General features: G+C 38.2%; 8 protein-coding genes across 14 annotated transcripts in view; 3 read left to right on the forward strand and 5 right to left on the reverse strand.

The window, feature by feature from the left end:
* Nucleotides 1-8,682: 8,682 nt before the first annotated feature.
* LOC116538516 (olfactory receptor 6K6) lies at nt 8,683-10,630 on the reverse strand. The gene has a single exon (XM_032260958.1). The coding sequence runs from the start codon at nt 10,090-10,092 to the stop codon at nt 9,133-9,135; it is 960 nt and encodes a 319-aa protein (XP_032116849.1). The 5' UTR covers nt 10,093-10,630; the 3' UTR covers nt 8,683-9,132.
* A 4,926-nt stretch (nt 10,631-15,556) lies between these two features.
* LOC116538423 (olfactory receptor 6N1) lies at nt 15,557-16,572 on the reverse strand. The gene has a single exon (XM_032260812.1). The coding sequence runs from the start codon at nt 16,556-16,558 to the stop codon at nt 15,620-15,622; it is 939 nt and encodes a 312-aa protein (XP_032116703.1). The 5' UTR covers nt 16,559-16,572; the 3' UTR covers nt 15,557-15,619.
* Nucleotides 16,573-22,309: 5,737 nt separating this feature from the next.
* LOC116538386 (olfactory receptor 6N2) lies at nt 22,310-26,578 on the reverse strand. The gene has a single exon (XM_032260756.1). It carries the CDS (start codon nt 25,868-25,870, stop codon nt 24,845-24,847), a length of 1,026 nt encoding a protein of 341 aa, XP_032116647.1. The 5' UTR covers nt 25,871-26,578; the 3' UTR covers nt 22,310-24,844.
* A 13,087-nt stretch (nt 26,579-39,665) lies between these two features.
* Nucleotides 39,666-42,770, reverse strand: LOC116538387 (olfactory receptor 6N2-like). Its single transcript, XM_032260757.1, has one exon. The coding sequence runs from the start codon at nt 42,047-42,049 to the stop codon at nt 41,117-41,119; it is 933 nt and encodes a 310-aa protein (XP_032116648.1). The 5' UTR covers nt 42,050-42,770; the 3' UTR covers nt 39,666-41,116.
* A 9,717-nt stretch (nt 42,771-52,487) lies between these two features.
* Nucleotides 52,488-69,240, forward strand: MNDA (myeloid cell nuclear differentiation antigen). 4 transcript variants are annotated; one of them, XM_032260759.1, is made up of 7 exons: nt 52,488-52,738; nt 62,309-62,593; nt 63,462-63,598; nt 64,129-64,296; nt 65,414-65,830; nt 67,555-67,743; nt 69,002-69,240. In XM_032260759.1, the coding sequence occupies exons 2-7, from the start codon at nt 62,317-62,319 to the stop codon at nt 69,035-69,037; spliced, it is 1,224 nt and encodes a 407-aa protein (XP_032116650.1). In that variant the 5' UTR covers nt 52,488-52,738; nt 62,309-62,316; the 3' UTR covers nt 69,038-69,240. The 4 variants fall into 4 exon arrangements, 3 of the variants coding, with proteins under 3 accessions (XP_032116650.1, XP_032116649.1, XP_032116651.1); XR_004263629.1 differs by lacking the exon at nt 52,488-52,738 and having other exon boundaries at nt 62,249-62,593; nt 65,414-65,805; nt 69,002-69,237; XM_032260758.1 differs by lacking the exon at nt 52,488-52,738 and having other exon boundaries at nt 62,249-62,593.
* A 14,201-nt stretch (nt 69,241-83,441) lies between these two features.
* Nucleotides 83,442-112,899, forward strand: PYHIN1 (pyrin and HIN domain family member 1). Of its 3 annotated transcripts, XM_032260761.1 has the most exons (10): nt 83,443-84,641; nt 89,020-89,304; nt 90,370-90,488; nt 91,023-91,190; nt 93,581-94,009; nt 95,586-95,774; nt 96,676-96,849; nt 99,349-99,510; nt 109,678-109,791; nt 112,709-112,899. In XM_032260761.1, the coding sequence occupies exons 2-10, from the start codon at nt 89,040-89,042 to the stop codon at nt 112,736-112,738; spliced, it is 1,650 nt and encodes a 549-aa protein (XP_032116652.1). In that variant the 5' UTR covers nt 83,443-84,641; nt 89,020-89,039; the 3' UTR covers nt 112,739-112,899. The 3 variants fall into 3 exon arrangements, with proteins under 3 accessions (XP_032116653.1, XP_032116654.1, XP_032116652.1); XM_032260762.1 differs by lacking the exon at nt 109,678-109,791 and having other exon boundaries at nt 83,442-84,641; nt 95,586-95,795; nt 112,712-112,899; XM_032260763.1 differs by lacking the exons at nt 99,349-99,510; nt 109,678-109,791; nt 112,709-112,899 and adding an exon at nt 98,603-98,696 and having other exon boundaries at nt 83,442-84,641; nt 95,586-95,795.
* A 7,058-nt stretch (nt 112,900-119,957) lies between these two features.
* Nucleotides 119,958-122,357, reverse strand: PYDC5 (pyrin domain containing 5). Its single transcript, XM_032260817.1, is given in 3 exon segments — nt 119,958-121,788; nt 121,790-122,025; nt 122,304-122,357. Coding segments are annotated over 3 exon segments (372 nt in total). The 3' UTR covers nt 119,958-121,706.
* Nucleotides 122,358-136,539: 14,182 nt separating this feature from the next.
* The window catches only part of LOC116538390 (gamma-interferon-inducible protein 16-like), a 33,167-nt gene continuing 25,527 nt past the window's right edge, over nt 136,540-144,179 (forward strand). The window contains exons 1-4 of one of the 2 annotated variants that reach the window (XM_032260764.1): nt 136,540-136,806; nt 141,371-141,655; nt 142,570-142,685; nt 143,225-143,383. In XM_032260764.1, the coding sequence (XP_032116655.1) occupies nt 141,391-141,655; nt 142,570-142,685; nt 143,225-143,383 (540 nt within the window). In that variant the 5' untranslated portion in view covers nt 136,540-136,806; nt 141,371-141,390. The remainder of the gene's footprint in view (nt 136,807-141,370; nt 141,656-142,569; nt 142,686-143,224; nt 143,384-144,179) is intronic. The other variant, XM_032260765.1, reaches the window with a different exon arrangement.

The raw sequence follows: 144,179 nt of genomic DNA on the forward strand, positions 1-144,179 counted from the left end.
AAATTCTGAGAGAAACATATAGGTTCTGTTTTAAGTCATTAACTTTGGGGTGGTTTGTTATACAGCAAAAGATAACTGATAAAATATATTAAATCATCCTTCCCACCTCCACACTTTTGTTCCAAGTACAATCTACTATTCATACCATACCAGGAATGTTATTTTAAGAGTGTCTTACTTAATATCTTCGTTTGTAGGTTGCATTAAACTCCAATTTCTCAAAGCATGACCTATAAGATTTTGCATATTTTGCCTCTAGCTTTCATTTCATGACTCTTACTGTGTCCCGTCTACACACGCCTACATTTTGTTTCTTTAATGCATCCGGCTGTTTCTAACCTGAGGGAATCTGCACAAATGACTTATCTTACATATTTTTCTAGGGGAGTCCTTCTCAATCTTTAAGTTTCGGTTTAAATTCTACTTCATGGATGAAGTCTTCTCTGTCTCTTACTTCTAAGTGGATATTCATGTTTATTCATTCTTTTGACTCATATTGCTAATTTACTTTAAAAGGATTATACTATTTTGATATCTTAGCAGGGTTAAAGAGTACATATTTTCTTCATCACCTTAAAATTATCATATGCTTTTAAAAATAAAACTTGGCTTTTAATATAATGCAATTATTTATCATAAAAATTAGAAAACACAGATAATTAAAAATAGAAATCATGTGTTAAATTTGTATTCAAAGGTAATTTAAATTAGGTTAAATTTAATTTAAATTTGGTTAAATACCTAATCTCATTTTGTTTATAAATTGAAGGTCACAACATATTAGTGAGTGAAATCAGTTCCAAAGATGTTTTTAACAACACAGAATAAGAAAAAAACAGAATAGAAAAGATCAAAAATATTGCATAGAGTATTATTTTATAAAAATGCTTTTCTATTAGAACTATGAATATGAATATATAAATGTATGTATGTATGTCCTAAGTTATGATTTAAAGTATATTATTTATTGCGAATCACAGTCAACAAACTTTTTAGTGATCCCACTTGCTCCTTCTTACCCTAATTCTCTTTCTCATTGGTGGTAAAATTCTATTAAAAAGTTGCACATGTATTTTCATTCTAGCCTTCACTCCTGAGATCTAAGTCACGGAACAGTCTAAAATATACAAAACTAAACTTCCAGTATCACTTCTCCCAACATCTTCCTGCAGTATTCTCTATGTCAGTATTCTTATGTTTTTAATGGCAACTCCGTCACTTTCCAGTTGGTCATCCTCAAATGCCCTCTCACAGTCAATTTGCAGTCTACCAGAAAATTCTCTTGTCTCGTTGTCAAACTGAATCTAGACTTGGACCACATTGCTCCATCTTCATTGCCACTATCCTGATCTGAACCACCATCATCTCTCACTATAGTTATTACAGTAGCTCCCCAAGGACTGAAGCTTCCATGCTTGCCTCCCTTCAATGTCTCCTCAACATAGACATGTGCCTAACTGTTAAACTCAACATCAGATGATGTGTCTTCCCTCTGTTCCATACTTTCCAATGACTTCCCAATTCTCAGAGTAAATTAGAAAAATCTAAATCTTGGAATGACCATCAAGTGTCTATATTGGGGTGTCCAATTTTTTGGCTTCCCTGGGCCACACTAGAAGAATTGTCTCAGGCCACACATAATATACACAAACACTAACAAGAGCTGATGAGATGAAAAATGTCACCAAAAAAAATCTCATTTTAAAATAAAGTTTATGAATTGTGTTGGGTCACATTCAAAGCTATCTTGGGCTGCATGCAGCCTGCGGTCTGTGGGTTGGACAAGCTTGCTCTGTATAATCCTGTAGGGTCCATCCCTACAGGGATCTGTGAGCCCCTCCTTGCTGGTGCAGAGACCAGAAATTGTAGAAATAGAAGACACAAGACACGGAGATAGAGAAAAGAGAGTTTGGGCCCGGGGGTCCACTGCCAACCAAATCGCAGAGTCCTGCATAGCCCCTAATGCCTGGACGCTCTCACTTTTACTGAGTTGCAAATCTGGGGGCCAGGTAAGTAGGGCATAGGTAGGGCATGGCCTTGGTGGTCAGAGACTGGGGCAGGGTAGATAGAGCATGGCAGTGATAGGGTCAAGTTCATCACGTGTCATTCAGGTAGGGGCTCAGGAGTTTCTGGCATCCAAAGTGAGGTAAGGAGCATAATGCATCAGCAGTTTTTCCATACTTACCAAGAAAGACTAAAACATTAAGATTTTACTATTATTGATTTTCTAAGAAAAAGAAATCAGGTGCATAAGCAGAACACGAGAGAGTAGACATAGAATGTGATCACTGGAGCACAGCATCACTTAGAGACAATTAAGCCCCCAGATGTCTGTGGGCCTGCCTGACAGCCATCAGGCCTTATCACAAGAGGTTGGAGAAGTGGAGTTTTCTCCTAACTCCTCCGGGGAAGAAGACATCTCAGTCATCTTGGATGTCACCTTCCCTAGCTGGCTAAACAGCAGGTGCTTTCCCAGCGCTGATGCTGTGCACAGCCAACGCGCCCTCCAGCAGTGCTTATGTGGGTGTAACAGAGGGCTTAAAGCATCTTGCCTTAGTGTCATTCACTTCACAATGTCACCCCAGGTTCACACGTCTGACCTGAGAGGCATTAGTAAAAGAATTAAGATCATCTATGAATAACTAAGATCACATATGAAAAATAACTACTATGGTTATATTTCTAGTTACTTTCTTCATTATTTATATGAAAATAGGCTGAGGCTTTTGGCTCCTGCCTCAGCACTTATGGGGTGTTCTCCCTACATAATCTATGTCTTTTCTTTTCCTCTGAACTCATCCTATAGTTTTTCAGATGTGTCCCCAACTCCATTTCCACCACATTAGTCTCGTGATTCCTTAAACAGGCCAGATGCTCACCCACTTCAGGGCTATTTCACTAGCTTTTACTGCTGCCTGGATTATTCTCCCTGACAGAGCAGGACCATCACCATCTTGGACAAGCCCCTCATTCTAAAGTTTGCCTTATTAAAAAAAAAACCACCTAAATCCAAAGGGCATCAGCCTAATAGCTAAGGTCAGCATGACCGTAAACCACAAATAACACCTCCAGCCAGAAACATTCCAATCTCCTCCCTGACCAGAGACATGCTAGCCCCAAGATAACCCTGCTTTGGCTGGGAAGATGCCAGCCTCTACATAACCCCCCTCCAGCCAGAAAGATGTCTGCCCCAAGATAACCACCCCTTCTCCCAGAGACATTTCAACCCTGCCATAAAACTTCTCCCTCACACAGAAATATTCCAAGCTTGCAATAAGCCCTTCACCCTAAAACCAGTATATACTCTTAGTCTGTAAAAGAAAGTGCTGCTAACCAAAATCAGCCAGAAGCCCCTCCCAGGTTGCATCTAAAGAAAACCTGTCTTTGACTGTTAAGCCACGTTTCATGTTTCTTTCCTTTTCTTTAACTCTTATACTCCCTCTGCATGGCTAACTCCATTTTCTTCAAATCTTTATTCAAATTTGACTCTCTAAATAAGGTTCAACTTTACCAATCTATTTTAAAGTTATTATCCTGCCACCCATACCAGATCATCTTATCCTATTTTCTTTTATATTTCCTACAAAATACATAGTTTCATGTAATTGTTATACTTTTTTGCTTATTTTTAGTAGGTATTTTTTAAATACCTCTCCTCATTATAGCATAAGCTACATATGGCAGGGAATTTTTTTGTCAGTTGTACCCCAATGACCTAAAACATTGCTAGGCCAAGTAGCCTCAGTAAATATTTGTTGCATGAAAGAAAAAAAAATGGGTTATATAATTATTTCTTTAGTGGGTTAGCATCTTTAAAACTCATCAGTCTTTAGAGCCAATAATAAAATTATTTAAGAGGATCAAAACCTATTATTCATGTTTTTGTTAGCAAATTTACATATATTTAATATTTTTGTTTGTATTATTTAAGATAATTTATTAGAATACCAGGACTACTTTGAAATTATAATTTTAAATTTGTAATTGAGAAATTAACTTAGGCTTTGAAAACTTAACTTCATTCAGGTTAAATTTAATAGTCTATAAAAATTACACAAATACTAAGCTATTTTAAGTTGAAATCTTACTTCATTGATCACAGTATTGAAACATTTAAAAGGATTTAAGATTTGCTTATTTATAATTTTCTTTTTAGATTGAAAAGTTTATTTTAAAAACCTGATGAGACTTTAAGTCAGCAAATTGAGATACTCAAAAATGAAATACATATATCATATTTATTATTATACTAGCCAGAAAGCATAAGAAAAGAAAGTTAAGACTTCTATGAGCTTCTGAGAAAAGGCTTAATAGTAGTATTGTGTGTGTGTGTGTGTGTGTGTGTGTGTGTGTGTGTGTACCTGTTTGCTAATAAATGTTTGCATGGCAGAATTTATTCTGCCATGGGACCTCTACATGGAGAAAGCTATTGATATCTACCAAAAAAGTCAGACAACCGTGAACTGCCAGTGGATGCAATAAACAGATAACATTATTTTGAAACCACAGTATCAGAGGCTATACACAAATAAGAACTCAGCTTGGCATACGGCAAACACATTTTTTTTCTCTTGATTTTTATACAGACAACAAAATAGTAGGTCTATGTTGAAACAGGAGAATATGAGGGGAACATCTCCTTGTTTTTCTTTTAAAAAACTTTACATAAAAACTAGAGGTTCATAAAAACTAATTTGTACTCTAGCAATTTTTATCTTAATTATTCTTATTGTTTCAAGACTTGTCTTACTTCAACTCACTCTTCACATAGCCACTGAAATAATCTTTCCTCAATACAAAGCTGTCAATCCTCTGTCTGAAAACCTCATACTGACTCTCTACAGGGTTCCAAATCAAATCTGAACCTTTAAGGAGAACAGATAATATGGCTGTATATGAGATTTTAAAGGTATTTTGTCACCCCAATATCTTATGATTGTATTATCCTCAACAGTCTTTCCTATACCTTACAGGACTCTCACATTTTCTGTAGGAGTGGATACCCCAGAATCTCAACCATAAGCTCCACTAGTTGTTCTGACATTTCTTTATTCTTAAGAGTCTGTCTTGATGCCACTAAATACAATACAAACAACCTAGATTCTAATTTAACTCAGAAATTAGCAGAATTGTAGAAGAGTCATAGAGCTAGTGGGCACAATTTGGTAGAATTAGTCCAGGTGTTATGACTATCTCTAATTGTAGGGTACACACTCACCAAAGCCCTCCATCCCTAAGTTATGGTTCTTTCCTCTACCTCATGTGTTGTCACAATCTCAACAAAATTTCCACAGGTCTTTCCTTTAAGTCCAATGGAAAATAATACGGTTCTGTGAGAACTGTCCCCCAATGTCTAGTAAACAAGGTCATTCACTCATATCCCAAAGTAAAGTCCAACCCCTCAGTCCATAGCTACTTCTTCCAGAAACCAACAGAGCCACCTTCTCTTTTCCAAATGTCTCCATCCTCCTTGCTCTGCAGCCCGATAAGTGGGAAGGTTGTAACCACAGTCAAGTCTAGGCTTCACAGGGAATAGCTAAGTGGGAGAAAGGCTTTCTTCTAAAGAGTTCTCTCCCGGGGAATTAGGGGAAAGCAACTCTATGCCCCTTGTGTGTAATTAGGAAAACACTTGCTGCCACATTCCCCTTTCATGAGGTCAACACATCTATGGGAAGCTAGGTTTTTAAGTCAGGATAGAAGTGAGATGAAAAGAGTACTTCTGTCCAAGGGGTAAAAGAATTGTTTTAGTTACAAAATATCTGCTGAGAAGGGTGAAAGATAAGGAGCAAAAGGAATGAAACTAACAATTTGTGGTTCAAAGGCAGGAGAATTTACTCTTTGGAGCAGTTTAGTAATCGCACAGCACAACCCTGACGTGTATTGCAAAAAATTCAGCCAGGAGCTGACCAGCACAGCTTAGCAGAATTTCTTCAGAAGGATCCAGGGATCACAGGGCCATTTGCAGTGGTGGCAGGAGTGAGGGGCTCTCACGGGATTTCACTGGATTCAGGGGCTCCAGCAGCAAATATCCATCCCCAAGGGTAGGGAGTCAGGAAAGGACTGGAGGGCAACCTTTGCTGCTACATGAAAGCTGTATTTGTGAGCACACATGAGCTAGCCCTTGGACAGACCTGAGAATTAAAAAAGAAAAAAAAAGTCCTCATTGACATCAAAGGCTGCCCCTTCTCATTCTGTCTCCTTTGTTCCCACAGGGCTTGAACCACTGATTCTCTCAGCCAGCCCAGCCAGTCAATCAGTTGGTCCAATAGTCAAGAACAAAGTTTGGATAGTTGACAGATAATCTGCAGAATTATATTCTGTGTTCTGGCAATCAGAAGAATGAGAAAACATTTCTGCAGTCTGTGGACTCCTGCTTAGTCTAATGAGAGATGTGGGACAAACAAAATGAGATTAATAGCAAGAAAAACAAAAAGAAAAAAAATCATGGAAATAAGGGCCAATATCGGTCCTAAAATCAGTGCCAGAGATATTAGTGTGAGGAATCTTTCTTGAAGGCTGCAGTAATTTGGAACAAGGTTGAGAAGCTTGGGGCAACAGTATTAAAAATAATTATTTCTGAGGTTCAGCCATAGAGGTTAAGAATATCTTTGTGAAAAGAATCAATGTGCAGGATTGAGAGAGAGAAGAGAATAGAAAAGGGTACACATCCGAAGAGGTTTCAAATGCACACGAAAAACTTCAGAGGTTTAGAGAGAATAAAATGGCTTAGGTCTGGGAACAATGAGTCCGTAGGGATTATCCCATCTCCTGACAAGAAAAACAGTAAATTTGATGGGTAACAACATTCTCATTAATAGCTGCTATTAGATTCTAAGGTCTCCAAAGCCAAGACCATTCATATGATAGCCACAGAGTGAATCCTCCATACCTAACAGGGTACCTGACATAGCGTTACTGCTCGAACTTTTAATAAATAAATAAATCTTGATGACTGTAGGAATAAACCCTTTCACCACTCAATGTGTGATAATTTGTGATTACATTTACTTATTGAATGCCATATTTCCTTTAGAACTTTTCTTAAGTTTAGTGATTAGGATGAAAGCCTGTGAACCAGGTGTGAGATCATGGTCAATAAAGACATGGCTCTGGGACCAGACATAATGAATTTCTGCCCTGGACTCATAATAATTATCTCTGTGTACTTGGACTAGTTGTTGCAACTCCATATATCATGTTTCTCATGTAAAAAGAAGTTAACATTTATTAAATAGTATTGATAATAAATGAAATAATACATGTTAGGGAAAACACCACATGTTTTCACTCATAGGTGGGTGTTGAACAATGAGAACACAAGGACACAAGGAAGGGAACACACTGGGGTCTGTTGGGGAGTGGAGGGCAAAGGGAGGTATAGTGCACAGTGGGGAGATTGGGGAAGGATAACATTGGGAGAAATACCTAATGTAGGGGATAGGGGGATGGAGGCAGCAAACCACCATGGCCTATGTATACCTATGTAACAATCCTGCAAGATCTGCACATGTACCGCAGAACTTAAAGTATAAAAAAAAAGTTAGCTTTTATGAATGTTAAATAGCCCCAGGACTAGAATTATCTTAGTCATCATCCAATCCAGCTGTTCCCAAATCTTACCCATCATCTGAATTTTCTGGAGATTTTCAGAAATGCAAATGTCCAGGCTTCACTTTCAGATTTTGTGAACTACAAATGTTCATAATCAGTTTTAGCAATCACTGATCTAATCCAACTACATAATTATAGATGAGGCTGAAGGCCAGCAAATTAAGTACATCATCCAAAATGGCACAACTTAGTGTCAGAAAAAGATATAAAATATAGTCCTTAAATCTCCTTGTCCAATAGTCTTTCCATGATGCCATAATCACATGAAGACTAGGGAATTCACTGAGGAAAGAATCATTGTCTCCTGGGACTCATTGAAAACTGGTAAGGTTTCATTAAACTTTGGGGAAAAAGTTTGCATAATTTAGTTTTTTGAACATCAAGTAAATTACACAAAATCATATATTTATTGGGGACAGAGACTGCAATAGTGTACCTAAGGTTAAATCCCAGCTCTGTCACTACCTATGTGACCTTAGGCAAGTCATTAAACTTCTTTGAGTTTTAGTTTCAACATTTAAATAATGGTGATCCCTGACCTATTTACTTCAAGGTATTTCAAATTTCAAGAGGTTTTCATCATTCTCAGCAAACTGACACAAGTGCAGAAGATCAAACACCGCATGTTGTCACTCATAGGCGGGTGTTGAACAACGAGAACACATGGACACAGGGAGGGGAGCATTACACACTGGGGTCTGTTGGGGGGAAATAGGGGAGGGATGGTGGGGGGTGGGGAGTTGGGGAGAGATAGCATGGGGAGAGATGCCAGATGTAGGTGATGGGGAGGAAGGCAGCAAATCACACTGCCACATGTGTACCTATGCAACAATCTTGCATGTTCTTCACATGTACCCCAAAACCTAAAATGCAATAAAAAAGAGGTTTTATATCTGTAAAAATATTTTAAATAGTAATGTGCGTGAAACATATAGTAGGCTGTTATTGTTATTAATTTTGGTGGAACCCCTTTGGATCTAAGATTCTATAACACGTCATGTATACAAGCAGTTCATGTTTGCTGAAATGAGTTTGGGAATTAAGTGAGCTAAAAGCGGAGAAGACCTCTATCTAGTATCAAGAAATGATTTACTTGAATGGAATACTGAATGACAGGGGATGCATTTCCAGAAAGGGAATTGGAGAAGTTAGCAGCAGCAACTTTCAGAACTTTCATGTCTGTCTTGCCTCTTCTATTCTGCTTCCTGGTCCCACTAGCATGTCAGATCACTGAAGAGACAAGCAGGAACCTAGTTGCTAGTGCAAGGAGGAAGCCAACCTGTGCTAAAAGCAAGAGGGTCCATCTCTACTGCTTCAGCTATCACCAGCATGGTAGAGGCATTCATGTGAACTGGCCACCCACTTCTCATCCACAGCCTGCAGACAGCATTTTATCATTCTTTTTAAAAATAATAGAACAAGTAGCTGCAGCAATAGGAAAAGAGGATACACATGGAAAAGATAAGTAACACTGACATTTTGCTCTTCCAAGAGGCTTTTTAGGATCTCCAGGATCTATATCTATTTCCCAGTCCAACGAGCCCTCTTCTGATAGTGGAAAAGCCTTCCAATAGCATCTTTCATGTCCTTGTTTCTCAGGCTATAGATGATGGGATTGAAAAGGGGAGCAAGGATAACAAAAGTGACAGCAATTGCTGTGTCCCAAAACACTGAGTAGGTGGCTGAGAATCTCAAATACATGACAGCCACACTGCCAAAAAATAGCAAGAACACAGCAAGGTGAGCCGCACAGGTGGAAAAGGCCTTGTGACGACCTTCAGCTGAGCGCATTCCCAGAATCACCATAATAATTCGGATGTAGGATAGAGCAATGACCATGAAGGAGGCTAGGATTTCCACTGCATGGATGGCATCCACAATGACCACTAGGGATGTATCTGTGCAGGCCAAGCTCAGCACAGGTGTGAAATCACAGAATATCTGGTGGATCTGGTTGGAGCCACAGAAAGGCAAGGTGGCAATCCACACAATCTCAGGGAGCACAAGGAGGAAGCCACAAAAGCAGGATCCAACTGTCAGCTGGATACAAAGTTTGGGAGTCATGATGGTTGGGTAACGGAGAGGATTGCAGATAGCTATGTACCTGTCAATGGCCATTGCTGTCAGGACACAGCCTTCTGTGATACCAAGTGAATGGAAAAAGTACATCTGCATGAGGCATCCGGCCACAGAGATGCTCTTCTGCTCACTGACTAGGCAGGAGAGCATCTTGGGGATGGTGGTTGTGGTATACCAGATCTCCAGGAAGGACAGGACACTAATAAAGAAATACATAGGGGTATGCAGGGCCATATCCACCTGGATGACAATGAACATCATTAAGTTTCCAGTTAGGATAAATCCGTAGATGAGAAGCAAGGGAATAAAGAATGAGAGGCCGCCTCTGTGCAAATGCGGGAACAGAGAGAAGAGGAACTCTGTCACCATTGTCTGATTCCCACTGGTCATCAACTGTGTCATCTGTGAACAGAGAAAAGGAAATAAGAGACTCCCAGAATTGGAATGTTGATCACCCACTGAGTTTTCTGTAATGATTTACTCAAACTGATTCTAGAATCTTCCCGAAGAGACCAGTTAGAAATATCTCTTAAGGTTTACCTCCATGCCAAAATCATCTGAAATATTTACTGTTGGACCCCTAAATCACCTTTTCTTTCTGGTAAATATCTTCCATTGATGTGCACAAAGCAAAGCAACACACACATTTCATTCTCTGGAAATATTTTCTGTAGGTTTGGTCATTTTTTAATTTCTAGTTCCATCCCTCTGTGTTTAGCCTTAAAACTTGTACCTTCGTTTTAAACTATTTTTTACTCTTGTTTTTCAGAAAAGTTATTAATTTAAACATATATTATTGGAGCTCTTTTTCCAGCAATGTTTATGTTGCTTCACCATCTTCCCCAGCACTGATATCTAACCTGAGCCTAGCTAAAGAATTCAACTTTGCTGGGCACGGTGGCTCACCCCTGTGATCCCAGCACTTTGGGAGGCCAAGGCAGGTGTATCACCTGAGGTCAGGAGTTTGAGACCAGCCTGGCCAACATGGTGAAACTCTGTCTCTAATAAAAAAAAAATTAGCCAGGTGTGGTGGCAGGCACCTGTAATCCCACCTACTTGGGAGGCTAAGGCAAGAGAATCGCTTTCCATTCAGTCTTTAGTACTTACCCTGCCTGACACCATGAGAATGCTCCTCAAAATCTCTGCAGCCACCTGCCTCTTCTCCTAGCTTGTCAATAAGGGTATAAATGTCTCTGAGGCCTCTTCCAGGAATATCTAGAATGGAAAGATGGTCTTTCCTGGGAATTTCTCTTTGTATGATGTAATGTCCAAAGGAAAATCATGTATCTTTCTCTCTCCTCTAAGGGACAAATTAGGATAAAAATGTTACCTAGTAGACATTCCCCAGGGTCAGGTTTCGTAAGTTGTCCTGGGACTATAAAATCTTTTCTCTCCTATAGGAGTAGAATATAAAGCTGGAGACTGGGGCGTAGCTGTGGGGGTCAGAATAAGCTTCAGCCAGGATCATGATTCTCTGGAATACTCAATCAGAAAACACTCCTTTCCTCTCCACTTTTACTCATTTTCACTATGATTTCTTTTCCCTCTGCTGATACAATCAACATCATCGTATTTTTTTAAAAATCTATTTGTATGCTAAAAAAAATAGGTAGCATGGTAAGATTTATGTGGTTTGCTTTTCATCACATTAAAAAAAAATAACTATTTGTATAAGTTAAGCAAGACTACAGTGATTCCCACTTGGCAGATGAAGAGACTCAGAGAAGCCAAAGGCTTTCTCCAGTTCACACAGGCAATACAAGGCATGGAAGAGACTGAACTTTAATCCTCTAAATTCAAATCTAGGTAAACACTAGCATTACCTTTTGATTATATCTCTAGTGATTAGGCCCAAGTATATATTCCCTGGTCTTTTGAAAAGACTTGGTCTTTTCTTACCTTCCAGTATTGACGGTAGTGGTGAACCATCTGAAGTGGCCACTACCTTCATGCCCGCTGCAGCAGGAAGGTGTGGCTGGGGTGGGAGCTGGGTACAAGGGGGAGACCTGCCCCTTCTGAGTCGGGGTGGGGGCTCCCCAGGTGTCACTGCAAGCCACTGCTGCAGACCCAGGCATCCTTGTACTCGTGGGACCCAGGAACAGGTAGGTGCTCCTGGGTGCAGCTGCATTCACCCATACCCAGGCTGTAGATCTGGGCCACCTGCTCCATGGAGCAGACAGAAGCCCCCCCCAGGAGGATGGGGCTGCAGCCACCCAAGTCATGACTGCAGATCACAGACTCCCACTCCCCCATGCAAGTGCAGCCACCCAAATCATGGATGCAGACCCAGGCATCTCTTCACTCCTGGGGGCACAGGAAGGTCCCCTTGCCCTCACAGGCTTGAAAGCACCTGCTCCTGCTGCCTGGCTTCTCCCTGCTGTCGATGTCCACTCCAATCTAGGAGCAAAGTAGGGATGAGCCCTAGTGCTATTGCAGTCCGGCCAGGTGTGCACACACTAGGGGCAGGGCTGATACACCAGACCCTGGACGCCTTGCCCCGCTCCAGACTTTGGGCACCAACAAACATAGGAGGGAAGCCGAGGGAGCACTGAGGCCCGCCCTTCACATTTATAGCCAGGGAGTCACGAGCGGCAACAGGAGGCAGACGGATTCCTGGGCAGAAGAAGGAAGGTCCCTGGTGAGATCCCACATTCAAGCCAGGGAGAGCCTGAAAACTGGGGGTGCTGAGCTGCCCCACCAGAGTGGGAACTGGTGGCGCCTTTTCCAGACTGCCCATGGCTGCCCATGGACCAGTAGGAATGCACTTCCTCCCCTCTGAGACCCATAGAAGCCCGGGGTTCAGCCAGAGCAGAAGTCCAGGGATAACAAAGTACAGACAGGAGCAACCACTCTAGGGCCTCCTCTCTGCTGAGAGCTGCAGAGATGACAGAGACAATGGGTGATGACAGTATGACTTGCCTGCAGAGAGGAGCTACCCTCTCTGCCAATAGATGAATACCTGTGGGGGTGACTTGCCTAGCAGAAAGGAATTAACCTGTCTGCTAGAAGCTGAACGCTCATCAGAAAACCCAGGCTGCAGAAAGGAGCTGCCCACTGTGTGTTTACTCTGAGCTGTTCTGTCACTCAATAAAGCTCCTCTTTGTCTTGCTCACCCTCTGCTTGTCTGCATACCTCATTCTTCCTAGGCACCGGACAGGAACTCAGGACCCACCAAATGAGGCTAAAAGAGCCGTAACGTAAACGGGGATAAGACATGTCCCTTGCTCACCATGTTGTGGTGAATAGAAGGAGAGACGAGTTACGGCCATTCAGGGAGCCCAGATCTGGGAGCTTCCTAAGCCAGGGCTGTGACTGAACTATGAGGATGCACTAGATAATTGAAAAAAAATGTAGGGGATATGAGAAGAGACTGGAGGATTACAATTGGTAGGTGAGAGAAAAATGGTATTAACAGTAAATAACTTTCATTTATTAAATATGTGACAAATATGCTAAGGCATTTTTATATTTCATCTCATTTTATCCTTTCACAGTTCCATAAATTAGTCATTATGGTTTCCACTTAAAAGATGAGAAAACTAAAGTTTAATGACTATGTTTCTTCCCTGTAGTCAGGTAGCTAAGCAGGTGGCAGAGAAAGAATTTGAACCTAGGTTTACCTTACTATCTTATTCCGAAATGCTTAGGTAACTAAGAGAAAAAGAGGGCAATGATGTATTACAGAAATCAAAGGAGAGAATTACAGGAACAAAGAAACAAATTGGGAAATCGACTCACTTTTTCTATTATTATTTGTAACACTTAGTGTCTAGAAATTTATATATATTATTATCCCCATTCAAGAATTATATACATAGAGATGTATATGTACCTATATACAGACATACACACACACACACACACACACACACACACACACACACACACACACACATATTAAAATGGGAGTTCATCATAAAGAAAACTGGAAATAAGAAAAGAAAAAGAAACACATAGCATTAGACTATAAAGAAGGACAAATGCAATTAAAGATGATATAAAATTTACAAATGAAAATAAAAACAAATTATAACATGAAGTGCAGCAAGTGCATAGATACAAACTGATATATTTAACACGGTATTATTATATATCAGTAACAGGTGACAGAAAATGTAATGAAAAGATGCCATTTGAAGTATCAACAAAAATACAAAACTATAAATGATGTGGTGCATCTAAACATAGCACTTTATAAAACCATATTGGAATATAACAAACACAGAAATTGATCCATGTGCTGTATTAATGAATAGAATGTATCTGTTACATAAACATGCCAATCATCTACAAGTCAATAATTTCAATCAAAATCTCAGGTTGATTTGGGAGGAGTGGGACATGTAAGAATGAGGGCCAAGAAAGACGTTTCAAAGGAGACTGAAATGGTGGCACTTGCCCTACTATTTACTAAAGGTTATTATGAAGCTAAATTTGAATAAAATATCAGTAGGAGTAAACAGTCAATAGAAGCAAAGAAATAAACTAATGTAATATGGAATTTTAAAATACGTGAGAGCAGTAATAGCAGATCACTGGGGAAAAGATGAACGTAGCCAGCACAACAGCCTGTGGAAATGGTGCATTGCTTAGTCAATCATATTAGAATTTCAGTTAAAATTTTTAAATTTGATATAAATACAAACCATAAATTTAAAGACTCATGAATTAAGCCATTTAATATTTCCTTTCATCAAATAATACCATTAAGAAGTAAAACCACAAGATACACACTAGGAATCTGTATTTGTAATAATGTATATATAACTGATTATTATTTAGGATATGTAAAAAGCTTCTACAAAGTAATAAGAAAAGACAAGCAAATGAGGAGTACAAAATACACACACACAATATTCAACTGCAAATGAAGCAGTAGCATATTGTTTACACAACAGCCGAGTAGAAAAAAATGTGACCACACAGAACATTTAAAAAGATGTACAACAATTTAAAAAAAAATGCATGCATTGTTGATGGTAGACAGCTTTTGGGAAACAACTTGGCAGCATCTAGTGAAGTTGAAGCTGCCAGTGTTCCGGAATACAAACCGCTGATGGCTAATGATTAAATTGTGCTACATTTATACAAGACAGCAGGGATTTTCACAAGTATTCCTTCTGGCTAGTTTATTCCTTTCCTATGGGGAAAATACCTGGAAAGTATTTCTGTTTATTTATGTTTTACTAGATACTGTTCTAAGGCTCAGAGTAATGATGAGAGGTCTTGACAGAATAAAATAAATAAAATAAGTATAACTTATATTTTACTATTACCTACATGTCAGACACTGTGTACTGTGGTTTACAAATATTCAAAACACTAATATTCAAAATGCTCTTCAATATTGTTATCAAATGATGAAATTAAGACTCAGAGATGCTGTTACTTTCTAAAGATTAATTAGCAAGTGACTGAATAAAATATGATTGAAACCCAAATATATGTGGGTTCAAAAAACATGGTTTTTTCTACTGTACCAGTCTTCCCCACATGGAGTGATTGCAAGTGGTACATAAAACATTATGAATTTTATATTCTAAATTTTCTTTGACACATATTGTTGAGGACATGACTGACTATATTAAGTCAAGTAAATTTGAAAAATGTTTCTCTCTATATATAATAGGTAAGACACAGACTTTTTAAAAATCCTAACTATGATACATAAACATACAAGTTTTGAAAATCACTGTACCACATCATGTTGAAGGAACGTGTGCCTTTCCTAGTCTCTGGTCCCAAGACAAATGTGGCTCCAGCAGACGGTATGAAGGTCAGTGTAAGACTGAAAGTCAGTCAGCACTTGCTACAACTCCACCAACCCCCGCAGAAAAGTACTGAATTTTTGGTTTCATCTCTGGCCACTGTTGATCCCTGGGGTCACTGTATCCTCAGCCCCCAGCATTGGCCTACTCCCAGCCCCCACTCATGCCAGTGTCCCAATTCTCTTTAGCTGCCTCCTCACAGCCTCCTTGATCTCCTTGTTGCGCAAGCTGTAGATGAAGGGGTTGAGGAAGGGTGTGAGCACTGAGTAGACCACTGCCAGGGCGCGGTCATAGTCCAGTGAGTAGCTCTTCTTCAGCCGCACATACATGAAGAGAATGCTCCCATAGAAGATGAGAACCACAGTGAGGTGGGAGGCACACGTGGAGAAGGCCTTCCTCTTGCCAGCAGCTGAGGGAATTCTGAGCACTGTGCAGATGATCTGCACGTAGGAGCAGAGGATCAGCAGGAAGGTGGCTAGGATCTTGCAGGAATTTATAACAAAATCTACTAGGACATTTATAGACGTATCGGTGCAAGCCAAGCTCAGCACGGGGGGGATGTCACAAAAGATATGCTGAATGTGATTGGGGCCACAGAATGGGAGGCGTGAAATCAAGGCAATTTCAACTACTGGCCCAGCCAAGCCTCCCAGCCAACAGCCAATGGCAATCTCTGCACAGAGTGTTAGGGTCATGAGGGTGGGGTAGTGGAAGGGCCGGCAGATGGCTAAGTACCTATCGTAGGCCATAGCGGTCAGGAGATAGCACTCAATTGCTCCAAGGGAGTGAAAGAAATAGACCTGCAGGAGACATCCAGAGAATGAAATGGTCTTCTTCTCACTGAGCAAATTTGCCAGCATCTTAGGGATGGTAGCAGCTGTATAGCCAAGCTCTGAGAAGGAGAGGTTGCTGACAAAGTGGTACATGGGTATGTGAAGCCGGGAGTCCAGGCAGACCACCAGGAATATCAGCAGGTTTCCCACGACAGCCGTGAGGTAAATGAGAAGCAACAAGAGAAAGAGATAAATCTGGACACCCTGGAGATGGGGGAAGCCCAAGATGATGAACTCTGTTACCTGGCTCCAGTTCCCTGTGTCCATTGCTCACCATTCATGTGCCTAGATGTGTGGTGCGGAAGCACAGGAAAGAAAAGTTGAGCTACAGAGGTTCTAACAAGAAGGCAACCCTCAAACTACTATTGCCCTCCCTTCTCTCACCTCCAGAGTAAAGCCCACTCAGTAACTGCTTTGAGAGGTCAACATTTCAATTCCATCCCTCCATGCCCTTCATGGCAACAGCCTCCTTCAGACTATTCACCTTTATATTTAGTCTTACCTGATTAAAGCAGCTCAGTTTTGGCCTTCCTAATTCATTCTGTAACCAGTTGACTTTCTCAATAGAATCTATATATATTTTAGAAATTTAAGTATTTCAAATCCGAAGTGTATATTAACATTTATACATATTGTTTGTCTAAGGGACAAATCATTTATAGTCATAATATATTGATACTGTACTGGACAAAGTATATATAATTTAAGTATTATTTTCTAATTTCTCATTTCAATTTGTTTTCTTCTTCAACTTTCTGGCTATGAAAGAATCAACTGTTTTCCCTTCTGCTCCCTCATATTCCTCTGTGAGAACTCAGGTCTACTAGCATCTTTCACGGCACATACATCAGAATTTAGACCTCTTTTGGACACTGGTGAGAATCCAAGTCAAAATAAAAAGGTCGAAGTAAATAAAAGAGCCAAAGAAAGAGAGGAGGCAGATCTATCTTTCTGAATTTCAAGTTCAGACTGTGGCCACTTTATCAATTGTTTCTGCCATTTCCCCCCCTCCTTCAACTCCAAATGTTCTTTTCTGGTTTATTGCTTCTGTAGATAGTAAATACACATGCTCTACTGTGTTGAGGTCACTGTAACAATAATTGATTATTTTCAGTACTCTAGGTATTATACTTAGAACAGGGACTAAACAGATAAATAAAATGTGGCACCTGATGTTAACAAACTAATATTTTAATACAGAACATAGAGAAACAACTAATTATTATACAGCTCTTTCATGGAATACTCTATCAACATAAAAGCATGCTATTATTCTCATTTACTAAACAGACAAAAAAGCAAGTGCCTTAAATTCTTTCTTTTTCCTCACTTATCCCACAGCCACCACCCTATTTTTTTCTATGTCCCTGAAAGAAAACTCCTCCAAGAGTCGCCTATACGCATTGCCTTTAATTCCTCTCTTTAAGTTCCTTCTTAAACCCACTTTAATTAGATTTGCACTACTACCACTCCATCAAAACCTCCTTTCTCATAGACATTAATTACCTAAGATTTGCTGCATCCGGTGGTCATTTCTCATTCCTCAGCTTACTTGTACTATCTGTTTCCTGACGGTGTGGATTTATCCTGTCTGTTCACACACCTTCTTCACTTGATTCTCAGGGTACTATACTTTCAGTTCCTTCCTATCTTATTAGTCATTCATTCTTATTCTCCATCATTAGTTTCTCCTCCATGCCCCACCCTTTTAATGTCACAGTGCCAGTGCCCATGGTCAGTGTTTAATCTTTTTTTTTCCTTCGGTATGAACTCAACTCCTCTGCTACTACCATCTAATACCACAGCTTTAAACACTATAAATGTGTTGAAGATATCTGAATCCATATCTCAGGCAGTATTTCTCTCCCCTACTCCACACGCATATATTTGACTGCCTACTCACATCTCCTCTTGGGAGTCTAAGAGCCATCTCAAACTGAACTCCTGAAGGCTCTACCCATAGTCTTCCTTATTGCAAATGATGGCAATTGCAGTCTTCCAACATACAAGCCAAAACCCTGCAGTCATCCTTGTTTCTATCTTTCTCTCATATATCCAGGAACGGACTATGTTTTACCACCTTGGTTCAAGTCACTTTCATCTTATCTCTATTACTGTAACTGACTCCTAACAGATCTTCCTAATTGCATTTGTCCACCTGCAGCCTCTTCTCAACACACCAGGATGATCCTGTTAAATTCTAAATTAGGTTCTGCGTTTCCATCGATCAAATGTGTTCAATGACATATCATTTTATAGCCTTTGCTGTAGCTCTTTCCTTGTTCTAGAATCTCTTTCACCACCTGGATGGCTCTTTGATTTATTTCATCTTTGCTCAAATTTCACCAGCTCAACCACCTGGGCCGCTCTATATAACTGCATTGTGCCTTCATTCTTACATCCATATTCTGTACTACCATTGCCTTCCTCTACTTTATTTTTAACTTTTTTCCAGAGGACTTATCATGTTCTAAACTATAAAATGTACTTATTTATTATTCCTACTGTTTATTGCTTCTCTCCTCTTTGAGAGTATAAGATCCATAATGGCAAATTTTTTTTTCCTTTTCTATTTTGTTTACTGGTGTATGTCAAGTGCCTAGAGCCATGTCTGAAATATAGTAACAACTCAATAAATATTTGTGTAATATGCAAATCTAGTAAGATAAATGCTAATTTGTATATGTAGTAGGAGTTATGAACCATGGACTGGATATGGTGATAAATCAGGAAAATTTCATAGAACACATAATTTTTTAAATTATTATTATTGTTTGGAGACAGTGTCTCATTCTATCACCCAGGCTGGAGTGCAGTGGCAGGACCTCCGCTCACTGTAGCCTTGACCTCCTGGGCTAAAGTGTTCCTCCCGCCTCTGCCCCACAAGCAGCTGGGACTACAGGCATGTGCTACCACGCCTGGCTAATTTTTGTATTTTGGGTAGAGATAGGGTTTAGCCATGTTGCCCAGGCTGGTCTTGAACACTTGGGCTCAAGTGATCCACCTGCTTTCGTCTCTCAAAGTGCTGGGATTACAGGCATAAGGCACTGTGCCCTGCCAGAAGTTATAATTTTTATTTGAAGCCAAGAAAGTGTCAGAATTTTTTAGATGGAAAAATGAAAAAAAAAAAAAGTATTTGAAGCAAAAGGGATTGTTTGTGTAAAGTCAAAGAGTTATGAAAGACCCTGAGTGTTCTTTTTCTCCCCTCCAGTCTTCTTATCACTTCTTCCCTCTCCAGAATCCTAAAATTCATCCAAACTTTGTTTACTCTAATTTTTTTTGGCATTTTCCAAACCTAGGCAACATGTCCATCCCATACACAAGAGCCTTTCTCAAAGACTTAGTATAGGAAGTTTGTCTACTAAGATTCCAGAGACCTACTTCTGGGCCAAACTTTTATATGGGTGATTTTGGTTCAGCATACTTACTTTATTATCCAATATTTGTTTGTCTTAGTTTTTCTCACTTCAGATCCATGTCTATCCACTGCCCAATCCTGCCTTCTGTTTCTTTTGAGTCTTGGAGGCATACCTGCCTTCTATAAAGGATTATCCCTAAATTTCTATTTCTTCTCAGATCCTTCTTTTCTAGATGTTCTACATTCATTCCCTTCTAAATATAAATGTAAGGTTCCATTCTAGGAGCTACCTCTTTCCTTTTCTGGCGTCCAGGTGTCAGAATCTAGACAACTCATCTGAGAGTGGGACTAAATTTTCTAACTAAATTTTCAGATCTGCATGGAGGACCAGTCACATGATTGAATAGGAGAAGCCAGTATCTTGTCCTCTCCTTTCTCAGAAAGTAGTTTCCACATAACTCCAAAGACTTACTATCATGCTATACATTGTATCATCATTTACTAATGACCTGCTGTTGTTCACTCCCTCCATACTCTGTCTAAGCAATCAAAGGATCAGATCAAGTATTATTTTCCACGGAAAACTAGCACCCCCAAATCTCTCATCTTCCAAGTTCACAATTCTCACAGGTTTGGACCATTTCCTTCTCTTCTTCAGAGTCCAAAGTTAGAAGAGAACTTCTTGCTCACTTCCTATATCGCATTTGCAATATTATGCTCAACCACTCCTGGGGCCTGGAGGGGTTGAAGTTTATCACTTTGATGGAACCTGTGGGAATAAGTTAAACCATAAAACGAATTCTTCTCACATAAAACTTGGATTCTTGATAGGGTCCTTGTAGAGGCAGAAGCCCATGAGGCTTCTGAGCAGATCTCCTGGGGTCACTAACATGCTCTCTCGGGAAGGGAACTGACATACGGCAAGTTTATTAGCTAGTAGTCCTTCATTACCTGTTAGTTACTACAACAATAACTGCCAGTCCAAGTTGAGATAGAACATCTCTCAAGGCAATTACTCCCTTTAACAAATAACAATAACCGATGTGGAAACTAGGCTCAAATGGGTTCCTGTACTGCATGACCTGGGAGTAAGCACATACATCTCAATTATGATAGGATCTTTTTAAAATTTGACTGACCTTCTCTGACCCTGAAAGGGTGAGGACAGGAAGACACTGAGAACATAAATATCATCAAGGCCGACTCCTAATCTTGTCTGTTGCTCATATTTACAGCAGTTACATGTTGTCTTACACACTACAGTCTCCTCTACTCTAGTGTTACCTGCTCTGTAAAGAGTACTGCCTCAGAATCTTGGATTTCAATCCCAGCCATTCTTCCAAGTACTTATGTGACATTAGGCACCTCAGTGAGCCTTGGATAGCAACATTGCCAAGAAAGTGGATTTTAAATACTCTCGCCACAAATTAAAAATGATAAGTACTGTACGTGAGGTGATAAATATGTTAATTAGCCTAATTTGATCATTTCACCCTGCATACACATATCAAAAAAATCACATATATAATTACTATTTGTCAGATAAAAATTTTAAAAAAATAAAGATTTTCTTTCCTCATATTAAAAATGTGATCATGTAAAAAGAAAAAAAGTACTTACAAACTATAATACAAACTGTGAGAAGAATTAACTAATTTTTGTCCCATTCCCAGTTCCCCTCACATTTTCGACATTCTTTATCCAAGTTTATATTTTTTGACCTCCTAATCTCTTTCTTGAAGAATTTTCAAATTGAGTTGGAAGTGTTTAATATTTTGTTCATGGTAAATAGATTTTTAATTAATAACTTAATATTTGAGACAAAGTGTTATTTTTTGACTAATATACATAGAGTTTAACTAATAATTTTATTTACTTAATGACTACAGGTTTATTCAGGTTTTCTAAATCCCTATAAGGCAATTAAGGGTTAAAGTACCACTACTTTTTAAACTAAATTTTCCAACTCTGTCAATTTCATTTCAATTACTTCTTTTCTGTGAACTAGAATATCCTCTGCTCCTAAAAGATGTCCACCAATTCTGCTACTGCCCCTCCAACTGATATCCTATCTCTATTTGTGCTCGGGTAAATGCTTCACAACTGACTTTCCTCTAACAAAGATTTCTACTTCGTTGAAAGCTAGCTCTCTTTTTGACTAAACCTCAACCTTGGCATACAAAATCTATAGACTAACAGCAAAAATGATTTTATTCGCCCTCCCCACCTTCCCTTCCAAACCACATGTATTAAAAGACTTAAACAAACACTCATGTAGTTTCTAAGAGCTCAAGGCCATAGATAATCCTAGCACCTCTTTAAGTGCCTGCCTGAGAAAATTCAAAGCTACCAAAATAATTCATGTGTATGTGTATGTGTGTGTGTGTTCACAATTATATTCATATATAACTAATTAAGTCTGTTCTTACCACCTTAGTGTCTGGCATTATTTAGCTTTGACATAACCTGACATTTTTGAAAAGACCCTGATTTATAATATTTGCTGATTGGCATAGTGCTAATACTCCCACTGTATCTGATTCCAAGCTATTGCTTCCACAGAATTTCTAATAAGTTATCAATCCTTTCTCAAAAACTGTGAGCAGACTTTAGCACCTAACTGCGTATCTTTTTATGGCATCACATGTCTTGAACCTGCAGCTCCATTAACTTCCTCAGTCCTCATTAGCATCTCAACCTCGTCTTTTACCACCACTGTTTACAGAAAATAACTGGCTGTATATAGAAGAAATGTACTGTGTGTTTATTTTACCAAAATACTTGATAAAATTGTGTGGAGAACAGCAGGGAAGATTTGGAGTAAAGGACACGCATATCTATGCAAAGGTTCTCTACCAAGTTCATGAATCTGGTGAGACAAAACACTCACAGAACAAATAACGAAAAGCAGATTTATTACTCATGGACAGGCAGCAATGAGAAACAGAAGCCTAGGGCTCATGACAAGTCTATTCCCACAGCTCAGGAAAGCTGCCCACGCTGAATGGACTCGCACCACACATTCCCCACATTGCACCGCAGCTGAGGGACCCAAAAAGCACTAGTCTTTGGAACACAGTTAGATAGTTAATTATAAACATATGTTTATCATGTGACCCAGCAATCCTACACTTAGGCATTTTCCCAAATGACATGAAAATGTATGTTTACACATAACCATATAATGCTAAAAATGAATATTATCTGGAGAGAGCTTACCTGCCCACCAAAGTTTGTAAGTAAAAAAAAAAAAAAAAAAAAAATACAGTCCAGAAAAGATAACCTAGTGTGATACACAGCGGCTAACTAAGGACTAGTTACCAGTACTATCAAAGGAAATTCAAAATGCAGATGTGAGACAAGTTGAGATGGGTTGTTCAGAAAACAAGTTAGTACAACTGGGGAAGACCGATGCATTCTATAGAAGAGTGGGTTTCAGTAATGATTAGATTCGATTCATGATGTCATTGTTCAGGGTTGGTGACAGATGTGGGTAAGATTCATTACATGTTTCATTTATTATACCTGCATCAAATATTCATCTCGTTTAGGCTCTGTGCTAGATTCTGTACATATAACGAATAACGAAACTGAAATAATTTCAGACAAAATCCAGTTTATAGATACTGGTAGAAAAGAATGACACACTATGTCTATCTATAACTATATCTATACATACACAAATGTCCACAAATATATAAATTGCGATACATATTTTGAGGAAAAGCAAAACATACATCATAGATAAAAATGAGTGACATAAATTAGATTGAGTGTTCAGAAGTCCTCTCAAAGGTAATGTCTGGAAATTGATATTTGAACAGAAACTCACACAATTAGGAAGAGTGAGCCAAATGAAATGTTGGGGAAAAAACAGAGTAAAGATCCTGAAGCCAGAAAAATCCATAATGTATTTGAAGACCTGAAAGACTAATCATGTAACTAGGGAAGAGGGAGCTGAGGGAGAAGCGGTATAAGTCTATATTGGAGAGGAAGGCAGGGAAGAATTTTGTTTAGCCCTATAAAGTATGGTGAGGCTTTGAATTTTATCCTAAAAGCAATTGAGAATTTCTTGTGTTTTTATAAAATGATATATACAATTTAGGTTTCAAATACATTTCTCTGTGTTTTATGTGGGAAAATATATTAGGATAGAATGAGAGTAGAAGAAAGGAGTGTGGGTAGAATATTATTATACTAATCCAGTTGAAAGATATTGGTGATTTATACCAGGATAGCAACACTAAAGAGAATAAGAAATAAATTGATTTAAGAATATATTTTGTGAAAAGATTAGCATACATTAATAATTTATCAGAATTATGGGTGCAAGAAAAGGAAGCAAGATAGAGTTTTTGAAATGTTCTAGAAGAAACACAAGGAAAACAAAAGCATCAAGGTTTTATGGTTAGAAATTTTAAGAAACCATTTTGACATGTTAAGTTTTAAATTATTGAGAATTCCAATCCAGGTAGTGTTGATAAGTAGGAAGTTGAACATATAAGTCCAAATTTTAGAGAAAAACTGTAGTTTGGAAAGAAAAATTTAAGAGCCCTTGTGATAGAGATTGTATTTAAATCCATGAGAATAACTCTGAGTATCTAAGGAGATAGCATGGCAGGACAACGAAGGCTGGGAAAGACTCACTAGAAAGATAAGAAGAAAACTGGGGGGTAAAGATGTCATGAGAGTGAAGGAAAAAAAAGCTAAGGGAGTTGAGGCATAGAAACTGGTCATGTGTCAAGAGGTCAGGCCAGAGGAGGAAAATAACTTTCTAATGGATTTGGTAGCATGGAGGTCAATAATGACCTTCACAAAATATTAGCTGGAAGGCCTGAGTCAAAATAAGATTGGAATGGGTTGAAAAGAAGTTTGATTGGAAAAAGGAGCAGAGAAATTGATCTCTAGCTGGATGGACATGTGTGGCCACGGAAATATACATGGTTGTTTTTTTTTTAAGAAGAATATAGAGACTATAATATTCTTAAATGCTGATATAAGTGATCAAGTAAAAAATGGAAAAATTAAAGATATAGAAAACAAGAAAACCATAAAGAAATTAAGTCTTTGAAGAGGTGAAAGGAAATGAAATTCAGAGCATGTGTGATGATGGGAAGATTATTCAAGGCCAAGCTAAAGGAACACAGAACTTTTATGAATTGAATATGGAAGTGAGAAGGGACCTTGGAAGGAAGTCACTGATGAGCAAGACTAGCTTTATCCCCCTTCTGGAGGATGGTCCTCTTGATGGCTTTAATGAGTTCCTTGTTACGAAGACTGTAGATAATTGGGTTGACCATTGGTGTTAGTACCGAGTAAACTATAGCAAGTGTCCAGTCAAGGGTCAGTGAATAGCTCTTCTTTAGTCGCACGTACATGAAGATGATGCTCCCAAAGAAGACAAGGACCGCAGCAAGATGCGAGCCACAGGTAGAGAAGGCCTTCTTTCTTCCTGCTGCTGTTTTTATCTGCAGCACAGCCCCAATGATCCTTGCATAAGAAATCGTGATAAAGAAGAAAGTGATAAGAATTATGAAGGCATTAATGGCAAAGTCCACCAGAATGTTAGTGGATGTGTCCTTGCAGGCCAAGCTCAGCAAAGGTGGAAAGTCACAGAAAATGTGTTGGATTTCGTTGTAACCACAGAATGGGAGCTGGGAGACCAGGATGACCTCAGAAATTGGACACAGGAAGCCACAAGTCCAACAAGCGGCAGCCATCTTGGCACAGAGGGTGGTCGTCATAATTGCAGGGTAGTGGAGGGGCCGACAAATGGCCAGGTATCTATCATAGGCCATGGCTGTAAGAAGGTAGCATTCAGAGGCTCCCAAGGAGTGAAAGAAATAGGTCTGAAGGAGGCATCCTGCAAAAGAAATGGTCTTCTTCTCACTGAGAATATTAGCTAGCATCTTAGGGATGGTGGTAGCCGTATACCACAACTCCAAGAAGGAGAGAACACTGACAAAGTGGTACATGGGTGTGTGCAGGGCTGATTCCAGTTGGATGACTAAGAAGATGAGCATGTTGCCACAGATGGTGAACAGGTATGCCAACAGCAGCAGGACAAAAAGGCAGCCCCTGACGTAGCCCCTACTGGCAAAGCCAAAGAACACAAATTCAGCCAGTCTTGAATGGTTGTATTGATCCATGGGAGGCTGAGGTAAAGAAGGAAAGAAAAACACTAGATTAAGGTGACTGCTGAATCCATGCCAAAACCTCATTTCTCTCTCTTTTTAACTTAAAAGTAGCACGTAAATTACAACTATTACTCCAACTACTATTACTATTACTGTAAAAATAACAATAGCTAACTCTTATTAGCACTTACTACTCATCAAACATTTTAACAAGTGCCTTGAATTCAATATTTAGTTAATTTTTATAGTTCAACGAGATAAGCACCATTGTTTTGCCTATTTTGCAAACATGAAAACTCGGCAATAGAGAGAAAAAGTGATTGTAATACTTTTTTATTTCTTGTGATACTATTTCCCAGAAATAACATTTAGACCATCCTCAAACATTCTAGCTTTATACTATCTGACTGTTTCTAAGCATTCTAACTCCTCTTTCCAGGTCATGGTTTTTCCTTCAGTTAATTCTTAAAGAGTGAATTTGGGGTATGAGATTAATAGAGTAGCAAATCTTTTCTTACTGTTCAGTTCACCTCTATAAACATTTATTGAACAAATATGTGTCAGGCAGAAGGAACACAAAATTCAACAAGGTACAATCTCTGCCACCAGAAAGCTTATAACCCTGTAGAGAAGCAGACATTTCAATAGGATTTGTAAAGTACAGAACACTTTACAGAGTGCCCGAAAAGTGGCTCATTTCTCAGACCAGGATGACTGAATAAAAAGCATTTAGAGAATGCATGTAAGATGAATTTTCCAAGAAGAGCTTGGATCAGCTAGGTAAAAGAGAAATGCCAGATATAGGTGATGGGGAGGAAGGCAGCAAACCACATTGCCATGTATGTACCTATGCAACAATCTTTCATGTTCTTCACATGTACCCCAAAATCTAAAATGCAATAAAACATATATATATATTATATATATTCTCTTAATATATATAATAAATATATATTATATATATGTGTATGTATGTGTGTGTGTGTGTGTGTGTATATATATATATATATATATATATATAAAAAGAGAAAAATAAATATTTCAGTCAAGAATAAAAGCAATGAGCAGCAAGCCACTCATTAGGGAAACATATCTTCCCCTGTGTGGTAAGCAAACTGGGAAAGCTCACTCAATGCTTTAAGACCTTGTCTCAGTAGATGAAGGGCATCACTAAGGAATGTTTGATAGATGACTGACCTGGTCAGATGTAGATTTTTTAAAAATAAATAAAATTTAATTATTCTTACTCAAGCTCAGAGCTGAAGGTATGAATTTGCCTTGTGGGTGTTGCTGACAGGAAGATGGTTTAGGGAGGTTATCACATTTGGTGTAACAGTGCAGATTCAAAAACAAACATCATACACTGGCAATAAACATGAATCCTGTATTTTCCGAAAATCAATTCTATAAGTACAGGTGAAGAGTATATAGTTGGCTTGGTGAAATTTTATATAAAACAGTATTGGACATTCTAATTATTCTTAAGCAGAATGTGAAACATCCATTAGTTTATAATGATACTTAGAAATTATTATTGGTCACCATTGGAGGATGAAAGAAACCATGTCATGATTCTGCAAACAGGTATATAGGAAAGGACAAAAGCAAACATTTATCCTGTATTTTCCAGTAAAAATGATAGCAGTGCCAGTCATACCATACGCTGTGTAGCTCACACTGCATTTGAAAACTGCCCAATTCTAGTATCATACCAACAAACAAGCCTCTTGCTTATTTTCATCGTCCTGACACTCATCACAATGGCTGTCACATTAAAAGTATTGAATAGGATTTTAATAACCAAATGAATTAATTTAAACAACTATATTAATAATTAGTAGACCAGTGCTTTCCCTGCAACTCTACCACTCACTCAACTCAAAACATTTCTTCCAAACTCAAATGCCCTGCAGTAGAAATAAATTTCTGGGTTTGATATTTTAGAATGCTAAACTCGTTGAAAGCAATTGATACTTAAAAGATTCTTCTTGATTTTCTTCTAACCTAAGGAGACTGTATATTCGCCTCTCCAATTACAGGAGACAGATATGTTAAAAAAGAAATTCTTGCTTCATTACATTTCATTTGCTTCTAGGTCATCTCTCTTCTCCATCTGGGAACTTCTTAGCCTTCAAAATCAGATCAGATCTTAACTCCTTAAATATTCTTCTGCTGAATTCCTCAGAAAAAGAATTATTTACTCCTTTTCTATGCCCTCATAATATTTATATTTAGCATGTTGTTACCTTTTTAAGTCTGTCTTCCCCATAAATTGTTAAGATCTTTGAGAATAAATGTAGTACTTCATTAATTATTATGTATTTCCCTGCTAATGCCTAGGACAATAAGTATATAATTGTGAACTCAATCAATGTTTTATTCTAGCCTAAATTTAAGTTACATTTTCTCTATTGTACCTGAATGCATCCTTTTTGTTGTCTTCTTAGCAGTTCAAAGCTTATAGTATTCTAACAAAGTTAGCATCTCAAATTTAGTCCGGCCTCAACTTTCCCTAATCTTGTTGAAAGACCCATCATTACTCCCACTGACTCAGAGAAATTAAACTCAGGAAATAGTTTTGATCATCTTTTATGTGTAAGGAACTGTTATTGGTAATGTTTCCCCTTTATACAAGTTAGCTTTTCTGAAGCCAACTGTATGTGTAGATCAAGTAAGGTCTAGTAAACGTAATAATTTCAGGAGCAACTTCAAGGCCTCTGGACCCCAAATTATTGTATGACCAAATGTCTGTAATCTTCCAAATAGAAAATCTGTGTAAGGCCTTCTCTAGGTTAAGCATTTTCAAATGCAGTTTCTCCTGAGAGAATACAATATAAATGCTCCTCAACGATGCAGTTACAGCCCAAGAAACCTATCATAATAAAAATAAGTTGAAAATGCATGAAATATACCCAAACATCACATGCTAGCCTAGTGTCCCTTATATGTGCTCAGAACACTTGCATTAGCCTACAGTTGGGCAGAATCATCTAACACAATACCTATTTTATAATAAAGTATTGAATATCTCATGTATTAATCTGTTGAATGTATTTGCTTTCACACCATTGTAAAGTAGAAAAACTGTAAGTAGAATCATCATTCATTAGGGACTGTCTATACCTCATTAGGTGTTCTCAGTCACAGCCTCTATTTCATGAAAATTGTTTTAGAAACCTCTACTTTCTACCATCTGTGTCAGCACTTGACCGATCTGTGACAGCACACAAGACAATTTCTTGTCTGTCAACGTTTTAAAAGCAAATGATTGCTAATCTCTTGGTTGTAGAATAAATGACGAATCAAATGGAGGGAATGGTGGACAAGATGGCCTTTAAAGTCTCTTCCAAATCTAATACTCTAAGATGATCAAAATCGAATTATTTCAAGTACCAGTTACTTAAGTCACATTTTCACTAATTCAATTGTTATATTTCCAAGTAGTATGTTTTCAAATCCCTTATTGTGTGCCACCTTTCCAATCGCTGATCAATACAGTTAATGTGCTCCCTAGTTCACCTACCAACTACCGATCATCATTCAGCGTCTGCTTTGATCTTGCCTGGATGAGTATATGTGTGGGAGATGGAAACTGGATCTTTGAGCCTTTCCTCCTTTACAGCAAATCTCATCCTCCTGAGGCAGAGTCCCCAGAGTTAACACCGATTGTTTTTGCCACAAGTGGCAGAAGGAAGCCAGAGGCAGGTGAGAATCTGGCTCAGGGGAGACTCCTGGGAATCCAAATTTACCTCTCACTTGCAGAAGTGGGCTCAGAGAAGTCTTTCCCAAATGTTTGCTATCTCATCACCCTCCCTTGCCACTTCTAGTCCCTCATCGTTAGTGACTTCTGAACCTAGACTCTTGACCTCTGGTTCTGAAAACGCGACTCTAATCTTCCCACCATTCTCATAAACTCATGTACTTTCACATTTCTTGACTCACTTCAGCTATACAAAGAGACTATTTCCCCTCATCGTTTTAGCCAATTACTTTTTCTGATAATGTGCTGAATCCCACTAATATTATTATTCTTCCTTTCAGAAGCTGATAAGAGCTGCCTGTTTTTAAAACAAACAAACACACACACAAACACACTGGGATTGTGGAGCTTCAGAAACTTTAATTTGAATTGTAGCTCCAATTAAAGACTCGTTTACCTGAGCATTTGCTAAGCAACACATATTGTTCTAAGCACAATACAGTCCTCACAATTACTCTAATACAGTCCTCACAATTACTCTATGAGGTTGGTATGATTGTTATTCCCATTTCACATTTGAGAAAACCGAAGCCCAGAGAGTTTAATAAAGTGTCCAAGGTCACACAAGTGCCCTACAGAATGGTAAACCAAATCACTCTGACCCCAGAATCCATTATCATCGCCTGTAAGCTCCACTGCCTTGGAAATGTTCCTAATAGTCAAAGGATCATAACCAAGGTCACATTACCATAAAGTGGCACCTGTTTTAAGGTCTGTGCTCTTAACTACTACTCTCTATGTACCTTCAGGCAGTCATGTATTTATCTGAACCAGTATTTTATTATGTATAAATGTGTGCTGTGAGAGTGAAGATAAACCTCAAACACTAACTATAACAGTTTTAAAGTGTGTTAGCTTATATTCCCCACTTCATGTAGCAGATGTAGAATACATGTTTGGAAACTACTCCAAATAATTAACTTTGTCTAAGTGACTTAGCCTCTCACAGCCTTATTTTCTTCACCTTTAAACTGAACATATTTGGGTTGCTTTGAGAATTACATGACAGGACAAAGCTTTCCAGCAAAAGAAAGGAACATACCCATAATCAACAAAATTAGGTTTATTGACTTATTACAATGTGGGTAATCACACACCACTGGAGCTGTGGGACATTTCTGTAAGAGGGTGTTAGATGGGAATTATTACAGGATGTGGGCTGACATTAGGCAATTTTAGGTGAGGTGGAAACATTCAAGAGAGCTAAGCTTGCTCTGGATTTGGTCCTATCAATTACTAGAAATAATTCCATGACTAGGTATCTTAATGAATCTTATTCATTAAAGCACACTAAAGCTGTAATTGAGAAAGATGATATCAGTCACTCATTTTAGCTAGGAGAATAAATAGATTTTTCTGACTGTACAGTGTTGTATGTAATTAGACAGGATTACTAAGTGGTATTTTTTTCCTCTCACTTCATTATGGTCAGAGTGACTTTGTCTGATGTTGCTATTCTGTGAGAACATCATGAGCTAGGTTGTGTTTTTTTCAGATAAAATACATAAGGGGCAAAATACAGTCTTGTACATAGTAGGTGACCCACTAACTTTAAGTCTCTTTCCCTCCTACCGATCATACTCTTTTCCTTTTTAGTGTTTTTAACATTAATTGACAACGTTCCCTTTTGAATTGACTATATTACAAAACAATCACAATAAACATGTAACCCTGGATTGTTCAAAATTTAGTTTTCATGAATGAAATCCATCTCCTTGTTACTTCCCCTCATTGGTTCTATGGCAACTCTCTGAATCCAACATAACACAAAGTTCTGCCAGTACTAGAACCCAGCTTTCATGCCCTGCCTTGATGAATTTTCTTCCAGCTAAATGGCCTCTAACTTGTCTACATGTGTGTTGAAGTGCCCTAAGCATACTGATCCCTCTTTCTTAGACTGGTTCATCACTGTTTCACTCTCTGAAATGAACAACAAGGCTAAAGATATGTCGTTCAAAACCAGAAATAAGCTAATACCCTAGGTTTTAAAATCACACTCCACTCTGCTTGACCTAACTCCTAGAACACATTTCTCTTCCTGTTCTTGGGTCTCTTTCACCAAGTAACACCTGCTTATTCTTCTGGTATCCATTCTAACATCATCTCTTTGAAAAAGTCTTATCTGACCACACTGTCTAAACGCTCTGTCTTCCAACCCTTATTCTGTCCATTGCTTCCTGGTCATCCTTTTTGTAAAACCAGCACAGATTTTAATTATATATTTGTATGTTTATTTCTGTCTTTTCACCAATAAATTATAAGGTCAATGAAGATAGGAACTGTATTTTTTCAACACCATCATTCAATTCCTATTATCTTTTTGCACAAAGTAGATATACAATAACTATTTGTTGGATGCATCAATTAAGAAAAGCTACTCTGACTCCTCTACCCCTCTCTACCCACACATGTGTACACAACATTCACATAAGGATAGGCCAGATTCTTCTGTTATAATTTTTCAGAATACTGTGTATTTCTGAATTCATCCCTTTTCTAATAATTCATTGAATATGCATCTTTCATTTGTTTTATTTTTAATTGACACATAATAATTGTACATATGTACAGGGTACAGTGTGATGCCTTGATGCATATATACATTGTGTAATATCAAATCAGGGTATTCAGCCTATCTGTATTCTCACATTTTTAACATTTCTTTATGGTGAATCCATCCAAAATCATTTCTTCTAGCTACTTTGAAATATGCAATACAATATTGTTAAACATAGTCACCCTACTGTGCAATAGAACAACAGAACTTCTTCCTCCTATCTAATTGTAATTTCATACCTTTTAACCAACTTCCCATCTTTCCCCTCCCCTTTTCTTCTCCATCCTCTGGTAACCACATTCTATTGTCTACTTATATGAGGTCAATTTCTTTAGATTCCACATAGGAATAATATATGTGATATTTGTATTTCCATACTTGGCTCATTTCACATAACATCATGCCCTCTAGGTTCATTCATGTTGCCACAAATCACAGGATTTCATTCTTTTTTATGGCTGAAAGCTATTCTATTGCATATATATGCCACATTTTCTTTCTTTATTTGTTGACAGACCCCAAAATATGAAAAATAAAACTGCCATATCATTCGGCAGCCCCCCTATTGGCTATATATCCATAATAAATTAAAGAGATATCTGTACTCTTGTGTTTACTGCGGCAGTATTCACAATAGCCATGATATAGATTCAACCTAAGTTTCCAACAGTATCTTTCTTTCAAACTGAACAGTAAGCTTTTTGAGGGCAAAGGCCATCTTTGTTCAATATTTGCATGTTCAGTGCTACCTACTTATTGCGTAACCTGGTGTTTTTCATAGAAAACATATTCAATTCATTTAAAGAATACATTTAAACCACATTTTACTCTTTCTGTACTTCTTCCAAGAGTTTTTTTTATGGACACAGTACTTGCTTTTTTTGCTTTGATACCCAAATACAAAACCCTTTTCTGCAATCAAACACCGCATGTTCTCACTCATAGGCGGGTGTTGAACAATGGGAACACATGGACACAGGGCGGGAAGCACTACACACTGGGGTCTGTTGGGGGGACATAGGGGAGGGACAGCGGGGGGTGGGGAGTTGGGGAGAGATAGCATGGGGAGAAATGCCAGATATAGGTGAAGGGGAGGAAGGCAGCAAATCACACTGCCATGTGTGTACCTATGCAACAATCTTGCATGTTCTTCACATGTACCCCCAAACCTAAAATGCAATTAAAAAAAAACTAAAAAAAAACAACAACCATTTTCTGCTTCCATTAGAGTTTGTCTTGTGAAATTCAGTATATTTTCCTAGTGCTTTAAGGTATTTTTAGATTTTTATTCTGTTATCTTCCCTCTTATGTATTAAATCATTTCATGTTAAATAAAATTTGACAAGTATCTAGGTTCTCTTCTGGGTTATTAGTAAAACTTTTGGGTGTTACTGTTGATTAAGTAGAGACTACTGTGACAGACTCCTAGATACTTATCTTCAAAGTCATTTTTAAATAAACATTCTTTAGGAAAAGTTACCCATCTACCTATAAATTCTCCTAACAATACTCTCATCCAAGCCACATTTTTCTTTTTCTTCCCAAAGTGTATCCAGGATATGTTCTTAGGACTGGGAGCATGCAGAGAGAGTGAAACAAAAATTAAGAGCTTTAGAAATAACTGCATAGAGCTAGGAGAGACATTGTGCAAAGTACCTAAGGATGCTCACTTAGAATTCAGACTCATCAGTGGGAAGATGCCACGTTGGAAGCTAACATAAAAATAATATGTCACCACTTATCAATTTGTCCTGAGAATATAATTTGCCCGAACATTATAATTTAATCAATATGAAGTTTACCAGTCTATACAGGATATTAATAAATACTTTAGGGCAGGGGCAAGCCAACTTTTTCATAAATGGCCATATAATAATTATTTTGGACTTTGGAAACCCTCCTCTTAATCTTGTGTTGGATGTTGTCCTCTCTAAATCTCATGGTTATGACTAAGATTCCAAAAGCAAATGCAACAAAAACAAAAATAAATTAATGAAACCTAATGAAACTAAAAAGTCCTGCACAGAAATAGAAAAATCAGCAGAATAAACAAACACCATGCAGAGTGGAAGAAAATATTCACAAAATATTCACTATTCATCCAGTGAAAGACTAATATCCATAATCTATAAGGAACTCAAACAAGTAATCTTATCAAAAAGTGGGCAAAGGACAGGAATAGACAATTCTCAAAAGAAGGTATACAAACAACCAACACATATATGAAAACAATGCTCAATATCACTAATTATCAGGGAAATGCAAGTTAAAACCATGAGATACCACCTTACTCATGTAAGAATGGCCATAATTCAAAAACTGGAAGCATTCCCTTTGAAATCTGGCACTAGACAAGGATGCCCGTAGTGGAAGTTCTAGTCAGAGCAATTAGACAAGAAAAAGAAATAAAGGGTATTCAATTAGGAAAGGAGGAAGTCAAATTGTCTCTATTTGCAGATGACATGATTGTATATTTAGAAGACCCCATTGTCTCAGCCCAAAATCTCCTGAAACTGATAAGCAACTTCAGCAAAGTCTCAGGATGCAAAATCAATGTGCAAAAATCACAAGCATTCCTATACACCAATAACAGACTTAAAGAGAGCCAAATCAAGAACGAACTGCCATTCACAATTGCTACAAAGAGAATAAAATACCTAGGAATACAACTAACAAAGAATGTAAAGGACCTCTTCAAGGACAACTACAAACCACTGCTCAATGAAATAAGAGAGGACACAAACAGGATGGAAAAACATTCCATGCTCATGTTTAGGAAGAATCAGTATTGTGAAAATGGCCATAATGCCCAAAGTAATTTATAGATTCAACGCTATCCCCATCAAGCTACTAATGACGTTCTTCACAGAACTGGAAAAAAAACTACCTTAAACTTCATATGGAACCAAAAGAGAGCCCACATAGGAAAGACAATCCTAAGCAAAAAGAACAAAGCTGGAGGCATCATGCTGCCTGACTTCAAACTGTACTACAAGGCTACAGTAATCAAAACAGCATGGTACTGATACCATAATAGAGATAGAGACCAATGGAACAGAACAGAGGCTCACAGGCAACGCCACACATCTACAACCATCTGATCTTTGACAAACCTGACAAAAACAAGCATTGGGGAAGGATTCCCTGTTTAATAAATGATGTTGAGAAAACTGGCTAGCCATGTGCGGAAAACAGAAACTGGACTTCCTTACACCTTACACTAAAATTAACTCCAGATGGATTAAAGATTTAAATATAAGACCTAACACCATAAAAACCCTAGAAGAAAACCTAGGCAATACCATTTAGGACATAGGCATAGCCAAGGATTTCATGACTAAAACACCAAAAGCATTGGAAACAAAAGCCAAAATAGACAAATGGGACCTAATTAAACTCCAGAGCTTCTGCACAGCAAAAGAAACAATCATTAGAGTGAACTGGCAACCAACAGAATGGGAAAAAATTTTTGCCATCTACCCATTGACAAAGGGCCAATATCCAGAATCTACAAAGAACTAAAACAGATTTACAAGAAAGAAACAAACCCATTCAAAAGTGGGCAAAGGATATGAACAGACACTTTTCAAAAGAAGACATATTTGAGGCTAAGAAATATATGAAAAAATGCTCATCAATCACTGATCATTAGAGAAATGCAAATCAAAACCACATTGAGATACCATCTCACACCGGTTAGAATGGCAATCATTAAAAAATCTGGAGAAAACAGATGCTGGAGAGAATGTGGAGAAACAGGAATGCTTTTACACTGTTGGTGGGAGTGTAAATTATTTCAACCATTGTGAAAGACAGTGTGGTGCTTCCTCAAGGACCTAGAAATAGAAATTCCATTAGACCCAGCCATCCCATTTCTGGGTATATACCCAAAGGATTGTAAGTCATTCTATTATAAAGACACATGCACACGTATGTTCATCATGGCACAGTTTACAATAGCAAAGGATTATAAATCGTTCTATTATAGGGACACATGCACACAAATGTTTATTGCAGCACTGTTTACAATAGCAAAGACTTGGAACCAACCCAAATGCCCATCGATGATAGACTGGACAGGGAAAATGTGGCACATATACACCATGCTATACTATGTAGCCATCAAAAACGATGAGTTTGTGTCCTTTGTTGGGACATGGATGAACCTGGAAACCATCATTCTCAGCAAACTGACACAAGAACAGAAAATCAAACACTGCATGTTCTCACTCATAGGTGGGTGTTGGACAATGAGAACACATGGACACAGGGAGGGGAGCATCACACACTGAGGTCTGTGGGGGGAATCTAGGGGAGGGACAGCAGGGGGATGGGGAGTAGGGGAGGGATAACGTGGGGAGAAATGCCAGATATAGGTGATGGGGAGGAAGGCAGCAAACCACATTGCCATGTATGTACCTATGCAACAATGTTGCATGTTCTCCACATGTACCCCAAAACCTAAAATGCAGTAATATATATATATATATATATATGTAAAAATTATAAACATTATCTAGAATCAGTTAGTGCGGCTATGAGTGCTAAATGACTGAGGCTTCCAAGTTTAGTTCTTGCCTAGCCAAGAGCATTGTTTCTTCTCTTTTATGTCACCACTTGTCAATAAAGAGTGCTTACTTGGCATTTATTCTGTATCAGAAATAGAGTGTGAAAAATGACAAGTTCTGGTATTATTGTGCAATGGTTCACTGCCACATGGGCTTAGAAGCCAATACCATGACACCAGCTCTTAAGAAAGAAAAGGCCTTATTTCAAGGTTGATCAGCAAGGAGGCAGGAGGCAATGTTCAAATCTGTCTCCCTGAACTGAGGTCTGGGCACAAGTTTTACAGGCAGAGAGCCACTAAGAGGGAGATAGGAAAATGGAACAAAGCATTATCTGATTGGTTCCTGAGAAGAGGTTATGCTGGATCCTTGATTTTTATGACTGTGCTGCAGCAAAACAGTTCATCCCTTCCTTTTTAATTTGGTCACCATTCTTTGGTCTAAATACTTAGGTTCCACATGTTGTTTACTTTTTTGTTCTGGTTGGCTCCAAGGTCACAAATCTGGTACACTTAGTTCATCTGGGCACGCTTGGGTTAATTACAACCTGAGGGTCTATCGCAAGTAAAAAACAAGTCACCATTTTGTTGTATTTTGTTACTGACAAGGTTAAACCAGATTGAACTGGTTCTGTGGTTACACTGATACCTTCATCAAGTGATTCATTATTTGAGGAGAAAGATGAGATCTAAAATTGTTAAAAATTTAAGTGAAAAAAGTCATATTCAACATGTTCAAAAATTCATATCATTGCTACTACTTGGAAAAACAACATATGTTTATTGGAATTTAGAAATGAATAGAGGAATACTTTTTGAAGTAACTATTTAACTAAACATTTAATGTGCTATGTAATACATTTTTTTTAAAAAACATGCTCTAAATGTTAGGAAAAAATGATATGATATGCAACTAATGTAATGTGAGAAATAGGGGAATTCACAATAATTTGCTTATCTATTTATTTAATACACATTTGAAACATCTTTTATGCCCCAGACTTTATTCTAAGAACTGTAGAAAATGATGCATATAACGCTGTTGCTTCCCTTTAGATATTTATTACATAGAGTGGGAGGAGACAGGTCCTCAAATCACCTGATTATTTTTTCTAAATTTTTTTTTAACATAAGAAAAAATTTTAACTTCACACACACAACGAATTTTTGAACCCTTTAGAGGTATTATTTATTGAAGCAAATAAACTTTTAAAACAAAATATGTAAATGAAGTGATAGATCCCAAGGTCACATGTCCTTGTTTGCTCACAAATGTTGTTCATATCTGACGTCCCGGGGTACATTAATAGCATTTCAGTTTGTTCTCTGACGTACTTGAATTTAAATGTCCTATGAGCTAGAATGTTAGCCTTGATGCTAGTATCGAGTAAATGGTCTGATTCTGCTGCCTGTTAAATCTGACTGTGTATTGCCTATCTTGCTAGAGTCAATATCCAATTGTCGCCATAGGACAAGTAATCAAAAGTTGGACTTTATCCCGGGCACTTACCCCAATACGTCACACTAAGGCATTACTTCTCAAACTTTTATTTTCATATCATAGCACTTATAAAAGGGACGGTATCTGTAGGCCACACTGAGGGGAACAGAAAGGCCACTTTCTGCTGGAGGAAAGGAGTCCAAGGACTTCCATTCCCATTGGCCCTATCTGACCACTCATAGGGTGTGTGTTAGGGGCAGGGTAACTCAGCACGTTTGTTATTTGTATCTGTTGAGAAGCTCTGTGCTAAAGATGACCTGAGCTTTATATTCTAAAGGAAATGCCTAAGGAGGTCTCAAGAGAAAAAAAAAGTGCACAGTGAAAGGCAAGGGGAGTTTGCAGCTGTAAATGGATCTGAAAAAAAAAAAAAAAAAAAAAAAAAAAACTTCTTGTGGAGTTTCAGCAGGGCACTCAGTCTCTGTCACACCCATTTGACTCTTAAGAGTTTGCTTATTCATTTATTCTTTTGTCCAAATATGAGTGGATATCAAGCACTACAGTATAAATTAATAGATATATGCCACTTCGAGTTGTTAGATGACTACTTATGTCTTCACTACAGTAAGTCCTTCATGTTCTCTGCATGGTATGCACCCCACAGATATTAGCAATTAATAATAATTGTTTTTGTCTGGTTTGACTGGATAGGGAAAACGTGGCACATATACACCATGGAATATTATGCAGCCATCAAAAACGATGAGTTTGGGTCCTTTGTAGGGACATGGATGAACCTGGAAACCATCATTCTCAGCAAACTGACAGAAGAGCAGAAGATCAAACACCGCATGTTCTCACTCATAGGCGGGTGTTGAACAATGAGAACACATGGACACAGGGAGGGGAGCACTACACACTGGGGTCAGTTGGGGGGAAATAGGGGAGGGACGGTGGGGGGTGGGGAGCTGGGAGAGATAGCAAGAGGAGAGATGCCAGATGTAGGTGATGGGGAGGAAGGCAGCAAATCACACTGCCATGTGTGTACCTATGCAACAATTTTGCATGTTCTTCACATGTACCCCAAAACCTAAAATGCAATAAAATAAATGGGGAAAAAATAATAATAATTGTTATAATGGTTTTAGTAATTATTATTATTACGATGACCTCTTAATTAATGTGATCTAAGCCATTTCAATTTGAGGCATCCTCTAGTGCTGCCACCTCAGGGAAAGAAGAGTTTCTGTTGAGCCCAAAATAGTTCCTGCAAAAGAGTAATCTGAGTGAAGTGAGGTACAGAAGGAGAGAAAAGGAGCATAAAAGCAGTAGACTCAGCCTGTCAGCAGAACAGAGTTTTGCACCTTGTATTTGGAGAAACAGCGTAGACTTCTTGAAAGCAGGGACTACTCCTCAGTTTACAGAAAGGTAAATTTGGACCCTTAGGTCAAAAGAAGATGCCTGTGTAAAACTAAGCATTATCAAAGAAATACATCCCCACTGAAGACATTTATGTGGAAAATTTTGAAGTAATAATGATTAATATTTATATGCTTAATATTATTTCCCCATTTTGCATGTAAGGAAACTGAGGTAGAGGTAGTGTACCTCACATGATCACACAGCAAGTAATGGTGGAATTGATGTGTGAACACAGGCAGATAGGTTTCAAAGTCCACGCTATAACCCTGTCCTGATTCTGGGATGCTGAGACTAACTTGTTTATGAAATACTTACTATGTGTTATTTAACTTTGGAACACTTTGATGTCGATTTTTTTAAGGGAAAACAAATCTGGCATCAGAGAGAGCTTATGTTTTCTGCCCAGAATCACAGAGGCAAAAATGGCAACACCTGAATTTGTAGCAACACCTTTCCATCTCCGCTCTGGAAATTCAGATCTTGTGCATCTGGACCTAGTTCAGGTCCTGCTTTCCTTAAGAAGTGCTATAAGCATAGAATTGAAACTCCCTAAGCTGAGAGAAATGTGAGTACTCATCTACTGCCAGCCTTTCATTTTACAGACAGAGAGAAAGAGGCTGAGGAGGGTCACTTGGTCAGCTGAAGTTGATTTAGGGTTAAATTTGTCTCTCTTTACTGAAAATTCAGTAATCTTCCTAATTTTGTTATGTAAATATTGGGATGTTTTTCCTTCTTCAGAGGGATATTATAAAGATTAAATTTTTGAAAAATGAAGGCAACTGTCACTATTTCTGGCATAGTATAAACATACAGAAAATAAAGCAATAAGATCTGTAAGAATGAAGAAAACGAAAAAGTATTCAAGATTAGCCAATACTTAGTCTCTGCCAAGGTCTGGTCCTATTTTTCTCACTAATTTGTATGCCATACTCTAGCAGGTACATGTTCCCCAGTTCACACACCATTAAGGAATGGGGGATTACTCTGCTCAGCAGAGGAAGCAATAGAGGAGCTGGAAAGAGAAAAGAATTGTGATCAGGACTTCAGTTTTTTTCTCCATCAAGTTACCTTTGGTCACATAATAATCCAGAGTCCCTGGATGCCACAAACTGATAAGCATTCTGCTCATGGCTCAGTGATCCACATCTGCAACTTTATACAAGCTAAAATTTTAGACTTCTTTTTGACAACCTAGTTTTCCACCTTCTTACCTTTCTCTAGGAATTTTATCTTGACTCAACCTGCCACTCCTAGCTTTAGTTTGTCTTCTTTCTTTCTTTCAGTATTGCACTGTCTCTCTAAGTCATAAATACAGTTGAACCACTTGTTTTACATCCCCGTTTTTTCTCCCTTTGTGGCACTTCTTTCCCATTAGTATGGGATAATCAGAGGCCATAACCCCCTTCTCTTTACATCTTCCAACTTTGACCAATTCAGGCACGGTGTGTGCAGCACACTTGACTACAGATCTATTTGATTTCTGTACTGGTGTTTTCTTTGACTCTGAACACATGATTCACAAACCATCCAGCTGATTCTCACAATTACCAACAAGCTGGGCTATGACAAATTAGATCATTGAGGTTCCTTTAAAATGTTCTAATCCTGTCAATGACCCTTCTAAAAGCCTCCTTTACCTCCTTGTTGCGAAGGCTATAGATGATAGGATTGAGGAAAGGGGTAACAAGGGCATACACCAAGGCAATAAGCTCGTCTGTGCCCTCAGGTCGACTTCCAGGTGAGCCCACATATACTGTGAAGGCAGAAGCATAGAATAGTGCCACCACAGTCACGTGGGAGGAACAAGTAGAGAAGGCCTTGGCACGACTGGCAGCTGAGGGTAGCTTCAGCACAGCATTCAGGATACCTCCATAGAGCCCCAAAATGACCACAAAGTTGCAACCAGTGGCCACACCAATCACTGCGCCATGGGCTCTAGCATGCCAGCTTGTGTCCACACATGCCAGCCGCATTAGTGGTGCCAAGTCACAAAAGTAATGGGCCACCTCTTTCAAGCAGAAGGGTAGAGTGGCAGTGAGGGTGGCTGGCACAAGTGCAGCCGAGAAGCCAGCCACCCAAGTGGCTCCAGCTAGTCGTAACTGTACCTGTCTGCTCATGAGTCCATGGTAGTGGAGTGGGTGGCAGATGGCAAGGTAGCGATCCAGTGCCATGACACCCAACAGGTGGCACTCAGTCATGCCTAAGGAATGAAAGACATACAGCTGAATAAAGCATACAGCTGGTAAGATGGGTGAACACCCACGGAGCAAGGTATGCAGCAGCGTGGGCACTGTGGTGCTGACATACCACATCTCTACAAAAGAGAGGACACTGATAAAGAAGTACATGGGCGTGGACAACCCAGAATCTAACTGTACCAGGACAATGATGAGAATGTTCCCTGCAAGAGTGAGGAGATAGATGCACAGGGTCCCCAAGAAGGCAAGAGGTTGTAGGGTCCCAGTGGTAGTGAAACCAGTAAGGATAAAGCTCTGGATCCAGGTATGATTGATGTGATCCATAATTCCTAGGAACAAGGGGTAAAGATAGAATATAAGTTACTTCGAGCTTCTTCTCTATTCAGAAAATCTGAGCACTTGAAAGGAACTTGAGACAGTATCTAATCAGTGTTCCTCACTTTACACTAGAGGAACTGAAACCCCAAAAGCAGATATGGTTGTCCCCATATCCTAGTCTGTAACAGGGCTGGGACTAGAAACCAAGGCTCTTAGTCCCAGTTTAAACCCTTTCTAAGTTATAACACTGTGCTCCAGTGACTCAGTGATTTCCTCCCCTACTCCACCATCAAATAATAAGAGAGCCAGAAAATTCCTCTTGCTATCCCTCTGTAGTTTCCAATGATAAAATGGCCAACAGTATTGGGCTGTGGAGAAGGGAGAGGAAGTCATCTCTCAAAAGTGAATGTTGAAGCTTCTTTCAGGAAGCCCCTCCGAAGTGCTTAGACTATCCTGGTAAGGACTAGAAGAAGAAAAAATGGAAAATGAAAGAAATGCAGAAGCTTTGAAAACTGTAAAATCCTAGGCCCATAGTGCCTGATGATAATTCACCCAGTATATACACTGTGCTGGGTGAAAACATGATCCCCAAAGGATATGTGCTAGGAATTCTCAAAAAGGAAAAACCATGAAGTCAAGAAGAAGCCAAGAAGCCAGCAGTCTGGTATAACAGGGAGAGCCTTTTCTTTTCTTTTTTTTTTTTTTTTTTCTTGAGACAGAGTCTTGCTTTGTCTCCAGGCTAGAGTGCAGTGGTACAATCTCGGCTCACTGCAACCTCCCCCTCCTGGGTTCAAGCGATTCTTCCGCCTCAGCCTCCCGAGTAGCTGGGACCACAGGCACATGCCACCATGCCCAGCTAATTTTTGTATTTTTAGTAGAGATGGGGTTTCACCATGTTGGCCAGGATGGTCTTGATCTCTTGACCTCATGATCCGCCCGCCTTGGACTCTCAAAGTGCTGGAATTATAGGGGTGAGCCACCGCGCCCCGCCGAGCCTCTTCTGAAGTCAGGGATTTGGTTACCACTCAGGGGCAATGGACATTAGGTTGAGCAACTTTTAACTTAACCTCAGCTTCCTCTTCTCAAATAAAAAAAAAAAAAAAAAAAAAAAAGCCTGAGTTTGTTTCCTAAGACTCTTACGACACAGATAACATATGTTTCTCTAAAGTTATTGGAAAATGATTATGGGTTTTGAGGGGGATCAACACCAATGTCACTTGAGTTTTCCTCCCACACCCTAATAAGCCTCATTCAAGCCTCATTCAAACACGGTTCAAAGCCTTCATCCAGTTGTCTTCTTTGACTACTCTCATCTTTTCCGCACCACTCCTGCCCATTACCTGATGATTTTGACAACATTAGAACTTACAGCATTCTCCTCGCCATCCTTTCTACCCCGAGACACTCCCCTACTTATATTTCATATTCCTGGAAATGCGGGCCTCCAGGGGCTCCTGGCTGTATGTTCCCTGGAGTTGCTAAGGGTGTAAAGCTTTCCGTGAGGACTTCTCTGGGGCAAGAAGTTGTGCAAAAGGAAGTGCAGCAGGGCAGCTCTATTTCTCAAATGACTTTTCTCAATTCCGCAAACCTCACTGTGGACTTTAGAATCCAATCCCAGAGGCATTGCCTCCTCTGGGCCACTAGAAGTTTTGCAAGTCCTGCATAGACTTTAATAAAAAGAGACAAATCCAACTCATATATCCTTGTGCCTACATGGAGAACAACACCGTGATCACTCCAAAAATGAGTTTAACCTTTCTTATAAATTACTTTGCAAAAAGACTCTCAATCAGCTGCATATCCGCTCCATTCTAATAAGATCGGCCAAATGACCAGAGAGGAGGAAATAATCTGTTTGTCCATTTTTTAACTATGTATAATACTTTCATTTTAATACACGTGCAGTCCATGTGCAGGTTTGTTACATAGGTAAACTTGTGTCATGGGGGTTCGTTGTACAGATTATTTTATCACCCAGGTATTAAGCCTAATACCTATTACTTATTTTTCTTTTTTTTAACCTTCTTTCTTTCTTTTCTTTTTTCTTTCATTTATTTTTAATTGAGATGGAGTTTTGCTCTTTGTTGCCCAGGCTGGAGTGCAATGGCACGATCTCGGCTCACTGCAACCTCTGCCTCCCAAGTTCAAGCGATTCTCCTGCCTCAGCCTCCCAAGCAGCTGAGACTACAGGTGCCCACCACCATGCCCAACTAATTTTTGTGTTTTTAGTAGATTCAAGTGATTCTCCTGCCTCATCCTCCCAAGCAGCTGAGATTATAGGCACCCACCACCATGCCCAACCAATTTTTGTGTTTTTAGTAGAGATGAGGTTTTACCATGTTGGTCAGGCTGGTCATGAACTCCTGATCAGGTGATCCATCCGCCTCAGCCTCCCAAAGTGCTGGGATTACAGGCGTGAGCCACTGTGCCAGGCTCCAGTTGTTTTTTTCTGATCCTCTCCCTCTTCCCACTCTCCACCCTCCAATAGGCTCCAGTGCATGCTGTTCCCCTCTGTGTATCCATGTGTTCTCAACATTTCGCTCCCACTTATAAGTGAAAGCATGCAGTATTTGGTTTTCTGTTCCTGTATTAATTTGCTGAGGATAATGCCCTCCAGCTCGGTCCATATCCCTGCAAAAGCGTTTTTCCATTATTAACCTTACCAGAGTGTGAGAAAGATCCGCAATGCCATCACTTCTGCTTTGACTATCTCTGTCTCCACAACAATCACCATCACCACTACCCTCACCATCTCCCCTATCATTTATTCAGATTTAATCATTGTCAAATACTCACTATGTGCCAAGTAGTGCTCTAAACCACCACAACCAGTATTGCTATCATTGTGTATACAACCACCACATTGTTGTTATACGTGGCATTTACATGTTTATTTATGTTTTCATCATCACTTTCATTTTCATCACTATCAGCATCATCTTCATAAAAGCTGTATGATCAGTACATGGACTCTGACCTCAACTGAACACAATCCCTAAGCATGTACTGGATGGATGTAGAGGCTGTATAAATAACAGATTGAAGCACTGATCCATTGGAGAATACATTTGCATCACTTGTAGATACAAATGTAGTTTGATATTTAGGAATCAGAGGGAAAAAAAAACCCACGCAAGATAATAGCAAAATTAAATTGGATATCATTCACCGTAAAGCATTTTCACATAGATCACATCAATATAGAGGAAACCATTGAGTCTCCTCATATCAACTTGAAAAATTTCCTGAGAGAGCTGGAATTATTTAAACAGCAGGAAAAGATGATATTTTGTTTGGAGCGTTTTACTGAAGAAAATATTTTAACCTCAAGATTGGAAGACTCTCTCCTTGAGTGAAAAAAAAATCCAGGTGCTTGAGTATATGGAGGTTCTCATTCAGCTTCTGCATGAAGCCAAGATTCCACTTCACCTGAAATATGTGGGCTATAAATCTCCCTACTAATGTAGTCAGTCTCTGTTCTGGGTGAGCCAGGAACAGAGTAAGCTCATGCTCAGGAAGCAGGTGCTTGCCTGAGTGGGGAGGCACTACTGAGATATGAAAGTTCTTGATGAGCTCTGAAAAGCTGTAGCAATGTGTAGGGTCTGTAGAAGTTCTGCGCATTGAGAGGAGAGAGAAGAAGGTACAGGTACCTCTGCTCAGAGGCCCAACAATATGCAATGCACCTGGGAATCTTTGAGCAATGTGTGCAAAGCAGGTCTTAAATATTTCCTCATCAGCTAGATCTGAGGCAGTTGCATTGAACTTCCCTATCCTTAGCCAGTCTAGATTTTTTGCTTCCTCTTCCCTTAGGCCACACAAGTGGAGCCTTGGACCCACTGCTGACCTGCCACTGTTACACATGGCCTGTTTGGGGGACCTGGGTACCTCAGTATCTCATAGAGAACATGAGAGCCAGACCTATCCAGTGAAGCAAATCCTCCCAAAAAACTTTTTTCCTATGCAACTCAGGGGAATAGACCAAAGTGCTAACAAGTTTTGCTAATGAGAAAGCAAACGAGCTGCTTAATTGAGCTGGGGAAGCCAGGGAGAGACGCAAGGAAATAGTTCCCAGGAGGGAGCTGGTGCCATGGAATGATTCACAGCCTCAACTTCTGTAATTATCAACATTTTCTCTACAGAGACCACCCCCTCCATGAGTTGTGGAAGAGGGAGCTTTGGGGAGGCTTCAGTTTTCTCCTCTTTCTCCCTCAATTAATGCTAATTGGGAACATGGGAATGTAGATCAGGATGTCAAAAGAAACAGGTCTAGAATACAGTCCAACTAGGAGTCCCTGTCCCAAGCCTGATTAGGAGACTTTGCCTGAACCACACAGAAGGGAGATGTTTCCTACATTCATAGGAGTCACTGTGGAGATATAGATTAGGAGTCAGGAGACCTGGCTTTTAATCTAGGCTTTGCTACTAACTCTTGCACAAAGTGGGTCACACACATTCCTTGAGCTTCATACATTTTAAAGTTTTTTTTGAACTATGATAAACGGTGTTTTTCATTTTGAAACCAGGGTAAAAGCATCAAGAGAAAGCAGATCAAGTTAATTGCTTGACTCCTTTAAAATACATCAAAGCAATCCAACACACAAAAAGAGGAATGTATACCATGGGAGTTCAATATAAAAAAAAGATGTGACCATACTTGTTTGTTCTTTGAGAGCATTTTTTAAACTGTCATTTCCATTTAAAAAAAAAAAAAAAAAAAAGCAGTCAGCTCATCGGCCTGTCTGCACATCTCTGGTTGGCTGCAAACCCATCCACATAGTGCTGTTTCTCATGACTCACTCTCAGACACTACTAAAAGATAAGACCACAAACGCAATTTTCAATGTTGGTTATAATAGAACATACAGTCAGAAAACTGAGTTTTAATTCTAATTCCATAAATCATCGTTGTAAATTGTAGTGCAATTTACCTAACCCTTTTTGCCTCATTTGCAAAACTGAAAATAATACTTAATTGGAAGGTTGCTGAAAGAATTAAGAAAGATAATTTAAGTTGGCATGTAGTAGGTACTTAAAAAATTCGTTGATTCCCATTATTGTTTGCATCATAGTTACACATATCAAACCTAATAGAACACAAGGACTCCTGAATCCATAAGTGTATCATTCTGTTCAGAAGTTCAACAAAGGGCCAAAATCCCAAACAGTTTTTATTTGTGTGGAATAAGAGTGCCCCTTCCGAAGTCCTGCAATTACTTATTGATTAGACTGCTTAAAAGTGGTCAAAGTCACTTCTGAAACTGACCTAGACTCAGTTCTCTTTGAGCATATAAACTTCACTTCCAACAAAGGGCAAACAGACCATGGTGCTCTTTTGGCCATGGCCTAGAAAGAAAACCCAGAGATATAAAATGTTTCAACTTAACGCATACCAGCCTTGAGAAGTTATTGGGAAGAGTCAGGGGATATGAAAAAGAACAGTGATTAAAGTCTGGCATAGAGAAGTTCAATTTATACAAGTTCTTGTCTACTTTTAGCAGTAGCCAGACTACTAAAATCCTATCGCAGGGCAATCACTTTTGATCTCACTGACAGGGCTGCTTACAAGCTCTCCCTTCCTGGATGTTTTATGACAAAGAAATTTTGTTATCTTTAAATTCCATAACACCTTCTTTTTTGTTTAATATACTTTATTTTTTAGAGAAGTTTTAGATTTACAACAAAATTAAATGGAAATCATAGTTTCCATGTGCCCCTCACCCCACGCATGTACTATCTCCCTCATCATCGACATCCCCCACCAGAGAGGTAGGTTTGTTACAATCAGTGAACATGTGTCCAACATTGACACATTCTGCAATTTATATTAGGGCTCATTCTTGGTATTGCACATTCAAAGCATTTAGACAAATGCAAAATGACATGTACCCACCAGTATCCTATCATACTTCACTGCCCTAAAAGCGATCTGTTCTCCATTTACTCCTTTTCTTCTCACAACCAAATGGCAACCACTGATTTTACTCTCTCTGTACATTTGTCATTTTAGAATTATACAGTAGGTAGCCTTTTCAGATTAGTTTTTTTTCATTTAATTATACACATGTAAGGTTCCTCCATATCTTCTCAAGTCTTAATGTCGCATTTCTTCTAGGGTTGAATAATATTCCATTGTCTGGATCTTCCACCATTTATTGATCCACTCACCTACTGAAGGACATTTGGTTGCTTCTGAATGTTGAGTAAAGATACTATAATCGTGTCTGAAGGCTTCTTGTGTGGACATAAGCTTTCAACTCCTTTAGGTAAATACCAAGGAGAACAAGTGCTGGAATGTATGAGTATTTTTAGTTTTCTAAGAAATTGTCAAACTGTCTTCCAAAGTGGCTGCATCATTTTGCAGTTCCACCAGCGATTGATAAGAGTTCTGTTGCTCCACATCCTCACCAGCATTTGGTATTCTCAGCATTTTGGATTTTAGCTATTCTAATAAATGTGTAGTGGTATCTCATTATTGTTCATTTGCAATTCCCTGTGAATATATGATGTTGAGCATCTTTTCATATGCTTATTTGTCATATACATATCTTCTTTGATGAAGTATATGTTTAGATCTTTTCCTGATTTTTAAAAATCAGGTTGTGTATTTTCTTATTGTTGAGTTTTAATAGTTCTTTGTATATCTGTGAATCTATAAATCAAGTTGGGAAGAACTGACATCTTGACAATCAATATTGATTCTTACTTCCTATGAACATAAAATATCTCTCCTTTTATTTTGGTATTTTTATGTTTCTTTCATGAGAATTTTATAGTTTTCCTTACGTAGATACTGAATATATTTTGTTAGATTTGTACCTACTACAGTCTTTTATCAGATACATCTTTTGCAAATATTTTCTTTCAATCTGTGGTTTGTCTTTTTTTTCTCTTGAAAATGTCTTTGCAGAGTAGTTTTTTTTTTTTTTTTTTTTTTTTTTTTTTTTTTTTTTTTTTTTTTTAGATGGAGTCTCACTCTTTTGTCCAGGCTGGAGTGCAGTGGCATGATCTCAGCTCACTGCAACCTCCACCTCCTGGGTTCAAGCAATTCTCCTTCCTCAGCCTCCTGAGTAGCTGAGACTACAGGCAGGTGTCACCACACCCAGATAAACTTTGTATTTTTAGTAGAGATGGGGTTTCCCCATGTTAGCCAGGTTGGTCTTGAACTCGTGACCTCAAGTGATCCACACACCCCTGACCTCACAAAGTGTTGGGATTACAGGAGAAATTTTTAATTTAATAAAGCTCAATTTTATTAATTACTTCTTCCATGAGTTTTATTTTTAATTTCTTTAGGGACCTCATACTAATGTGGCTGTACAATCTACATTTCTGTCTACAGTGTACAGGGGTTCCCTTTTCTCCACATCCTCACTAACACTTGTCTCTTATCGCTTCGATGATAGCCATTCTAACAGATGTGAGTTGATACAGATGTGAGGTTTTAATTTGCATTTCATGAATAGTTAATGAGGTCGAATGCCATTTAATATACTTGTGCTATCAACAGATTGATTCTAAACTTTATATGGAGTGCCAGATATGTGGTATGAATAATTCTAGAGATCCATAATACAACATAAGGACTACAGTTAATAATATTGTACTGGACTTAAGATTTTTGCAAAAAGATTAGATTGTTGGTGCTTATGCTACAAAATGAAAAAGATAACTTTGAGAGAAGAAGGATATGTTAATTGCATCACTATAATAATCATTTCAGTATATATAAATATATGAAAGATGTTGCACTTTTTAAATATATACAATAAAAATGTGGAAAAATGTTGATATGCACAAAATACCTTACTATGATTTAATTGGGATTGCATCGAATCTATAAATCAAATTGGGAAGAACTGACATCTTGACAATCAATACTGAGTCTCACTTCTCATGAACATAAAATACCTCTACTTTTATTTAGTACTTCTATGGTTCTTTCATGAGAGTTTTATAGTTCTCCTTACATAGATATTGAATATATTTTGTTAGATTTGTACCTACTTCATTTTTCTTTATGCTAACAGAAATGCTACTGTGTTTTTAATTTCAAATTCTACTTGTCCATTTCTAGCATTTAGGGATGAAATTTCATATATTAACCTTGTGTCCTGCAGTCTTGCTGTAATCATTTATTAGTTCCAGGAGTTTTTCTCTTGTTGTTGTTGTTGTTGATTCTTTTGGTTTTTCTACACAGATAATGATGATATCTGTGAAAAAAAGACAGTTTTATTTCTTTTTTCTCAATCTATACAGCTTTTATTTCCTTTTCTTGTCATATTGCATTTACTGGAACTTCCAGTACAATGTTGAAATGGAGTGGTGAGAGGGAACATCCTTGTCTTGGTCCTCATCTTGATAGGAAAGCTTGGGATTTCTCACTATTTAGTATGATGTTAGCTTTAGGTTTCTTGTAGATGTCCTTCATCAGATTGATAAATATCCCCTCTATTATGACAAATTTTTTTAAAGTCACATCTTGAATGCTTTCCTGCTTTGAAATTCCTTCCATCAAACACCCTAAATCATCCCTCTCAAGCTCTAAGACAAAAATCTCTAAGGGAGGGGCAAAATGCCGCCAATCTCTTTGTTAAAACATAGCAAGAGTCACAGAGTAATCTTTGCTCCGGTTCCCAACAAGTCTCCCATCTCCATCCGAGACCACCTCAGCCTGGATCTTATTGTTTATATGTCTATCAGCATTTTTGTCAAAAGCCACTCAACAAGGCTCTAGGAAGTTCCAAACTTCCGCACGTTTTCTTGTCTTCTTCTGAAACTTCCAAACTGTTCCAACTTCTACCTGTTACCCAGTTCCAAAGTTGCTTCCATGCGTTTAGGTATCTTTTCAGCAGTGCCCTATTCCTGGTACCAATTTACTACATTAGTCTGTTTTAATGCTGCTGATAAAGACATACTCAAGACAGGGCATTTTACAAAAGAAAGAGGCTTATTGGACTTGCAGTTCCACATGGCTGGGGAGGCCTCACAATCATGGTGGAAGGCAAGAAGGTGCAAGTCACATCTTACGTGGATGGCAGCAGGCAAAGAGAGAGCTTGTGCAGGACAACTCCCATTTTTTAAAACTATTAGATCTCAAGAGACCCATTCACTATCATGAGAACAGCATGGGAAAGATCTGCCCTCGTAATTCAGTCATCTCTCACCAGGTCCCTCCCACAAAAAGTGGGAATTATGGGAGCTACAAGATGGGATTTGGGTGGGAACACAGCCAAACCATATCAGGGTAGAAAGCTGTCCTGAAACGTGGTAACTCCTGTCATGAGATCCTTTGGTTCTCAAGCACTGAAGCGGGGCTCCCAATGAGCTTTCCTTGTGTTTCTTTTTACCCTTTGCCTTAAGATCTGCTCAAAGCATCAGCATAAGTGAGAAACTGAAACAATAAACACCCACATGTGTTAGTGGCTGTCATTCTAGATCCTCTTGGCTTTTTCTGATTTACTCTTGCCTTAGTGGGGTTATTCAGACAGTTTCCAAATCCAAACTTTAACTCTCTATGTTGCTGATTTGGATTAAGACAATCAGCTTTATTCTTCCCTCAAATGGCCTTGGATCATTTTCCCCTATTAGCTGTTTTGGGGATCCTTTTCCAGTCATGACCACATTTTGCTTACAGATCAGCTAGTTGGTAATCACAGCACTGTCTACTAACTGGTACCATTCATTTGACAATTAGACTTATGTTACTTTGTAGTGCACCCACTGTTCTTTACAGAAAAAAAAATTAAAAAACATTGCAGTACAAAGGGTTTATCAGGCCCCCTATCATTCCAGAGGTTCAGTGCTCTTCCAGAACTTTCAAGGTTTCAATCATGATATAAACTGACTACCATAAATAATGTAGAAAGCATGAATGATGATGAATTTAATAATCAAGTTAAGGCAGCTCAGTTATACTCAAGAGAGCAGCTAGTATGAAACTCTTTCAAATTATTTGAGTAAGGGTTTATATATTCATAGTGACTTTCTGCCTTTCTCAAGCTTCAGGTGTATCAGTTATCAATAACCAAATGAATATGTAGGTACTATTTAAACAAAAACAATTTTATAGTAGACCCGCTCCTAACCAAGAGATGAAGTCAAGTTCTGGTAGCAACAGACATCTCTACCAAGATATCCTGCTTCTGCCACTCTGTGAATGGGAAAGGAGGGAGAAACCTTGGTGTTTCGCCTTTCCCACTTGACATTAAGATCCTCATTCAAGGGGCTACCAGTTTCTAATGACCTATACGTAAGTTAGCTTTATAAGAAAGTTTTGAGTTTGAAACTCCTTTCAGCAAGTATTTGTAAGTCAAAAAAGCAAAGAAGCACTGTTTGCTATCATTTCTCCTTGTGACTGAGATTACGTTTTGCAAAGAGGAACTGTCCAGTTTCTCTAACATCTGAAATAGAAAGCTACAAAGGTTGACAGGCGTGGCCTCAAAATTGTTTCATGATTACATAACTTCTTTCTAGTTAGGAGTTAGTACAGTGTGAGAAGACCATCTACAATCAAGATTTTGAGTGGCTCTAACAAGTGCTGTTTTTCCTTGTTAGCTTTCATTTTTTCAGCCCTTTACAAGATTATAATAGTCTGCAGTTTAATCTTTCCAAAGCTTTACAGACAGTGATTCGGTCCTAAACAAGACAGTGACTCCAGAATTTCTGAAGACTATTTTGGAAGAAATATCCATTAAGGTGAGATTTCTGGGAAGTTCTTTAGAGAACGATCTGGGTACTCAGTTGGTAACCACACCATTACAGTGGAGAATTACTTATGAAAGAATTGTATCAATCATATTCAGAAAACTGAGAACTGAATCCTTTACCTGTCTAGGTGGAAAATAGGTATCTTTTATTCTACCACACCTGGAGTATGAACCAAAAAAAAAAAAATGTATCTTGTCCACAGCAAATTTTAAAATTAATTCTCAGGTGTCTATTGACATAAATTGATCTTTAGAAGAGATACTTGGTTTTCTTGGCTGGAGGATGAGTAGGAAACTTGGTGACTGGGTTTGGGCCTAAGTTAAAAGACAAGACAGTCCTGTGAGAAAATTATTATGAGGTAATAGTTAGTAAAAAATAAACCAGGACATAAATATCTATTATATGATTTTATCTCAATTTGAGAGCAGGGACATGTACACACATTAGATAATTTCTCAATATTATAAGCGTTTACTCAAAAATAATCTTTACTTTTTCCTGAATCAGTTTTATTTTATGCTTCATTTTACAACAAGTTTAAGATGAAGTATTTCTCTTTTTCAAATGGTCTATGCTTTACTCAGTCACAGATAACTTTTTTTTTTCAAGGTATAATGAAAAGACAGGGAGAATCAATTATGTATTACCTACTTGGGGATACATTTTGACTTTTTTATGGCTTAGTACCTGATGAATGTTTTCTAATTATTTAATGCGTGCTTGAGAAGAGTTTATAATGTTGGATTCCAAATCCTATTTAAGTTAGATACTAAGTTTCTTAATTAAGCTTGTTAATTATGTTTGAAAAATCTAAATCTAAGCTATTTTTTTACCTTGTTATTTCAGTAACTGAGAGAGAGAGATGGTGAAATCTCCAACTTTAATAGTGATTTTGTTAATTTCTCATTGTAGTTCTTTTGATTTCTACCATACATTTTTACATAGAATATGCATATCCAAGTATATATGTTATGTGTGTGTTTAAAGAGAAAGAAAAATGTTCTATATGCTGCCTTATAAAGTAATAACAGATTATATATATTACATTATTTATTATATCTTTTTACAAGTTGCATACTCTCCCATTACGTAGTGAAACTATGCACTGATACTTATTGACTAAAGCCTATTTTAAGCTTCACTATTTTTCCTTAAAGGTCTTTCTTTACATTAGAGTTTGAAATACAACTTTTTCTAGCTGTTTCTCAAACTTAAGTGACCTTATGGTTTATTTGTATTTTGTCAACAACATATGACTGGATTTATTTTTAATACAAATTGAAAATTTTTCCTCTTAGTTGAGGAGTTTAGTCCAGATATGTACATTCTATAAAGGTATATATTGGCTCTGCCATCTTACTTTGTTTCAGTTTATAGCACTTATTCTGTGCTTTCTTCTTCTTTCTTGCCAAGTTTCTTATTTTTTAAAAAATCTATATTTTCCTTAAAGACAAGCCCCTTATCAGACTCTCATATCTTCTGGTGCCCCAAACATATAACTCCAATTGTAAGAGTGTGTTCATATATTTCCTATTTTCTTCTCTTTGATTCTGGCTTTATTTATTTTTAAGATAGTAAGAACACTAATTAATGTATTTCTTTACTCTTACTTCCCTTTTGGCCTCCAACATTTCTTAGATTTCTTTTCATAATAAGTAGTTCTTCACAAAGAGCTGTAGGTATGGATATTTTCACTGCCAAAGTTCTAAAGCTTTGAATATAATAATTATTTTCCTTAACTGCATTAAGAAACGTAATATAAAATGTGTCGTCTTAAACATTTTCAAGTGTACAGTTCAGTAGTATTAAATACATTCATATTGTTGTGCAACCAACATCCAGAAGGCTTTTGCATCTTGCAAAACTAAAACTCAAAATCCGTTAACCAACAATTTCACCATTCCCCTTTCCTCCAGACCCTGGCAAACATCATGCTACCTTCTGTCTCTATAATAATTTGAAAACTCTAACACTTCATATATGTTTAATCACACAATATTTATGTGCTTTTTGTTACTAGGTTTTTTCATTTCATGTTTGCAAAGTTTATCCATGTTGTATTGTAGCAAGTGTCAGAATATTCTTTCTTCTTAGGGTAAAATAATATTCTATTTTATCTATTTACCATGAAATATCTAATAAATCATACTTCTTTTTAGTCATTCATCCATTGGCAGACACTTGTATTTCTTTCACATTTTTCTGTTGTGATTAATGCTGCAATGAACATAGATGTACATACATTTATTTGAGATCCCACTTTCATCTATTTGGGGAATATATCAAGAAGTGAAATTACTTAATCATATGGTAATTTTATTTTTAATTTTAAGAGTAAGAATCACATTTATTTTCATAGCATCTGAACCATGTTACATTTCTACCAATGAGGCACAAGGTTTCCCTTTTCTACTCATCCTCACCAACACTGGTTATTTTCTGCTGTTATTTTTTTGGCAGTACCAAAAAACTTCATCCTAGGAGCTCTGATGTTTTGTGCATGTATGTTTTTCATTGTTAAATCTTATTGTGGTTTTTTGGTTTTGACTTGCATTTACATAAAGATTATTGATGTTGAGCATACTTATACGTGCTTATTGGACATTTGTATAGCACCTATGAAAAAATATATATGCAAGTCCTTTATCAATTTTTATCACACTATTTGGATTCTGTTGTTGTTGGGGTTGATTTGAAGGAGTTTGCTGTATATTCTGGGTGTTAAGCACTCATCAAATATATAAATTATGAATATTTCTTTCATTCTCTAGGTTCTCTTTTTCACTCTGTTAATTGTGTCTTTGATGTATAGAAAATTTTAATTTTGTTGTAGTCTAATTTAGCTCTTTTATTGTTGTGTTGTTGCCTGTGCTATCAGTGTCATATCCAAGAAATCCATTTCCAAATCCAATGTCATGAAGCCTTTCTCCTTTGTTTTCTTCTGAGAGTTACGTAGTTTTAGTTCCTACATTTATGCATTTGATCTACTTTGAGTTATGTTTTGTATATTTTGTTGGTAAAGGCCCAACTTCATTATTTTATATATAGATATCCTAATTGCCTAACAGCGTTTTTGAGAAGATTGTTCTTTACTGATTAAACGAACATAACACCCATGTCAAAAATCACTTAACCATATTTTTCAGGGTTTATTTCTATGCTATCTATCAATCATATTCCATTGTTCTTTATGTCTGTCTTGATGCCAGTACCACACTGTTTTGATTACTGTGTTTTTATAAGTTTTCAAAGCAGGAAGTCTGAAACCTCCATGTTCTTCTGTTGAAAGATTAAAAAAGACTATTTAGAGTCTGTTTAAATTCTACATTAATTTTAAGACAAATTTTTGTGCTTGTGTAAAAAACACTTCTGGGATTTTGCATTACAGATTGCATTGCAAATCGTATTGCATATGCAGTTCCTTGGGTATTGACACCTTAACAGTATTAAGTCTTCTAATACCTGAACACAGATACCTTCCCATGTATATTTATGACTCTTTAACTCCTTCACAATGTTGTATAATTTACCTCCTTGATTAAGTTTATTCCTATTTTACTACTTTAAGCTATTATATATGGGAAAAAATGTTTCCTTAATTTCCTTTTTGTTCATTGTAGTGTATAGAAACACAACTGATTTGTGTGTGTTGCTTTTGATTTCTGGAACTTTGCTGGATTTGTTTATCAGTTCTTAGTATTTACATAGAATCTTTGGGACTTTTCACATATAAGATTATATCACCAAATTGTAAAGACAGATAATTTACCTTTTCTCTTTCTTATTTAAATATATTATATTTTCTGTTTCTTGCCTTTTTGTGTGTTTGTTTGGTTTAAACTTTCAGTACTATCTCAAACAGAAGTGGGAAAGAAAAGCATCCTTGTCTTTTTCCTGATCTTTCAGGAGCAAGAGAAGTGTTTTCAGTCTCTTACCATTGGGAATATTGTTAGCTATGGTGTTTTTGTATATAGACTTTACTATGTTGAAGTGATTTTCTCCTATTCTTAGTTTATTGAGTGTTTCTAATATAAAAGGTTATTTACTTTTGTCAAATGCTTTATTATTTGCATCAATTGAAATTATCATGTGTTTTTTCATCTTTCATTTTGATAATGTGGTATATTATCTTAATTGATTTTTAGAAGTGAACAAATGAGCATCCTTGTATTTTTCCTCATCTTTCAGGAATAAGAGAAATGTGGCCAGGTGCAGTGGCTAACGCCTTACCAAATCCTAGCACTTTGGGAAGCCAAGGCTGGTGGATCACCTGAGGTCAGGAGTTCAAGACCAGCCTGGCCAAATGGTGAAACCCTGTCTCTACTAAAAACACAAAATTAGCCAGGCGTGGTGGCACACGCCTGTAATCCCAGCTACTTTGAAGGCTGAGGCAGGAGAATTGCTTGAACATGGGAGGCAGAGGTTGTGGTGAGCCAAGATCACGCCACTGCACTCCAGCCTGGCCATCGATTCTGTCTCAAAAAGACAAAAGAAATGTTTTCAGTCTTTTACCATTAAGAGTTCTAATTGATTGTTGTATGGTAAATCATCATTGCAAACCAGGAATAAACTGTAAATGGCAATGATGTCTAAATAAATGTAATGTGCTATGTAATTATGTTTGCTAATATTTTGAAAAAAAATGCATCGATATGCATAAGGGATATGGTTTAGTAAATTTTATTTTTCTAGTGCCTCTGTCTGGTTTTTTATTAGAGTAATGCTGGGTCATACAATGAGTTTGGAAGTGTTCCCTTGTTTTCAATTTTTTTAATTATACTTTAAGTTCTGGGGTACATGGGGAGATCTTGTAGTGTTGTTACTTAGGTATACACATGCCATGGTGGCTTGCTGCCTCCATCCCCCCCATTACGTACATTAGGTATTTCTCCCAATGTTATCCCTCCCCAATTTCCTCATCCCCTGCTATCCCTTCCCTAGCTCCCCATCCCCCAACAGACCCAGTGTGTGATGTTCCTCTCCCTGTGTCCATGCGATCTCATTGTTCAACACCCACCTATGAGTGAGAACATGTGATGTTTGGTTTTCTGTTGTGTCCATTTGCTGAGAATAATGGTTTCCAGATTCATCCATGTCCCTGCAAGGGACATGAACTCATTATTTTTATGGCTGCATAGTATGGCATGGTGCCACATTTTCTTTATCCAGTCTATCACTGATGGGCATTTGGGTTGGTTCCAGGTCTTTGCTATTGTAAACAGTGCCATGATGAACATACGTGTGCATGTGTCTTTATAGTAGAATGAATTATAGTCCTTTGGGGAAGAGACACTTTTCAAAGAAGACATTTATGCGGCCAACAAACATATGAAAAACTGCTCATCATCACTGGTCATTAGAGAAATGCAAATCAAAACCACACTGAGATACCATCTCATGCCAGTTAAAATGGCGATCATTAAAAAATCGGGAGACAGATGCTGGAGAGGATGTGAAGAAATAGAAGTGCTTTTACACTATTGGAGAGATTGTAAATTAGTTCAACCATTGTCTATGATAGTGTGACGATTCCTCAAGGATCTAGAAATAGAAATACCATTTGACTTCTTTTCAATTTTTTGAAGACTTTGAGGAATTTTGGTCTTAATTCTTCTTTAAATGTTTGGTAGAATTTACCAGTAAAACCATTTAGTCTGGACTTTTCTTTATTGAGAGGTTTTTGATTTCTGATTCACTCTCCTTACTAGTCATATGACTGTTCAGATTTTCTGTTTCTTTATGATTCAAAATGTGTGGGTTGTACGTTTCTAAGAATTTATCCATTTATCTGTTTTATTTAGGTTATATCACTTATTTATATATAATTGTTCAAAGTATTCTTTTATAATTCTTTTTATTTCTGTGAAATCTGTTGTCATGTTCCCTTTTTAGTTTCCGATTTTATTATTTGAGCCTCCTTTTTCATCTATGTCAATTCAGTTAAAGTTCTGACAGTATTTATATTTTCTGAGAACCAACTCTTGTTTTTATTAATTCTTTATTATTTTTCTAATTTCGATTTTATCTTTAATTTTTCTTTTTTCCTTCTTTTTGATGGCTTTGGGTTTAGTTTGTTACTTTTTCCAAGTTCCGTATGATGTAAAGTCAGATTGTTGATTTGAGATTCTTCTTCTTTGTAAATGTAGTTGTTTAAATCTATAAATTATCCTCACCACCATTTTCTCTGCATTTAATGAAATGATATATTGTGTTTTCATGTAATTTCTCTAAATAAGGCTTCAAATTTGACTTGTGATTCTTTGTATGTATTTCATTGAGTGTGTTGTTTATTTTCACATGTTCATGAATTTTCTAGTTTTCTTTCTGTTGATTTCTAGTTTTATTCCACTGTGATGAAAAATACACTATGATTTCAAACATTTAACATTTATTAAAACTTGTCTGATGTTCTAATTTGTGGTATATTTTGGGATAATGTTCCATATGTTCATGTGAAAAACATGTATTCTACTGTTGTTGACTTTATTGTTTTGGATATATGCGTTAGATATAATTGGTCTATAAGTAGTCTATAATGTTTGTCAATATTTCTTTTTTCTTATTTATCTCTGTCAGGTTGTTTTATCCATTATTGAAAGCGGAAGATTAAAGTCTCTTACTATTACTTTAGAGTTGTCTATTTCTCCCTTCAATTCTGTAAATGTTTGTTTCATATATTAGGAACTCTGATGTTTTGTGCATGAATGTTTTTTATTGTTATATCTTCTAGATAAATTGGCCCTTTTATCACTATGTAATGTTCTTTGTCTCTTATAGCAGTTTTTGACTGTTTTTATTTTATCTGATACTATAGCAAACTCTTCTCTCTTTCGTTTAATATTTCAATGGAATATATTTTTTATTCTTTCCATCTTTGTCCTTAGATCTCTAAAATTAGCCTCTTGTATGCAACATATAGTTGGATCCCCTGTTTTTAAATTAATTGTGTCATATATATATATATATATATACACACACACACACATACACACACACACACACACATACATACACATATATAATTTTAATATATGCTTTTTGATTAGTAAGTTTAAACCACTTATATTTGAACTAATTATTGATAAGGAAGAACTGAGAACTTACTGTTGCCTTTTCTATTTGTCTTCTGTATGTTTTAATAGGTTTTTGTCTCTCACGCCTCTCTTAATGCCTTCTTTGTGTTGATATTTTCTGTAGTAAAACCTTTTTATTTTCTTCCATTCCATTTGTGTATATACTACAGATATCTTTGTGGTTATCATCAGGCCGCATATGGCATTCTAAAGTTATAGCAATCTATTTTTAACTGACAACAACTTAGTTTCAATCATATGCCAAATATTTACTCCTTTACAGCTCCCCAACACATATTTTAGGTTATTAATGTCACAAATTGCATTTATATATTATGTACCAATTAACATTGATTTATAAATTGTTTTGCTTTCATGTTTTAAATCCTATAAAATAATAAAAAGTGATTACAAATCAAAATAGCAAAAGTCAGGTTTTTATATTTATGTATATATTTACCTTTCATGGAGAACTTTTATTTTTATATGAGTTTTAGTTACTGTCTAGCATCCTTGTGTTTCAGCTTGAAGAAATCCCTTTAGTATTTATTTTAGGGCAGATATAGTGGTAATGAAATCCTTAAGCTTATATTTATCTGGGAATGTCTTAATTTTTCTCATTTATGAATGGCAGGTTTCCCAGATATAGTATTTTTGATAGACAGACTTTCCTTTAAACACTTAAAATGTATTGCCCCAGTACCTTCTGGTCTACAAAGAATTTGCTGACAAATGTGCTTATAATCTTATTGAAGATTTCTTGTATATAACGAGTTGCCTTCTTCTTGCTACTTTTTAAATGATTTTCTTTTTGTCTTCGACTTTTGGTAATTTGATAATAATGCGTCATAGTGTAAGTTTTTTTGAGTTTATCATGGTTGCAGCTTATTTGGTTTCTTGTATCTGTACATTTTGTCCTTTCTCAAATTTGGAAAGTTTTCAGTCCTTATTTACTCAAATAATTTTGTTATTCCTTTCTATTTTTCATCACCTTTTCAGACTTACATAATGCATCTATTGTCCCACTTGATGATGTACTATAAGTCATTTAGGTTCTGTTCATTTTCCTTCATATGTTTTTAAAAATTTTGTTTCTCAGCCTTGATACATACACATGACCTGTCTTCAACGTCACTGATTTTTCTGCCTATTGGCATGTGCTGAAAAACTCCCCTAGTGAATTTTACAATGCAGTCAATTTATTTTTCAGCTTCAGGATTTATGGGATGTTTTTCTGGTAATTTCTGTCTTTCTGCTATAATCTCATTTTGTTTATAAATCATTTCCTGATTTTGTTTAGTTGTCTGTACATATTTTCCTTTAACTCATTGATTATATTTAAGAATGTTGTTTTAGTCTTTGACAAAAAGTCCGAGGGCTGTGTTCCTTTAGAGAAAGTTTTTGGAGGTTCATTTTTTTCTTTTAAATTGACCACGTTTACCTGTTTCTTTGAATACCTTTGGTTGAAAACTGGACATTTGCAAAAACAGCTCCCTCTCAACTGTTCTTAACTGGCACCATTCAGGGGAGGACTTTCACTCTGCAGCTAAGTGTGAAATCTAAACATTCTCTGAGGCCTGTATGGACATGTGCCTTGCCTGGGCATATGTGTATGCATTTTTTAAATAATTCTCTCATATACACACTGCTTTTATGCCACAATTTTAGTAAGAGCCACACCTACCTATTTTCATGACCTTAGATGTTCTACTGTATTCCTCTATCCATAAAGAAACCTACTTGGTTGTCTGATAAAAATCTTTTAGTAAAAGTAAGACTAGCTGGAGATAAATAATCACTATAAAAAATGGGCAAAAAAATAAATGCTGCAATTCCATACTATAAAGCAGATAGGAGTACAGCAAAATGACAATTTTAGAAATGCATAGGACACAGAGAACAAGTCCTAAGTCCCAGGGAGACAAAATGCTAATGAGAGCTGATTAGAGAAGAGCCAAGAGGGACTACAGTTTGTTCCACAACTCAGAACTGTAGTGCTGTGGCAGAAGGTTATTCATATAAGGTAAGCAGGTGCAGCCCATTTATACTTAGGCCATTTCGATGATAGTGAGTGTGGGAAGAGTCAGGAACCAAGAGGCAGGCATTGAGGGGTCAGCTCCGGCCCCAGTAAATTATCAGAAGAGGAACCAGGGACTTTGACACCACAGAACCCATACTGTAAACACCACAACAATTACCTGTTTCCAAACATCATTTCACCACATTCACCTCTGACCCAACTCAGCAATCAACATTAAAAGGGAAGAACTTCACAATTTCCTAATAAAGCAAGTCTTGATCCATTGTTCACAGTGACACATCTAGTAACTTAGTTCCTTTTTCTCATACACATCCAAGGACAACGTTTTGACCTGGCCACTCACTCACAAAAGCAGTTTTTAAAATTCTCAGTTTAAAAAAAAGTCTCAGTTTTTAAAATTGTCTGCATAGATGTGTAATGTTGTGTGTCCTTTTTACTTTACAGGCCAAGCTATGACTTCAGAAATGGTGAATGAATACAAGAAAATAGTTTTGCTGAAAGGATTCGAGAACATGGATCATTATCATTTTACAACAATTAAGTCCTTACTGGCCTGTGATTTAGGACTAACTTCAAAAATGCAAGAGGAATACAACAGAATTGAGATTTTAGATTTGATGGTAAAAAAGTTCCCAGGTGTTGCCTGTGTAGACAAACTAATTGAACTGGCTAGAGATATGCCGTCACTTAAAAACCTTGTTAACGAGCTTCGAAAAGAGAAGTCAAAAGGTAATAGGAAAAGCCTTGCATATGGCTACTCTGCCCTGAGTCTCCCCAGTCTTGAGTAGAAACCCACCTTGGTCATAGCTGGCACATCCTTTTCCCAAGTTATAACTCAGCAGTCATGGCAATGTTGGCACCTCAGAGACCGACCAGTTGGCAATTTAGAGCATTCTGTTTCATATAAAAGAGACTGATATATTTAGAAAACTGTGTTTGGGGTAGGGATAAAAAACCAAAGACAGGGATTTATGAGAAGCTGAGGTTTTCAGTAAATTAGAAATGTCAGAAAATGTAAACAATTACTTTTTAAAATGTAGTTTATTTGAAATATTTGTATTTAACCAATTGACACAGCAAATAGTTCTATTAAGAGATGTGTAGATTTTTTCCACTTAATAAATCACTGGCATTTTTTTTTTAATTCAAAAGCCAATATTAGCACTTTGCAACATTACCATTCAGATCATGTCTCCTTTCAGGTCATATTTCTGTCATTTGAACAGATCTGTCATGAACAGCACATGACCACCCTGTCAGCATCATGAAAGCCTTAGATATTTAAAAGAAATGGTAGGAGAACGAGGCTGAGAAAGGGTTGACGGGGCACATGGAGTTGACAGGACAGGAAGCATGTTCTCACTGCACAGGGGAAGAGTGAGGAAAGCACTGAGGAGAATGAGACAGCTCCTGTGCCTGCGTGCTCCTGTTGGCCTCCTAGCAGCCAGGCTGGGGTAATGCAGTAGAGGTAACAGGCACACCTGACTTCTCATGCAGGAGCTGACAGCAGGCAGTATTGAAACTGCTTCAGCTGTCTTGGATAAGCTATTTCAGTCTAGGTCAGTCTAGGCTTATTGTGTTCCTTTTCTTTTGTCAGTTGCTAAGAAAATGAAAGCAAAAGAAATAACTCGAATGAAAAAAGGAAACCAGGAAAAAGTGGGTACTGCAGAACCTGCACCCACCGCAAGAAACACGCTCACATCTGAGAGAGGAGAGAAGATTCCTGTAGCTCAGGTAAGCCTGAGAAAGAGGAGCAGGATCAAAGTCCCACAGAAGACTCTCTGAAAGGCATGTGGCTCTTCATTAATATCTCAACCCAGCTTAGATTTACCAAATGAGTAATTCTGGATCATCTTTGTAATAGGTAAAGAGCTAGGCGTCATAAAAATTTAATAAAAAAATTTCTGTGACATAAGTATATTACATCTCCATAATAAAAATGGGATCATAATCATGTGTGATACGTATCTTGCCCATGCTTATACAAATCTAGATTTTCTCATTCCAAGTGTGGTGCTCTTCTCGTCACGCCTTGGTGGTGGTAAGAGTGATGCACTTGCTGAAATCACCCATCTCCTTTGTAGTGCGACAATCTACGCCCAATATTACCTATCCTCCACGTATTCAAGTGAGAGGCTGCAATTCCCTAGATTTTCCAAGGACATCCCATCCAATATAAATAGAACTTACTATGATTTAATGAAAATTTGCTCTGCTTCTTTTGATACTAAATCCCATTAACAGGAAAATTAAACTGCTTTCAGAAAAGAAAAACTCCTATCAAAGAAAAGACTGGAGTCAAAAGGAACAAGGTGACCCAGGAGCAGAGTCAGCCCTCACATCCCTCAGGAGCCAGCACATCTGAAGCTATGGGCCATCCCCCAGCACCCCAGACCCCGTCATCAGCTCCATCCAACACTTCATTTACTCAGGTACACACTCTCCCTGGTCCTCTTCTCCAATACTTTTTAGCCCAGTAACTGCATTCCACTTTTACTATTGTTACTCTCACGCATAACTCTTTCTGTTACTGATTTCCTGTGGGAAAACTATTTTCTACGTTATGGTAACTTGTTCACATTGGTGAGAAGCCACATCTAAGTAAGGTCCAATTACCCACAGGTGATCACTGTGTATAAAACACCAGGAAAGACCACTAAGCATTTCTGGTCTATACAGGTACACAGTTTGGCTCCTAGTACTAGTACATACAAGCCCATGGCTCGTCTTTGCTTCCCACACTTCCTACTACAGATTGGGCAATGTTCTCTTCAGAAGTGTTCTGCTACAACTCAAATAGACCAGGCCACTGTGGGGAGAGGATATTAGAGATAAACAAACTTCTCCTTTTGTTGTTGTTAGCATTCTAGCCACTGTGAAATGCTGTCTACATACTTGAGATCATAGCTTCCAGAAATCCTCTGCCTGAGACTACTTATATGCTGAGCCAGGCCAAGCCAAGTCTTTCCACTTGTAGCAGCACTATTTCTTGGGAAGAAACAAAGGAATTGGGCGGTCAAAATGGCAGAATACAGTAGTGATAATTAGAATTTCTAAATGTTTGAGACTAGTGGTGGGTATGGTCCTTCATTTTTAACGCTATCCAAGTTGTTTTCACTTTTTGGATTGTCTTTGGTAATTTAAGTAAGTAGAGGAGATATTTGGATTTGTTATTATATTCGAATCTTTCTTTAAAGTTTCTTCACAACAATGCTTTCATCATCTACTGCTCTAGGTTGTTCATGCAGAAGATCATGCCTTGCTTCAGGAAGATTATTCTGAGTCAATGAGGGTGATCTCATTTCCAAGCCTGTTTTCTGCTACCTTAAACTTTCATGAGCCAAACTACAGCAGCTCATGTGCCTTTCCTTTCTGTCCAGCAATTCCCGTCTAGCCTAGCCCCCAGCTCCAAATATCTGTGAAAGTTTTTGGGTCAAAAGCTCTGCAGAGTCACTCAAGTAGAGTGACTTTACACTCACATGAGTGTAGAGTGACTTTGTATTCCTGCTCAAAGTTTTAAGTTTATTTTCTTGTGTCCACCCAACACAGAATCAGAAAACCCAGGCCCTATGTCAGGTGGATGCAAGAAGAAATGTCCTCCAGAAGGGCCCATTGACAGTGATGGTACTGAAAGCAACAGAGCCATTTAAATATGAGTCCCCAGAAAAAGGGAAAAGCACAATGTTTCATGCTACAGTGGCAAGTAAGACTCAATTTTTTCAAGTGAAAGTCTTCAATACCGACTTGAAAGAGAAATTCATGAAGAAGAAGGTCATTACCATATCTGATTATTTTGAATGTAAAGGAATAATGGAAATAAATGAAGCATCATCTGTGTCTGAAATTGATCAAAATTTTGAGGTCCCAAACAGAATTATCAAAGAAGCAAATAAAACTCCCAAGATCAATCACCTTTATAAGCAAGCATCTGGAACAATAGTGTATGGGTTGTTTATGTTAAAAAAGGTAATCCCTTAATTTTGTTTTAATTTTCTCTACCATTACTTGGAACTAAATGTCTTAATTTGCCAGACATTGCTTACTGTCTGAATACTGGAACACAATAATTTATATTGACTAGAGATAGTGATGAAGTTGTCACACAAAATAGGCAATAGGACTAAGTGACTTATTAACTTTCTTACACCAAAATAAATGTAAGGACTTTGAGTTAGTAAGAAATATTGGCAATAATGATCTCTTGTCAGCCACAATGAGCTAGGACAATACAGGGTCTAAATCAATAGGCTCAGGCTAATAACATCATTTCTTTCAGCTCTGTTCCAATGGGCGCTCATAATTTTACTTTGAATTTTGATAAACTTATTTTGAATAATGAATTGTGCTACCAAGGTTGAATTCTGGTGGTGACATACATTTGGAATAACAAGTGGATCGGCTGGTATGCTCTTAAATGCAAATATGTTCAACAGCTATCCACATAATCTAAACATTTATGCTGTTGCTCTTCTATCTTATGTATTCACTTATTTATGAAGATAGTACTAAACAACTGAGAAATATTGAATCCCTTGATACTTAAAGGATAAGGCAATTTCATCCTATTATTTACCAAAAAAAAGGTTAATTAAAAGGCACAGAATTTTATTGATATGTTCATGTCCAAATTCAAGATGCTAGGTAGGATAATGCATTCCATCCCTTTCTCCACTCTAAAACATCACACATTCCTGTGAATTCAACTCACATTCTATATGATTGACTGCTTTATAACCCTATATACATGTCTTTCAAAAGAGCCCCTTAAATTTACCTCCACATTTTCTCACACTCTTTTTAAGAGCTCTTGCTTAGAAATGCAATTACAGAATTGATGAGTAATAGCTTCAGTGTGTGAGACATTATAAATTGACGGAGCTAGGTCAAAGGCGACAAGATATTGGTAAAGAATAAGTAATGAGGAAGGCTGAAAAAGAATAAATGATTGTGTTATAGAAGTTTTTTCTTTAAAATTCCTCAAAACCTGAAGTAACTCAGGAGTGGAAAACCAAATATTGTATGTGCTCACTTATAAGTGGGAGCTAAGCTACAAGTATACAAAAACATAAAAACATACAGAGTGATACAACAAACTTTCAACACTCAGAAGGGGGAAGCTGGGAGAGTGGTGAGGGATACAAAACTTTGTATTGGGTACAATATATACTATTTGGTTGATGGGTACACTAATATCTCAGAATTTGACATTACATAATTAATCTATGTAACCCAAAACCATTTGTACCCCAAAAGCTATTGAAATTTTTTAAAAGCAAAATAATAATAAAGTGAAAATCCTCATAATCAACTGGATGAATAATTGTGGAAAGCATACATTTGTTTTTCCACAGGACCAGGAGCCAAGAAGTTCTACAGGAATTTTTGATTCCTCTATATCTAGGTGCTTCATTAACTCTTAGCTGATCTGAAGGTGGTAGCAGGAGAAAAAGAAGAAAATATTTATTGTTGTACAATTGCAGGAAGAAAAATACCTTGAGCAGGAACAGCAAAAGCAAAAAAAAATCAGATACTAAAAAATAGGCCTTGTGAGATGGCAGGCAAAGCCACGTATATGATCTGTACCTGTCATTCCTGTCATGCGTATCGCATTAACTTTGTCATGAGGCTCTATTTCATGTATATGATACTAACAATACTCTCAGAAACAGGATGTTAATCTTCTTTTGCAGAAAACAGTACACAAGAAGAACACAATCTATGAAATACAGGATAATACAGGAACCATGGATGTAGTGGGGAATGGAAAATGGCACAATATCAAGTGTGAGGAAGGAGATAAGCTTCGACTCTTCTGCTTTCAACTGAGAACAATTGACTACAAGCTGAAACTGATGTGTGGAATTCACAGTTTCATCAAGGTGGGAACTGGATAGAGGAGAATGAGTTTGCTAAAAGGGCAAATCATTTTGTTTAGGCTTTGGAAAACCCCAGATGTACTACTTAAACAGTCCAGCGGGTGGAAGGAGAACCTAAACAATGCCCATGCACTCATTTGTAAGTGGAGGATTTTTAAAAAGATATTAAGGTAAAGGCATTCATATGGTTATAGAAAGGATATAATACTGTGTTAATTGATTTAAAGATGTGTGTAGGTGCAGGGAACATCGGGCTCAAGAGCAAGGGCTTTGAATAAGACAGATGTGATTTGAATCTTGGATTTTAACAAGCACTAGTTGGCTGATATTGGGGAAATAGTTTCATTGGTCCTCTAAAATAATGGAAGTCTCCAATTCAGGATGTTTTAAACATTGAGGCAATACATACATATTAATTGTGTCACAGTCTGGCACATCAACATAAACTGATCTATGGTCGATAGTATTTTTTTAGGACAGTAAAGACATTGGGATAACTTTTAAGCAAAGGAAATGACACATGAAAATTCCAAAAGTGTGACACTGCATAATGAGTTCTGTATAAATGAAATTCAGTAGATGCAGAAGACGGTGGGACCAAAATATTTTTAAAAAGGCCGGGGAGGTAGGGACTGCCAAGGCCCATAGACAAAAAAGAAGCAGAAGTGTGGCTTTTTCAAAAGTAAATTAATGGGAACTTCATTGTTGAAAATACATAACAAACTGAAATAAAATTACACTGAAGAATGCCTGATCACTTTGACATTTTAGCAAAAAATACTCCAGTGACGATCTATGGAGTTGCATTACAGAGAGATTAGGCAAGGGGCAGAGATATCTATTAGAAGTAGTGTGCTGGAGTTCCCTCAGATCCTTACTAAAGAGAGCTTATTGTTGGAGATTCAGGAATTAAACATGTGGTCCTTCGAAATCATCCATGTGAAAATATGTATACCACCAGACTGCAAATGTTACAAATCGAAGCTTTTTTAAAATTGGGCAGTTGGTTAATCAGGACACCACAGAAGTTTATTTCAAAAATCTGTTTAGGAAGGAAAAAGACAAATAGGGATTAGCTAATGGAAGGAAAATGAGTTTTTTTGAAGGTAGATCTTCATAACTTTGTGACTAATGAGCTTTCATAGGGGAGGAGAATGTAGCCAATGGGAAGAAAAGATATGGAAGGTGAAAGGAGAACTATAAACAGAGCTTCATTTCAATATCTAGGGTCTCACTATATCTTTCTTATCTCTCTTCAAAGGTCATCAAGACCAAGAAAAACAAGAAGGACCAATGAATATTAATTGAAATCTGCAAGCTGCAATGCAACAAACAACTTCTGCTTAAAACAATTGTTAATAACTGTGATTGTGTAAATGTTCAGTAACACATTGTAAATAACGGATTTAGTAGATATATTCTAGCATATTAACAGCATTTATATCTAAGTTATAGATGAGGTTGCTTTCTGGATTAAAATTTTCATCTTATAGGCTTCCACTTTTTTTAGATATTACATTTTGCACTTATGACATTCATAAGGTAAAAAATACAATATCTTTCTTTGAAGGACATTATTTTCCCAAAGTGTTGTATCTGTTCTCTTAAGGTCAGCAGTGAGCTGCTTGAGGCTGAATGCTTTGTGCACTGTGAGCACATTAAGGAGATGGGGAGAGACACACAGGGCCTTATCAACACTGGAGTCTATTTCCAGAGGATAAGACCCCAATAAAGGCTATGCCTAAATTTATGTAGCCCATGCTTAAATGAGCAAACACGGTGGCCTAGGGAAGTAGTAGACCTAGAGGAAAGGATTCCTTTATGCAATTATGTCCTCCAGAAGGGGCCCATTTGGGTAATTGGTTTCTCTGAAGGGGACAACATTGGTGATTTGCATAAAGATACCAATATATGCAAGACACATTCCCCTCCTTAGTTGGTGTGGATTATCATATCCATCATATGCCATTTATCTGATTTGTTGATACACATGTATTCAAAATTAGAGCACTAAAAGCATAAAACATACATGAACAGATCTGAGGGGAGAAACATAGAGCAATGTAATAGTAGGAAACTTCAGTACTCACAATAATGAAGAGATTATCCAGGCAGTTATTCAATAAGAAAATAGCAGACATCAACAATTCATACACCAATGGACCTAACAGATATAAACAGAACATTCCACACAACAGCATCAAAATACAAATTTGCCTCAAGTCCACATGGAGCATTGTCCAGAATATGTCACATGCTGGGTCACAAAACAAGTCTTAACAAATTCCAGAAAAGTAAATTATAACAAGCATCTTTTCTGATTATTATAGAATTATTGTAGAAATAGTTTATTTGGAAGAATCAATATTGTTAAAATGACTATACTGTCCAAAGCAATTTACAAAGTTAATGCTATTTCTATTAAACTACCAATGTCATTTTTCAAAGAATTAGAAAATGACTATTTTTAAATTCTTATGGACCCATAAAGAACCCAAATAGCCAAAGCGATCCTAAGCAAAAAGAACAAAACTGGAGGCATGATATTATCCAACATCAAACGATACTATGAGGCCATAGTAATCAAAACTGCATGATACTGGCACAAAAACAGACACATAGACCAATGGAGGAGAATGGAAAATTCAGAAATAAAGCTGAACACTTGTAACCATCTGATCTTTGACAAGGTGGACAAAAATGAGCAAGAGGGAAACAACTCTATTCAATAAGTGAACTCCCTATTCAGTAAATTTAGTAACTGGCTAGCCATATGCAGAACAATGAAACTAGACGCTTACCTTTCACCATATATAAATTAACTCAAGATGACTTAAAGATTGAAATGTAAGGCCTCAAGCTACAAAAATCCTAGAATAAAACCCAATAAATATCCCCCTCAACATCCACCTTGAAAAACATTTTTGGTTAAGTCCCCAAAAGCAATTGCAAAAAAACATAAAATGACAAGTAGGACCTAATTAAACTAAAGAAGTTCTATGCAGCAAAATAAACTATCAACAGAGTAAACAGAGAATCTACAGAACGGCAGAAAATATTCCTTCACTATGCATCTGACAAAGGTCTAACACCCAGGATCTATAAGGAACTTAAAATAACAAGCAAAAAACAAATAACTCCATTAAGAAAATGGGCAAAGGACATGAATAGTCATTTCTCAAAAGAAGGCATGAGTAGCCAACAAACATGAAAAACTGCTCATCATCACTAATCATCAGAGAAATGCAAATTAAAACAGCAATGAGATACTATCTCACACCAACTAGAATGATGATTACTAAAAGGCCAAAAAACAACAGATGCTGGCAAAGCTGAGGAGAAAAAAGAAGACTTATAGGGTGGTGGTGGGGATGTAAATTAGTTCAACCATTGTGGAAGCAGTTTTGAGATTTCTCAAATAGCTTAAAAATAAGAAAGGACACAAACAGATGGAAAAACATTTCACGCTCATGGTTAGGAAGAATCAATATTGTGAAAATGGCCATACTGCCCAGAGTAATTTATAGATTCAATGCTATCCCCATCAAGCTACCATTGACCTTCTTCACAGAACTGGAAAAAACCACTTTAAACTTCACATGGAATCAAAAGAGAGCCCGCATAGCCAAGACAACCCTAAGCAAAAAGAGCAAAGCTGGAGGCATCATGCTACCTGACTTCAAACTATACTACAAGGCTATAGTAATCAAAATAGCATGGTACTGGTACCAAAACAGAGATATAGATCAATGGAACAGAACAGAGGTCTTGGAAATAATGCCACACATCTACAACCATCAGATCTTTGACAAGCCTGACAAAAACAAGCAATGGGGGAAAGGATTCCGTTTCATAAACGGTGTTGGGAAAGCTGGCTAGCCATATGCAGGAAGCTGAAACTGGATCCCTTCCTTATACCTTAACACAAAAATTAACTCCAGATGGATTAAAGCTTTAAACATAAGAACTAACACCATAAAAAAACCCTTGAAGAAAACCTAGGCAACACCATTCAGGACATAGGCACAGGCAAGAACTTCAGGACTAAAACACCAAAAGTGACGGCAACAAAATAGACAAATGAGATCTAATTAAACTTAAGAGCTTCTGCACAGCAAAAGAAACAATCATTAGAGTGAACCGGCAACCAACAGAATGGGAAGAATTCTTTGCAACCTACCCATCTGACAAAGGGCTAATATCCAGAATCTGCAAAGAATTAAAACAGATTTACAAGAGAAAAACAAGCCCATCCAAAAGCGGGCAAAGGATATGAACAGACACTTTTCAAAAGGAGATATATATGAGGCCAACACACATGAAAAAATGCTCATCATCACTGGTCATTAGAGAACTGCAAATCAAAACCACATTGAGATTCCTTCTCACGCCAGTTAGAATGGCGATCATTTAAAAATCTGGAGACAACAGATGCTGAAGAGGATGTGGAGAAATAGGAACACTTATACACTGTTGGTGGTAGTGTAAATTAGTTCAACCATTGTGGAAGACAGTGTGGCACTTCCTCAAGGACCTAGAAATAGAAATTCCATTTGACCCAGCAATCTCATTACAGGGTATATACCCAAAGGATTATAAATTGTTCTGTTATAAAGACACATGCACACGTATGTTCATTGTGGCACTGTTTACAATAGCAAAGATGTGGAATCAACCCAAATGCCTGTCAATGATAGACTGGACAAAGAAAATGTGGCACATATACAGCATGCTATACTATGCAGCCATAAAAAAATGACCAGTTCGTGTCCTTTGTAGAGACATGGATGAATCTAGAAACCATCATTCTCAGCAAACTGACACAAGAACAGAAAACCAAACACCGCATGTTTTCACTCATAGGCGGGTGATGAACAATGAGAACACTTGGGCACAGGGAAGGGAACAACACTCACTGGGCTAGGGCAGACTGATGAGCCAGCTCTTGGAAGTGCCTGACTTCACTGCATCTTGTTAAGTTTTTCAAGGAACACCAAGTTCTCCCCATCATGAGAGGCACAAAGCAAACTTTACCTTGTGAGATGGAGGCTGTTTGGCCTTTGGGGGCTGACCCACAGGGTGTTGAACTTCAGGGAATAGCAATGAAAGAACTCGGCAAAATTCGTTGTGGAATTTTGAAAAAGAGCTATCATGCACTCCATATCCACTTGATTAGACCATCTAAGTGAAAAGGGGACAATCTGGGCCTCTGGCCTACTGTGCACACAAGTGTAATAGTCACTTTTATTTAGAATGCAGACGGAATATCTAATCCATTTTAGGCTGGTATTTACATCCTGATACCTTGTCTCAATTGCTATGGTTTGCCTTAGGTTTTTTACCTCCACTACAGAGACTCTGATTCTGTCATTGCGTCTAGAAGTGATTGACAGAGAGGTTGAAGGAGCAACAAAGCATATTTCAAACTTTCTTTGGAATCCTTTCCTGAAATGTCAGCTTTGATACCATAAATATGACTTAATGAAGGGGAACAGTTTTTAGATGTTGCAATGGCAATAGTAAGCTGTATAGGATTACATTGGAATGGTAAATACACTGACAGTTTGTACTATGGGCCTGGAAAAACCACGCTCAACACCAGCCCATGAAAGCAGAAAGGAGTGTGGATATATCCTTCAAAGTAACAGAAGCACAGCTGCCCAAGGCCATGCTAGCCCACTTCTTGCATCGGCGTGACCTGGATGTGAGACATGGAATCAAAGATCATTTTGGAACTTTAAGGCTTAATAACTACCCTGCTAGACTTTGGACTTTCATGGAGCCTGTAGGTCCTTTGTTTTGGCTGATTTCTCCCATTTAAAATGGGTGATTTACCCAATACCTATGCCACCATTGAATCTAGGAAATAATGGATTTGCATTTGATTTTACAGGCTCATAGGCAAAACAGACTTGCCTTGTCTCAGATGAGACTTTGGACTTGGACTTTTGAGTTAATGCTGGAGTGAGGTAAGACTCTAGAGGACTGTTGGAAGGGCATGACTGTGTTTTGAAATGTGAGGACACGAGATTTGGGAGGGGCCAGGATAGAATGAGAGGGTTTGGCTGTATCCCTACCCAAATTTCATTTTGAATTATAGTAACCATAACTTCCATGTGTTGTGGGAGGGACCCAACGGGGTGTAATTAAATCATAGGGGAGGTTTCCCCTATGCTATTTTCGTGATAGAGACTGAGTTCTCACAAGATCTGATAGTTTTATAAAAGTCTTCTTTCTTCATTCAACTCTCATCTCTCTCTCCTGCTGCCATGTGCAGAAGGATGACTTTGCTTCCACTGCTGCCATGACTGTAAGTTTTCTCAGGCCTCCCTAGCCCTGCAGAACTGTGAGCCCATTAAACCTCTTTTTTATTTATTTATTTTTTTTGAGACAGAGTCTCACTCCGTCACCAGGTGCCAGGCTGGAGTGCAGTGGCTCCACCTTGGCTCACTGCCACCTCCGCCTCCTGGGTTCAAGCAATTCTCCTGCCTCAGCCTCCCAAGTAGCTGGGACTACAGGCACGCGCCGCCACGCCCAGCTAATTTTTTTGTATTTTTAGTAGGGACGGGGTTTCACCATGTTGGCCAGAATGGTCTCCATCTCTTGACCTCATGATCCGCCTGCCTCGGCCTCCCAAAGTGGTGGGATTACAGGCGTCAGCCACCGCGCCCGGCCTAAACCTTTTTTTTTTTTAAATAAATTACCCAGTCTCAAGTATTTCTTCAAAGCAGAGTGAGAATAGACTAATACACTATGTCATAATATTCTGCAATTACAAAGTCATAAACACTTAAATTACTGTCATAAAGACAAAAAGAAATAACTTGTCATATTCCAAACCCATGGAAGAGTTCAAGCTACACTTCCTAAGTAATCCCTTCTCTGCTTTCTTACTTGACAGCCACCTGACATTGGCTAGGGAAGAAAAAAGATCAAAAGAGTAGGTGTTTGCACTACTAATTTTCTACCATCTTGTATTTTCATAATTTGATATTTTTTCCCTTTCTGACACTCATAAGCTAATATAGTAAACATTGAAGAACACAGGAACATTAACTGGGCACGTAGGAGTTTTTTTCTTCGTACCAAACATTCTCAAGCACTAAATGAAAAACTTAAAATGCAGAAAATTTCATATACCACTTATCCATCACTCATAAATTATTTTTCTCTTCTTCATATGTTAACACCCAAAATCAAGCAAAAGCTGTTAATAAATCTGAGTACCAACTAATTTTGCCCTTGCTGCTGAACAAATCTAAGTAAATTATAGATATTAGTAACTTGAGGTAAGAATTCCCGAAACTAGAGGTATAGGGTGAGGAGTTAACTATTGACAACAGTAGAGAATCTCATTTCCAATTTGAGAAATAAATAATATCAGGGGAAATCCTGAGAGCCAAACGTGTAAGTATGAAAGTAAAGACAAGAGAAGAAATTATTAATCTAGTAAGATTCTTCAATGAATGCTTTGTAGAGGATGGTCCATTCTAGAGAAATGGAGCAAATAGAGGATGGAGATAACAGAAATTAAAGGCACAGAGTAAGGTGCCATGGTTTGAATCCTTTGTCCCTTCCAAAACCAGTACTTAAGCTTAGCACACAAAGCAACAGTGCTGGCAGGTAGGGCCTAATGGGAAGTGTTTAAATGATGAGGGATCTGCTTTTTTTTTTTTTTTTTAATATATTAGGTTTTGGGGTACACATGGGGACCTGCTCTTATAAATGGATTAATGGCACTATAAAAAGAGCTTGTGGGGGTGAACTAGCTATTTTTGGCTCTTCTGTCATGTGAGGACACAGCAAGAAAGCCTCATCAAATACTGATACCTTGACCTTGGACTTCCAACCTTAAGAGCTGTGAGAAACAAATTTCTGTGCTGTGTAATTACCCAGTCTATGGTATTCCATTACGGCAGCACTATGTAGACTAAGACTGTTGGAAAACATACCTTGTCCATTACAGAAAGGGTCAGAGAACAGTAGTTTTCATGAACCAGAAACGTCATTCACTCATATACTCTCCATGTGCCATGTAATAAACACGTGATGAATGGTGCCGGTTCTGCCTATGTATGGTATATTAGAACTGGCCCACATCACCCCTGAGGTTTCCATATGAATTCACTCTCCTCTCTGGTACCAACACTAAGTCTCTCCTTTATTCCCTCCATTCCAGAGTAGAGAGATCATCCCTAGACGTACAGAAGCCCTTTCTGCCAACAGAATTTTCTGGATGGCATTTGTTTAGAGCAAAAGGAAATGCAGGTAAAACTGCAATGTAGACTACAAAATTTTAGAGAAGAACTAGGTTGGAGAAGCATTCAAGTTGCAGAGGAAGGAATGCCACTGTCATAAAATGTGTTCTGGGTAGGTGACTGCAGAGAGGTAAAAATTTCTAACCCACAGGCTGCAGGGAATCCAAACAATATCTTTACACAGGAAGTAAACAGACTAAGAGTGCAAACAGATGGCTTAATAGGCCAGCAGTGACTGTTTTTCCCCTCTTTTCCCATTCCCTTTTCTTCTTATGGCTTAAAAGATCAGTCATGTATGTATTGCACAGGCAGAGATCTGCCTCTTGTTGCTGTTACCCAAGATGGCCTCACACATGTCCCATGAATCAATCTTTGACTACCTACCAATTTGGAGTGGTCTGCTTCTTTCTTTGGTCTGAGCTTGCCCTGTTCTTATGAAGGGTAGATTTTGGTCCAGCAGGGAGTTTTCCGAACAGTCACCTTGCCATTTAACTATATTCACTCATTGTGCAAGTATCCCACCTCCCTTATTGCAACTTGTGTAACGAATTCCACTTTCTTAAAAACCTATTATATACATAAATCACAAAGTATATATACTAAGTAGAACATACTCTATGGAATACAGAATAATATGGAAAAAAATGATGTAGTGGGGAAAAGAAAGCATAATAACAAGGGTGAGGAAGGAGATAAGCTTTGATTCCTACTTTCAACAGATCAATGAAACAAAGATCAAGGCTGATATCTGAATTTCATAGTTTCATTCAGATGGGAGTTAGATAGACAAGTGTTTATCTAAAGGAGTAAATAAGTTAGTTTAAATTATATAAACTAAATAATTTCCAAAAGATAAAACAAAGGATAAAATAATTTAGTTTAGGCTTTGGGAAAAATCAGATTCCTGTGTTTTGATACAAAATGTTCAGCTTCAGCAAGAAGTATGAGAAACCAATCAATATCCTTTTGCTAATATTTTAAGTGGCAAGGCTTTGAAATAAGATAGACCTGGTTTGAATCTGTCTCCAACCCTAACTCGTCACATGATTTTGGAAAAATAGCTTAAATGGTTATTATAGACTGGATTGTATAACCCAAATTCATATGATAAAGCCCTAACCCCCAGTGGGATGATATTTGAAGATATGAGGGCTTTGGAGGTAATTCGTTTAGGACGTCAGGGTCTTCATGATGTGATTGATTCCCTTTAAAGAAAAGGCATCAGATCTCACTCTGTCTCTGTTGCTCTCTCTCTCTCTCGCTCTCTCTCTCTCTCTCTCTCTCTTTCTCCCTCAGCCCCGACCTCGTAATGACCCAGTATGAATATGGCTATCTGCAAGCCAGAATGAGGGCCCATACCAGGACTAAGTTGGCTGGCACCTTAATCTTAGAACTCCAGCATCCAGAATTGAGGGAAATGCCTGTCATTTAAGCCATCCAATCCATGTTATTTTGTTATAGCATCCTGAGACTCAAATCAACTAAGACAGCAGTCTTCTCTAAAGTGGGGAGACTGACTCATGGGTTTGATTTGAAAATTCAGTGACATAAAGCATATACATTACTTTTTACAGTCTAGTGTATCATGAGAAATTAATATGAAATAGGAATCATTGTTCTTAGCAAGATAAAGACATTTAAAATATTGACAGGAGAAATGTCACCTACAAATACTCAAAAGTGTAAAATAACACAAATAGTTCTACACAACTGAAACTTTGGTGTATGCATAAGGGTATGGAAAATGAGGTCAGAATAGTAAAACAGTAAGCTACCCTTTTTCATAAAGTGAGAAATAGAAGTTTCATTGTGAAAAAAGTAGGCAGATAATTGGGAGGTTTTATGCAGAGGGTGAACTGAAGGCAGCGTACTTATTCCCCAGCCAGAGATTAGAAAAAACAGATTATTAAACATTGAGGAATTTTTCTGCTGGTTGTCAAATATTTTGCATTCTAAAGGCCACAGAGGAGGTGATATTTACACCACAGGAATTGGCATTAGCTACAAATCAGAGCTCTTCTGTAGTTGTTTTTTTTTTTTTTTTTTTTTGAGACGGAGTTTCGCTCTTGTTACCCAGGCTGGAGCGCAATGGCGCGATCTCGGCTCACCACAACCTCCGCCTCCTGGGTTCAGGCAATTCTCCTGCCTCAGCCTCCTGAGTAGCCGGGACTACAGGCACGCGCCACCATGCCCAGCTCATTTTTTGTAGTTTTAGTAGAGACGGGGTTTCACCATGTTGACCAGGATGGTCTTGATCTCTTGACCTCGTGATCCACCCGCCTCGGCCTCCCAAAGTGCTGGGATTACAGGCGTGAGCCACCGCACCCGGCCTGTAGTTGTTATAGTTAGATTAATAACTGCCAGTTTTGCAACTGCATTCTATTTATTGCATTTGTTCTTTGTTTCTTTGCCCCTGTCTTTCTGCTTTTTATGGTTTTAACTGAGCAATGATTTCTTTCTTTTCTTCTCTTAACATATGAATTATACCGCTTTTTAATTTTATATTAGTTGCCTGGGAGTTTCAAAAATATAGCTTTAACTAACCTAAATCTAACTTTGAATATTATTATATTGCTTCACGTAAACCACAGATATTGTATAACAGAGGATTCCCTATTCCTCCATCTTTTTCCTGGAACATCTGTGTCATTCATTTTTTGTATTTATATACTATAATGACTGAATACATTATCGCTATTATTACTTTAAAAGAAAGTCATCTTTTAAATCAATTCAGAATCAAAATTTTCAAAATTCAATTGACTTGCGTTTATGCCTTTTCTGATGGTCTTCTTTTCTTGTGTGTAAATCTGAAACTCTGATCTCCTTCACTTTTGAATAATAATTTTGCCAGATACAGAATTCCAGATTGGTATGTTTTTCTTTCATTCATTTAAGCATTTCATTTTATATTCTTCTTTCCCTTATTGCCTGAAATGTTTCTGACAAAAATTCCACCATGATTCTTGGAATTACTTCTCTACAATACATATTTTACTTTCCTCTGACCTTGATCAAGATTTTGCTTTGTCTTTTCTGCAGCTTAAATATAGAATGTCCAGATAGGATTTGTTGTTCAATATTTATCACATTGGATAATATCTGAGTTTCCTTTATCTGAGGCTTTGAAGCTCTGATTGGTTTTAAACGTTTCTTGGCAATTATTTCTCCAAATATGATACAGGAGATAAAAAGAAATTATCTTAGGCAGGTAGTGAAAGCAAAAGAGTCTTTGGCATAACTTTCCTTCTAACAAAAACCAGCCTAAGAAATCACTTATTTTCTAATAAACAACAGCCTGAAAGATCGAGCTGCAAACAAAAAGAAGGAAGCTGAGAGCTTGCACAGTGGGATGCTGACAGCTGTACTAGTAGAAAGATGCCAGGCATGTTCACCTTGGGGGCTCCACCTTCCCTTTTTGTTAGTATGTGTATAGTAAGAAAGAAAGAAGCAACATGGAGTAGCTACCCACCTGCATAATAAAAGTTTGGGGTGGGGCCGGGCACGCTGGTTCACACCTGTAATCCCAGCACTTTGGGAAGCTGAGGCGGGTGGATCACGAGGTCAAGAGATCGAGACCATGCTGGTCAACATGGTGAAACCCCGTCTCTACTAAAAATACAAAATGTTAACTGGGTATGGTGGCACGTGCCTGTAATCCCAGCTACTCAGGAGGCTGAGGCAGGAGAATTGCCTGAGCCCAGGTGGAGGAGGTTGCAGTGAGCCGAGATTGCACCACTGCACTTCAGCCTGGGTAACAGGAGCGAAACTCCGTCTCAAAAAAAAAAAAAAAAAAAAAAAAAAAAAAAAAAAAAGACTGGGGTGGGGGCAGCCAGAGATTCGGGTTCTATGCAGATGGCATATCTGGTCCTAACCAGTTTTTCAGACACTATGTAGATTAGGCACTGTCTCCACACTAGCTCATCTATAAAAATCCCTGCATTTCACCACAGATCAGCAACCCATTTTTCCAGGACCCCTCTCTGTAGCAGAGAGCTATTCTCTTTCTTTCACCTATTAAAATTCTACTCTAAACCTCACTCTTTGTGTGTGTCCATATCCTTGATCTCTGTGGCCAGGAGACCAAGAACCTTGGGTGTCACGCCAGACAAGCAGACCACTTCAGTACTTTTTATGCTTCCTTCGTTCTTTACCTTCTGACTTTTCAATTATATGTATGTTACATCTTAAGATACCCCACCACAGTTATTAGATATTCTAAGGGCTGGAGGGCTTAATGCTTTTTCCCTTTGCATTTGGTTTGGGAAATTTCTATTGGTCTATCTTCTAGGTAACATTCTTTTCTAGATTGTGTCTGGTCTATTGATTATTTTCAATTTCTGCTACAGTTGTTTTACATCATACATTTTTGTTTGATTTACCTTAGTGTTTTCTTCTCTCTGCTTAAGTTACCCATCTACTCTTGCACGCAGTCTACTTTTTCCATTAGAGCGCTAACATATTAATCATAGTAATTTTAGATTCCCAATCAGCAAATTTTCACATCAGGGTCATACCTGAGTCTGCTCCTAATGATGCTTCTTTTGACCCTTCAGACTCTGTTTTTCTTTGTATTTAGCATACCTTGCCTTTTTTTTTTTTTTTTTTTGGTCAAAGGGGAGAGCTGTGTGATCAGGTAATACAAACTGAAATAAATAGACCTTTAGTATAAAATTTTTTGGTTAATCTGGCTAGATGTTAAAACGTTGTTTACTTTTTGTTCTAGATGTAGGTGCCAAAGGCTTCAGATTCCTTTTTTCTTTTTGTCTGTCCCCTGGACTTTGAGCTTCCCTGAGCAACCTCCTCAGAGAGTCAGTCTACCAGGAATAATCAAGAAAAATAAGAGAGGATAATATAAATGATCGGTGTCAGGAATGTGAAGGGATGACACTACAGATATTACAATGGTAATAAAAGAATATCATGAACAATCTTATGCAAATAAGTTTGTTTACTTATTCGCATAATTCCTGTAAAACACAAATTTATTACAGAAAATATTCCTGTGAGACACAACTTACCAAAACTGTCTTGTAAGGAAATAAAACAACTAAATATTTTTCTATCTATTAGAGAAAGAGAAGTTATAACAAAAATCTTTCTGTGGTGAAAGTTTGGGGAATAGATACTTTGTGAATTCTATCAGACATTTGAGGATAAAAGTTTACCGCATCTATACACTCTGTTTTAGAAATGCCAGTTTGCTGTCACACCAAAATTAAAGACATTACACAGAAACTAAAATAAAAGCCAATTCTCACATGAAAATAAATGCGAAACACTTTTAAAATATTGAAAAATTACACTTATCAATCTATGATATATTATAATGCGTCATTAAAAGTGTTTTATCTTAGGGATATAAGATTGGTTCAACATTTAAAACTCAATCACCTTTTTCTCCTCCTTAAAAAAGAGAAACCTATTTACTCGAAAGATAAAAGGAGAAGGCACCTCAGGTGGCCGATAGTCATGAATGCATAAAGCAATCTTGCTAACTAAGGCTCCCATGCAAATGGGTTTTGTTCTGACTCTGGTGTAATTAATTAGAGAAAGGCTTTAACACTCTCCATTTCCATCTTCCTCTCTGAGATCACAAACATTATCACAAGCTATTATCCATGGCTTTACAATGGATTTTAAAAGTCCCAAATGTGGCTTCTTGGTGTGACTGCTGTTAAAAGAAAAGCTTCAGCTTCATTAAATTTAAAAGAGTTTAACTGAGCAATGAACGATTTGTTAATCAGGCAGCATCCCAAGCTAGAGAACACCCAGAGACTCCAGGGCAGCCAAGTAGTGGAAGATATAGGAACAGAACAAGAGAAGTAAGATACAGAAAATGGACATGACATAGAGAGACAACTGGATAGGTTATAGCTCAGTGTTTGCCTTATTTGAATACAGCTTGAACAGTTGGCCACATTTGATTGGCCAAAACTTGGTGATTGACACAAGAGTATGCTACAGTCTGTTTACACTTCCATTTTGGCTGCACAGAGAAACCTTTAGGCTAAACTTAAAATATGTAAGAAGGCAGCTTTAGGCTAAACTTGATTTAACATTGCTCTTCTACTTACTTTTGCTTCTCTCTTTAGAGGCTTTCTGCTGTCTCCTAGACTGATAACTAGGTACAGATTGACAAACTTTTTTTGTAATAAGCCGTACAATAAAATCTTTATGCTCTGCCGCCAGATGGACTCTGTTGCTAGTCAACTCTACATTGCACCATGAAGTAGACATTGACAATGCATTAATGAATAATCACAGCTGTGTTTCAATAACATTTTACTTACAAAGTGGGTGATGTGTTAGCATTGTCCCACAGGTAGTCATTTGCTAACATCTTAGTTAGAACATTAATCTGGTGGGAACTTCCTGAGGACTTTGAATGATCATGGGAATTAGTACTTCGGATGAAACAAAGTCATGAAGGTTCACCCAGACATTTTCCCCCTTATGAGGAGCTCTTGTATGTTTTATTAGTGACCTTTCTGTGTGGACCCACAAATTGCAAATTATTGCCCACTGCTTCAGAATCAGTAAAAAATGCATATTTTTAAAGCATTTCTTTGCTTCATATAATTTTATCTGCACAGTATGGATTATGGAGCAATGTTCTGAATTGTCTCCTTCGGTGACAGTAATTTGTGTGTTGTATGCTGAAGTCCTAACTGAAGGCATTACCCGACATGAAATGATCACCAAAAGGGGACAGAAAAATGTCCTGAAACATGGTAGTTTCTACCAAGCTTCCCTTACCCTCTGACCTTTGAAATGGGGCAACATGGCCTTCCTAATATCCCTCTCTACCTATTATCTTAAAACCAACTCAGTGTATCCACGTTAACAGTAACGTAAACCTATAAACGAAAACCATGAACACTCAATGGTATTTTTATGTATGGTCATCTTTCCAGACCCTCCCTGCTTTTTCTTACTTCTGCTCTGATAACGCTATCATATGGTTCTAAATCCAGACTTTAACTATCCTCTTCATGACCCAGGTTTGTACTAAGACAATCAGATTTCTTTTGCTCCATAGAGGGCCTCAGATCATTTGTATTATCTATGAAGGAAACAGGATTGTTAAGTTAAAGACACTGAAAATGCAGGGGAACATGCTGCCTCAGGCACTATTTGGCTGACAGCAGGACATAAATCCTTATTGACTGGAGAGAGCATTTGTTTTTCAGCCCAGAGAAGGTACTAGCAGGAACCTGAGGAATCCAGGAACAGATTTTACTGCCTTCCCACATTTTCCCACCTTTTAAATGACTGGAATTGCTTTCTCCTTTGCTTTCCACTCCATAGGATTTATGGCTCTTTATTGAAATATTATTTAAACAAGGTTTCTAAGCCACAGCCTGGAGAGAGAAATACTTTTGAACTGAAGCCTATCCCTTGTGACGGGTAGAGCACACATTAATAAACTGCTGGTTTTTCTTTTGTTAATTTGGCTTTTGTTTTCAGGAGACCGTCAACTAAGAATCTAAAAAGGGTAATTTTTAAAAACATGTTTTCTCCCCTACTGCTGTATTTGGGGCCCCACTTTTCACTCATGGCCACATCCTGCTGGGAGATCTGCTGCTGAGTAAACAGAACATCATCTGCCAATTAGTGTCATTTGTTTGACATCTTGGGGTTACAGTACTCTGAAGGGCATCCACTGCCCTTAAAAGACAGAACACTGGTGAGCAAAGGGTTTATTAGGACTCTCGCCCTACCAGAAGTTCAGTGTGTTTCCAGGACTTTCAAGGCTTCACTGCTGTCATGTTGTGAGCTCACTATCCACTTGTGTTTTTCCACGAATAATGAAGAAAACCTGAGTAATCATGAATCTAATCATTGAGGTAAAGTAACCTAGTCATCATCAAGAGGACAGCTAGTGTTAAACTTCTTTATATATATTTGAGAAAGGATTTACATATTCATAATAACTTTCTGATCTGGCAGTCCCTAGGTTTGTCAACTACTAATAACTGGGTGAATGCTTTGGGTAATATTTAAACCAATTGCAATTTCTTAGCAGACATTCTCCCATCCAGGAGATGCAGTAAAGTACTGGTGGCAATAGATGCTTCTACCAGTATCTCCTCCTGTCACTGCCACTCTGCACAGGAAAGGAGGGAGAAGAAGCCACCTTACTTCTATTTGATAATCATTCAACAGAACAGAGGTCCCTAATGACCCACATGTAAGTCTATTGGCTAAGAAAGTTCTAAGGTTGGAACTTCATTCAGCTATCGATATTTGTAAGAAAAAAAAAATTAAATATAACTTTGATGCAAATTTTACTTTCATTAAGATACCTACAGGAAAGAAACTCTTAATTTTCTCTAACAGAATCGAAAGCTAAAAAATACTGGTGGGAGGAATCTACACATGGTTTCACAACTCCTCTCTCCCTGCGGAAGTAGCAGAATATGAGGAAGCCAGTACTGGTCAAGTGACTCTAAGGAGGGCCATTTTCCCTTGTTGTCTTCAAAAATACTTCATTTTCTTGGCATTTCAGGAGATTACAACATTATGTATTTCAGTTTCTGAGAGCGTTACTGATTTATTTCCTTACTCAAAACAATCCTGGTTTCCTACATTTCTGAAGATCTCAAGATCTGGACTACCATTGAAGAAATTCCCAGTAAGGTGAGTACTGTGGGTGTTTTTTGTAGAAAAGATCTGGATGCTTCCTTGAACTCCACAAAATCACAAGGGAAAACTCAATATTGGTTCTTCAGGGCAGTTGGAGAAAGGGAGGAGGGCTGGTATCAACTATATTCAGAAAAGTGAAAACTGCAGTTACTAATTCTAATTCTTTACTTACTTCAAAGATAGTAAACATCTTTTATTCCACAACTAAAGCATGAATGAAGGAATATGCATTTCGACCACTGTAGATTTTAAAATTCTATGAGTATATATTCTCTGAGTTTAGAAAGCTTGGTGGCCATTGGGGTCTGGGCAAAAGACAAGATAATGATTTCATTCTTTTATGGCTGCATAGTATTCCATGGTGTATATGCACAACGTGGATGCTGCTGGAGAACATTATCTTAAATGAACTAATGCAGGAACAGAACACCAAATACAGCATGTTCTCACATATAAGCGGAAGCTAAACATTGAATTCATATGGACACAAGATAGGAACAGAAGACATGAGGACTGCTTGAGAGGGAAAGATGGGAGCGGTATGTGGGTTGGAAGGCTATCTGTCTGGTACTGTGCTCACTACCTTGACGACGGGATCATTGTACAACAAGCCTCAGCGACACACAATTTACTCATGTAACAAACCTGTACATGTACTCCCCGAACCCAAAATGAAAGTAGAAGAAAAAATAAGACAAGATAATGATGTGCACAAAGTATCAGGAAATATTAAGTAAAAAAATACATCTACATAGTGAGAACATATGTGAGAACATACATGTGAGAATATGTTTTATAACTATATTATTCTATACATGCACACACATAGTAGAAAATGTAACCATTTTACGAACACAATTATTCAAATAAATGGTGTCGATATTTTCATAAGTATGTTTAACCTTTACATCAGCTCCATTCTACACCAGGTGTAAGAGGCAGTTTTTCAGACATTTTAAGATTACTTCCTGCCCTCCTGAAAGTTAATTATTTTTAATTTTTCTAATGGCAAGGTATAGGGGAGAGGCAGAGAAGTCAATCTGAAATAGATTTATATTGTCAAAGTTTAGAATATTTAGAAGACTTTCCGTATAGCCTGGTGCAATATTTCAGTATGCTTGAACAGAATATGAGATTTTAAATGATTTCAGAATTTATATATGTTAGATAAATATTGCTGTCAATATTTATCTCACTCAAACTTTTTAAGTGTTATACATTTTTTACCTTGTTCATTTAGTATTTAAAGACATAAAATGTACCATACGACTGTATTTTCTTGTACTTCTCTCAAATTCATATATATTATAGATATGCTCACATGCATATATATTAATGTATATTATGTGTGTATGTGATCATGTATACATTTCCATAAACATACACATATAAATACATATATTTGTGGTAGTGTGTGTGAATGTGTGTGTATATGAGGATATATTATATGACACTATATTATCATGAAGGACTATACAGTAATAAAAAATAATACATACTGATTATTATTAAATTCATAATTTAAACTCTTGTAACTTTCCAGGAATTGAACCATTTATCATGGGGTATCTGATCATACTTGTTGTCTTAAGATCTTTTAAAAATGATGCTAACATAAACTGACTATCTTCTAGCTCCTCCTTGCATGATAATTTAAAATTTTTTTTCACCATTAAGTGATCTTTTACTGATAAACATACATACAGAATTTTTAGTCAAATTTGATCAAAGTTGTCATTTAACTAGTTAGGCCTTTTATGTATAAGTTAATAATTAACATATTTTGGCCTGTTTCTGCTATCTTCATTGCGATTCATAACACTTCTATATTCTCCTCCTTGTCTTTTTTAAACTTGTATTTCCATCTCACCCTCTAAGACAATTACATTAGTAAACTGTCATATTCTTTTTCTTTCCTCCCTCCACCACGTTGGTTCCCTTTCTGTTTCTCTTTTCTTTGATCAGGGCTTTCTTTTTAAGACATAGACACATATAATCAAGTTCATTTTTCACTCTTTCTTTTGGCCTGCAGCTTTTTTAAAAAATTTTTAATTTTCAATTGAAAAGTACTTCCAAAAATGTTCTGTGTGCATCTTTTTTTTTTTTTTTTTTCTAAGACGGGGTTTCACCATGTTGGTCAGGCTGGTCTTGAACTCCTGACCTCAGATGATCCTCCTGCCTTGGCCTCCAAAGTGCTTGGATTACAGGCGTGAGCCACCATGCCCAGCCCCGGTGTGCATCTTTGTCTGGAAAAACTACGTAGGCCTTGAGCTTCAGAAAACAGTTTTTGTGGATCTTTTGTTTAAATATCATTTTGTTTAGATTGAAACTCTAGTTTTAAAATTATTTTTTTTCCTCAAGACAAGGTGATAGCATTTCTTTTGTACCCAGGAAGCTTGATATGTTTTGAAATTCAGGACTTGGAGTTTTATAAAGACTATGTAATGCACATTTTCTAGAAAACCAAGTGTTATCAGGATCATTACTGCAAAAGCAAAACCACTAATATTTCAGCAACAAAACGTATGAACATTTGCATTTAAGTGGAGAAAATAAAAATCATACATAGCCTCCTGTAACCTCACATTTGGTTTCATTTTGCAAATAAATTGTGTTGTCACACTCACTAAACAAATCAAGACTTCCCATTTCTAAATTTTTTATTTAGCAATTTATATGGGATTTTGTAGCAGCACTATATAAAAATGATTCCATTGTCCTGTTTCAAGGAGATTTGTTGTTGAGAATCAGTTTCAATCTAATTTTTGGATATTTGCTGGTGATCTATTCTTCATTCCTGGAGGCTTACGGAGTATTTATCTGTTTTTTTATATTCTTCAGTTTCACTATATGTCCTTGTATAGATTTTCCTTCATTCTATGCTTTTCAATCTGAGGACACTCAGGGTCTCTCAAGAAAAAAGCAATTAACAGCCCCAGAAATTTAAATATCTAAATTACACAAGAGGTACACAAATACATGGTTTCTAAAATTAAAATATTTAGTTTTGGTTTTGGTTTTTTTTTTAGATGGAATTTTGCTCTTGTCACCCAGGCTGGAGTGCAGTGTCATGATCTCAGCTCACTGCAGCCTCCACCTCCGGGTTTAAGTGATTATCCTGCCTCAGCCTCCCAAGCTGCTTGGAATACAGGCACCCACCACCACACCTGGCTAGCTTTTGTATTTTTAGTAAAGACGGGGTTTCACCATGTTGGCCAGGCTGGTCTCAAACTCCTGATCTCAGGTGACCCTCCTGCCTCGACCTTCCAATGAGCTGTGTTAATTTGAAAAGAAATACAAATCCATACCATGCTCTGAGTGTCATCATGTGCTAAAGTGCACAGGCGCTAAAGAGATCCCAAGGATTAACACTCTGTCCATAAGGGGACTCTGAAAATTTCTAGAAGACAAACCCTTGAGTCTTAAAGGTTGTATGGGAGGTAGTCAGAGAGATGAATGTGGGAATGGCTTTCCAAGCAATGAGAAGAGAATTAGCAAAGTCATGAAACATGAAAATGTATGGTATGTTTTATACTTCTGAAATGTAAGCTCTAAAGAACACACAAGTGCCACAGGTAAAAACGAATGCAGATTATTCACAGCCTTCTAAAACAATGCAAGAAGCGAGGAATTGTTGAAAAGAAAATGGGCGAATATTGAAAGATCTCAGTGGGATAAAAATGTAGTTTATAGAGAGAAATGTGGATCCGTGAAATGAAAATGTATTAGACAAATCAAGTAACTTTGAAATACCTCCAGCCAATAAATCCTGTGTTCCTGCAATAGAATGTAGATGTTCAGGAAAGCGATACTTTTATGGGCACAGAGGGCAAACAGGGCAAGGAAGAGGATACTAATGAGAGTTAACTAGGGAAGAGTTAAGAACAGGGTCAGTGCCCAAGAATGAAACTGTAGTGTTGTGGCAGAAAACTATTCACACAAGGTCGGGGGACGCAGCCTGTTTTCACATAAGACACTTCAGTTACAGCGGTGAGTGTGGGAAGATTTAAGAAACAACAGGCAAGCTTTGGTGAGTAGGCTCCAGCCCCAATAAAGGATGGGAAGAGAAAACAAAGACTTTGACACTGCACAGCCCATACTCTAAACACTGAGACTATTGCTTGTTCTCAAACCTCCCTCTAATACCTGGGCCCAACTCAACTATCCTTATTCAATGGGAAAAATTATTTAGACATTCCTAAAGCAGCAGTTCACTCAATTTCTACGGTAACACATTTGGTCATCAAGTCCTTCTTTATCACACATATTCATGAACAACTCTTTCATATGGCCATTCGATCGCATAGACATACATCTTCTTTTAAATAGTCTGTATACATGTGTAACACTGTATGACATTTTTCTCTTGTAGGCTCACTTGTATTTTTAGAGATGGCAAATAACTACAAGACAATTGTTCTACTAAAAGGATTAGAGGTCATCAATGATTATCATTTTAGAATGGTTAAGTCCTTACTGAGCAGCGATTTAAAACTTAATCCAAAAATGAGAGACGAGTATGACAAAATTCAGATTGCTGACTTGATGGAAGAAAAGTTCCCAGGTGATGCTGGTTTGGGCAGACTAATAGAAATCTTCAAAGAAATACCAACACTTGGCAACCTTGCTGAAACTCTTAAAAAAGAAAAGTTAAAAGGTAATTGGGAAGAGGGAACACCTACTCCCTGCAGCCATCCCCAAATCCTTCCCAGCCTTGATTAGAATGCCACTTCAGTCAGCTAATGCATCCTTTTCTCAATTTGTGACCCATCAGTCATGACAACTTACGGCATGCCATTACTAATGTGGATTGACACATATTCGAGTTGAGATGCAGTAAAAGAACAAAAAGGAGAAGAAATTGAAGAGAGATTGTGACTTCCAGTACATTCAAAAGATTAGATAATGACTAGCCAGGTGTGGTGGGCCTGTAATCCCAGCCACTCGGGAGGCTGAAGCCAGAGAATCACCTGAACCCAGGTGGCGGAGGTTGCAGTGAGCCGAGATCGCGCCATTGCACTCCAGCCTGGGCAACAAGAGTGAAACTCCATTCCCCCACCACCAAAAAAAAAAAAAGAAAAGATTTGATAATGACGAAATAAAATTATAAAAAGTGTTGTTTATGTCTAAGATATGTACATTTAGCCAAGTAATGTGTCTGAGAATATTCAACACATCCTTTATAATACAAAAGATAACACAGAATTTAAATGTAAGCATCGTTCTTGGAAGTATGAAGACCTCCCCTCTTGTCATATGATTGAGTTAAAATAATTAAAACAAAGTCAAAACTCACCATATCTCACCTCACAAACCTATATAACATCTTTCATTGGTTTCTGTAATAGATTATCTGGAGGATGTGACTAAGTAGTCAGCATCATGAGAACCTTAAATTTTAAAAGGAAATGACAGAAGAACAGGATTGGGAAAAGGTTTCACTGAGTTCAGAGGACAGGAAGAATGTACTCACCGCACAGGGAAAGAGCGGTGAAAACGCCGAGGAGTATGAGTCAGTGCCTGTGCTTTGGTTTCTGCTGGCCTCCTGGAAGCCAGACTAGGCTAAGGAGGTAGAGGTAGGCTAAACCACACCTGAACTCTCAAGCAGGCACTAAGAGCACGTAGTATTTGAACTGCTTCAGCTGTCCCAGATCATCTGCTCTGGGTTTATATATCTTCCTTTTTTCTTCATTAGTTGTGAATAAAATTGAATCTTTTCCAGTCAAAGGAAAAACCCCATCTAAGAAGCAGCAGCAGAATGAAGTGGATCCTGGTACACCTGAATCCACTCCAAGCGACACTCTCACAGCTGAAGGAGCAGAGGAGACTCCTGGAGCTCAGGTAAGCTTCAGGAAGAGGAGCCAGCTTCAAGTCTCACTGCGGAAGCCCTGCTGTGGCTTCTCCACTCAGTCTCTCCAGCAGGCAGTTATTTCTTCATGTTTCCCATCAAGTTTCAGATTTATCAAATTACATAATACCTGATCATCTTTCTGCGAGGCAACGAGTTAACCACTTTAGTAAATGTAAATTATGTAAAATAAGTATTATATTTTCATCCCCAATAGAGGATGTTAACTTGAGAGTCAAATAAAAAAATGTTTGCCCATGTTTGCAAAAATGTAGTTTTTTTTGTCTGCAAGTCAACACATCCCAAAACACAAGTAATTAAGGAGTGATGTGTGTTACTTTCTCTGCTCCCTTTTTTAAATGGAGCCATCTATGCCCTGTTCTTTCAATTGGCCTGGGGATGTACAGCACCCACTTAAGTTTCCAAGAAACACAATTTATATGTAATAAACATACTACCTTGTAATGAAAATGTGCTCTGCTTCATTTGACACTTAGAATAATTAACAAAAAAATAACTACTTGTAGAAAAGAAAAAACTCATCTGAAGAAGAGACTGGAATCAAAAGGCGTAAGATGTCCAAGGAGCAAACCCAGCCTCCCTGTCCTGCAGAAGCCAGCATGTCCACAGCCAGGAGCCATTCCCCACCTCCCCAGCCCTCATCATCAACTCCATCCAACACTTCCTCAACTGAGGTATTCTCTTCCTGGTCTGCTTTTAATTCATTTTCTTCCACCTAAAATGTAGGAATATGCTTTCATCTTCTACTGAAAAATGTCATCAATAATCAGCCAGTAAATGAAATGTATAGGCTGAGAGTTTATTCCATTTTAATATTTTGCTTCCACAGTGATACTTTATGAACTTGACATTATCTCTGACTTCAGGAGGTTTTCTGTCCTGTGTTGTTTGGGGAAGAGAGAGAGAGCTGTAGAATCCGGAACTTTCAGCAATGGACTCACCGTCTACTGCCCCCATCTGTTTCACATCTCTTCCCTTTGCTCACTAATTGGGTCGAGTTTCTTTGACATACACCATGCTCCTTTCTACTTTAGGATTTTCACACACCATATTTCTTTCACCTTAAACCTCTTACCTGGCCAACCCTATCTACCCTCTGGATCCCAATATTGTGATCTTATCCTCAGGGAATCCTCAATTAGACCCCTGTAACTTAGGTTAAACCTTCATGGTGTTCTGTTTCCTAGGGACTTCTTTCTTTTCTACTATTTATGAAAACTGAAGTTAGTAAGTGTTTATCTTTTCCACCTACTGAAAGTAGTTCCAAGATTAAGGCTATTTTGTAATTCTGTGGACCACTGTATTCCACGGCCTCGTTCATTGTGTGCCTCATGGGAAGCTCCCAATAAATACCTTTCCTCAATAAAAAAATGTAAACCATGTTCTAAGATATGAACCACTAGAACTAAGCAAAGGACAAATAAAGGTCATCTGACTCAGTCAAAGTACCTATTGTGAGGCCAAAAGGATAGAATAGGGAAGAGAGCTCAGGAGTTTGGGAAAATGTAGGCAGACAGAAGACCATACACCAAGACTTGCAAATGAAAGAAAGTAAATTGTAATTTATAGTTGCATGATTCTGATAATCCTTATACTGTTGTACTCATCTCAGATTTGGACAGGTCAGCCTTTACTTTTAGACTATCAGGGATAGTCTAAAATCTAATTGAAACTCTCATGATCTTTATTATAAAAATGGATGTTCTATATTTCTGATACACAATGGAGGGGATCAACTTTGATGGGCAACAGGGGCCACAGGTGATGAAACCACAAGACCAGCTGTAATTGGAACATGCTCTATTACCTTTAACCTTTTATTAGATTTTGTATTAACATAAGACTATTTCAGAAAAAAAGGAATAAATGTAGACAAATAAGATTAAACTTAATTTATGTGAAATTCCAGCATCCATAACATGCTACATTTCCCTATATACCCTCTCATATTTACTCCTATGTATACACGTTATTTTTCCTGAAAATAGCATCATACAATGTATTGTCCTGTTATGTCTCTCTGAGTGGTTATATGATCCCCTTCATGCACGTCCTGGATTCATTTGGCTCCTTGTGAGGTTGCATATCAGCTACTACTAATATTCTCATGGATGAGTCTACTGTTACTGATTAACTTGTATTGGGAAAGGACTTTTCTGTGTTAGGCTGAATGGGTCACATCGATAAAAAGTCAGATCCAATAACGTCCAATCACTCACAAATGATCGCTGTGTATAGTAGTCCAGGTCAGACCAGCCCAGAAGCTGCTGGTTTGTGGATGAGGCCTACCTGTTCCTCCAGAACTTTTTCTTGAAATTGAACTACTTCTCCTTCATTAGGAAAGAGGAATTTAAGGAAACCTGGATGTTACAGAAAAAGGATATTAAAGACAATCCACTCTCATCCTTGGTTTTCTGTCAGCATGCTACCTCCTAGAGCCCTGACATTGAGAAAGTCCGCAGTGGTGGAAATGACACTCTGCAGAGCGTCTGTAGCCTGAACCTACTGAGATGAGGACATTCTGAGGGGTTGAGCCCACAGGTGTTATCACCTGTTTTAACAGTAATTATCTTAGATAGGAAAAGTATGAGTTGTCCTCTAAAAATTGCCCTGTCTACGTTGGTAATAACTAAACCCTCTTGTTGTATGTGGTTTCTGGTAGACACCCTTACCATTTTCTGTGCTATTCAACTGTATTTCATCTATTTTTATGTTCTGGCATTTTAAGCTGGTAAGAATAAAACTGCAATTCATTATTTTATCCTAAAATTTATTTTAAATAACTTCATGATAATCGGCTCAGCATCCATTTGTCTTATGTTGCTATTATATCTTACATTTTAAGGATTATTCTGTTTAGAGAAAAGTCTTTTTCTTTTACCATGTGGTCTCCTATATTACTTCCTCTGGCTATTAGACTACGTCCGGATATCCTCTCATTCTCTGTATCCTGCTCTACACATCTATGAAGTTTTGGGGCCCAAAGTGGCGACTTGAGGTCATTGAAGAGCAGTTCTGTATTCCTCACTCAAAAATTTGTTTTTTCGTATTTCTTTTTTACCAGGCACAAAGCCTAAGACCATTGGTCAGGCGTCAGGCAACTGCCAGAAAAAATATTTGCTCAAAAGACCCAATGATGGTGATGGTGCTAAATGCCACAAAGATATTTAAATATGAATCCTTAGAAAACGAGCGAAGAAGAATGTTTCATGCTACAGTGGTTACGCAGACAGAGTTCTTTCATGTGAAGGTTTTAAACATCAACTTGAAGAGGAAATTCACTAAAAAGAGAATCATCATTATATCAAATTATTCTAAATATAATAGTCTCCTAGAGGTGAATGAAACCTCTTCTGTATTTGAAGCTGGTCCTGACCAAACGTTTCAGGTTCCAAAGGACATCATCAAAAGAGCAAGGAAAACTCCGAGGATCAATATTCTTCACAGACAAGCTTCAGGAGACATTGTATATGGATTATTTACGCTACATGACGTAAGGCATCAAAGCTGTTTTGTTTCATTTTCTAGAAAAACACTTGAAATTAAGATCCCTGATGTACTAAATGGAACTTTGCATATTTACTTAACATTAGAACTCAGGACTCTCTCAAAACAACTGACAATTAGATAAAGTCTTCTTCAAGGTTAAGACCAAGATTAGGAAACCTATTAATATTCTCCTTCCAATGTTTTTCTTTCCAAAATGTCACCCTGATGTTCTTTAGTAAAGCATTCACTGAGAAACCGTGAGACTTCATCAGCTATGACTATCTATTCTGAGCCATAATGATCAAGAATAGTGAGGGATCTAGCCTAATACTAAATTTATTTCTTTGATTATAATCTCAGTTGTAGCAAAAATCATATTACTTTCATTTTGAATGAAGTATTGGCCTTTGAGGCTTGAGTTCCAGTTTTGACAGTCAGGGCAACAAATGAATTGACTGTTCATACCTGGAAATCAAAAGCAGAAAACAGGTAGGACGATGTTCAGACCAAATGAAACCCATTCATCGAAAAGTATTGAACAACTGGGAAATAGAATTCGGGCGATACTTGGAAAGTCAGGTAATCTGTACTTGAATATTAGACACATCATGTCACCGAAAAAAAAAAAAAAACAGCACAATAATTTTTCTAATATGTTACTGTCAAAATTCATGAAACTAGTTAGCATGAGAGATTCCAACTCAGAAAACCATCTATACCTGGCTATTGATTCCAATAATTTCTTAGATGACCGATAGCTCACAACCCATTATGTTTATTTTCTAGAACAATCTCTTATTTTACCAGCATTGCTTTCTGTATACACTCTTAAATTATTCTTAGAAATACATATCTAGGCCAGGCGTGGTGGCTCATGCCTATAATCCAAGCACTTTGGAGGCCAAGGCGGGCTGATCACCTGAGGTCGGGAGTTCAAGAGCAGCCTGACCAACATGGTGAAACCCCGTCTTTAAAAAAAAAAAAAAATTTAAAAAGCAAAAAAAAAAAAAAAAAAGTAAAGAAATACATATCTAGAATGACAGGTAATAGCCCTGATGAGCAAGACCTTGGATCATTTGAACTTAAAGACCTGAGTTCAGATGGGAGCAGACATTGAAAGAGATTGAGTACATAGAGAAGGTCAAAAAGTAATTAGTTAATAGAAGCTTGCTTTTTATTATAGATTCCTCATAACATGATGAATGATGAGTCGTAACAGATGCTTATTCTTTTTGCATAGGGGCAGAGGCCAAATAACCGTACCAGAGTTCAGGTTCCTTTGTATCAAGGTGCTTTGGGAAGCATAGGTGTCCTGGAAATGAAAGAAGTTGAAATTGTGAAGATAACCCATTGCTCTAGAACTGTCATAGAAATACTTAGAACATTAAGGACATAAACAAAAAAAGAGTATCAAGGGAAAGCCCTGTGACATGGTCTAAACTAAGGCAGACGTATTGTATGTTGATACTGTACTAGGAGTTGCTGTCTTGCTTCTTGTTTTTAATCTGTTACAAAAGACTTTCCTTTATGTATGGTAGTTACTAAGTTCTCACCAACATGATATTAATTTTTTGTTGCAGAAAAATATAAAGAGGAAGGTGACAATCTATGAAATTCTGGATAAAACAGGGAGAATGGATGTAGTAGGAAAAGGAGAATGTCACAATATCCCCTGTGAAAAAGGAGATAAGCTTCAACTCTTCTGCTTTCGACTGAGAAAGCGGAAAGATGTGTTACAACTGATGTCAGAAATGCATAGTTTCATCCGGGTGAGAAATAGAGACAGAAATGTTAGTTTTCCGAAGATGAAAATCATTTGCTTTAAGTTTTAGGAAATCATATTTCTGTTGTTTTACACTTAAAATTTTGCAGAGTACATGAGAAACCAAATGATGCCCTTGCACTTACATTTAAATAGAGAAAATTATTCAAATATATTGAGAGAATGACATTCATTATTGACTTCGAAAGAACATGAAACTTGTGCTAAATACTAAAATATTTGAAGAAATTAGGAAGGCACGGGACTAACTTAAATAGTGATCAAAAGCAAGTTCTTTGCGGTAAGATAGGGTTGGTATATATGTTGCTCATTAGTTGCATGATATTGGAGAAATAGCTTAAGTGTTCCTCCTGAGATTGGTTTGAAAATTAAATGAGATCATGGATATAAAGTTCATATCCCATTACCTTCCCTATACATTATGACAAATCAGTATGCACTAGATACTACTGCTGTTAACAAGGTAAAGACAGACATTGGAAAGATTTCAGGCAGAAAAAATGTGGCATACAAATATTAAAAGTGAGAAGCAGCATAGTGAGTTCTGTACAACTTTGGAATATGTGGAAATGTGTCAGAAACTCACGCAAGACAGGTAACAAGCAGCCCTCTTCTCATCTGTCGTCTGCCATAAAGAAAAAAATGGAGTTCACTTTTTAAAAATAAGTAAATAAAGATTTTATTTTACTAAGAATGTTAGAACATTTTACATTTTAGCAAAAAAACATGTTGGCAGTTGTCTGAAGGAATACATTAGATAGAGGCAATGTTCAGAGGTAATGACATCTATTAGAATGTAATAAAGGATGATATTCTCAGATATTTAAAGATGTTGTGCTTTCCCTGATATTAAAAAACACTAAACAAAAAAAAATGAATACTTTCAGATATGGAAGACAACAAAGCAGAGAAGCCATGACTCCAGCAGCATGGCACTATGCCAGGAGCAGAGTCAGCTTCCAAAACCTTCAGAGGCTGGCACAACCTTCCCATTTCAACACGATCTCATCAAGACTCCTCAGGTGCCACCAACAACCCCGTCCAGCAGTTCCTTTACCAAGGTACAATTTCCTGGGTCCCATGCCGCATATCTCCCAAACATAAATCGCAAGAATTATTAGACTGTTGAAGGAGTTTCTCTTCTAATCCCTAACTGTGTACAATCTCTAGATGAAATTAAATCACCCATTTATTTACTGACTACATGCAGTGAGATACCACCACATTATCGTCTTTGATATCTAAGATATTTATTTGTGCAATGATTGCTGACCTCAAGAGGGTTAGTATCTTATGTTGTTCTACCTATAGAGATGGGGGGTGGGGGGGGATGGCCAGACAAGCAGAGATGAAGACAAAGAGTGTGTTATGACCCACATTCCAGTTTCTTTCACACCTTTCCCCTTTGCTTACTGGTATTATTTCTGGATTTATTTTCAGCATCCCAAGTTGAAATAAATATTCCAAGTATACATTTTAAAACATGCTATTTCGTTGTTGGGAATCCATTTCTCCCATCCCATCACTGGCAGGAATCTCCTTAAATTTCAGATGCCAGCTTAAATATTTTCCTTTGGCAAGTCCTCAATGATACAAGATAGCGGAACTGATGAGTCCTCCTATTCTTTGCTTTTACAGAGCCTCCTGTCAATGAGAGTAAATTACTAATTTCACGGAAGTGAACAGAGAGGCTTATGATGTAAGATGTTTTCCATGCTTACTTGATTTGGGGTTTCCTGTAATCCCAGCTACTCGGGAGGCTGAGGCAGGGACTTGCTTGAACCCAGGAGGCGGAGGTTGCAGTGAGCCTAGATCACACCACTGCACTCCAGCCTGGGTGACAGAGCAAGACTCTGTCTCAAAAAAACAAAAGGATAAAATAAAATATTTTATCGTGTTTTGACTCATATTGAAACTTATTAACCAGAAAAAAAAAATCTATTTTCTTCCCAACAACTAAGGACACAACTACTCAAACTTCTGACATCAAACTCCTAATGAATTCAGCCCCAGAGCAGAGGCAGCCTCAGCAATTTGGGTTCCCCCCAAATCAAGGAAGTATGGGAAACATCTATAGCACATGATATATTTGCAGAACAGACAAAAACTACAAGTCCCAGCACAGAACATGGAACAACGATGACAATAATTATATTTCTACGATTTGAGCACTTAACTAGGTGCTGGTTCTTAAATGTTGTTCCTGATGTACGTTATCTGATTCCTTCTTCATAACTATCAAGAGAACGCTACTTTCTATCCCAATTCACATAGAAGAAAATAGACATATACAGACATTAAAAATCTTCTTTAAGTTCTCAAAGACAGTGCTAGAGTCAGGATTTATATCTAGCCCTATGAAATGTAAAACTTGAACAATTTATGATCATATGTGGCTTTAGATTAGAAGTTGAGATATACTAATGTCAGCAATTTATTTTAAAAATTTCAGAATTGACAGTGTCATGTAATGGGTTTGTTTCCATAGTCCAAGCTCTACAGGCCTTCTCAAAAATAATGAGTTAGCCAGAGAGAATAAAGTGCCCTGTCATACAGAAGCCACTCTCCAGAATTAGAGTCCTTTCATTCTTCTCTCTAACAGAGTGCTTTTTATATATTAGATAATCAAATTCCAGAAGTGGTAGAACTATGGAAATTAACGTGTTATTAATGAATGGTAAAAATCAGTGAAAATAGAGAAAATTATATGATTGAGAAGAACTATGTCCTTGATTTTGGGGAAAAAATATTAAAAAAAAAAACATTTACTCCAAATGCTAAAGTAGATTAAGTATTTCTAAATATGATTGACAGCCTGGAGAATTCTGGTTAACTGATGCAAACTACAAAACAGCAGAATTCTGTATCTGGAATTGTGGATTTGAAAGAATCTTTCCAGCACAGTGATGGAGTAGATAGACAGATAGATAGATAGATAGAGAGAGAGAGAGAGAGCTGGATTTCCTACAATCTGAAGAACAGAAAACAGGTACCCATTTGTGTATTTTCTTGACTAGAAAGACTTAGATAATAAACACCCATCAGACATTTTCAGGGCAAAGTTTGTAATTCTGGTTTCTGTGTATGCAGAAGAGGAGATTTAGGGAATTTTTTTTACATTTATACAGATATTCCAGAGAACATCTGCACAGAGAGGATCCTGTTAAAATGGATAAAATAGGCAGAGCATGGTGGCTCACACCTGTAATCCCAGCACTTTGGGAGGCCAAGGCGGGTGGATCACGAAGTCAAGAGTTCAAGACTAGTCTGGCCAAGATGGTGAAGCCCTGTCTCTACTAAAAATACAAAAATTAGTGGGGGCATGGTGGAGGGCACCTGTAATCCCAGCTACTCGGGAGGCTGAGGCAGGGAATTGCTTGAACCCGGGAGGTGGAGGTTGCAGTGAGCCTGGATCACACCACTGTACTCCAGCCTGGGTGACAGAGCAAGAGTCTGTCTCAAAAAAAAAAAAAAGGATAAAATAAAATATTTATCATGTTTTGACTCATATTGAAAATTATTAACCAGAAAAAAAATAATCTGTTTTCTTCCCAACTAAGGATACAACTATTCAAACTTCTGACGTCAAACTCCTGATGAATTCAGCCCCAGAGCAGAGGCAGCCTCAGCAAACTGCAATGAAGGACTCATTTCCACATGGGTGTCAGTATCGGGTTTCTCCGTCATGTGCACAAACCTCATCAGGCAGTTTCTCATACAAGGTACCACCATGTATTTCCTATTCCTGTGCTTCACAACATCATAATTACTGGGGTGATTGGATCATGATAGGCACCTCATTGATCTCTACTGAATACAATCTCTTTAATCTAATTTATAATCATTAGTTAAGTATATTATTTGAGACCGTGTAGTGTTTGTCTTTTGGTATTTACAAAGTATATGTTCATGAAATAATTCCTGACTCTAGAGGATTACTCTCCAGGTATGGAGACAGATTGTGGGGATGTAGCCAGGTAAAGGAAGGTGAACACAAGAATGTCTTCATTCTCGAGATTCTAGTTACCTTTCATCCTTTCACTTCGTTCATGACCACACCTCAGGTTTTATTTGAAACTGTCTATGCTCTTTTCCAAATCAGAAGCTTTGACATAGATTACTTCCTTTGCTGGGATCACTCTCTCCAGTCTCTTCTCTAACCCACTTCTTCATAGGTGACAGCCTAAATCCCTACCTAGGACAAGTCCTCACTGATACCAACGTTTCAGATTAGATGAGATCCTCTCATTGCTGGCTCTCTCGGGTCCTTCACTTATGAGCTTTCCTAGCTCCCTTTACTTTTCCTAATAATAGCATTTAAACAACTGGAGTGAAGGAGTGATTTTCCCCCTTTCTATAACATAAGCTCAGAGGGTAAGTAGAGCCTACCTCAGAGGAAGAGAATACAAGAGGGGAAAAAGTCAGTTCGTGCTATGTGCATCAATTATTAGTCCAGATTATCTTTTCCTCCAACATAATGGGACCCCTGCAGTCACCTGCACTTGGGGTTCAGCAGCCTGTATTTATGGAGAAAGTGTGGGAAATTTAGAGGAAAAGCAAAATAATTAAATCATCATTTTTTTACAACTGTTTCTTACCCAAGCCCCAAGGTGCATTCTGACCCAGCAACAGACACCTCTACCACCTTCTACACACTCTGCAAGACAGGCTTCCTATATTCAAGCTCTTTATTTTGTTTTTGTTGTTATCTTTGTAGTTCTCAGCTAGTTAGTTTTAATTAGCTGTATTGTCTCCATAGTTTATTCACGTATTATTTGAGCTAGCAGCCTGTGCCTTTTTGCCAACTTGGCACAAGTGGCTATGAATGGAGCCCTCGCTCAGTCATTGCAACCTCAGATCCATAGTCTCTTGGCCACTTCAATGTCCACTTAAATGAACATCTCCAGAAACAATGCCTTTCTCACTTATATTGGTTGAATAGGACTATGTAGACATTTCTAGATCTTACCTGCCAAAATCTTAATCACAACCCTTGCTAAACCTGTACAAATTATTTTGCTGTACGTGAACATCTCTAGAGCCAGGAATCCCAGGAGGATCTTATACCTTTATGGCCTCAAACACCTAAATGCATCCTTCACCATTTATTCTTGGGTGTCCAACTACCACCTGAAAAAAAAAAATACTATCTAACTACTTACTTATGGCTCACTAGATGAGCAGGAAAGTCTTGTTTCACTCATTATGGGTTTGCTGAAAGATTTTATCTGATATAAGTTGTATATGCATTGGGATTTAAAACAAGGAGCAGCCTATTCTTATCGTTGATTTCTTATGTTAACCTAAAGCCAGAAATGCAAGTTGACAAGGATCAGGACCAGGGATGGTAAGGGAAAGGATTACTCTGAGAAATTAAAAAAAAATAAAATATTAAAATTGACTAATATTTAAAATATTAGTCAACCAGAGTATATATTTTCTCATCCAAATTCCACCATTGTGATGGACTTTTTTATTTGACTGTTTCTGAGACAATAACAACTCAAGATGTTTTTGTCAATAAGTGGTAGAAGGCCAGGCGCGGTGGCTCACGCCTGTAATCCCGGCAATTTGGGAGGCCGAGGCGGGCGGATCACGAGGTCAAGAGATCGAGACCATGGTGAAAACCTGTCTCTACTAAAAAATACAAAAATTAGCTGGGCGTGGTGGTGCGCACCTGTGCTCCCAGCTACTCAGGAGGCTGAGGCAGGAGAATTGCTTGAACCCGGGAAGTGGAGGTTGCAGTCAGCTGAGATCACGCCACTGCACTCAAGCCTGGCGAATGGCAACAGAGCAAGACTCTGTTTCAAAAATAAAATAAAATAAGTGGTAGAAAGAAATAAAGAAGTTTCTTTAGTAAGATACTTTCCATGCCAATTTGATTTAGAATTTCCATGAGAAAGGTAAACAGGGAGTATGAGATATAAGTGATCAGACTAGACATCCAAATCCCAGCAGAAGGAGTGTTATACCAAACATAAATAATATTCTACTTTCTGAGTATTTACAGGGTACTTGTTTTGAAACCTGCATTCTATATATATACATATATGTATATTATCACATTCATTTTTTCATAACACAGTCATGAGAATGCTATTCTCACCCTTATACATAAGAGAAAACTGAAATACATTGGATTTAAAAATATTCCCCAAGTTTACAAACATAGTAAGTGTGCTAAACGTAAATTATTGTACTTTATGTATCTTTTCTTATTTGTTCTTCCTTACACTGCCTCGATGACATTACTGTTAGTCACATTTCATATTTCTGAATACTGAGGAGACGAGAGGTTAAATCTTCATTTAACATACTGCTTTTGAAGGCCAAGATGACTAACTAGGAACAGCTAGTGTGCACCACTCTTGCAGAGAGAACAGAATAGCAAGTAAGTAGTAGATCTTCAACTGGAACATCTAGGTGGACACATTGGGATCCGCCAAGAAAACAACTTTACCCGTGGAGAATGGAGAAAAGTGAGGCGAGGCAATTGCTCACCTGGGAATGGCACGGAGTCAGAGGAGGCTTCTCCACTGCAGGGAAATGGTGAGTGAGTGAGAGTCCCTGGGGACCCATACTTCTACCATGTACCTTTGCCACCGTGCGTTCAGGAGATAACCCCATGAGACCACCCCACTGGAGCCTTCAGACTGACGTGGAGAGCTAAGTGGAGCCTGGGCAGAGCTGCCACTCAGGCACATGAGGAATCCTGGGAGCGTGAATCCCTGAGTATCCTGGAATTAGCAGCTGCATTTCTGGCAATAGGGGAGGCCTTCAGGAAAGGGGCTGAATCCAGGGGACTGAGCAGTGCTGGACTGCAAGCCTCACCTCCACTGCACCTCACAGGCTAAGGTCCACTTGCCTGGGACTCCAGCCGCCTCCCTGCCTGGGCTCATGGGCTAGCAGCAGCTCTGCACTTCCCTGGGACAGAGCTCCCAGAGGGAGGGAAGGCTGCCATTTTTGCTGTTTCTCAGCCATTGCCAGAACTGCCTTCAGGCCCCAGACAGTGTGTGGTGACTAGGGACTGGCTGGATCCCCAGAACAGCACAGACGTCTCATGAAAAAGCGGCCAGACTGTTTTATACGTGGATTCCCGACGCCAGTTCTCCTCACTGAGCAGGACCTCCTGACTTCCGACTCCAGCTACTCCCTACCTGGGCTTTGGTGACTGCAGCATCTCTAGACTTCCCTGGAATGGAGCTCCTAGAGGGAAAGGTAGGCTGCCATTGTTTCTGTCTTGCAGCCTTCATGCCAATTGCCTTCAGGCTCTGGAGGATGAGCAGTGATTAGCGACGGGTGGATCCCCAGCACACTGGAGCCACCCCACAGAAAAGTGGTCAGACTGTTGTAAATGTGGGTCCCTGTTCACATTTCTCCTCACTGGGTGGGGGTTTCAGGCCTGGGACTCGAACACAACTACCCTGTCCTCTCCTGAACACTTCAGTAGAAACACTTCAGCTCTGCATTTGTCTGAGGAGACAGTCTCAGAGACAACCCACAACTCCTCCACCGTTGCAGCTGCAGTGGAACTGCCCTAGCTGCTCTTGGGCTGGGGAAGAAACAAAAGGCCTGGTCACTACCCTGTCACCTCCAGCACACAGCAGCCAGCATTGGAGAGGAATCCGGTCTCCCCTCCCTACGAGCTCCCACCCCCACTCTTCACCACACAGGGCTGCTGGCTTTGAACTGCAGAACAGCTGCCCCACCTATGGCTGAGCATACCCCCGGGACAGTGACTCTGTGTTTTCCTGGGGAGGGGGCCCCAGAGGCAACTGCAGTGGTTCTACACCTGATACCCTCAGTCCAAGGAAGAAACAAAGACCCGAGTTTCTCTGGCGCTTCCAGCATTTCACAGTCACCACAGAGGTGGAGAAGCACAGTCTCTCCTCCCTGTGAGTCCTAAGTGCCCCACTCCTCAATGAGCAGAGCCCCCAGTTGTGGCCAGCAGTGTAACTGCCCATCCCGCAGCTGAACATTCCCAGTAGCAGTGGCTCTGCATTTCTCTGAGGTGCAGCTCCCAGAGGCAACCGAAAGCCCCTCTGCCACTGCTGCTGCAGAGGTACTGCCCTTGCAACCTTCGTACTGGATAAGGAGCAAGACCCTGAGTGCTTTACACCTCCAGTGAGCTGCAGTTGCCCTAAGGAGAAGAACTCAGTCTGTCTCCCTTGTGACCCACCCGTAGCCCTGCTCATCACCAAACCCTCTGGCTTGGGCCCACAGCACAGCTACCCCATCCTTGGCCAGCTGCACTGGTGGATAGCAGCTCCTCGTTTCTCTGGGGTGGACCACCAAGAGACAAGTGAAAGGCCCTCTGCCATAACCACTGCTAAGGTTTCTTCTCCTGCAGCCTCCAAGCTGGAGAGGGAACATAGAGTCTGAGCTACAGTGTGCCAAGCCAAGATCTGCAGCCGGTACTCAAGTGAGAAAGAAGCCCACACTTTCAGAGCACTGAGAGGGAGCATGTCTGCAATCTTGAGGAAATGCAGACAGATGGCAGGGCAAGAGCCTACCTACTGGCCAACACACTTAAGCGCCACCTACTGGATCACAGCCCAAACTTCAACACAAAAATATTTTGCTAATACAGACCCCTGTGTAACCATGGACAGGAATTCAGCTAGAAATAAAAACTCTGCGCAAAGCCTCAGCTCTCTGAAAACATCCAGGAAAGAAGGTTTCTAGCTACTCAAATTATACCACAGTTAACATGAGCACACACAGATGAGAAAGAACCAGTGCAAGAGCTCTGGCAATTCAGATAGCCAGAGTGTCTTCTTCCCTCCAAATGGTTGCACTAGTTCCCCAGCAAGTGTTCTTAACCAGGCTGAAATGGCCAAAATGACAGAAATATAACTCAGAATATGGGTAGGAATTAATATAATTGACATTCAACAGAAAGCCAAAACTCAGTCCAAGGAATCTAAGGATTTCAATAAAATCATACAGGAGCTGATAGACAAAATGGCCATCATAAAAAAAAAAAAAAAAAAAAAAAAGCAAAAAAAAAACCAAACTGATCTGATAAAGCTGAAAAATACACTACAAAAATTTCATAATGCAATTGCATATATTAACAGCACAATGGAATAAACTGAGAAAAAAACCTCAGAGCTTAAAGACTGACTCTCTGAAATAACTTGATCAGAAAAAAAGAAAGAAAGAAAGAAAGAAAGAAAGACAGACGAGGGAATTTAAAAAAATGAAAAAATCCTCTGAGAAATATGGGATTATGTAAAGAGACCAAATCTAGAACTCATTGGTGTCCCTGAAAGAGACAAGGAGAAAGCAAACAACTTTAAAACATATTTTAAGATATCATCCATGAAAACTTCCCCAACCTTGTTAGAGAGTCAAACATCCAAATTCAGGATACACAGAAAACTCCTAAGAGATACTACACAAAAAGACAATCACCAAGACACATAATCATCAGCTTCTTCAAGATCAAAATGAATTTTAAAATGTTAAAGGCCACTAGAGAGAAAGGGCAGGTCACCTACAAAAGCAACACCATCATGCTAACAGCAGAACTTTCAGCAGGAACCAGACAAGCCAGAAGAGCTTGGGGCCTATATTCAGCATTCTTAAAGAAAATAATTTTCAAGCAAGAATTTCATATACAGCCAAACAAAGCTTCACAAATGAAAAAGAAATGAGATTCTTTTCAGACAAGCAAATGTTGAGGGAATTTGTTACCACCAGACCTGACTTATAAGAGACAGTGAAAGGAACACTAGTATAGAAAGGAAAGAACATTACCAGACACTACAAAAACACAATTAAGTACACAGAACAGTGAAACTATAAAGCAACACCAACAAGTCTGCATAATAATCAGCAACAACAACACAAAAGCAGGATCAAATCTGCAGATGTTGATATTAACCTTTAATATAAACAGGTTACACATGCCACTTAAAAGACAAAGAGTGGCAAGCTGAATGAAGAAGCAAGCCCCAATGGTTAACTGTCTTCAAGAGACCTATCTCAAATGCCATGACACTCATAGGGTCAAAATAAAGGGACAGAGACAAATCTACCAAACAAATGGAAAGCAGAAAAAAAGCAGGAGATGCCATCCTAATTTCAGACAAAACAGGCTTTGAGCCAACAAAGAGTTAAAGATACAAAGAAGGGCATTACATAATGATAAAGGCTTTGATTCATTAAGAAGATCTAACTATCTTGAATACATACACACACAACACAAGAGCACCTAGACTCAAAAAGCAAGTTCTCGGAGATCTACAAAGAGACTTAGATTCATATACAATAATAGTGGGAGACTTCAACACCACATGACAGTGTTAGATTGATCATGGAGGTGAAAAAATAACGAAGATATTCAGGAGCTGCACTCAACACTTGAGCTGGTGAACCGAATGGACATCTACAGAACTCCCCACCCAAAACAATAGAACACGCATTCTTCTTATTGCCACATAGCACATACTCTAAAATAGACCACATAATCATAGATAAGACAATCCTTAGCAAATTCAAGAAAACAAAATCATACCAACCACCTCCTCAGAACTTAGAGCAATAAAAGTATAATTATAGCAAGGAAATGGCTCCAACAATTATGTGGAAATTAAACAACCTTCTCCTGAATGACTTTTGGGCAAATAATGAAGGGCAGAAATAAAGAAATTATTTGAAACTAATGAGAGCAAAGATACAACATATCAGAATCTCTGGGACATTGCTAAGTCAGTCTTAAGAGGCAGGTTTGTAGCACTAAGCGTTCACATCAAAAAATTTGAAAGATCTCAAATTAACAACCTAATATCACAACTAGAGGAACTAGAGAAACAAGAACAATCAATCCCCAAGTTAGAAGAAGGCAATAAATTACCAGTATCAGAGCTAAACTAAAGGAAATTGAGATGTAAAAAACCAGACAAAAGATCAATGAATCCAGGAGTTCATTTATTGAAAAAATTAATAAGATAGATTGCTATCTAGACTAAAAAAAGAGTTAAGATCCAAATAAACACAATTAGGCATGACAAAAGGATATTACCACTGACCCCAAAGAAATGCAAAAATCCTTCAGAGACTACTATAATCACCTCTATGCACACAAGCTCTAAAACCTAGAAGAAATGGATAAATTCCTAGGAACATGTTACCGCTGATGACTAACCCAGGAGGAAATTGAATATCTGAACAGACCAATAAGAAGTTCTGAAATTGAATCAGTAAGAAAAAGCCTACCAACTGAAAATAGCCCGTGACCAGATGAATTCACAAATACTATATGATGTATAAAGCAGAGCTGATACCATTCCTACTGAAAGTATTCCAAAAATTGAGAAGGTTCCACTCCTTTCCAATTCATTCTATGATGCTAGTATCATCCTGATACCAAAAGGCAGAGACACAACAAAAAAAGAAAACTTTATTCTTGAAAAGAAAAAGTTATTCTTGATGAACATAAACACAAAAATCCTCAATAAAATACTAGTAAACCAAATCTAGCAGTACATCAAAAAGCTAATTCAACACAATCAAGTAGGCTTTATCCCTGGAATACAAGGTTACATACACAAAACAAGAAATGTGACTCGTCACATAAACAGAGCTAAAAGCAAAAGGTACATGACCATCTCAATAGATGCAGAAACAGCATTCCATAAAATGCAACATTCCTTTATGTTAAAAACCCTAAATACACTAGACATTGAAGGAACATACTTCAAAATAGTAAGAACCATTTCCAACAAACCCATAGCCAACCTCATACCTTACAGACAAAAGCTGGAAGCACTCCCCTTGAAAACTGGAACAAGACAAGAATGGCCTCTCTCACCATTCCTATTCAACAGAGTACTAGAAATCCTGGCCAGAGGAATCAGGCAAGATAAAGAAATAAAAGGCATCCAAGTAGAAGAGAGAAAGTTAAACTATCCCTGTTTGAAGATGACAAAATCCTGTATTTAGAAAACCCCATATCTCTGCAGAAAAGCTCCTTGATCTTATAAACAACTTCAGCAAAGTTTCGGGATACAAAATCAATATACAAAAATCAGTACACGTTCCTATAAACCAACAACATCCAAGCTGAGAAACAAAACAGAAATGCAATTTCATTCACAATTGCCACAAAAATTTACAAAAAGATTTATTGTACTCATCAATGTTGGAAATCACCATACTACATTTTTTTTTTTTTATAGAGCAGGCTATTTGTGGAACAAGAGGCTTTTATCAGGATGTGTTTTGTATGTTGTGTCTTATGCGACAGGCACTGTGTACGTCACTTTGGATCCTTTTTCTAATAATCAGGATGTATGTTTTGTATGTTGTGTCTTATGTGACAGGCACTGTGTACGTCACTTTGGATCCTTTTTTTTATAATCTTCAAATCAAAGTAATAAGGCAATCATCCCATTTTTTTAGATGACAAAACTGATAGTATCTTCTCAAAAGTGGATAGTCTGCATAGGAAAACTTCAGTCACCAGAGAACCTCTAACTCTGAACCATCCTCAGATGTCACAGAAAACATCACAAAACCTATCTGGTAGTTCCTTAACCAAAGCACCAGCTTCCTGTTGCCATTCTCTGTGCCTCCCTTTATTATAATTGAAGGGCTAATCAGTATTTTGACAGGGCATTTTAACCAATCTCTGACTAAATAGTTTATTTTACTGTATTTCTCATTCATTTATTAAGCATATAATCAGAGATGCTACTAGATTCTAAGATTGTTATGATTTACAAGGAATATACTGATAAAATCATTCCTGACCAGTGGAGGAGAGGAGAGTACACAAAAATGAAGACAGAAATACAAGAGTGTGTTCCTCTCTGACATTTCATTGTTCATTCACAGCTTTCCCCATTGCTTCAGAACCATAATTCAGTTTACTTTCAACATTCTTACTCTTTCCTACATGTGTTGTTTCATATATGGTACTCTCTTTGTCTGGAATATTTTTTTCTCTTGTACCTTCACTGGCCCTTATATATTTCTGGGCCAGCCTAAAACTGTCCTCAAGCAAGACCTCCTGATACCCCCTCCAAAAATAAAACAGATCATCTTTGTGTCCTTCACAGGTCCATTTATTTCCTTTATAATACTTGTCACAACAGTAATGACAGTATATTTTCAAACCTATAAGTAAGCTGAGATTATATATACTACCTGCACAGGAAAGAAAAAACAAGGGTGCATGAATGAGTTTAGATCCGTGTATATCAAATCCTATTCCACACTGCATTTTATTTACCAATAAGTTGGACTGTGTAGTCACATGCCTCTGTGCCACATAATCCTCTATCAGCAGCGAATGAGAAGCCAACTTACAGAAAGAAAAGGGAAGTATTAAGTCATTATTCTCTTATTTACTTTTTCACCCAAGCCCCAAGATGCACAATGACCCAGTCATAGAGGTGACTCCCTCACACCTGTGAGTTGAAGACAGACCTACTCTTTACAGGAATTCTCCATAGGTGATTAGATTTTTATTATTTCGTTATTATTACCCAAAGCTCATATTTTCCTGAAGAGTGTCTACAGATTTTACCTGGTGGATCAGTAAACAGGCAGTGTGTTTTTGTCATCTTGGCAGAAGTGGCCTCGAATAGACCCCATGCCTAATCATTGCCAGCTCAGATCTGTTTTCTCTTTTACTGTAATGCTGGTTTCTATGTATGCTGAAATGTAGGTTAAGAAACTAAATGTATGCCAGCATCCAAAAAGATGAGCAGAGGGGGGATTCTATAAAAAGGGATTTTGAGAAACATACACACACACATACACTCACACACATACATATGTATTACATCCAACTTTCATAGAAAAATATTAAGCAGAAAAGAAATTTCTTTCTGTCATAAAGTGGAAGACTAAATTACCCAAATTTATGACTCCAAAAGGTTGAAGCCCACCTACGAGCACAGTTATTGTCTGAGATCCATAGAACCAACCCACCAACTGTGGCCGGTCCTGTTTCTTCTGATACTCCACCAACCCCATCCAGCGGTTCCTTAAATAAGGTACCGCCTTTCTGTTTCCATTCCTGTACCTCTAAAACATAATTGTAATGGTAATCAGAGTCTTCAAAAAGATTCTCATTTAATCTCTGACTATATATTATTATTTTATTACATTTCTCATTCATTTATCAATATATAATTGGACACACCACTGGATTCTAAAGTCCTTCAATATCACAAAATATGCATTTATGAAATCATTTCTATCTTCAAGAAGATTATTGTTTTTCATTAGTGAAAATGTAGTGTATGTGGGGAAGTATCCAGACAAAGAGCGATAAATACAACAGTATGTTTGTACCTTCCATTCTAATTTCCTTTCACAATTTTCTATTATGACAAATGACCATACCTACGGTTGATATTTAAAATCGCTATTCCTTTCCATAGCTGATGTTTTGATACAAGCTACCTCCTTTGTTTAGAATCCTTGACTCTCATCTCTTCATTTGCCCCAATATATTTCTGGGTCAGCCAAGATCCCCCTTCCTCAGAAAAAACTTCACTGATGTCCTCCTTCTACTATAGAACACATCAGGCCAAGGTGTCCTGAACATGTCTCTTTATTTAGAACATTTATTAAAATTCTAATAATAGAGTGTTCTTTAAGCATACTTGATAATAAGTTCAGATTATAGATTTCTTGTCCAGGAGAACATCAGACAAAGGTGAACTAATGAATTTATATCTGAGTGTTACAATTAAATCCAAGCCTGTTTTTGGCCATGATAGGACCAGTGGAGTCACCTCCACCTACAGAACAGAAGACTGTGATCTACAGTGAGAGGGAAGGTAACTAAAGAGAAAGGCAAGAGGAGAATCATGTCACTACTCTTTTAGTTGAAGACGTGTAACCACACAGACTAATTGAAGACAGATTACCTGTATACAGGGGTTCTCAATTTGTGGTAGTTTTTTGGTTTGTTTATGTTTTTGTTGTTTTTGATAAGCCCAAGAATTCCATTTTCCTCAATAAAGTCTACATATTTAAATGAGAGTCAGAGCTAACTAGCATGTCCTCCTTAGCCATCTTGGCTTAGGTGACCATGGATGGAAGTCGTGTGTAGTCATTACCAGCTCAGATCCACTTTTCTGTCACTTCATAGACATAATTGGACATCCCAGGACAACATTCTGGGAAATAACTTATTTCTCCTGCATTCTGGCTTTAAAGGGACTACATAAAGTTTTCTTAGGCTCTACCACTTTAAATAGGCATCAATGTCTGTTCCTATAGCAATTAGATTTATTTGACTGCATCTAAACCTCCTTAGCCCAGGAATCCCAGGTAGGGTCCTATGTCTGCTATACCTAACCACTCATATAGCCATTTCTTCTTTGATATCTAGAACTTCCACAGGAGGCCTGGAAAATATGTCTGATTACTTCCTCTGTGATTCACTAGCTCTGAAAGACAACCTTGCTTTTATATATCTTAGGTCATCCCTAAGTGATTGTTTATATTTAATAATATGGTTGCTCTATGCTTTAGGATTTAAAGCCAAAAGCAGACTATTCTTATTTTTCATCTTTTGTTATGACTCTCCTAAATCAAAGAGCACAGAATGGTTGAAAAAAAAAATAGAGATATTACTGGCTTAGAATTACTACCTGGGAAAAAAAGAAGTTTATTAGTTTTATTCCAATCACTACAACTTTATCTGGGTTTTCCACAAGAGGGTCAACATAAATCACAATACATTGCTGGATCAGGCAGACACATAAACCTTGCATAGTATTTTAAATAACAATGAAAATCATGATATTTTTCTAACTGAGCATCTACTGGGTAAAGGGTAGAAGTAAAGTCTATGATTTTATGTACATGATGGCATTTATTCTTCAATACAGCTCTATGAGCACAGTAGGAAGACCACGCTCAAGGGAAAAAATGTGTTCTGCTTTTTTAGACAAGTTAAATGTGAGATTCCAACAGGACATCTAAGAATTATCCATCTGATACTATGGAGCTTTAACTTGGACAATTTTCGCTGGGCCTTTTACTGAATTACATCAGTATAGACATAGTTGCTAAAACAGTTGATGTAGCTGAGAGTATCTGATAGAATAGAAATAATAATGCCACTCGTTTACTGAGTACACAGAATGATTCAGGCTCTTCTAAGGGTTTTTCAATAAGTATCTTCATTAATCTTTTACGATCCGATTGTTTCATGTATTAACTCATTTAATTCTTTGTGGTACACAATGAGCAGAAGAAAGAGTTAAATTTGAGGATGGTCAACATGGCTCATAACAGTCCTATATTACCAAGGATGTCCCTAACCAAATCAGAACACAGAGATACCCTCTTTCATGAGATACATATACTGGTCAACACAGAGATGGTTGGATCTACATGACAAAGTTCATGCTTTGTCACATATATTCATGTGGGATTCTTGGAACAAATAAAGGCTAATATTGGAACGCAAAAAGATCAAAACAAAGGTTAACACATTCAGACACACAGAAATGCTAAGGCTTTCCAATTGCTCCAGTTCCCAGAGCCATTAGTCAAAAGTCCCAAGCCTTCCTTGACAGCAGTTGCACCGAAAATACCTTTTGTAACTTCCTCCTACCTTTCTGCCCAGTGAGAACTTTCCCCTTAGCCCTTGTCATTGGACACACCAGCTCCTTTCTCTCTCCTGCTGCTCCCTGACGTCGCCTGCCCTTTCACTTAGGCTCATGTTGGGTAGGAGTGAATATCACATGTCATGGTCCCAATAGAGGGGAAGATGTGACTCAAAGGACAGGAATTCATTAAAGGATAAAGGTGAGAATGAGAAAAGAGTCCTTCCTACGGAAATAGAAGAGATGTGACCCACAGGGAGGAGAGACAGTGTGACCGAAGGGAGAAAAGTATGATCACCTGCATCTCAACTGGTTTATTTTTATCTCTTTCTGCTTCAAGGTCACCCAGGACAAGGATATCAAATAACAACTGTTCAGTCTTTATTCAAGTGTGGAAATTTTGCCTGAACTCTTCCATGTAAAAACTTGATGCCATTGATGTTTATGAAGATAAGATTGAAGCACAGAAAATAATATATGTATATATGTCTGGTTGAAATACAGTATATATACCAGTTATTAATTCTAGGAAATGGAGTATTACAGGTACATTTTATTTCATTATTTTTACTGGTTTGCCTTTTCTTCATATCATATTTTACATCAGAATTTTCATGATTTGAAAAAAAAATAAACTTTTATTTCTAAAAGAGTGCTTCCCCAGGAGTCTCTTTAATCCATCTGTGAGTTACATAAAAGCAAATAAACTGTGTCCTGCAAGTTAGGGTGGGGCACCGAGATTTATAGTTTGGATGGGATCTTTAAGGAAAAGATCCTGGTCAAGACTGAACTGACTGTGCTTGGCACAAAGAAACCAGACGGAGGGGACAGATAGGGGTGAAATCCAGCCAATGATTCTGTTGCAAGCACTGTGTCCTGGGATGCAGTTGCTCCAGCCCAAAACTGGAGATATTGTTTCAGAATTGGTCTCCTGGAGGGGGAATGATTGGGTAATTTGCTTGCCAAATCAGGCACCTTCTGGCGATGTGCATGAAGGCACTTGCCTATGTTAGAGGAATTCCTGGTCCAGTTTGATGCAAATTATCTGGTCGGTATGTTTCCTTCAGCACCAACAGCTCGTCAGGAGCTCTCCAACCATATTTCCCCTTCTCACATTCCACTATATGAATCCATCAGAAAGTTGCCCCAGGCAGTTAACTTCGGCAAACTGAAGACTAATTAATTTATTTTAGAGTAAAATGGCAGAACGTAGGTGTCTAAAACTTACGATGTATTTGTAGATCATATATTTGGTACCTGGTACCATTATTTGGTGTCACTTAATCTTCATAGTAGCTCTAGAAGGTTGACAGTTCTCTCCTTTTTATTCTCTGTATATAAAGAAAAAAGGGCACAGAAAGGTAAATTTACTTTCCAAGTGACAGTTAGGTGGTCTTATATGCTCCTTGATTTAACATCCAGGGTTGTTATTCCGGCTTGGGTTAGGTGTGCTAATGTTAAGGAGCAGGGATAAGATGAAAATCAAACAGTGAATAAGCCAGGATTCCACCTAAGCTGGAGAAAGCTGAAAAGAGCCTCACTCTCACCCTTACAATTATGAAAAAGTTGCTGTCCTTTGGATGGGGCTCCTTTATTTCATATTCTTTGATGTCCTTGAATGTTTCACTGTGCTAAAAGGTGGGTTTAATTGATCAGCTTTATTTCTAAATAATTTCATGGTGCCAAGGATCAGCTCAGCGCTGTTAGGCTGTATGCTCTACCCCTGGGGGGTCTGAAACTAGGCCCACATCTCTTTTTCCTGGCCACTTGAGGTGAAAGACCTGCTGTGCTGAAGGGACTGAGATGTTCTCAGTCCATTGACGACAACATTTATGTGAGAGCATGCTGGCAAAAATGCTTTGGTGGGACAGCAATGGTGGGTCAGTGCAGCCAAGGCCATGCTGCAAGTGGGTGCGGCCAGGCAGAAACTCTGGGACAGGCCAGCAGAGGAGGGGCACGCTAATCTAACAGGCCCCACCCTACGAGCAGATAGTTCCTTTTTATCCAGGTCCAGAAGCCAACAAAGGCTAAAGCCATCTAAAGGAGTATGGCAAGCCTTCAGGGACGGGCATCCATGTCCATGCTCCACTGAAGCCATTCCTGCGTCAAACCCTGTCTGTGCATTCTGGAGTTCTGTCTCTGCCAACTCTCCTGGCATTTCTCCCAGCCAGTTCAGATGTCTGTGGGAGTTGTGGGATCTCCTCCGGCTAGAATTCTGGAAGTCCATGATGAGAGTTGGCCTCTCTATACCTATTTCACTCAACCCTTTCCCACATTTTTAATTTTTTAAGAAACCTCAATAATGTTTTCCTTAATGATTATACCATTGTGCATTCCCATAAATAGCGTATAAGGATTACAAAGGTTTCTCTACATCCTCACCGACATCTGTTATCTTTGTTCGTCTGTTGATAATAGACATTCTAACAGATGTGACGTGATGAAATATTGTCAGACAGTCTTCCAAAGTGGCTGCAACAATTTACATTTCCACAAGCCGTGTAGAAAAGTTCTAATTTCTCCACATACACATCAACACTTGTTATTATATAATTTGTTATTCTAGTCAGCCTAATGGGTATACCCAACCTGGTGGGTATGAAGCGATTTGCATTTCCCTGGTGAATAATGATGTCAAGCATTTTCAAAAATACTTATTGACTGTTTGCACATCTTCCTTGGAGAAATTGCTATTCAGAGTCTTTGCCTAGTTTTTAATTAGTTTGTGTTTATTATTAAGTTGTATAGTTCTTTATATATTCTAGATACAAGTCCCTATGGAATACGTGATTTGCCAATATTTACTTTCATTCTACTGGTTGTCTTCTAATATTCTTGATAATGTTATTTGATACATAAAAGTTTTTAATTTTAATGAAGTCCAATTTATATATTTTTTGCATATGCATTTGATATCATATCTTAGAATCTATCACCAAATTCAAGGTCATGTGAATTTACACCTATGTTTTATTCTAAGAAATGTATCATTTCAGTTCTTACATTTAAGAGTTTTGATCCATCTGGGCACAGTGGCTTACGCCTGTAATCCCAACACTTTGGGAGGCCAAGGCAAGTGGATCAGGAGGTCAGAAGTTTGAGATCAGCCTGACCAACATGGCAAAACGCCATCTCTACTAAAAATACAAAAATTAGCCAAGTGTGGTAGCACATACCTGTAATCCCAGCCACTCAGGAGGCTGAGGCAGGAGAATCGCTTGGACCCAAGAGGCGGAGATTGCAGTGAGCTGAGACTGCACCACTGCACTCCAGCCTGGGCCACAGAGTGAGACGCTGTCTCAAAAAAAAAAAAAAGGAAAGAAAGAAAGAAAAGAAAAGAAAAAAAAAGGAAGAAAAAGATTTTTGATCCATTTTGAACTACTTTTTTTATATGATATGAAATAATGAATCAAGTTTATTCATTTTTATGTGACTATCCAGTTGTCCCAGTATAATTTGTTGAAATTGACTAGTCATTTTTTTTATTAGATAGAAAGCTGCAATACCTGTGAATTTTAAAATAGCATCTTCCTGGCAAATGAGCAAATTAAGATAGTCTTTTGAGTGGATCTCAATTTAATATGATTATACCTTATAAAAGGGAAAAATTTGAACACAGAGAAGGACATGCTATGGAGAACACCCTGTGAACATAAAAACAGATATTAAGATTATGCATTTTTAAGCCAAAGAACACTGAAGATTTTCCTCAAGCCACTAGAACCTATGAAGTAAGCACAGGACACATTCTTTCACAGCCATCAGAAGGAATCAAATCTGCTGACACTTGATCTTGGACTCATAGCCTCCAGAGCTGTGAAACCACAAATTCATGTTGTTTAAGACACCCAATTTGTGGTCTTTTCTTTTAGAGGCCCTAGAAAAGTAATAGCTTGGAAAGGTGACATAGGGTACTATTGTAACAAATACCTAAAAATGTGGAGATGGCTTTGGAATTAGAAAATCGGTATCAGCTGGAAGAATAAGATGTATAATATAATGGGTATAAACTGGAAGAATGAGATGTGTAATATAAAAAGTGTAGTTTGCCTTGAAGAGATTATTAGTAGGTGTGGACATTAAAGGAGGTTCTAGTATGGGCTTAGAAAGAAAAGAGGACAGTCAAAGAGAAAGCCTCTATTATCTTTTAGAATAAACATGTCATCATCAACAGAATGTTTGATAGAAATATAAATGCTAAAGGTGCTTCTGATGAGGTCTCAGATGGAGATCACGTATATGGGCAGAAAATGGGAAGAAAGGCAATTCTCATTACATAGTGAGAGAGGACTTGGCTCTCTGGCTGTATTGTATTCTGTTGAATAAATAGTAGAATCCATTAAGTGATGAACTCAGATGTTTAGCTGAGGAGATCTCTAAGCACAGTGTTGAAGGAATACCCTAATTTCTTCTTATTGTTTAAAATAAAATGAGGAGAGAGATAAACCGAAGACAGAAATTTTGAGAAAAATAAATGAGAGTTTGAATACAAGCATTTGAAAACTCCTTAGCCTATTCACATTGCAAAGAGAGACAGACTCTAGAGAGAATACCAAGAGAGATGTGTTTCTGGATACTGGATAACCACAGGCTAAACAGATTACGTACATGACACGTGGATACCATCAACCATCTCAGCTGACATGTTGTCAGCTGTACCAAAGTATGCTGAGCATGAATACAAAGAGCCTTAAAATCTAATTTAATTTTCTTTATTAGTTTTTGAACTTGTTTGGCACTTGTATCCCTTTTCTTCTTTCTGGTCTTTTCTTTTAAAATGGAAATGTCTATGCTGTGCCTGTCAGATCATAGTATTTTGAAAGAGATAACATATTTTCTAGCTTTTCAGGTTCACAGATGGAAAGGAGTTTTGCCATGGAATTAATTGTATTCTGAGTCTCACCCATATTTATTTTGATATTTAGTTAAGATTTTGGACTTAGTTAATTTTGACGAATGAGTTGAGGCAGGGGAATATTGGGATGAGGTGATTATATTTTACCTTTCATTAGAATATGAATTAGTGAAGGTCAAGAGTGGAGTTCTACTGCTTGAACTGTATCCTCCTAAAGTTTGTGTGCTCAGTTCCTTACGTCTCATACCTCAAAACGTGACTTTATTTGGAATAGGATAATTACCGATACAATGAAGTAAGCTGAGGGCATTGGGTTAATGATTGTCTAATTCAATACCACTGGTGTCCTCATTTTTTTTACGGAAATTCCAGAGACATATTTGCAGGTAGAACATCATTTGACAATGAAAGTAGAGATCAGAATAATGCATTCATAAGCCAAAGAACACCAAAGATTTCTGGCAAACCACCAAAAGGTAGGAAAGATACATGAAATGGTTGCTTTCTCAGAAGAAATCAACCCTACTGACCTCTTGATCTCAGGCTTAATTCCTCCAGAGACATGAAATAATAAATTCCTGTTGCTTAAGCTACCAAGTCAAAGGTACTTTGTTACAGCAACCCTTTAAAACTAATACACTCTTAAAGGACCATCTTCCTTTTCATCAGAACATTTATCTCAGTGTATCACATTTATTAATTTCCTGTTAAGAAAAATAACTACCTTCCAAATTCAAGTATAAGTTCCATAAAATTTGGATTTATTAATTTCCTCTTTTCTCTACAGAACCTTAGAGAGTTTCTGGTAGCTATTAAGAACTCAGTAGAATGGATGAATAGATAAATGGGTGAATGAGTGAATGGCATGCTGGCTTCTCATCAATGCCTCTTTAACGCAGCTGTAAAATTTGGCTTAAGTCCCTAGGCTCTATAGCCAAGTTACATTTCATCTTGAATAGTCAACTTCCAGTCATGATTTGAACATGATCATGTAACAAGATGGCCATATTTAATTTTTTAAGGCACTCCATGACAAAAGAGGATAAGAGAAATCATTAGATATTGTTATTAGATATTGTTTCTGATAGAACTTAAGCAGTCTAGGCTGAAGAAACAAAGAGATCCCCTTGCATTTAACAGAAGAAGAATGATTTAGTTATTATATTAATATGACTAAGGGTAGAATGAGCTGTATTATGAGATTATGAATTTTCTGTTGTGACCTTTCTTTTTGGAGGGCTGTCATGGTCTATCATTCCTTATTTTTTAAATTTTCTACATTGGCAGATAACATTATATGTTTTTGTAAGGTACAATATGATGTTTTGAAGTATACGTACATTGTGAGGTGATTAAATCTCGCCAATTAACAAATATATTTCCTCACAGCTATCATTTTTGTCATGAGAAAACATAACATCTACTCTTTTTACATTTTTCAGGAATACTATATTTCATCTTCAGCTACAGTCGCCTTGCTGTAAAATAGATCTCTTGATATTTGTTCCTACTATCCTTTTACATGCCTTTTGACCAACATTTTCCCATTTCTCTCTCCCCTACAACCACCCTCGCCTCTGGTTACCACCACTCTACTCTCTCCCACTATGAGATCAACTTTTTGACACTCTACATATGAATGACTGAAATGGTTGGGCTCTGTGTCCTTACCCAAATCTCATTTCAAATTGTAATCCCTGTAATCCCCAAGTGTCAAGGAAGGGACTTGGTGGAAAGTGATTGGACCATGGGGGCGGTTTCTCCCATGCTGTTTTCATGAAAATGAGTGAGTTCTCACAAGATCTGATGGTTTCATAAGTGTTTGACAGTTCCTCCTTCACATGCTCTCTCACCTGCCATCATGTAAGGCATGCCTGCTTCCCCTTCTGCCATGATTGTAGGTTTCCTGAGGCCTCCCCAGCCATGTGGAACTGCGAGTCAATTATACCTTTTTTCTTCTTTTTTTTTTCTGTATAAATTACCTAGTCTTGGGAAGTTCTTCACAGCAGTGTGAGAACAGACTACCACAATGGGATCATGTGATATTTGTCTTTCTGTGCCTGGCTTATTTCATTTAACATCATTTCCTTCAGGCTTATCCATGTCATCACGAATGAAAGGACTTCCTTCCTTTTTATGGTTAAAAGTATTCTATTTTGTATATATACATCTTTCCTTTTTGTGGGGGCTCAGGGATGTTTATTTTCTTGGCATTTGGGAGACATCCTCCTCCTCCCCCAGGAAAGGACAGAGAGTTGCCTGGATGTTTATAGGCAAATGGGTGCACCAAAAGCCCATGAAAGCAAAGGAGATCATTGGAGATCATGCAGTCTTGTGTTCAAGTCTTATGTGGTCTCTACATTTCTGAGCTTTTAAGAATAACAGCAGAGGTTGCAGTAAGCCAAGATGGTGCCACTATACTCCTGCCTGGGTAACAGAGTGAGACCCTGTCTCAAAAAAATAAAATAAAATAAAAAAAGAATCTTTGGCCACACTTGGTGGCTCATGCCTGTAAGTATAGATTCACCAATAGTTTGCGTCATGTACCTGGAAAAGCCATAGGCACTCAATGCTAGCTGTGAAAGCAACCAGAAGCGGGGGCTGTACAAAGCCGCAGGGGTGAAACTACCCAAAACCAATGGGAGCCCACCTCTTGCATCAGCATGACCTGGATATGAGACATGGAATCAAAGCAGTTCATTCATTTTGGAACTTTAAGATTTAACAACTGCCCTATTGGATTTTGGACTTGCATGGGGCCTGTAGCCCCTTTGTTTTGGCCAATTTGTTCCATTCCAAAGGGGTGTATTTACCCAATGCCTGTACCTCCATTGCATATAGGAAGTACCTAACTTGCTTTGGATTTTACAGACTCATAGGCAGAAGGGACTTGCCTTCCATCAGATGAGACTTTGGACTTGGACTTTTGTATTAATGCTGAAATGAGTTAAGGCTTTGGGGGATTATTGGAAGGGCATGGTTGTGTTTTGAAATGTGAGGACATGAGATGTGGGAGGAGCCATGGGCACAGTATTTGAGAACGAGTATGTACGCCCACTGTAAATCTTTTTCCTTAATAATCAGGGGCAGATTTCTCACTTATTATTTCATTCATCATTTTCAACTTTCTATTTTAATCTCGGGCTTTTATAGACTTTGATCACAAGCTCTCTCAGCTTCCTTTTTCCAGGCTTAAATGTCCTCATACTTTGTCATCTCTCTTTCCATCTACTGATCTTTCCCATAAAGTGATTATTAACTGTCTTCATTAAAGATTTCCCCCGATCTCCTCTACCTTCCATGAGGTGAGGTGGTGGGTAGAATACTACATAGCGCTCCATGTGCAGACATAACAATGGTTATGCAGAAAGAACTTTCAACAAGGAATGAAAATTGAAACCTACAGAAAACACAACAAAAAACTGGTTTCCTCCAAGGATAGTTAAGGGCAGCATGGGTCACAAATAAATAAATTTGCTACTTTCAAAGTAGGCCTAGGCGTGATCTAGAATAGAAATTTAGAGCTGCAAAGGAACTTAATTTCTGCAGGTTAGTTGCTCCCGCACATTATGTGAAGTTACTGCCACCTTGTGGCAATACCTAAGCACTACACTTTCTGACTTTGAATAACCTAGGAAAATGTAATCCATAACACAACCAGCCCTTTTGCTAAAGCGCCTTAAATACTGCCTAACAGTTTATATCTGAATAGAACTATGGCATATAACGTCACTTACATGGTCTCATCCCGACTTCAAAGAAATCATGTGAACATAGAAACCATGTTATCCATGTTGAGTGCTTGCGTGCACACACACACACACACACACACACACACACACACACAGTAAAAGTTGAACTTAAAAATCTCTAAATTGTTACATTTGGAGGCTCTTATTTTGGGGGATCCTTGTGTGAGACGCTCCTTTGTTGGCCAATTTTAATCATACAGACAGAAATAAATGATATATCAATTGTACATAGATTTAAAAATGTAAACGAAATGCAGATAAGATGGAGACATTCAATGATCTGTCCAGTAATATAAAAACAGTTTTTGTGTGCGGGCAACTTACATTGTCATTACTGGAAGGAAAGAGAAGGATAAATAATACTTGAATTTACAAGAGCAGACGTATGAATAACAAGACTCCCTTGAAGAAGAAAGGATCCTCTGGGACCACAGCAGGCTGGGGGCAGGGAGAACAACGGACAAGCTGTGTGGAAGAACAAAATGACCTAGTATCCAGTTTATTTTTTTTTTCAGTGCTATAATTTCTTTCCTTTATCTTCAAACCTTTGGTAAACCATGTAAATGCAGTTTTGAGAAGTTAAGATTGAAATTTCATATTCATGTTCACTGCAATTGAACTGGAGACAAAGATGTCATCCCTAGTGTTGGAGGTGGGGCCTCATGGGAGGTGTCTGGATCACGGGGGTGGATCCCTCATGAATAGCTTAGGGCCACCCCCCGCTTCCTTCACCCACATACATTCCCAGAAATGCCGTAAAAGGAAAGGCCCAGGCTTGGCAGAGAAAGGGATCTGCCAGATGAGGGACTCTTCCTCCTCTTCCTGAAGACATTTTGCCACAAGCACACAACTCAACTTCTGAAAAATATGGTCTTCCTCACTGCAGACACCACGCCAGCGTTTTGAATCATCAAGTTAGCTGTCTTCATCTGTTCTGTTTGCAGTATGTAGTTTGCCTGTGACAACATTAGACTTATCTGGAAGAAAGAACTTAAACCTATCCAATCCCTCATTGGTGGTGTTATCCAGGCCCGTTAGCAAGAGTATCTCCGTATTTTACTCTCCATTTCACGACTTTAGGATCAGCTTATAAGGAATCCAAACTATGTAAGATCATACCACCCAAAGTGATTCGACGTTCAAAATAAAGCAAGGTGAGCTGTTAATATTTTTTAAAGGGGAAATAAAATGTTCACAGTGTTGGGAACCAGCGCAACCCTGCGTGGGGGTGCCCCGTGTCCCTGCAGTGATGAGGGAGTGAGAAAAGGAAATAAAGACCAAGACACATCAGAAGTTCACAGCATGGGTCCAGGGGTCCAACGCACTCTCACACAGGGTGATCTGCGTTGGCACTGAGCTCTGGCCTCTGCCGCTTTCATTAGGTGTATACACTTGTTAATTGAGAGATGGGGGAGCAGGGAGGGATGATCAGGGAGGCCTTGAAACTAAGGTGGGCAAGATAGCCAAGGGGGAGAGGTATGGGTTAAGCAAACTTAGTTGCTGCCAAGGTGCATTTGCATCAGAAGCCTAGCGGATAAGGCGCCACCAGCTCTGACCACATCCAATGCTTTTTATCTCGTGAGCATTGCTGGCATAGAGCAATTAAAATTACTGCATATTCTGAGAACCTAGGCAGAGCCTGTGGCATTCTGGTAATCTCTGCTCTGCAAGGCTTTTCCTTCTTGCAAGCTCCCATCTGCAAAGACCCTCCCGGATCTTGTGAGCAGAGATCTTACACAAGTCCTCTTTACGAGATCCTCATGCAGACTCCTTTCTGAGAAGGCGTTCGTGGGACCAAAGCCGTATTTACTGCCCTAAAACCACCGCTCCTATTCCACGGTTTCACAGCGCTCTCAGATGGTCTTTGCCCCCTGCTGCTGCTGCTTGATTTCTATTTTACTGCAACAATATTTGATATAGTTTAGTTCGGGGTAGAAACTTAAGTGTACAATAAGCAAAGCAGGCTTGTAATTATTTGACTAGAAATGACATAGGTTTGCCCCTGGCCATCTTGACCCACATACAGTATAGTAAAAGAGATTTTGGTGAAATATAAGAAAGAACTCCTTAAGCAAGATGGTCATTCTTCCTGGGAAAGACATCTTCAGAGAGTATACAACACCTCTGGAATTCTTAGAAAATGAGATACATTTTCCTGTTATTTTTTAGAAGTTATTCAGGCATAACTGACATACAACACAATGCACATATTTTAAGTGTACAATTTAAAGTTTTTTGACATGTATACAGTAAAGCTCCATTTTTCAGTTTTTTCTTTAATAAATCATGTTTTTGGAATTGTATTTATGTGATTTGAATATTTATTTGCCTCAAATCTCATGCTGAAATGTAATTATCCCTAGCGTTGGAGGTGGGGCTTGACAGGAAGTGCTTGACTCATAGGGGTGGATCCCCCATGAATGACTCAGGGCCGCCCCCTGGTTGATCAGTGAGTTTTCCTCTGAGTCACACAGATCTGGTTGTTGAAAGTGTGTGGCACACTTAAGACCTAATGTGACTAGTGCCCTGTTAGAAGAAAACAGGATCATCCCAATACGCTGAGGTAGGGGAAAGTGTCTTAAGCACAAAACGTACAAGACAGGAAGGAAAAGTTGATTACATTTGATTGCATGTCCACTCTAAATTTCTCGATAAAAAAGACAAAATAAACATAACAAACACTTCCAAATCCTGAAGGAAAATATAGGCAATGTATATAATTCAGAATGTATGTAGAACCACATATTATCCCATTTGTGCAGCCCACATGAAAAATGGACAATAGGCATGAATAACCACGTGGCTCAAATGCCCAGCACACATATGAACGGGTGCTCAAAATTACCAGTATTTCGTGACCTCTAAAGCAGCAACCTATACAGTAAAGGGCTTGTGCCAAGAAGAAGAAAAGATGTTTCTGAGCTTAAGATAACCGACTGTGACTTTCAGGGGAGCTTGAATCCTCCCATCGACAGAGATAATGTTAATATATTCTGAGTTATTACTTTTAATATGAAGTTATTATTTTTTCCTATAGGTAGGTGATACCTAGGGAAACTGCTTATCCATATTGAATTTATAAGTAAAAATTAAAAGTATTATCAGGAACATTTTCAAAATAAGGAACCCATTTCAAATACTTAAAATGATTAAACCACCTAAATGTCCCAGTCTTACCATTGAAAGGAAAGAAGGAAATTTTCATTATTTGAGCATCTATTATACACTAAACACAATCAACTCAGCATGTTTCCTACTTATCTATAAGAATGCAATTCTCCTATAATCTTATTATTTGCTAACATTCAGATATCAATCACAATTTATATATAAGAAAATTAAGACAGCTCTGTCTCTAACATTTTGCTTTTCTCATATAAATATGAAATTTGCATTTTAGTCCATGATATCTGTTTACTTAAAAAAAAAAAAATTTTAAGCTGGGCATGGTGGCTCAGGCCTGTAATCCCAGAGCTTTGGGAGGCTGAGGTGGGTGGATCACCTATGTCAGGAGTTCAAGACCAACCTGGCCAACATGGTGAAACCCCATCTCTACTAAAAATACAAAAATTAGCCGGGGGTGGTGGCACATGCCTGTAGTCCCAGCTACTCAGGAGGCTGAGGCAGGAGAATTGCTTGAACCCAGGAGGTGGAGGTTTCGGTGAGCCAAGGTGGTCCCATTGCACTTCAGCCCGGGTGACAGAGTGAGACCACCATCTAAAATAGATATATATTGTAAAGTATTTGCTATAGGATAAAATTAATGCCCAAAGAAAATGCAGACAATCTGTAAGGTAGCTTCATGACCCAGGGGTGTACACGCTGTAGCTGAGAAGCGTGGTCCTGTACCATGCATAATAGCTGACACTGGATGGCGCCTTGCTGTGTGCAAAGTGCTTTCATGCGGAGTCTGGAAGACACGAAGAAAATGAAACATTGGCCGGGCGTGGTGGCTCATGCTTGTAATCCCAGCATTTTGGGAGGCCGAGGCAGGTGGATCACCTGAGGTCAGCAGTTCAAGACCAACCTGGCCAACATGGTGAAACCCCGTCTCTATTTAAAAAAAAAAAAAAAAAGAAAAGAAAAGAAAAATAAAAAGGAAACATTGAGGGAACATATAATTATCCCTGAATGGGGATGATAATTCCTATCTCTGGGTTGTAAATACGCAGCATGGTATGCCTGATACAAGACAGCTGGCATTTATTATAGTCTCCCAATTATTACATTTTAAATTAGGTTGCATGAGTTATCTGAAGCCACACAGCTAGTAAAAGACAGTACAAATTACCGAATTCAGGTCTTTCGAATCCAGGAGCTCTGCTTCTTATGCCAACTGCCTGTTTATCCTACAGAGAGTAAGGAATGAGTCCCTGTTAAAAAAAAAAAAAAAGAAAGAAAAGAAAGAAAAATAAGAGCAGTACTTTTTGCTGTGATTTCAAAGACATCAATCCTCAGGTATATAGTAGTGTAATAATTGAAGCATTAGCAATTATTTTATTTATCAAATCATTTATTTCTTTTTTTTTTCATTTTTTGTTTTTTTGAGACGGCGTTTCGCTCTTGTTACCCAGGCTGGAGTGCAATGGGTGATCTCCGCTCACCACAACCTCCGCCTGCTGGCTTCAAGCAATTCTCCTGCCCCAGCCTCCCGAGTAGCTGGGATTACAGGCATGCGCCACCATGCCCAGCTAATTTTTGTATTTTTAGTAGAGACGGGTTTTCACCATGTTAACCAGGATGGTCTCGATCTCTTGACCTCGTGATCCACCCGCCTCGGCCTCCCAAAGTGCTGGGATTACAGGTGTGAGCCACCGCGCCTGGCCTCAAATCATTTCTTTCTTTTCACCTAGAATATTGACACAGCTTGTTCCTTCACTCTGTTCAGATTCTGCTTAATTGTTTTCTTCTAAGCTCAATCTTCAATGAACACATGCTGTAAAATTGCACATTGTACCATTACTCTCTATTACCTTACACCATTTACATTTCTTCATAGCACTTATCTGCTTATAATACACATACATTATATTACATATGACATTAAAGTATAAATGCTGTTGCTATTTGATTATTCTTTAATTGCCAGCCTGCTGAAATAAAAGTGCCTTGCAGGCAAGGATTTGTGTGCTGTTTACTGCTGTACTCCTACCACCTAGAGTAGTGTCTTGCACATAGTAGGTTCTCAGTAAACATTTGTTAAGCAAGCATGTGTTGAATCAACTGTCTAGGCATCCCATCTAAGACTTCAGCCCTGGGAATCTCTAGTTCCTAAGCTCTATTCATCCATGTGGCTTGATTACTGAAGAGACAGGGTTACTGTAAGGCCCGTTGCCTCCCTGGGAGGTTGGACACACCCACCTCTGTACTCAGCACCTGACTCTGCACTCGGCAACAGGCTCTGCACTCGGCGCGTAGCTCTGCCGCATGGCTCCCTTGGAAGGCTCTGGCTGGCCAGCTCTCGCACCGGAAAACCCGCCCAGCAACCCGCCAACCAATAGCGGCCCACCCCGCCTCAATCCCGCTCCCCTGGACCCAATCAGAGCACCCAGCTGTTGCTCGTTCCTCCTAGCCATAAACCCCACCACCACCCCCCCACCCCAGGAAGTCAGCCAGACTTCTCTGGCCCCCTTTCCCCCGACCAGAGAAACTCGCCAGCGAGCTGAATAAATTGGCATTTAATTTTCTTATACTGGCCTCAGTTTCCTCATTTTAAACTCGGCAATAACCCTTACAGCTACCTAAGCATGCATAGAGCAAATGTCCTCACTGCACATTCTTGAAGAGAGATGTCCAAGACAGAAATAGCATAGATAAAAAGCAGAATTGTAATCAAACCACATCTATCTACTTGTAGGATGATTTCAAAAGAGAGCAAGGTTAAGAAGGCTTTTAAAAATCTAAGGTATGATGCCAAATATATAATATATACATAATAAAAGTGGCAAATTTAGAAACTTCTGTCTCTGGAGGGAATAATCCAACTTCCTATGGTTCCACTGTGCAAGTTACCCTAGATTCTAAGAAGGAAGTAAAACATGGTGTATTACAAGGAAACTTGAAGTAACTGAGTTTGTGTGAACTTTCAGACTAAGCTGATAGATAACACGAGGTTTATTTTAACATTTCTGCTTGAAATAACCTAGTTATTTCATCTAGAATAATTTAACTGGTGAATCCAATATTTATTTAGACGATAAGTGTATTTTTATGCAGGCTATATCATAATATTCTGCAATTACAAAATTATGTAACAGTTAAATTACCACCGTAAAGCTAAGAAGAAATAACTTGTCGTATTCCAAATTCTTAAAGGAGCTCAATCTCTGTTCTCTAAGTAATCCCTTCTCTGTTTTGCTATTTATTGTGATTCTTGGGTTGGAATCAGGTTTTGGCTGTATCAGCCTAAGGAGCAGTTAGCCACCTGTCACCGAGTTAGGGAACAAAAAAGACCAAGGTGATAAGTATTTGCACCATAAACTTCTCCCATCTTGTCTGTCCATAATTCTGTATTATTTTGCATTTCTGACACTCATGACTTGATACCCTAAACATCCAACAATACAGAAACATTTATTTGCATAAACAGGAGTCTTTTCTTGAACCAAATATTATCAACCCTTAATCTAAAATATAAAAAATAAAATAAAATTCAAATACCACTTCTCCATTACTTGTAAATTTTATTTGTCTCTTCTTAATATATTAATACCCAAATTTGAGCAAAAATACTAAGCCCAGATGCAGTGGCTCATGCCTGTAATCCCAGCACTTTGGGAGGCTGCTTGAGCTCAGGAGTTCAAGACCAGCCTGGGCAACATGGCAAGACCTCATCTTGAAAAGAAAAAAAAAAAAAGTTAAGAAATCTAAATTTCACTTCATTTTGCCCTTATTGCTAAGTAAATCTCAGTAAATTATAGCTTTTAGTAATTTGGGGTAAGAATTCCCAAAACCAGCTGGGCACAGTGGCTCACGCCTCTAATCCCAGCACTTTGGGAGGATGAGGTGGGTGGATCACTTGAGGTCAGGAGTTTGAGACCAGCCTGGCCAACATGGTGAAACCTTGTATCTACTGAAAATACAAAAATTAGCCAGGCATGGTGGCGCACACCTATAATTCTGGCTACTTAGGAGGCTGAGGCAGGTGAATCACGTGAACCTGGGAGGCAGAGGTTGCAGTGAGCCTGGGCAACAGAGCAAGACTCCATCTCAAAAGAAAAAAATAAAAACCCCAAAACCAGATGTTTAGGCTGAGGAGCTCGTTATTGACAACAGCAGAGAATGTCATTTCAATTTTAGAGATAAATTATGTCAAGGGAAATCTTGATAGCCAAAAGTGAAGTCCTGAAATGAAACAGAGAAAGGAAATTATCAATCTAGTAAAGACCCTCAAAGAACTCTTTCTGATGAATAGTTTTAGATAAAAATAAGCAAATAATGAATGGAGATAGCAGAGATAAAGCCAGAGAATTCTAATTTATGTTTGAATGCTTTGATCCCTGTTAGGGACAAGAAACCCCCTCCGTGCAGGCTGACCCCTTCCCTCCTCCGATTGCTCTGCAGCTGCATTCCTGAATCCCTACCTAGGCGCCACAGCAAGGCTGCCAGACGTGCTACAATTAAGCAAAACCTGATTACAGCCATCCAGGCAGCTTGAGGGAGAACAGGGAGAAACATATGTTGGTTATCCACACTTGTAAATTCCTGTTGGACACATATCTGTAAAAAACTCCTGGTTTTTCTTTTTTAAAAGACTGCTGCCACAGAAGTCACAGGATAATGTATTGTAGGTCTGTTACAAGTTAACAAACTCTCTCTGTGCCTGCTACCAGTGGATAGATGACCTCAGTCCTAAAACCCCCTTATACCCCTCTCATTTTGTAAGCTCAGGGCTGTCTCCTCCGACTGTTACGGAGCAGCCCGGCAGGTTAATAAAACTTTCTGGCCTGACTTTGGGTCTATTCTCCTTTCCCTCGGCTACCCTCACAATTCCCTTCAAAAATAATGTTGAAACTTAGTACCCAATGCAACAGTGTTGGGAGCTGAGGCCAAATGGGAGGTATTTAGATAATGAGAATTTCACTCACATAAATGGATTAATGCTACTCTAAAAGGGGGTTGTGGGGGGTGAATTCACCCCATTTGTCATGTGAGGACACAGCAAGGAGGCCTCACCAGATACTGATGTCTTGACCTTGGACTTCCACCTCAAAAACTGTAAGAAATACATTTCTGTTCTGTATAAATGACCCAGTCTATAGTATTCCATTACAGCAGCACGATACGGACTCAGACAGTGGGAAAGTATGCATGTCCATTACAGGGAGGGTCAGAGAACAGTAGTTTTCCTGAAGCACAAACTTCTTTCACTCATATTTTCTCCATGTGACGTGCAATAAACATAATTTGAATGATGTCGACTCTGGCTGTGTACAGTATATCAGGACTGGTTCACACCACCCCTGAGGTTTCCACATGAATTCACTCTCCTCTCCTACCTCCATACTGAGTCTCTTCTTTATCCTGCTCCAAAGTAAAAGGACCATCCCTAGAACTACAGAAGCCCTTTCTGCCAGCAGGATTGTCTGGAGTTTATGGTGTTAGTTTTGGGCAAACTGGAAAAGTAAAATGCAAAACTTCAATACAGACACCACAAACTCTCAGGGAAGGACTGGCTGACAGAGGCATTCAAGTAGGAGGGGAAGGAATGCCATTGTTGCTAAATGTGTTCTGGGAACTGACCTTAAAGTGACTTGTGGGAGGCTGCAGTCCCACTGGAAAATGCATACTGGTGCCAAGATGACGGCTGCTTCCAGGAACATCCTCCCCGTCCTTAGTAATGTGGAACAGATTGAAGGAAACTCAAACAAACCCTTTAAGCAGGAAGTGAATAGATTCAGAGAGCAACCGCATGGCTTAAGGCCCTACGGGTACAATTATCCCACCCCTCAGGCCCCACCCCCACCAGCGCCGCCTCCCTCTTTTCTTCTCAGGGCACGAAAGGCTGCTCAAGTGTGCATTGCAGGGGTGGAGATCTGCCTCCTATATGAGTTTCTCCTGCAAAGATCCTTGACTACCAACCAGCCTGGAGTGGTCTGCCTGTTCTTTGGTCTGAGTTTGCCTTGTGCTTATATAGGGTGGTTCTTAGCCCAGCAGGGAGTTTTCTCATTAGCTACCTAAGTATCTAACTATATTCACCCTTAGTGCAAGTATCCCATCTTCCTTATCTCAGTTTGTCTATAGAGTTGAATCAGTCCTTAAGCCTAGCGTATAATAATATACTTTAATTTTGGTCACAAAATATATATAAATAGAATATAATCTAGGAAATACAGGAGAATACAGAAAGAGATGTAATGGGGAAAAGGAAACAGCAGAAAATCAAGGGTGCGGAAGGAGATAATCTCTCACTCTAATTTCAGCTGAGAATCAGTGGACACAACATCAAAGCTAATATCTGAAAATCATGGTTTCATTCATTTGAGAGCTGGAGAGACAAAGTTAGTATTCCAAAAAAAGAAAATAATTCGGTTTAGGCTTTGGGAAAATCAGATTCCTGTGTTTTAACGTTCTGAGCCCTAGCAGGATGCATGAGAACCCAAACAATGCCTTTGTGTCAATATTGTTAAGTGGAGAATTTGTAAAGAGATAATGAAGAAAATGAAATTCACTTAAGCTTAAAAGGATATGGATGTTGGAGCACTACACACTGGGGTCTGTTGGGGGGAAACAGGGGAGGGACAGTGGGGGGTGGAGAGTTGGGGAGAGATAGCATGGGGAGAAATGCCAGATATAGGTGAAGGGGAGGAAGGCAGCAAATCACACTGCCATGTCTGTACCTATGCAATAATCTTGCATGTTCTTCACATGTACCCCAAAACCTAAAATGCAATTAAAAGAAATAATAAAATTAAATTTAATTTTAAAAAAAAGGATATGGATGTTTTGCTAAAGAATAAAATGTGTGTAGAAATTAGTAAATCAGGGAAGTAATCCTGCTTAGCAGTCAAGTGTATGGGCTTTGGAATAAGATCGATCTGGTTTAAATCTGGTTTGAATCTGGCTCCAACACTAACTCCTCACCTAATCTTTAGAAAATAGCTTCAATTATTGGCACACACTGGATTATGCCACCCAAATTCACATGATGAAGCCATAATCTCCCAATGTGATGATACTTGAAAATGAGGCCTTTGGCAGGTAGTTTATAAGGTGCTTCTTCTTATAAACTAGTAAACTAAGATCCTTCTTCTTCCCTTATAAGAGGAAGCATCAGAGGGTGCCCCCACCCTGCTCTCTCTCTGTCTCTTGTTCTCACCACTAGGTAAGGACCCCACATAAATATGGCTATCTGCAATAGAGAAGGAAGAGGGCCTATACCAGAAACCAAACCCAATTGGCCATCCTTGATCTTGAAACCCTCAGCATCTAGAAGACCCAAGTCAACCAAGATAGTAGTTTTTCTAATAAGGGAAAACTCTGCTGTATACAGCTGATTTGAAGAACAAGTGAACAATGCATATACCACAGTCTATTGCATCATTAGAAACCAATACGCAATAGGTCTTACTGCTCTTAGCAAGGTAAAGACATTTGTAATACTGACAGGAGAAATGTCACTTACAATTAGTGTGAGATGATATGAATGTTCCTGCACAACCTTAACTTTTGTATATGTGGAACGGTATGGAAAATGAGGCCAGAAAATTAAAATAGAACACTGCTTTTTGTCATAAAGAGAGAAATTGAAGCCTCATTGTAAAATATATACATATATATAGGTACACAATAGAGAGATTTTATTCAGAATAATGCCTGATTAATATAAATTTAATCACTTTAATAGCATAGCTACATTATATACATAATATGTAACATAGCTACATTGCTTTGTTATTAAAGTGATTAAATTTATACACACACACACACACACACACACATACACATAGCCTTTTCCACTAGAGCTCTTAACACTATGTATATATGTGGTCAATTATCCTGAGGAATGCATCAGAGAGAGCATATTTGAAGGTGTAGAGGTAGGGAGGTGAAATGGTGTGCTGGCATCTAAAAATTAGAAAGAGGTGGTTATTAAATGCCCAGGAATTTTTCTTCTGGTTGTCAAACATTTGAAATCATAAAGACAAAAGAAGTAGTAATAGTTACATCACTGAATTTGGCAATTGCTACAAATTAGGGCCCTTCTGTAGTTATTGTTGTAGTTAAATTAATATCTACCATTTTATAACTGTTTTCTATTTGTTGCATTTGCTCTTTGTTTCTTGGCCTTCTCTTTCTCCATCTTCTGTGAATTTACTGAGCATTTTACCATTCCTTTCTCTTTCTTCTTTTAGCATGTGAACTAGAACTTTTTTTAAATTTTTAGTAGTTGCCTGAGTTTCCAAAATACAGTTTTAAGCAATTTAATCTACCTTTATACAACACCATATTGCTTCACCTATAATACATGTACCTTATAACAAAGAATTTCCAATACCTCCACCTTTTCCCCTGGAGCATTTGTGTCATTCACTTCATTTATCCCTTTACTATAATCACTGAATACGTTGTTACTATTATTACCTTAAAAAAACAGTAATCTTTTAAATCAAGAATAAAAAAATTTTTCAAAATTTATTTGATCTTCATTTATGTCTTCTCTGACACTCGTCTTCACATAGGTCTGAAACTCTGATCTATATAGTTTTTCTTCTCCTTAAAGATCTTTCAACACATCTTGCAGGGCCAGTGTACTGACAACAAATTCCCACAGTCTTGTCTGAGAAAGTCTTTATCTCCCCTTCACTATTGAAGGGTAATTTTGCTGGATACAGAATTCTGGGTTTGTGGGTTTTATCTTTCAACAGGTCAAATATTTCTCTCCACCCTCTTCTAATTCTTCTTGCTTGCAGTGTTTCTGACAATAAGTTCATGGTAATTCTTAAAATCGTTTCTCTATAATAGTTTTTTACTTTCCCTTTGTTTACCTGAGCTTCCTGCATCAGAAGTTTTCAGCCTCTGATTAATTTAAAAAATTTATTGGCAATTTTTCCTTCAAATATTCCTTTTGCATCATTTTCTCTTTCTTTACCTTCTGGTGTTTCCACTATACATGTGCTACATCTTACTATATTATGCCACAGTTATTGGATATTCTGGCTTATGTTCCCCCTTTGCATTCATTTTGGGAAATTTCTGCTGGGCCATCTTCAAGGTAACCAAATCTTTCCTAGGTTGTGTCAGCTCTATTGAGTTTTCTCCATTTTTATTGCAATGGTTCAGATTTCCTGCATTTTCATTTGATTCTCTCTAGTGTTTCCTTCTCTCTGCTGACATCCATCTGTTCTTGCACATTGTCTACTTTTTCCACTAGCGCTTTTAACACAATAATTGTACCAATTTTATATTTTCTGTCTGATAATTTCTACATCAGGGTCATAGCTGAGTCTGCTTACAATGCTTCTTTTGACTCTTTAGACTCTGCTTTTCTTTGTCTCTGGTACACTTTGCAATTTTTGTTGTTGTTGTTGTAGTTGTTGTTAAAAGGAAGACTATTAGACAATAGGAACGGAAATAAATAGGCCTTTAGTATGAGATTTTTGTGTTATTCTGGCTGGGTGTTAAAACATTGTTTACTGTTTGCTCTAGATGTAGGTGCCGAAGGCTGCAGATTCCTGTACTATCCCTTTTGTCCCTCCTCCTGACTTTGAACTTCCCTGCACATCCTCCTCAGAGAGAGTCTGTTTACCAAGAATAATCAAGAAAAACAAGGAGGGATAATATAAAAGATCAACATCAGGAATGGAAAGGGATGATACTACAGATAAGGCAGATATTTAAAGGGTAATAAAACAATATCAGAAACAAGATAATCCCAGTAAGTTTAGTTACTTAGATCCAGTGGATGAAATTCCTGTAAAACACAATTTAACTGTCTCATAAGGAAATAAAACAACTAAATATCCCTATATCTACGAAAGAAAAGGCAGTTATAACAAAAACTCTTTCTATAGTGAAAGTTTTGGGATAGACACTTCATGAATTTTATCAAATATTTGAGGAGAAAAGTTTAACACATATGTACACAGTTTTAGAAATGCCAGTTTACTGTCATACCAAAATTAAATAAAGATATTATACAAAGAGAAAAACAAAGCCAATTCCTTCACAAAAATAAATGCAAAATAAGCTATTAAAATTTTAAAAATGAAACCTATCAATATATAATAAATTGTAATGCATCATAAAAAAAAGTATATTTTATCTCAGGGATGTAACATTGTTTCAACATTTAAAACTCAATCACCTTCTTCTTCCTTGAGAAAAAAATCTATTTTCTTGAGAGGCAAAAGGAGAAGGCACATTGTTCAGGTGGTTGATGCCCACGAATGCATAAAATCAGACTTGTAACTGAGGCTCCCATACAAATGGATTTTGTTCTGGCCCTTAGGGATAATCAGTTAGACAAGGCTTTAACACTCCCCATTTCTACTTCTCTGAGATTGCTAACCTTATCATAAGTCTGTAGTCATTAGTCTACAATGGTCTTAAAAAGCTCTGACTGATTTCTTGGTGTGGTTTCTCTTCTGCTTACTTGAGGAGAAAAGTTTAACACATCTGTACACAGATGGCTGTGTACAAGTTAATTTTTTTTGTAAAAAACCATTTGGTAAACATCTTTAGTCTCTGCAGCCAGAGGGACTCTCCTGCAGCTATTTAACTTGGCATTGCACCGTGAAGCAGGTACTGACAATGCAAAAATAAATAAGGACAGGTGTGCTTCAGTAAAACTTTATAAAAGCAAATGATGTGTTAGGATTGGCCCATTGGCAGGAATTTGGCAACATTTTGCTTAGAATATCAAATTGATGGGAACTCTTCCTGAGGACTTTGAATGATCATGAGGATTAGTATCAGAGTATAAAAAGGAATACAGGTTCATTCACACATTTTTCGCTTTATCAGGAATTTTTGTATATTCTACTAATGACCTTTCTGTGTGATAGCACAAGTTCCCAGTTGTTGGCCACTGCCACAGAGTGGGAGGAAATGCACATTTTCAAGCATTTTGCTTCATCTATGAAAATTTCACCTTCACAGTGTGAATTATGGAGCATTGTCCTAAATTTTTTACTGGTGACAGTAATTTGTGTGTTGTACACTGGAGTCCCAATTGAGGCCATTACTGAATATAAAATGATTTTAAGTAAAAAGACAGAAAATGTTTTTAAATATGGTCATAACTTCCAAGGGTCCTCTACCCTTTGACCCCTGGATTGGGGATCTCCATGACCTCCCTAATATCCCTCTCTACCTACTGCCTTAAGGCCAACTCAACGTATCCACATAAACGGCAACGCAAAGCCAGTAAAAGATCATCATGAACCCAGAAGTGTTTATTGCCATCATTCCAGATCCTCTTTGCTTTTTTTTGACTTACTCCTCTTGATAGTTATTCATATAGTTTCAAATCCAGAATTCAGCTATTCTCTCCATGGCCCTAGTTTGGATTAAAACAATCAGCTTTCTTTGGATCTATAGATGGCCTTGGATAGTACACGTTCACTGTCTATGGGGTCTCCTTTCCATCATGGCCACATCCTGCTTGCAGATCTGCTGCTGGGTTAACACAACATCATCTGCTAGATGATGCCATTTATTTGACTTCCTGGGGTTACAGCACTCTAAACGGTACCCACTGCCCTTTACAGAGAAAAATACATTGCTGAGCAAAGGATTAAACAGGCTCCTATTAAACAGGAACCAGAAGTTCAGTGCATTTTCCAGGATTTTCAAGTCTTCATTGTTGTCAAGCTCTGAGCCCTACTGTCCACGTGTGTTTGTTTACCCATGAATAATGCAGAAAACATAAGTAATCATAAATCTAATCATTGAGATAAAGTAACCTAGTCATAGGCAAAAGGACAGCTAGTGTTAAACTCCTTTATATAAATTTGAGGAACAATTTATATATTCATATTGACCTTCTGATCTGGAAAGCCCCAGGTGTGTCAACTATTAACAATTGGATGAATACTTCAGGTAACATTTAAACAAATAGCAATTTTATACCAGGCATTTCCCCATCCAGGAGATGCAGTAAAGTACTGGTAGTACCAGACGCTTCTACCAAGATCTCCTACCACTGCCACCCTGTGCACAGGAAAGGAGGGAGAAGCCACCTTGCTTCTCTTATATTTGAGCATCATTTAAGGGAATATAGGTTTCTAAGGACCCACATGTAAGTCTGCTGGGTAAGAAAGTTCTAATGTTGGAACTCGTTTCAGCCATTAAATTTTCTACCAAAAAAAAAAAATATATATATATATGTATATATACTGATTTATTTGTATTTATATGCATTTATGACATACAAATGTAATTCTGTCAGAGCTTTTAGTGTACACATCACAGGACAAATGTTCATTGTACCCATGAAAGTAATTTCTCATCCCCCATTTCCTCTCACCACACACTTCAGCCCTCTTCAGAAGGAAACTGTTCCTTTTCTCTAACAGAAACGAAACCTAAAAACAGTGGTGGGAGGAGTTTCCACATTGTTTCCTAACTCCAGTCTCTCTGGGCAGTAGCAGAGCAGTAGAGAGCCAGCACTAGTCAGATCACTCGGTGACTCAACCAAGGCCTTTTTTTCTTGTTATCTTTGCAAATACTTCATTTTCTTAGCATTGCAGGAAATTACAACATCCTGCAGTTCTGTTTCTGGGAACTTTACTGATTTATCTCGTCACTTGAAGAAAATAAGCATTGATTCCTGCATTTCTGAAAAATCTCAAGATCTGGACCACTGTTGAAAAAATTTCCAGTGAGGTGAGTACTGTTGCTAGTTCTGTAAATAAGGTCTTGTTACTCCTTTGAAGTCCCCAGAGTGGCAAGGGGACAATCAGTATTGGTTATTCAGGGTCATAGGAGGATGGGAATAGGGCTGGGTTTCAGAAAAGTGAAAACTGAGTTGCTGGATATAAATCCTTCACTTACTTAGGAAGATAACAGGCATCTTTTACGCCACCACAACTGAGGACTGAACAAGAGAAAATGCATTTTGACCACTGTAGATTTTTTTTTTTTAAAGTTGGGGTTTCACCGTGATGGCCTGGCTGATCCTGAACTCCTGACCTCAGGTGATCCACCCACCTCGGCCTCCCAAAATGCTAGGATTACAGGCATGAGCCATCGTGCCTGGCCAACCATTGCAGACTTTAAAACTAATTTTCTGAGTATGTATTGGCATTCGTTGATATTTAGAAGACGGCTTTGGTTATTTTGACCAGAAGAAGTGTTGGAAACTTGGTAGCTGTGGTGGGTTCTCAAGATAGTGACATGAAAAAAGTATCATGAAAGAATATTAAGTCAAAAACACATCTGAGCATAGAGCTGTACTATGTGATATCATCCCAATTTTAAAAAACATGAGAACAAATGTACACATACAGTGGAAAAGTTTTTTTAGTTTCACAGTTATTCAAGCACATGGTGTCTTAATATTTTCATAAGTATGTTGATCTTTTATGTTTTTTTCTTGTAGTTCTCTCACAATCATATATATTAGGTGTATGTATAATATATATTCACACACACATATATGCATATATAATCATTTATACAAACGTACACACATAGAAATATATGTGTGTATAGTGGAATGTGAGATTTTAAAATGTTGATTTCAGAATTTTATGTATGTATTAGATAAATGTTAAGTTTATTATGTTCAAACTTATATCATTACAGATTTCATATATATATGTGTGTGTAGTTATGTCTGTGCATGTGTGTGTATATAAAGAGAAATATACACTAATAATTATAGGACCACAAAGCATTATAAAATAATAATAAATAATATCATTAGATAAACTAGATACATTTATTTTATTATTTTTTTCTTTTTTTCTCACAATAATGCTTTGTAGTAAAATTAGATAAATTTATAACTAAAACTGTTATAATTTCCTAGTTGAACCTTTTATCATTATAAGGTATCTGAAGTTACTTTTGGGCTTAAGGTATATTTAAATTTACACAAACATAGATAAGCTTGCTTTCTTTAGTGATTCTTCGCAAGATAATTTTTAGCAATTTTTTTCACCTTTTGTTAACATGTATTTATATTTCTTAAATCAAATTTGATGAAAGATGTCACTTAGCAGATCAGACCTTTTAGGTGTATGCTGGTAATTAACAATCTGCTATCTTCAATTTATGACATTTCTATATTGTCTCACTGTCTAAGATAATTACTTTAGTGAGTTGTCCTGTTCTTTTTCTTCCCTCCCTTTACCATGCTGTTAGAATTTCTGTTTCTATTCTCTTTGATCAGGGCTTTCTTTTTAAGACATTAGGAACACCTAAAGTTTATTTTTCGCTTTTCTTTTTTTTTTTTTTCTTCCAATTTATTTATTTTATTGCATTTTAGGTTTTGGGGTACATGTGAAGAACATGCAGGATTGTTGCATAGGTACACACGTGGCAGTGTCCTTTGCTGCCTTCCTCCCCATCACCTACATCTGGCATTTCTCCCCTTGCTATCTCTCCCCAGCTCCCCACCCCCCACCGTCCCTCCCCTATTTCCCCCCAACTGACCCCAGTGTGTAGTGCTCCCCTCCCTGTGTCCATGTGTTCTCATTGTTCAACACCCGCCTATGAGTGCGAACATGCAGTGTTTGATCTTCTGCTCTTCTGTCAGTTTGCTGAGAATGATGGTTTCCAGGTTCAACCATGTCCCTACAAAGGTCCCAAACTCATCGTTTTTGATGGCTGCATAATATTCCATGGTGTATATGTGCCACATTTTCCCTATCCAGTCTATCGTCGATGGGCATTTGGGTTGGTTCCAGGTCTTTGCTATCGTAAACAGTGCTGCAATGAACATTCGTGTGCACGTGTCCTTATAGTAGAACTATAGTTCTACTATAAGGACACGTGCACACGAATATTTTTCGCTTTTCCTATCTTTTGGCTGACAGCATTTTAAATTTTATTTATTGTTTTCTTATTAAATATTATTTTCAATAGATTTTTTTTGTGTGGTATGAGTCTTTGTCTTGCAAAAAGTCCCTGAGTATCAGATGATAGTTTTTGAGACTCTTCTGTTTAAATATCATTTTGCCTAAATTAAAATTCTAAATTTAAAATTATATTTTCCCTCAAGACAAGATGAAAGCCCCTCTCCTGTAACTGTGGAGCTAGACATATTTTGAAATAAAGAATCTGGAGGCTTCAGAAAGGCTGTTTAGTATATATATTCTAAATATTGTCTTACTAGAAACTCCAGTGGCATATAAATACTCCAAAATCAAAAGCAGTAATATTGCACAAAACATGTGAAGGTTCACATTTAAGTGAAATAAAGATTATACATAGCCTACCGTCACCTCCAATCTCTTTTCATTTTGCAAATAAATTGTGCTGTCACACTCACAAAATAAGTCAAAACTTTCCATTAAAAATTTTTTTTTGGTTTCTTAATTGATATGGAACTTTAGACCAGCATTACATAAAAATGACTCCATTGTCCTGCTTCAGACAGTTTTGCTACTGAGAATCACTCTCAATCTGATTCTTGAATCTTTGTAGCTGATCTATTTCTCATTTCTGAGGGCTCTCAGAGTATTTTTGTTTATTATATCCTTCAGTATCACTATAATGTGTTTTTGTGTAGATTTGCCCCTCCTTCTTTGGAACTTTTCAATCCAAGGACACTCATGTTCTCGTAAGAAGGAAGCAAACAAAGGAAGCAATTTTTTTTTTTTTTCTTTGAGACAGTCTCGCTCTGTGGCCCAGTCTGGAGTGTAGTGGTGCAATCTTGGCTCACTGCAACCTCCACCTCCCAGGTTGAAACGGCTGGGACTGCAGGCATGTGCCACCACGCCTGGCTAATTTTTTGTATTTTTTTTTTTTAGACAGGGTTTCGCTCTTGTTGACCTGGCTGGTATGCAATGGCACATTCTTGGCTCACTGCAGCCTCCGCCTCCTGGGTTGAAGCGATTCTCCTGTCTCAGCCTCCCAAGTAGCTGGGATTACAGGCATGTGCCACCATGTCCAGCTAATTTTTTGTATTTTTAGTAGAGACAGGGTTTCACCATGTTGGCCAGGATGGTCCCGATCTCTTCACCTCGTGATCCACCCGCCTCGGCCTCCCAAAGTGCTGGGATTTTAGGTGTAAGCTACCACGCCTGGCCCAGTTAATAGCCCCAGAAATTTAAATATCTTGGTTATACAAAAGGTACACAAAGACATCATTCCTAATCTTAAAACATTCCTTAACTTAAAAAGAAACTGGAATCCATACCATGCACTGAGTGTCATCATGGAAGTGCACAGATGTTAAAAGGCCAAGAGGAGTGACACTCTGTCCATAAGAGGATTCTAAAATCTACCAGGAGACAAAGCCACAGCTGAGTCTTAAGTTTGTATGGGAAGTAGTCAAAGAAAAAAATGTGGGAATGGCTTTCCAGGCAATAAGAAGGAACAAGCAAAGTCATGAGGCACGAAGATGTAAGGCGTGTTGTGTCTTTGTGGAGCAGAGATACGAGGAATACGGAGGTACCAGAAGTAAAAATGATGCAGCTTATTCAACGCTCTCTGAGACAGTACAGGAAGCAAGGAATTTTTGGAAAGAAAAAGGAGAAATAATTGAAGGATTTCAGTGGAAGAGAGGTGCGGCTTATAGAGAGAAAGCTGGCTGTGTGAAAAGAAATAGACAAGTCTGAAAGAAGAAAAATAAAACAGCTAGTGAAGTAATTCCAGTGAATACATGTTGTGATGCTGCACTGGAAAGCATGCGGATTTTCAGCAAAGCGATGGTTTTATGGATACGGAAAACAGAAGCCATGGTCTAGCACCAAAGAAGGGAGGATGCTAATGACAGCCAACTAGGGAAGATTCAAGAATAGGGTTGGTGCCCCAGCGTGAAACTGTGGTGCTGTAGCAGAAGGTTATTCATGTAAGGTGGGAGGCTGCAGCCCATTTACATATAGGCCGCTTCAGTCATAGTGGGAAGATTTAAGAAACAACAGGCAGGCTTTGGGGGATGGGCTCCAGCCCCAGCAAAGGCTAGAAAGAGAAACCAAGTGCTTTGACACTGCATAGCCAATACTCTAAACACTGACACAATTGTTTGTTCTCAGACGTCCCTCTAACACATGGAACCAACTCCACTATCCTCATTCAATGAGAAGAATTTCTTAGACATTCCTAACACAGGAGTTTTTCACTCAATTTCTCCAGTAGCACATTCGGTCATTAAGTCCTTCTTTATTACACATATTCATGAACAACTCTTTCATATGGGCCACTCACTCACATAGGCATTCATGTTCTTTTAAATGGTCTGTATATATGTGTAACACCGTATGCCATTTTTCTCTTGTAGGCTCACTTATATCTGCAAAGATGGGGAAAAAATACAAGAACATTGTTCTACTAAAAGGATTAGAGGGCATCAACGATTATCATTTTAGAATGGTTAAGTCCTTACTGAGCAGCGATTTGAAACTTAATCCAAAAATGAGAGACGAGTATGACAAAATTCAGATTGCTGACTTGCTGGAAGAAAAGTTCCCAGGTGATGCTGGTTTGGGCAAACTAATACAAATCATCAAAGAAATACCAACACTTGGAGACTTTGCTGAGACTCTTAAAAAAGAGAAGTTAAAAGGTAATTGGGAAGAGGGAACACCGACTCCCTGCAGCCATCCCCAAATCCTTCCCAACCTTGATTAGAGCCCCACCCCGTCACAGTTGATATGTGTTTTCTCCAGTTTGTGACTCAACAGCTGAGACAATGCTGGTACCTCAGATGCCAAGAGTTGACGATTTAGTGCATTCCATTACTAGTGTGGATTGATGTATTTCAGAGTTTGTGTTTGGGATTAGTGGAAGAACAAAAGTGAGAGGGAGTTGAAGGGGGACTGAGACTTCCAGTACATTAGAAAGATTATATGATGGTAAAATCATAAAAATTGTTTAAATTCAAGATATACACATTTAACCAATTAATGTATCTGTTCTATTGAGACTATTTAACCCAGCATTACCCTGTATAATTTTAAAAAATGCAGTACTTAAATGTGAGACTGCCTCTCAGAAATATGATCTCTCCTCTGTTGCATTGAGTTAAAAAAAGGACTTTAAAAAGTCTAAGTCCAAAGTAAGTATATCCTGCCTCATGGAAACCTTTCACTGGTTTCTATAATTGGGATAGCTTACCTGGGGAACGTGACCAAGCAGTCCGCGTCATGGAAACAGTTGTTAAAACTTTAAAAATTTTTAAATTTTAACTTGGGAAAAGGTTGACCGAGGCACGTGGAGTTCAGAGCACAGGAAGCATGTGCTCAGTGCACAGGGGCGGAGTGAGGAAAGCGCAGAGGAGCATGATCCGTGCCGGTCTTGTGACTGCTGGTCTCCTTGAGGCCAGGCTGGGCTAACGCAGTAGACGTAGACTAAAGCACAGCTGAACCCTCAAGCAGGAAGTGAGAGCAAATTGTGTTGAAGCTGCTTCAGCTGTCGGAGATCGTTCATGTATCTTCCTTTTTTCTGCATTGGTTGTGAATAAAATTGAATGTATTCCAGCACAAGGACAAACCCCATCAAAAAAGAGGAAGCAGGAAATGGATCCTGCTGTACCTGCACCCTCCGCAATCAGCACTGTCAAAGCTAAAGGAGCAGAGGCAACTCCTGGAGATCAGGTAAGCCTCAGGAAGAAGAGCAAGCTTCAAGTCCCGCAGAGGAAGTTCTGTGTGGCTCTTCCACTCAACCTCTCGAGCAGACAGTTATTTCTTCCTGTTTCCCATCAAGCTTTAGATTTACCAAATTGTATGATAATTGATCATCTTATTGATGATCAAAGGAGTGAGCCAAACACATAAGTAAACATAATGCCAATATATATAACATATATGTGATATCTTTGTTCTGGTAGAGAGGACTGTAAGCATGAGAAAAGTAAATACTTTGTCCTAGTTTATAAAAACCTAGTTTTTCTAATCCCAAGTCAGCACGTCCCATAACAGAAATAATTTGAGAAATAATGTGCATAACATTCTCCTCTTTGTTTAATGAAACTACCTATTCCCACGTCTCACAGCTGGCCTGAGATGGGCAGCACCCTCTCAAGTTTCCAAGAAGCATCTTGTTAGGTATCATAAAACTGCTACCCAATAATGAAAATGTGCTCTACTTCAATTGGCACTGAAAATGAATAACAGAAAAATCAAACTACTTGCAGAAAAGAAAAAAAAAAAAGTCTGAAACCAAAAAGAGTAAGATGTCGGAGGAGCAGATACAGCCTCCCTGTCCTGCTGGAGCCAGCGTGTTCACAGCTGTGGGCCATTCCCCACCTCCCCAGCCCTCATCATCAGCTCCACCCAACGCTTTCTCCATCGAGGTACGCTCTTCCTGGTCCCCCTTTGCTTTGTTTTCTTCAACCCAAAGTACAGGAATGATTTCATCTGTTACTAAATTGCATCAATAATTTACTAGTTAATCGAATGTACGTATTGAGAAATTTTAATCTATTGCTTCTACAGGGATACTCGATGAACTTGGCATTATCTCTGACTTCAGGAAGTTTTCTGTCCTGTATTGTGTGGGGAAGGGAGAGGGAGCTGTGGAGTACACAACTGTCAGCTGTGGGCTCACTGTCTACTGCTCTCATCTCCTTCACCTCTTCCCTTGGCTCACTGTAGTATCCCATGTCAGACCTCTCCAGCACCTGCTAGTTTGTGAATGAGGTCATCCATGCCTTCAGCACTTTTTTTTAATAGATTAAACAACTCCCCTTCATTAAAAGTGTTGTATTGCAATCCAAGGAGACCAAGATGTTCCAGAGAAAAGATATTGAAGGAAAGCCACTGTGAGCCCCAGGTTTCTGTTAGTATGCTGGCAGCAAGAGCCCTGACACTGAGAAAGGCTATGGTGGTGGGAATGCGCTGTAGTGTCTCCAGCCTGAGCCGACTGGGATGATGGCATTCTGAGGGGTTTAACATGTTCTCACCTGCTGTAAGTTAACTGAATCTTAGGCAGGGACACTATGAGGTGTGCTCTCAAAATTGCCTTGTCTACACTGGTGATAACTGAACACTCTTAAAGTCTACAGTTTGTGGTGGGCACCACTTTTCATTTTAAGTGTCATTTAACTTTGTCTATTTTTAGGCTTTAGCACTTTAAGCTGGCAAGAGAAA

Source organism: Sapajus apella, unplaced genomic scaffold (assembly GCF_009761245.1).
Source record: "Sapajus apella isolate SASKATOON/1434 unplaced genomic scaffold, GSC_monkey_1.0 scaffold119, whole genome shotgun sequence".
NCBI lineage: Eukaryota > Metazoa > Chordata > Mammalia > Primates > Cebidae > Sapajus > Sapajus apella.

Excerpts from the sequence above, each read along its gene's own strand:
- LOC116538516 (XM_032260958.1), bottom strand. The coding sequence starts at position 10,092 with ATGACACAGTTGATGACCAGTGGGAATCAGACAATGGTGACAGAGTTC.
- LOC116538423 (XM_032260812.1), bottom strand. The coding sequence starts at position 16,558 with ATGGACACAGGGAACTGGAGCCAGGTAACAGAGTTCATCATCTTGGGC.
- LOC116538386 (XM_032260756.1), bottom strand. The coding sequence starts at position 25,870 with ATGAGGTTTTGGCATGGATTCAGCAGTCACCTTAATCTAGTGTTTTTC.
- LOC116538387 (XM_032260757.1), bottom strand. The coding sequence starts at position 42,049 with ATGGATCACATCAATCATACCTGGATCCAGAGCTTTATCCTTACTGGT.
- MNDA (XM_032260758.1), top strand. The coding sequence starts at position 62,275 with ATGTGTAATGTTGTGTGTCCTTTTTACTTTACAGGCCAAGCTATGACT. Across the intron at positions 63,599-64,128 it reads AGAAGATTCCTGTAGCTCAG|AAAAGAAAAACTCCTATCAA; the intron begins GTAAGCCTGAGA and ends AACTGCTTTCAG. Across the intron at positions 65,831-67,554 it reads GGTTGTTTATGTTAAAAAAG|AAAACAGTACACAAGAAGAA; the intron begins GTAATCCCTTAA and ends CTTCTTTTGCAG.
- PYHIN1 (XM_032260761.1), top strand. The coding sequence starts at position 89,040 with ATGGCAAATAACTACAAGACAATTGTTCTACTAAAAGGATTAGAGGTC. Across the intron at positions 91,191-93,580 it reads CCAACACTTCCTCAACTGAG|GCACAAAGCCTAAGACCATT; the intron begins GTATTCTCTTCC and ends CTTTTTTACCAG. Across the intron at positions 94,010-95,585 it reads GATTATTTACGCTACATGAC|AAAAATATAAAGAGGAAGGT; the intron begins GTAAGGCATCAA and ends TTTTTGTTGCAG.